This window comes from Notamacropus eugenii, chromosome 5, assembly GCF_028372415.1.
Source record: "Notamacropus eugenii isolate mMacEug1 chromosome 5, mMacEug1.pri_v2, whole genome shotgun sequence".
Lineage (NCBI taxonomy): Eukaryota > Metazoa > Chordata > Mammalia > Diprotodontia > Macropodidae > Notamacropus > Notamacropus eugenii.
Genome location: NC_092876.1, coordinates 457,648,358 through 457,773,690, shown reverse-complemented (window position 1 = coordinate 457,773,690; position 125,333 = coordinate 457,648,358). Strand labels below are relative to the sequence as shown.

At 37.6% G+C, this 125,333-nt stretch overlaps 1 protein-coding gene across 6 annotated transcripts; it reads right to left on the bottom strand.

The window, feature by feature from the left end:
* Positions 1–4,002: 4,002 nt before the first annotated feature.
* RPS6KA3 (ribosomal protein S6 kinase A3) lies at positions 4,003–111,077 on the bottom strand. Of its 6 annotated transcripts, none has more exons than XM_072615318.1 (22): positions 111,059–111,077; positions 95,880–95,936; positions 64,467–64,583; positions 61,885–61,966; positions 57,304–57,384; positions 55,975–56,054; positions 55,196–55,302; positions 48,034–48,071; positions 47,706–47,848; positions 45,237–45,307; positions 43,245–43,333; positions 43,058–43,122; positions 41,095–41,197; positions 33,858–33,982; positions 27,935–28,060; positions 25,336–25,425; positions 21,592–21,750; positions 17,242–17,403; positions 15,370–15,446; positions 13,608–13,725; positions 10,423–10,563; positions 4,003–9,226 (listed from the first exon to the last, which is right to left on the bottom strand). In XM_072615318.1, exons 2-22 carry the CDS (start codon positions 95,919–95,921, stop codon positions 9,104–9,106), a joined length of 2,139 nt encoding a protein of 712 aa, XP_072471419.1. In that variant the 5' UTR covers positions 95,922–95,936; positions 111,059–111,077; the 3' UTR covers positions 4,003–9,103. The 6 variants fall into 6 exon arrangements, with proteins under 6 accessions (XP_072471419.1, XP_072471414.1, XP_072471418.1 ...); XM_072615313.1 differs by lacking the exon at positions 111,059–111,077 and adding an exon at positions 110,480–110,530; XM_072615317.1 differs by lacking the exon at positions 111,059–111,077 and adding an exon at positions 109,775–110,113 and having other exon boundaries at positions 27,935–28,057.
* Between the last annotated feature and the right edge of the window lie 14,256 nt (positions 111,078–125,333).

The window sequence follows — 125,333 nt, the reverse complement described above, 5'->3', positions numbered from 1 at the left end:
CCCAGTGTCTCCACTTACCCATTCCCCCCTCAATGAATAGGTAAAGAATGTTCATTACGGTTAAATCAAAATCTTTTACCTAGGGGTTTTTTGTTTTCTACCTATTTAATTTGTATGCAGTGTTTTTAAAAAATGAAGCAGGGTACATTTGTGTACAAATATATATGTACTATATATACATGATATGTAACAATGGCTAACATAACATATAACACATATACATTGCACTCCTCTATACCACATTACTATAGGTTGGGACCAACCCCCCCACATATAAATATAATAAAAACCCAACATGTATAAAATACATGTATATCTATATATCTATATGTACATGTGTATGTATAAATTTTTGGTCTCAACCTGTGGGGGAGAGGAAGAAATATTGGATTTAGAGTCAGACGACTTGGGCTGAAATCCTGTTACTGCCTCTGTGATAATGGGCAAGTCACTTTACCTTCTTTTGCCTTCAGTTTACGCATTTGTAAGTTGAGGTTTAGACTACATAACCTCTAAAGAAGATAGGGAACAAGCATTTATATAGCACCTACTATGTGCTAGGCACTGTGCTGTTTTCTTCTTTAAATGTTTCATTTGATCCTTGTAATGATCCTTCCAAGTAAGGGCTGTTATTCCCCTTTTAGCTGAGGGAACCAAGGCAAACTGAGGTTCAGTGAATTGCCTAGGGTCACATAGCTAGTCCTCTTAATCTGGATTAGAACTCAGGCTTTTCTAACTGAAGACCCAGTGCTTGATCCATCTTGCTACCAGCTGCTGTAGCTATGATCCTGATTTCAGTGGTGTAGGGAACTTCCAGTCATGACATTCCTACTCACTTGCCCAAGGTCTCAAAGTCAAGGATGTCAGAGGAAGGACTTGTACTTGGGTTTTCCTGATGCTAAGGCTAATCCTTTATTTCAGGAATTCTTCTTCTCAGAGTAATCTATTCTTACCACTTAAATATAGCTCATGTAATTTCTATCTTTGCTGTCTTTATGAGAACTAGTATAAAGGCTGTTTTATTTTTAACTCCTAATACTTGTTAATTATGTCCTCGTAATCTTACTAAACAATTATGCTTTCAAAAAGGCCTCCTTAAGCTTAGTTCAGTAACAGAAAAATCTTAGATTCACAAGGAACTAGTATCTTTACTTAATGGCATTTCCTTGAATTTTTAATTCAGAAACACTCAGTGAGAGAGCATCATTTCTGGATAAAGCATTGAGAACTACCTAAGTACAAGTTAAAGCACACCAACCACCAGGAAATGTACGCTTCTTACATCTGCCAGTAGCTTGTTGTGCATTAGGGTAAATTACTTAACCTCTGCCTGTTTGCTCTTCTGTAAAAATGAGATAATTGGACTAAATCTAAGGTCCCTTAATCTATGATTCACTAATTTTTCAATTTACCAAAGAAAAAAAGAAGATCCCCACAAGGACCTAACAATAGCTGATGCAGAATGCTTTGTAGTTTTGTTTGAGTTGTTCCCGAGAAGTATAATACATTGCACTAACTTCCCTGGCCTCAGTTTCAGCATCTGTTAAATGAGTCCGATTAGGAGATTTCTAAGGGGTCATCTCTTTTAAATTCTATGATCCTGCTACTTCTAGTGAAATGAATCAGGAATGAACCAGTCTTACCTTTTAAAAGAAACCAAAACCTAAACAACTTGGTAGCATTTCACCCTCTAGGACAAAGTAAAGCTGGGTTGTTACGCCAAAAGGGGAAAGATCAAGAAGCAAAAGAGCCAATTTCTGTAATTTCTTTTTGAAGCTAAGAGAGGGGGCTAGGTGAGGATGACACATTAGAAAATGCAGGTCCCTCTAGCACTGAGCTAAGCAATTGACTGGGGGACCTTTGCTTCAAATGAATTTCTTAATTGGGAATGCTCTAATAATATATTCAAGATGATGAGAATTTCTTCCCATCAGTCTTTTCAACGCCAACAAGCATTTTGGCTAGTTCTTTAATTCAAACCCTTAACACTCCTCACCTAGATGAATGTAACAGCTTCTCTGCCATTCTTTTCCCTCCAATGCATTTTCTATGTAGCTGTCAAAGTGATATTCTGAAAGCTCAGATCTGAACATTTTATTCCCGTACTCAGGAAGCTCCGGTGGCTTCCTATTGCCCCCAGAATAAAATACAAACTCCTGTTTGGCCTTCAGAGACCTTTACAATCAAATTCCAATCTACCTTTTCAGGTTTATTAAACTCCCTTTCCTGTATCCCATCCTTCAGCCAACCTAGCCCTCATTGATGACATACCATCTTTCACCCACACATCTTAGAATCCCTATTTGCTTTCATATTCAGTTGAAGTGTCATCTCCCACATGAGGCCTTTGTTGATCATCACCTCAAACTTCCTTTGAATTTACTCACATATGTAGATGTTTGACAGTACATGAACTCCTTGAGGGTAGGAACTTCTGTCTCTGTGTCCCTAGCATTTAGCACACAGTAAATATTCAATATGCTTGTTGATTAATCTTATATCCCTACAGAAGAAATGAAAATCCATTTTCCCCCCAATGAATGGACAAGTACGGATCCTTCTGATTCAGTGACACCCCATTCTGGAGGGCAGTGTTTTTTCCTGATTCTCAATGCCCTATCTTAAATCCAGAGACACTGGAGATTCCTTAGTCTATTTTTGATGTTGCCATTCCCATATATTATAGACACTTTGCATATTAATAGCTAGCACTTCACCGTTTTTCAAAATACACACCCATGTTTCTTGACTTCATGTTAACTAAAGGGATTTTATTGGGGGAAACATGCGATGGGAACACACATCGGAAGCTCTTCAGACTCTGAATGCTTCCAGATTTCTCATGATCACTCTTGCAATTGTTTGTTTTGTCCTAATGACTTCTTTCTCATCCATTGTCTTGTATCCATCCATAGTTTTCAGATATCAATGAATCTTCTTTATTCAACCTCAACATATTGAACACTCAGTTATGCTCATGAAAAGTGACTAATAGGTATCCCACTTCAAGAAGCAAAGAAGAACATCACACTTTTTCTATTAAAATATACATTATGGGAAAGAAAAAAATGACTGCTTTTTCATTTAAAGCACAATCTTGGGGTTCTCCTTCAGATACATGCTTTTTGCACATGTGGGATAATAGTATACTTAAGGCAAAGTAAATTTGAATGACCATTTTTCCATTTGAGATCTCTAATTCAAACATAAAAATCTCCAAGTTTTATGTTTATTAAAAAAAAATTAGCACAACACTGAGGATACCTACTTTGTTGTAAAGACTTTCTCAACAAAACATTAACTAATATTTCTCATCAGTAAATTCTCAGAAGCTATTTTGCACAGCAAAGAATTTCATATTTCAAAAACAATGCTTTTCTCAATCACTTTGATTTTATACGCTTCTGTCACACCCACCTCGGAGGACTTCTGGTTAATTCAGCAAAGCTATTGTGAAAGAATGCCTTTGATCTTGCCTCAGAAGCAGTCATAATTACAAATGATTCAGGTCACAAAACTGTAGACTAGTCTCCTTCTAAATAGTAGTACTTCAGTTTGTTAAGTAAGGATTAGAAATTTTAGTGAGACTGAAAAGTTAATGACCTCAGGATCATTAGCAATTGGACTTCTGATTGGCATAAATTTCACGTCTAAAACAAGCCATTCTTGACAATAAATTTCTCTGGTTGACGGTTATCAAATATTTGTATGTAGTTTGGCTTTCCACTGACTTAAAAAAAACCTAGATGTTCTAAGTGTGACCATCCCCAGACAGCACGACGTGAAATCTCCCCAACAAAATTTAAAACGTCTCACTGAACGTTTATCTTATGAGATTTACTCAATAAGCTGCAGCATATTTTTGCCAGGTTCTATATTCAAGCCTTAGGAACCCAATTTCACAGGCAGGAGTTAAGAGACAGAACCTTAATTTGAGATGACATGCTGTTATCCAACCGGCATACAATAATTAAAAGTATGTGGAAAGAGGTGGCATGTATATATGTGTATATATGTATTGGAAAGTTTATTCATTGTATAAATTTTAATTTCTTTTAAAGATTACAAAACCTGACGAGTTGTGCCAGGAATACAAGCAATATCTTTCCAGGATTGTTCATGGATACAATTAAAATAGTTTAGATTACACATTAACAATATGATTGGAAAATTTCCTAGATCAGATTTGGGAATAATTTAATCATGTAAATTGTTCAGTAATATTTGATCTTTTATGAGCATTTCATAATTATGGCAGTAGTGCCAAGCATCTGATGCTACTTTAACTGCCTAATAAAAGGTACAATACATTATTAATTTATGATATAGTACCCTGGGCTTCCTGGCATGCCATACTAGAGAAACTAGTATAAAGTATAATCATGTAATAGTAGAAAAATATTTATCTGATTTTTTTTCTTTTTTAAAAACCGTTAAAGTATATACCCACCCTAATTCTTCCACCCCCAGCAAAAACTGCAAACTAATTACACCCGTCATGGATACACCTCCCTTTTTGAATAGGATAAGAGCTAAGATAAAGCTAATAAATTTACATCATTTCTGAGTGAAAACTCATCACCCAATCATTTTTAAACTTACCAAGGAATGGCATACCATGAAGCTTATTGTTTTCTTCCAAATAAAGAAGCAAAGCTTTAGAGGTACTGTGAACTACATTGACTAAGATAAAACAAAACAAGCGATATATTCTTATGTCCTTGCTTTGTATTTAAAATTCTGTTTTAAATACATCAGCTGAAAATGCTCATCAGTATGTGTTCTGCTCGATACTATAATGATTACAATAGAAATAAAAATCTTCACCCCACTAGATTACAGAACTAATCTACTTAGTATTACAGCCAGCCTCTCTGTCCTCTTTCACACACTTACATACAATATCTGGCAACTTAGCTCTGAAGTTTTGTTTGAGGTTCTTCTGTGAATTATATCAATATTTTTCTTGTCCAATAACCTCTACTTGCACTTTGCTAGAAGATCTGCTAGTAATCAACAGGCCTGAACCTGGTCAACCTAAACTGCTGATCATAAACTTCAAGGTTATGTAGCAGTCATGAGAAAAGTGCCTTAAGAGGTAGAAGACAGGCTCTCATCCCAACCTTTAGCATTCTTTTTAAACAAACAGTTAAAAGACTAGTGAAAACAAAGTGATGAACACGAGATTGAGACCCCAGGTTTAAGGAAACAAAGCTATCAGTTATTTTGATTTCTTTGAGATGCACTGTGTCACATAAGGTACCAAAAACTGCTTTTTCAAAGCACACTACATACGTAAATTTCCATAGACAGAAATAGAACTAAGTTGTTTCTGACTGCTTTGCTTGACTAGTATACCAATACAGATCCATTAACTGGAGAAAGAGTGGTTATGTATGGATCTGCAGAGTACCACAGGTATTAATAACCTCATTTTATTCCTTCATTTAGAGATCTCCACAAATTCTCATTTAAAATTAGCAAAATATAAGCACCCTGGAGATAGAGGGCTACAGTCACAATACTGATTTAAGTCATCTGTTAACACATCTAACCCTAGTCCCTAAATTTCAAATCACAAGGATCAAAGCCTAAACTTAACCTGTTAGTCAGAAGGAGCTCCACCTACTACAGTAAGAAACCTGGTAGGACTGAGACTTTCTGGAACAAGCAGACTCTGGAACAATCAATCCTGGAAATAGTCATAATACAATTATACACATTTAAATAGAAAATACCTGGATGGGATGTCTAATATCTCTAATGAACCAGAAAAAGTTAAAAGTGATTTGTAAAAACAAAAAATCTTAATTTTAATACAATCTCTTACAAAAGAAAACAAAATGGATGATGGATATGCTCCAAATAATCCTCAGAATGATGGGAAGTTACTAGCACTTTGGATAATAACCAATATTTTCTAATAACTAATACTTTAATTGTTAAAAGCCTCTCATTCATTACTGGCAATGCAAAAAGACAAAAGAGGAAGCTTTTCCAAAACAGAATATTACCTTCTGTATTCTAAATGATAGCTTAATTGGTGAGGAAAATAGGATTAAATGTCCATGTTAATACAGTAACTGGAGAAATGTGGAAGAACTGGATTCGTAGCAATTAATAAAAAAAAAAGTAAAGTCAGATGAAAAAAATGGGCCCTGAATTATTCTCATAACCTGCTTTTTTAAGCAATGTGATAGCTTTGTGATTATGTGAATTGTTATTTACAGAGTTAAGACAACTTATCTAAATCCAGCAGGAAAGATCACGCTTCTTTGATAATACTAAAATCAAGAGTATCCAATAATACATACAGACTGTATACTTGTATTCTAGTTATTTGTGTACATAGTCTCCCTTATCAGCTATAAGCTCCCTGAGGGCAGGCACTCTTTTATTAATCTGTGCCTCAGAAGATAAGAAGTATTCAATAAATATTTGTTGAATGAATGCTAATTCTAAGAAAAATGTAACTTAAATTTATTTGTCAAGTGGATTGGGAAATCTTAAGATTCTAGGGTTGGTATGGTCATCTAGTCCATCTCCCTCATTTTACAGATAGTCAATGAGGCCCAGAGAGGTGACATGGTCTCACAAACTGGGCAGAGAGACTGACTTAAAATTCAAGACTCTTCATTATACCACAGTTTGCCATCTAACAAACAGCTATGTGACCTTGAACAGGTTATTTCAAATCATAGAAACTTATAGCTTAGAGGGCTTAACCCTCTTTTTTGTGAGGGAAATTGAGCCTTTAATTATTCTGGGCTTGTTTCTTCATTTGTAAAATGAAAGGATGGGACTGGATGATTTCTAATGTCCTTTTTTCCTGCTCTAAATGGATAATTTTATGATTGACAATTGCTTTTTAAATTTTAGTCAGTAAAATAACTTTAGTACAAACAAAATAATCTGCCCGAATTATATCTTGTTCTGCCCCAAATCATGACCATAATTTAAGACAAACAATGTTAAAGGATGTCAATGTGAGTCATGCTTAGTTCAGACAAGATCAATGAAAAATACCTCTTTCCAGGCAATGGAGAAAACATGAATACTTATGCATTATTTATGCTAAATACTTCAAGAACTTGAAAAGTTCTTTCTGGTGCCCCACCTATGTTATATTATGAGATCTTATTCTATTTGATTTCTGATTACCATTCTGGATAACTTGGGGTACAGATATTTAATTCAGTAATCACCTTTCTTATTTAGTTTTAATCTCTCTTGTCATTTAACTCACTTCCAGTCTGTGAGATGTTCTGGAAATAGTGTCATTTCTCTTTGATTCAAAATCATTAAAAACTACACAATTTATCCAGAATCCAGTCTTGCTTCTGTTCTTGGTATCCCTAACCTGAAATCTACAGGATATCAATTAATAGGCTAGCTCACAAATTTAAGGCAGGATAAGCCGCTGCCATAAGCTGTTTACATAAACCAAATCAAAGCCTTCTGCTTTTATACTCTTACATAGAAATAATTAAAGATTTTAGCAAGAAAAAGTTTCTGATTTATATGGCTTAGTGTATAAGATTTAACTAAGCACATTCAGAATGAGGTAAATTAGCTTATTTCTTCCTTGAACAGGTATCTTTCATGATACTTATGATTGATTAGTTAATGGCAGAAAGGGAACTGAGTTAATTAAGCACTATCACAGTCTGTAACAGTGACACTGGCATTCGGGCAGAGATCTGCTTCAGCCGCCTCACGTAGGTAATCATGTTTGCATAAATTTCAACGCAATGGTGAAACAAAATAGTGACACCTGCCAAACTGTATGTCTTTGATGAACGCTGGCAGTCTAGGTGAGTGTGGTGACCACTAGTCAGAAGGAAGTATCCTGATTCCAGGTATTCAGGAGTACACAAAATCATTCATCAAGATGAACTAATTCCTGTTTTACCTTCCCAACTCAATACTGGATGGTCAAGAATACTTTTCACTATAAGGTTTAATTTCAATTTCAAATGGAGAGCAGAGATTTATGCATCAATTTCAAACCAGCGCCTACTACCACAGCTACCACGGACACCGGAGTTTTTCATGAGTTTTTCCTTATCTACTTGTCTCGCTCACAGTCATAGCTCCCAAACAAAATTTCAAACAAAAATTAAACTACAAACAAACAACCAATACCACCCGAGATCAAAAGTGCAAGGCGGAAGATTCCTTAACTAAGAAGAAGAAAGACCAAACCAAGCCAACAGAGTTGCGAAGTGGGTAGGCTTACTTCCTGGCACATTCTTGACGCCGTGCCCCATACGCACAACAATGCACTATTTCGACTTGCCCTATCACAACAGCTCCCTAGATTTTCATGACAGTGCACCTCACTTTAGGAACAAAATCAGTGACATAGACATGAGGAAGTGTTTGTACAAGATCAGAGGATTACATTCAATAGCTGTTGAGCAATCAGGCAATTTTCGAGCTGTCCAACAATACTGATTAATCCAGGTGAACTGCTTAATCAGATTTAATTGTCAAATTGATTCATAATAAGGTCCAAGTTAAACAAGGCATGTATACATTAAAGAAAGCAGTACAGAAATGTACTGTATATGAATTGTTTACAAAAACATACAAAATGCTGGATGGCACAAAGGATACAGTGCTAATATAAACGGGTCGTTTAAGTTAAGTGCTTAACAGAAACTGTCCATCCTTTTAAGTAACAAAGAATATTTTGGGGGACAAGAAATATTCCCTATAAAAATAATGCTATGTGGTAGAGAGTACTTTATCATTCAGTGTGTGTGTGTATATGCATATATTTATATATATATACACACACATATAAACATATATGTGTGTATCCATTTGTTTAATGACAGAGGTGGTGTTCGTGACTCTTCTGGTTGATTCGGTGAACGTATCTTCATTATTTTCACTTCTCATTCCATCCAGAGCTCCAGAAAAGTCTACCTTGCCAACAGTCATTGAAAGCGAGCACAGATGAAAGCAGGAGCAGCAGCACTGTGGGTACCAGCCGGGACAGCATGTGCTTGCAGGCATCGCTCAGGTATGTGCTACCTGTTGCCACGATTTGTGCTATCACTTAGACCACGGTACCAAACAAATGGCTGAGGCCGCCTCAGAGGGCGGTGGAAGTAATTTTTTTAATACCTCTCCGCTGAGCAAGGGTAGAGCGGCCTACTGGTTCCAAAACTGGTGACTGGTTGCGGTTTAGAGCAGAATATGTAGCTGCCATAGCACCCTAAAGGTGTAAAAAAAAAAGACATACACACCTATTTAGTTGAATTATATTAGATATAGGACTAAAATGTCTCTTTTAGCTAAAACACACAAAGACAACGGAGGATAAAGTTTAGGGTGAGAAATGGAGCATATGTTTTGTTTGGTAGGATGGCACTGGAAGTTATTTTGTTGCAGTCCCATGGAACAATCCTGACTCTTATTTAGGGCATGAGCTCTCTACAATGTCATGATCCGAGAAGCAGCAGTATTTGGTGACTATTTTTTTAGAGGAGAACCCGCATCACATTACCATAATGTGAAGGGAACTGGAGTTTCTTCAGTGAGACTTGTACAGTGCACATTAACTATCTGAATAGGCAGATGGAGGAACTAGGGTCTCAGTAGTTGCCAACAGTAAGGTTCATGATTCTGCCCAGAAAAGGTTTTGTTACGTTACTATAGAGCTAGGAGCAGTCTTTACTACGTTAAACAATTTCATATTTGTTTTTATTTACTACAACTAGTAAATGAACCTTAAGCTGCTTTTTAAAAACAACTAATTTTATCTACTGAGGAATGCTTAAATATAACTATATTAAATTCAAATTTATAAATTTATAAAAATAACTTTGGCTGGACACAGGATTATTTCATTTCACACAAATCAGATTTAAGCATAAGAAGCATTAGGAAATCAAAAAATATCCACTATTTATTTTAAAATTGAAGTTTACCTACACAGGATTTATAGTGAATTCAGAAGTAATTTTCCCTTTTTTTTTTGCTTTTTGTTTTGGTGAAATTTTAAAAATTCTGAACTTAACCAACACCTATGTAAAAAATAAACAGTTCCAAATTCAGAAGACAGAGAGGCTCGCACATGAAACACTGAACCTATTGTATTCAGTCTTTCTTTTAAAATAAATAGTAATTGTGACTTTCAAAGCTGTTTTGCTTGCCTTTGATTCTTTCTGACTTTTCTTCTGATTCTGAGTTAATTTTTAGATGAAATGTTCCTATTGGTTTCTTCCTTATCTACTCATTATAATTTACTGAGATATAGCTCCTATCAGAAGCCTTCAACAGAGGCAGATACTCAACAAAAATGGAAGAGCAGACAGCAAGAATCTCTAGAAACCTTTATTTGAATAAATAAATGACTATCAGTGTCTCCTGGACCATCTTAAAAATAGTAAGTTATATTAGCAAATTTACCTTTACTAGGTGTGGAGCATCTTGTCTGTTTAGCTGGTATTGGGGCAACTGGTCCCAGTGAACTATCCAGGGATGTCTAAGTACAAGGGCAGCAGTTAATCTTTGATGTGGATCTACATGAAGCATTTTTGAAACAAGATCCTGGAATCATAATAAAAGAAATTAAATACTGTCTTTTGAGAGTATAAAAAGAGAAATGAGGAGGGTCTAAGACATAGTCTTGGGGAACATAAAAAATTAGGAGATGTAATAGGAACAATTACCTAAGAAAGGACACTGACAAGGAACAGTCAGACAAGTAAAAGGAAAGTCAAGAGTAAGAAGTCTCACATAAACCTGGAGAGACGAGAGTATCAAAGGGGTCAGTACTGTCTAATTTAGCACAGAGATAAAAAAGGATTAGGACTAAGAAAAAAACCCTATTATTTCTATCAGTTACAAGATCATCAGTAACTTTGGAGAGAGCAGTTTCAGTTGAATGATGAGGTCAGAAGCTAGATTGAAAAAAGGTGGAGAGGGAGAGGAGAGGAAGAGGAAGCAATCTTTGTAGACAGCTTTTTCTAAAAGGTTGAGAAGAGGAGAGAGGAGCAGGTCAGGGTTCACTGAGCATTTCGTAAGGATGGGGAGATTCAGACCACGATGATGAAAAAGAACCAGTAGACAAAAAAGATGATTGTATGGACTTGGGTTACAGTGAGGATTCCTTTCATGAATGAGTCAGATTAGACTGCTGTGGAGGCACCTCCAACTCTCAAATCCTGAAGAGTAACAAGAGAGAAAGGAACTCACTCTAGGGATAATCTTTTTGGAGAAGATGGATCCAAAGGAACAAGCGTTAAGTGCTGATTGAGAAGAATGGCTACCAAAACTGGTTCTAATACACAGATGAGAGGGGATGGAATTCATGGGGAATGGCCTCTATTTTCTCAGTTAAGTATGGGAGCAATTCTCTACCGATGACTGGGGGAGAGATGAGGTAGGAGGGTTGAAGAGAAAAGACATGTAGAATAGTCACTGTGGGATAGAGTATCAATTGGGAAAAAAAGGAATGTCGACCCCTAGTTAATACTGGATAGATGAATTTTCTAACGAAGCTAGTCAGAAAGGTGTGCCATGTGCCACTATAGAACTAGCTTCATTTGCCAACACGAATAACAGGAAAATTAGGCAGATGGTGGCACTAATGTAAGGATCACAATGTAACTGCAAGCTGAAAATATCTGTGAAATCAAGATACAGATATTTTGTAGCTGCCTTTCTTTAGTGTGCAACCATAACATTTCTCCAAGACTCAACCAGCAAGTGCTGATTAGAAGCCCGCTCTGTGCCAGACTCCGGAGCTACAGCTGTAAAGAGTGCAGTGATCTGTACGTGCAAGGAGGAAAGGAAACAAGCATTTATAAAGAAATACCTAGCGTAAATATATGAGTTAATAAGAGCACACTCCAGGCACGAAAATGGCTAGTGCAAAGGCACAGAAATGGGAGACAAATGTCAGACTGTGAGTAAGAGACAGAGAAGATGACAGGGCAGGATAGACTGCAAAGTGAAGGGGGGACAGTAATGTCCAATGAAGTTGGAAGGAAAATGTCCAGGACCTGCAGGGCTTTATAAGCTAAAAGGAGGAATTTATATTTTATTCTAGAGGCAACAAGAAGGCCCTTGAGTTGAGTAGCGGCATCATTTGGTTGTGTTTGAGCTAAAGGAAAATTACTTTGGCAGGAGAGTGTAGGATAGATTGGGGTAAGAACCTTGAGGCAAGAACATCAATTAGGAAGATGATACAATAATGCAGATGAGAGATGATGAGGCCTGAATCAAGGGGATTGTTGTGTGAGAGGAGCGAAGGAAGGCTTGTTTTGACAACTCTTCAGGTTTGGTGGGCTTGGGGTAAATCTAAGAAGCCAGTAGAACTCCAAACCTTGGTTCAGTGGCTTGAAAAACAACAACATAAAATCATGACAACTCATAGGAACACATTATTTTCATATACCTTCTCTGTTAAATTGGCTGCAATGGCAATGCCCTCTCATAGATGGTAACATAGGGTGTTTGGGAGATTTAGTGATCAATTTGAAAACAAATGAGTCTGCTACAGACTTTCATGGAACCCAACTCTCCTGAGTACAAGGGTCATGGACCAGAAGGCCATATATCAAAAAGATGAATTCCTCAGAAAGGGGAACTAAGTTGGGCATCAATAGCAAAAGTGATTGTTTTCAGTCACACTGAAGTCAGGGAATTTATTAGGGATCCTGTTGTTTTTAAGGAAGAAAAATCAAGAAGTTAGGCTGATATAATATGAAATAGGATCAAATCATGTGACTAGGATAAAGGATCAGATAGGTTAGTATAAACTCCTAAGTCTGATATCTAAGGCCCTCCACAATATGGGTTTGGAGCTCAGGAGAGATATCACGGGAAAAAAGGATTTTTTTGTCACCTGTGCAGAGGGGATAACCACAGGAATATAAACCTGCTGAGGGGAAACACAAACAAATGAGAAAAGTGAGTCAAGGACAGAATTTTGAACAACCTTCTGAATGGATGAAGACATGGAAACATGAAAAGAAACAGGAATGCACAATTCCTTCAGACGCCAAATAAAGAAAGAAAATTCAGAATTAGAGGGCCGTCAACAGCATCAAATACTTCAGTGAGGTTAAGATCGAAAAATGTCATTGCATTTGGATAACATTAGTAACCTCTGATACAGAAATTTCAACGGAGTTGTACAGTGGGGAAAGCTGGTTTCTAGGGGACTGAGGAGAGAGAAGGTAGCAAGGAATGGGTGTATGCAACTTTCTCAAGGACTTTGTCATCAAAAGCCAGCAGTACTTTCTGTATTGTCTGAGCTTACAGTTGGAATTATACCATTGCTTGGGATATCAAAGATGAGAATCCTTCTCCAAGAGCCTGAATAATTTAAATCAACATGTTCCTGTTAGTCTAGTATGATTTAGATTTTCTGATGAAAAGGCATAGTTTTTTTCCGCTAAAGATATTTGACCTTTTTTTGATAAAAAAGGTCAAATATCTTTAGCGGAAAAAAACTAATAACTGGACAATTTTTTACATAAGTATCAAGAATATTATGTATCAATCCATATATCTATATGCTTGTCATTCTTTTCATATGTTTATACAAACATGTAACAGATATAAAAATTTAAATATAAAATTACCTTTGCAGTGTCTGAAACGGAATTCCAATAACCACCACTGAGTGAGAACTTTCCACTGCCTATTCGTGCCAGTATCTCTTCTGGGGTATCATCAGGACCATTTGCAAATGGAGTGTAGCTAATTTACAATAAAATTGAAATGTGACTACACATTAAAAATGTGACTTGCTTGCAAATGTTAATTTATACTCAAGGTTGAATATTGCTGAAACAAGAATTACTGGAGGCACTGTGTGCTTTGTCTTTGTATCTGAAGTACTAGAGACAGAGGACCTCACAGCCTGATTTTTCTCCCTTCATGTATGTATGTATGCATGCATCCATCTGTCTGTCCATCCATCCATTTTTCTGTGAGCAGCTAGATGGAGCAGTAGATAGAGTGCCAGGTCTAAAATCAGGAAGACTCATCTTCCTGAGTTCAAATCTGGCCTCAGACATTTACTTATGTGACCCTGGGCAAGTCACTTATCCCTGTTTGTCTGAGTTTTCTCATCGGGAAAATGAGCTGGAGAAGGAAATGGCAAACCACTCTAGTAACTTTGCCAAAAAAGCTCCAAACTGGGTCATGAAGAGTCAAATATGACTGAAAAATAATTGAAACACAACATCCATCCATCTGTATGTACTTACTTGTGTGACTTGGGGCAAATCACCTCATTTCTTTGTGACTCAATTTTCTCATTTGTAAAATGAGAGATTTAGAATTATGTTGTCTAAGGTTTTTGCAGTTCTAAACACTGACCTAAAACTTAAACTTTATAAATAAGAAGGTGAAGGTGGAAGAGTTAATTATCTTTCAAGCAAAACCAACTTTTCTTTTTTTATATTAAAAAAAGACTTTCTGGGGTCATTTCTATGAAGCTGCTACTCTTGAATGTTCTAAGATCTCCACAGTTAGCTACTCAAAAAAACTGTGCCCAATTGGCTAGATGCTTATGCTGCTGAGCTATGAAGCTTGTTACCATTAATTTGTATATAAAAGTGAAGGTAGAACATTGGTGATTAAAAAGCTATGGTTGTCTGGTGATTATTCACTGGATTTAGATTTCTTGACAGTGTAAAAGCAGTCTGCCCTGTAACTAGCATTTAGCAAACAGAAAATCCTATGCAATGAGGGAATCCACAGAGCATTAGACCGTAAGAGGTAATATCACCAAACTTCTCATTTTTCAGATGAGAACCTGGAGGGGCAGAGAAGCTAAGTGACTTGCCCAAGATCATATAGCTAATAAAGTGGCACACCTAGAACCCTGACTCATGCCACCTAGCTCCAAATTAAATATTACTTGTGCTATAAAATACTACCTAGTAAAATTGGGAACAGAAATTAACATTTGAAAAAAATCTATTCCAAGTTTTCTCTCAGTTCTGTCACAAATAAACACCGTTATCAATTCAAGGACTTTTTCACATGTGTAGTAAACTAAAAATCCTTTTTTGGAGACAAAAAACATTGCAGACTAAAGCATCCTGAAATATCATATATTTTTTACACCAAACTTTAAAAGTTTATTCAAAGAAGATTTAACAGGCACTATGTATTTTTAATTAAAGTATGGGAAATTTAGCATAAGCCAAGCAGATATTCCACAGAAAATCATCAATGACAATCTGATGATAGATTTATTTAGAATTTATTTAAATAAAAATCTTCCACAGGAAGATTAAGTCCAAGGTTAAAAAAAGAAGACCAACATTATACTTAAAATGCATGGCAGGGATAAAGGGCAAAGAAATATTTATGAAAGACACAGGAGCTCACCCAGTAAGCATCGTGTAAAGAAGAACACCAAGGCTCCATATATCACACGCAGCATCATACCCTTGTCTTTTTAAAACCTGTAAAAACAAAGCTAATATTAGTAATTCAGAGAACCCTAATAGATTTAGATAATATATTTTTGTTTGTTAAAATTAGATTTGTCATGGACTGTTTACCTTGAAACAAAGTTACACAGAAAAAATTCCTGATATGACGAATCCGTTTGACATGTATTTGTGGTACCTTTCATCACCATTGTTAAAAAGTTTGACTTAATTTTGATTGGAACAGTCAACATATTAAATTTCACTGTGTCACAGTAGAGATCAATATAGCAAGGAGTATGGAAACTGAGGAGTATGGAAACTGAGGAGTATGTCTGCATAGAGATACATATATCTGAAGGACGATGTTCCTTCTCCAAGAGGCTTCCTTTCCTTTCTAGAACTAGAGAGAATTAGACTGCAGCTGGTTATAAATGGAAGATATTCTGGAAGCTGTGAATTTAGGGGTGGGTTTTGAAGAAAGGGAGGATATTGTATTAGTACAGAGAAAGGCGTACACTTAGAAAATACACAAAACACAGAAGTGGAAGAAAGCAGGGAAGGTGACCTGCTGAGCTGAAGCAGAAAATAGATGCTGAGAAGGAATTAGAAATTCAGTCCACAAGGAAGAGTCCTAAAAGCCAGGCAGAGAATTTTGGATTTGATATGCTAGAGAAACATTCTCAATTTAAGTAGTAAGTTTAAGCAGCTAGTTTAAGCCGCCCAGCTGTGGCATGGAAGGTAGAACACTGGACTTGGAATCAGGGAGACCTGAGTTTCAATCCAACCTCAGACACTTACTGGCTGTGTGACCCTGGGAAAGTCACTTCACTTCTGCATGCCTGTTTCCTCATCTGTAAAATGGGGATAATAACAGCATCTTACCTCTCAGGGTTTTTCTGAAGAACCTCAACGTGCTACAGAAATCCTAGCTATTGTCTTCCTCCTCTCCTCCTATTAATATTATTACATCAAAGTGGCTTGGTGGACAAGAATTCCGGGCTTAGAAGACTTGAGTTTGAGTTCTGCCTTAGACATTGACTTAATAGTTCTGTGACCCTGGGGAAGTCACTTAATCTCTGTCAGTCTCAGTTCCCTCATCTGTAAAATGGCTTTAGTAACAGCACACACCTCAGTGTTGCTGCGAGGACCGAATGAAGTAACCTACGTAAAGCTCTTATTATCATGGTCAGCTATTTGTCTTTGTGTTCCTAGAATATGAGCACAATGCCTGGAAGATGGTAATAAATGCTGATTTACCATACACGCTCTAGCAGCCTTGGGCAGGACAGGTTTAAATGGGGAGCCACTAGAAATATATCAGTGGAGAAGGTGTGGCAGAGAATGGAAGTCAGTGTTCTCTGTTGATGAGATGATGATTTTGGTTAGGATGGTGGTGAGAATGGTGAGGTAAAACAATCCAGAGATACTGACAGGGAGGGTGTAATTCGACAATGCAATGGATGTGGGAGTTGGAAAGGAATGATGCCAAAGTTTTGGAGTAAAGAAAAAGAAGGTGATGGCACTGAGTGATAGAGAAATGGGCAAGGGCAGCTTTTTTTAGAGCACGTCATTTAAGTAGACATATTATATACCAAGTCGGAAATGTGTTGTTAGAGATAGATCAAAAACTTGTGGCTAGAGAAGTAGCATACTTGGTAGTGGAACCATGATTCACTTATTTCCAAAAAAAATGGGGTGTGTGTCATTCTGCTTAAATCACTCATTAAAATATTCTAGCTATTTTACTAGAAAAGGACTCTTTTTGCAACATATATAGAAAACGTTTTGTTAAATCACACATGGCATTAGTAAATATCATAATCACCTCTGGAGCAACAAAATTTGCAGTATAACAGGGAGTCATCAGGAGACCATTTTCTGCCCTTAGCTGTTTTGCGAAGCCAAAATCACAAATTCGAATAGATTCCGGGTTACCAGATTCATCTACATACAGAATGTTGCTAGGTTTCAGGTCTCTGTGAACCACCTATTGAAATACAAACCAAAATGAAAATTTAAAGTTTTCATTCCTATTTCATAAATCCCTTCACAAAAAAAAAAGATATATTAATTAATGAAACAGAGTAGCTAAGCAAGACCATAAGGCACTGAAGGGTAGCCTAGTGTCTGATAAACCCAAAGATATTTACTACTGGGGTAAGAACTCTCTATTTAATAAAACACACTGGGAAAACTGGAAAGCAGTTTGGCAGAAATTAGGTTTAGACCAGGAACTTGAATTATATGACATAATAAGCTTCAAAATAGATATATGACCTATATATTAAAAAGTCACATCATTTTAAAAAAGTTTAGATTTGAAGGAGATAACTATGGGAAGAGTTATAGATTTCTTAACTAAAGGAACAGAGATGATTATTTTAAAAGATAAAATGGACAATTTTGATTGCATAAAATTGGAACGCTTTTGAATAAACAAAATCATTGTACCTAAAATTAGAAGAGAAATTGTTAAGTGGGGAACAAATTTTTTTGCACCAAATATCTCTGATAAATGTCTTATGACTGAGATATATCGAAAATTGATATAAATAAAAGGACAGGAAGTGGTCAGAGGATAGAAAGTTTGCAAGCTATTGAAACCATATGAGCACATACTCCAAATTACTAATATGAGAAATGGCAAATTGAAACAACTCTTTGAGGTTTTATCTTACACTCAACAGACTAGAAATGATGACAAATGACAAAAATATTAGTAAACGTTGGAGGGGATGTGGAAACACTGTTGGCATACATTATTGATTTATCTATTCTAGACAACATAGAATTATACTAGAAAAGTCAATCCTCTATAACATACCCTTTGACCCAAAGAAATCACTAGTATATACCTTATGAAGGTCAAAGACAAAGGGAAAGCTTCTATACACACACAATGCTTAAAGCAGCAAAGAACAGAAAGAAAACTAAGAGCCTATTGACTGGGAATGAGAGAACAAACTGTGCTATAACGATGTAAGACAGCGTTACGTACCATAAGAAAAGATGAACATAAAGAATTCAGAAAAACTTGAGGAAACTTTTACAAACTGATGCTGAATGAGGTAAATAACAAGAGAAAAATTTGTACGACTGCAATAATGAAAAGGAAAACAACGAGTACATTCTTTCCTCCTGTGATTCGCCTCTCCAGTCTGTCCTGTGTACACCTTGTGGCACACACTTATTTTCATTATGTCTTCTCTATCAGACTGAACCCTTGAGAGCAGGGGCTGTTTTTCTACCATGCTTTCTTTGCATCCTCAACACTTAGGTCCATGCCTGGCACGTAATAACGACACTTAATAGATGCTCGCTGACTGATGTGTCCTGCTCTCTTGCACAGACTGCTAAAGAACAGCTGCAGAACAGGCGTACATTTTCAGAGAGTCAAAGTGCTACTTGTTTTGCTTGACTGTACTTATTTTTAAAGTTTTAAAGGAAGGTTTTACTGGGGGGAGTCATTGGGAAGTGAGATACAAAACCCCCAAATCCTAAGTAGTAAATAACAAGATATTGTGAACTTTCATTTGTCTAATACTGATAAAATATTTCCTCTCTGATATATGCAAAATACTTTTCTCCTAGTATAAAACGATTGAGAAAAATTGAAAACTTAAAAAAGACCAGCATTTCTCCTTTAATTTTGTTGAAATGGATAAGTATTTATTTCTTGTATCAAAATGACTCTTAAATGTTGTATAAGCAAAGGAATTTCCTACTAAATACATTTCCTCCAAAATAAAATGGCTGTTGTTTTTAAAAATTTACTAAGGATGCAGTGGATGGGGCAGAGCCAAGATGGTGGAGTAGAAGGATGGAAGGAGCTACCTGCTGTAGCTCTCCCCACAAAGTCCATAAAATACCTGTAAAAATGACTCCAAACAAATTCTAGAGCAGCAGAAGCCACAAAGTGAAAGAGATTTCCAGCCCAAGGAGTGCAGCCTAGCACTGGTCACGCTGTGCGACAAGGACAGGATAGGCTTCAGGGCAGAGGCCACATAGCAGCTGTGGTTTCCAGATTCTTCAACCCACAAATGCCAGAGACAGCTTCAAAGGTCAGTGAGAAAGCTCTTTCACCTGAGTGAGAAAGGAGCAGGTCCTGCCCTAGCCCTGGCCCCAGGTTGCTGCAGTGTCCATTTTTGGAGTCCTCAGCCTAAAGACTCTGGGGGAATCAAGCATCTGATCTGAATCTCAACCCTGAGTGGCAGCCCTGGGGTGAGGAGGAGCACTGATGTGGTGGAGCTGGAGGCAGTTGTGGAGAGGGAACCCTACTTGCAGATCCTGGGCAGAAAAGCTTGTGGTTGCTCCCAGACCAGAAGAGGAGTAAACTCCTCTCCCTTGACTGTGCCATTTTGGAGGAACTAAGAACTTACAGGACCCTAGAGTAAATTTTCCCCTTGCAAAGGACTCAAAAGTCAAGTAACTGGCTGGGAAAATGCCCCAAAAAAGGGAAAAAAATAAGACTATAGAAGGTTGTTTTCTTGGTGAACAGGTATTTTCCTCCATCCTTTCAGACGAGGAAGAACAAAGCATACCATTAGAGGAAGACAAGTCAAGGTTTCTTTATCCCAAACCTTCAAAATAAATGTGCAATGGTCTCAGGCCATGGAAGAGCTCAAAAGAGATTTTGAAAATCAAGTAAGAGAGGTGGAGGAAAAATTGGGAAGAGAAATGAGAATAATGCAAGAAAATCATGAAAAGCGAGTCAACAGTTTGCTAAAGGAGACCCAAAAAATGCTGAAGAAAATAACACCTTTAAAAATAGACTAACCCAAATGGCAAAAGAGGTCCAAAAAGTTAGTGAGGAGAAAAATGCTTTTTAAAAAGCAGAATTAGCCAAATGAAAAAGGAGGTTCAAAAGCTCCCTGAAGGATGCAGTGGATGTTCTTTTTCTTCTGAATTAGACTGAGAACATGGAAAACATTTAAGATGATCTTGATAAGAGTTTCCTACTGCCGGAGTTCAGATCGATATTTTTGCTCTTACTCTGGTACAGAAGCAGGTGAAATGTTTTTGCTGGCTACTACACAGTATGTGGTGGTTTCATTCAGTGACTATTCTATTCCTAAAGACAACTAATAAACTCCAGTGTCCCTTGAAAGCTAAACGATACTAGAATGGGGAAAAAGCCAAACGAGAACAACACTTTTCTGTGATGTTGCAAGTATAAATTCAATTTAAAACATGGTTCTATTCCTTATTATCATTAAGTGAGGGGTTTTTTTGGTGCAGCATAAACATCTCTTTCCCTTCCCCCATATATTGCTGCTTCCTTTTTATGAACAATCCCTTTGGTCTAATAAACATTATTCTCAAGTGTTTTCAATTAAATTGTAAGCCTGACTTCTAGTCAATTCAATCAAGTGCTCCCCTCCAGCCTCACTACCCTTAAGATTCACTTACATCAAAATACTTCACTCAAAGTTGATGCAGCATCTTCCCATGAAGTTCTACACCTATGATCTTAATGTGTTCCAAAATTATTGTTATTTTCAGAGGATTCAGATGCCTGTTAAATCTAACAAATGTGGCAGGGGGATGCCACTTTCAACACTGGCACAAAACCTTTTAATGGTGGCTGGGAACAAAGAAACACGAATTCTGGAGGCAAGAGGAATGTTGCTTATAAAAAAATATTTGCCAATGACCACTATAATCTATTCTTCTTCAATACATGTTTGTGTGTACTGAAGGGAATACATTTCCCTGGTTAAAGTCAGAGAGTAGATTTTAGGTTAGGTCAAGAGTTGATTCCTTTGGTCCAATCCCAAATGACTGTGAATTTCAACGAGTACCAATAGCTTACTTTAAGAGATAGTGTCACCCTTACAATGGATGCACATTTAGAGGATATACTGTGATCTAGGGGCACAAGGTTTCATTTAACAAAAACATTATGTTTACACACAGAGGTTTTGTCTCCTCTCTACTGCGGCACTGTAAGGTAGGCTAGGGTTTCAAAACAGCGACGATGATTCCCTAGCAGTTTGCTTTTTGCTTTTAGATCAATGATATATACATGAAGAAGAGCAGAGGTGAAGAGAAGGGTTAGAACTCTACACTCACAGAATAGTTTTGCCTTCTTAATTCTGAACTTGAATATTAAGACAGAAAAGTCAATAAAGAACATAAGTATTAGAGACACACATAAAATGTTTAAAACACTTACCCCTTGTGCATGAAGATATTCTACAGTTTTGGTTATTGTGAACAGGACAGCACTAGCTTCTCGTTCAGAGAAAAATTTCTGCCTAAGAATTTTATCCAGCAGTTCACCTCCTTTCATAAGTTCAGTTACTACATAGACATACTTTCCATCATCATAGACCTACAAAATACAAGTATCACAATGCGAATGATTCTTTGAAGTCTCGTCTTCAAACAAATGTTTAAAGCGTCATACTCAAAATAATTTGGAGCTTATTTTATATTCAATGGAAAATTTCAACAATTATCACAGTCCACAGAGTAAAAGAAATTTACAAATACTGGCATGGATCATTCTACTTGTGCTATTATCTGATCTCCTGTAACTCATCCTAGACCCTGGTCTAGCAGTCAATCAGCTTCCCGTGTCTTCCCCTCCAACAGCTCATACCCATTTGCATACAGAAATAGGAGTTCAAAACCTGTCTTACTCTACAACTCTATTAAATCAGCTCTTATTTCATATTATTCACCATAACATATTCCATACTGCAAGTAGCCGAACTATTACTTTTTCCCTGATTCTGTCCTGCCATCGTCTGCCTGGATGCATCTACACAACTTGGGGATGCTATTCTCTTTAGAAACACACTCAGGATTGGGGGAACAAAGAAACAGATGAGCCCAATTACTGCTGGTTCCTCTCTTGAAGCCTCCCCAGAGGATGCAGTTTAAAGTGTCCTCTCCTTTGCTGTTAGCACACTACCCCTGGTATGAGGACATTTAATCAGTCTATGATCGGTGTTTCCACAAGGCCTTGAACATACGTGCCTAATACATGTGTGCTGAATTTGCCTCTCTCCCTTTTTGAAAGGTTTGGACCAATTTCATCATCTACCAGACTCCTCCTATGTTGGTCTCTTCTCTTGGGTGCTCCTTTCTGTCCACTGCTGATGGAAGGCAGTGGTAACCAACTCTACTTGATTTTTTGAAACTCCTGTAATTGCAGATATGGAGCCACATACAGAATACAAAATTCCTGGTTTTGATCAGAGTTACTCCAGTCTGGTGGAGTTAGGAGGAAAAGTGGCAATAATAAACTTCTACCACAAAAAAGTGAGTAAAACTCTCTAAATTCTTGACTTATAATCTATTCTGTGGAAAGGTAGTCTTGGAAATTACTTAAAGAACATAACAATTGGAAGGAACCTTCAGCAGCCATCTAGTGCAACTCATATGTGAACAACAATCTCAACAAGTGGCCATTTAAACTTCTGATTTGAGACTCCTCCTTATACATTCTGGCCATCCTGTCCTACTTGCTGTCAGTAATATTCTGCCTCCTGTTTCTGAGTCAGACACAGTGCCCCAGGTGTTTGTGGTTCTCTTGTATCACTGCTGCTTTCTTTGTGCAGAACCCCTCCAGATTTCCTCAGACACCGCTTTCTGCAGGACACCTTTCTTAGCCTCTCCAGGTGTTGGTGTTCTCTTTCCTCAAGTAAAATTAGTTTGAATACACTTATCTTTGTATGTGTTGTTTTCCTCCAACAGAATATAAACACCTTGAAAGCACACTTTCATTTTTATATTTGTATCATCAGTTTCTGGCAAATAAGAAGTGATCAGTACATGTTTGCTGAATTGAATCTTGAGCCTTTAACAAACTTGGCTACCTTCCTCTGCACATTGTCTAGCTTGTCAGTGTCCTTCCTAAAATGTGCTTTCACAACTGAAAATGTACAAGATGTGGTCTGACCAGAGCAGAGGACAGCAGGATTATTACCCTTCTTCATTCTGCACATGATGCCCTTTTTAATGAAGTCTTAAGATGGTATCATCTTTTATAATGTTATGTGGTTATGATGGTGTTACAGTATGATGCTGAATAATACTGAACCCCTAATGCTGAATTTACTAAAAAACACAGATCTTTTTTAACAGGAATTATTATCTAGTCTTTTCTCCCCATCTTGAATTTGTAAAGATGATTTTTAACCCAAGATTTTATGTTTAACCCTATTAAATTTCAGTTTATTAGATTTAGAACAAGTCGTCAAGATCTTCTGACTTACTCATCCAAAGCATTAACAACACTACCAAATTTGCTGGTGTGAAAATTTGATAAGCATGTCATTTATGACTTTAAGTCACTGATAAAAATGTTAAACAGAGACAATCACAGATCTCAAAGGCTAAGTTAAAATCAAATCACTGGCTACTCTTAGTCTGGCTAAGTACCTAAATCCACCTAACAACAGTATCATCAAGCCTGTAATACATATTGTGGTCCAAACTCAGGATTTCACTGGCGTGCTCCCAGTGTGGAAACTCCTTTCACTAATGCAGATTAGCAACTGATTTATTTCTAGTCTTAGTCAGCTGCCAGACGACTTGACAGGGTAATTGCCCACGATCACACAGCTAACTAACCAGCACACTCCCAAAAGCACAACTTGTACTATGTCTTTCTGACTCCAAAGCTGTCCCTCTAGTAAGTAGGAGTTGTTACTAATAAAATTCTAGAATTCTATCAGAAATCTAAGTCAAGTTCACTGGCTTACGCTATAGTCTGGAAACAATCTACTCTTTAAAACTTGAGACGTATTTCAGTCTTGAGAGAACCAGGAACTCTCTGGTTCTCCTTGATCTAAGGGAACACAAACAAATAAGTTCACTGGTTCTTTCAGTACACTGGACCTTGTGACTTGGACTCAGCAAGAACCGCCTTATCAATTTATGGTACTTCTCAATTCCCAATTAGCCAAATAATCCCAAATTATTTTTATTCTGTCTTTTTCAGTTCAAAAAGCATTCTTGGCAGAGAAAACATAAGCAAGAGCTGAATAGATCTGCCTTCTTTCCATCATTAATTATTATGATCTCCTCTGTCCTGTAGAGTGGAACTCTCTTCTTTGATCCACCTTTTTAAAATGATATAGCTAATAAATTCTTTTAGTTGTCCTAAGTGAATTTAACTCCACAACCATTTATTCTGCACATTCTATACACCAGACTAGAAAGAAAGTGGTCTTGCCCTCAAAGAGTTTATGTTCTATTGTAGTAAAACATGTTTACAAATAAGCAAATTGAGATACATGCAAACTAAATGCAAAGTAATTTCAGGGGTCAGGAGCAAAGGTTTCTAAGAAGTGGAGGTGCTTGTCCTTTGTTCTTGACATCAGGAAGGTGAGGCCATGAAATGCATGGCATGGACTGAAGTGCGGGAGGGCTGTGCAAAGCGACCAGCCTCTCTCCCCTCTGGGCCGTCTGGATCCCGTGGCCAGACGCGATCAGGACGACTGCAGATGCCCCGATGCAGCAGCGGCAGACCTGCCTTTGAAGCTAAGGCTTTTCCTGTCTCAGTTTGTCTGAAGCAACGCCCATTCGGTGATTAAGGCTAGGTAAGGAGTGAGGCAGAGAATGGGAGAGGAGGGAGAGGACAGAGAGGAAAAGGAGGAAGGAAGAAGAGCAGGGAAGGGGGCATGCTGCCCAACTGGGAATGGCCAGTTGGGTCCCAGTGCTCACAGATGGTCGACCATGACATCACAAGTGATGCCATGATTCGCAACTGAATTGCATGAGAACACTGAAGTAAAGTTTTGGACAAAGGAGATACAATGTAACATGGAGAACAGAAAGCAGGATAGCTTGAAAGGGAGTTCACGTAAAGCTGCTGCTATAACAGTATGCTGAATAATCTGGGGAAAAAACTTACAAATGTTATTAAGATAAATCAAGCAATTTTATCTTAAAAGGATCAACTCACATCTTTAAGGGTAATAATATTTGGATGCTGTCCGTAACGAAGGAGGATTTCAATTTCTTCTGTTGGGTCTCTCTTGCTTTTATCAATAATCTAAAATGGAAACAGTATTTATAAGAATAATCAATAGATTCCAAAATGATTAACACTTGAGGATTTATCTTGTATGAATACTGTAAACACGAGCCTTTGACAACATATCTTACTAGTGCAAGACCAAAATTACTAAGGATTTTTCTCTAATTATTTTTTAGCATTTGCCAGCTCTGCTGATTGGAATATTTTGCTTTTTTCTTTTGTGCCTAGACTGTGTCAAAGATAGATTTTTTAGTCTTCAAATAGAAAAAAAAAATGTCAGAAGTGCAGTGCTAGCATAATAATTTTATTATCATTGGGTTTGGATTTGGAACACACAATAATTTTAGAATAACAGAAATAAGAGTTCCACAAGCCTAAGGAAAAGCTATATAAAGTAGATAAAAATATCAATTTCATCCCTTCTTCTGATTTGCTTAAAATCTGAGATATCAGCAAGTTAATTTCCAAGTATTTATTTTCTGTGATACAGTTGTAGGTTATTCAAATTCCTTCCCTTTTTGATTTTTGTTCACTATCTGACAATTTATTTGTTCATTTATAAGATGGTGTACATGGAAAGAAAAAATTTCAATCAACTCTTCAGTTTTCCTTTTTCTCAGTAGTTCTTTTAATAGACTTGGCCAGGTGAGTGATGAAAACTACTGGTTATAGTGGAACTACGAGGTGATCTACAAATTTCACTTATACATGCTATTCCTATTTCCCTATTAATAATCTGTATTGAACCAACTCCACGTGAGCGTTGGCAACTCTGTTCACTGTTCTCTTTACTATCTTAAAGTGATGACTTTCATTTAGCTAAAACTAAGGTTAACTAAAGCTAGTCCTATTAAAATCCTAATGGAATTAGGATTCAATTCTTAAAAACCTATGTTTCAGATGCTTGACTATTTCCCTTAATGCTTTACTATGTTTCAATAATATATTTAAACAGTATTTGAAAAAAAGAATTTTCTGATAATTTAAGAAGATTTTCAGATTAAACTTTTCTATTTGCTTTGTTCAAATGCTTTCCTCATTTTTTTCCTTTTGTGGTCCTTATATTTTAACTGTAAAATAGTTCTTCAATTAAGAATTCAGAATAAAGGCAGAACACCTATAAACTTTAGTCACATAAAACAAACATAATACATGTAATTTTCCACACAAACACATTGCTACTTGATATATGTTTAGTTGCAGTAGAATTCTGTACTTAAAAACTATGCAAGTTAAATATACATATTTGAGCCGTCTTTACTGTTATTTAAATGTTTACACTACTGCCATGGGAATTTAAAAAGATATCCAGGTGATTACTTGGTAGTTCTGCTGATTAGACAGATGGCCTAGGGATCTGGGAAAACCAGAGTTTATCTAATGTATACTTCTGCCAGAACATCTGATATGACTACAGCTAGAGTTATCTATTTAAAGTTACATGCTACCTCCTTGACAGCCGGAAGAGGAATTCCAAGCTTAGGGGCTATGTTCTTGATGTCTACCACTCCTAAAAAGGTTTTGACCATTTGAGTCATTTCTGAGTCAATCACTTTGGCTGGCTACATCCTAGTTCTTCCAGCTTGAGGCGAATTTTTCTTATGTCCATAAGACACAAATTCCAGTCAGAGTAACAGGGTAGATGGGAAGTTAAAATGTATCATTACCTAGGCTTACAAACTCAGCAGAAATATGCTATAAAGTATATGATTAAATACATGTAAAGGATTATTACTAATATCTCCTCTGGAAATAAAAACTGAACCACAGATACCGAGCTGGAAGAGACTTAGGAGGTCCTCTAGTTTATAGATAGGGACAATTATGGATACAAGGAATGCCCCATTGAGAAAGTTCTTCCTGCCAAAGCAGGCTGGTATGTATTCTGAAACTGAGGAGTCACAAAGAACTGCCTAGGGCACTAAAAGGTGAAGCAACTCACCCGCTACACAGCTTATATGTGTCAGAAGCAGGACCTGAACCCCTATATGTCCTCCTGGCTGAAGTCAGCTCCCTCACACGCTGCTTCTTGTCTACATACCATCTAAATACAAACATGGTGAAAATGATGACCCTCTCCAGCCATTCAAGGATTAGGTTTCCGTCACTAAAACCTCTAAAATCCAAGCCAACTCACAAGCTTTAAACCTTTAATTACCACTTCCAATTAAATTGTCAGAGATGGAGAGCCAAAGCCTGCTAACCTAGAGGGAGAAAAGTAAGTTTGACTACAGCTTTGTATTCACTGACTTCAAGCTAAAGGCTTAAATTTCAGACATATACAAAACTTCCTTTCTACGTTTTAGAAATACTAAATAAGTTTCAGCGGTCAGGGTTTGGTTAAAATTGTCAATGACAATAGTTTAAGACAGATTTTAATAGTCACTAGATATCCAATTTGACCTTAACCTGCAAACACAAATGTAAGACAGCCTTTTCCAAGGAGGATTATTGTTTTTAATTATTATTGAACCACATGGAAGAATTGTAAAAATGGCATTTTAAAGAAACTATAAATACATACCTTAACTGCATATTCCATATTTGTGACTTTATGTATACATCTCTTACAAATAGAGTAGGAGCCAACTCCAATATCTTCTTTTACTTCATATCCATCAGTAAACTGAATACTGTTCCTGTGCAACTGCTACCAAAATAACATTATCAATTGATGAATGCTTCAACAAATATTATGATTCATTTTACAGAAGACTTATTTTAAAAAACCTAATTACTATCTATTCAAAAATTTCAAAAGGCTGTATCTTCTGTTTAGGATCTTGACTTTAGGAACTGGATTACATAGCACTAAAGTACTTCAATAGCAAATGTTTATGTAGCATTTAAGATTTCCAAAGTGCTTTACAGAGATATCATTCTGTCCTCACAACACCCCGACCTGGGAGGCAGGTCCTATCGTTTTACTCATTTTGCATGTAGAAACTAAGGTAGACAAAGAGTAGGTGACTTGCTCTGGGTCATACAGCTAGTCAGCGTCTGAGGCTGGAGCTGATACTCCAGGTCCAGTGCTCTCTATACAGTAAGCCTCCTGGATGCCTCAATACTTCAAGTCAACGAATTCCAACAAACAATCCTTCTGTAAATGCACATTAAAATGTACCCAGTAACATGCATAACAAGGGATACACTTTTAAAAGGAGAATTTAGAGACAAAAGTGAAAAAACGATATAAACTGATCAACAAGCAACAAAAAGTCTGTCTTCCCCAAATAAGGGCTAATTTACAGGTTGCTATTGTCGATAAGCAGAATGTTTCATATCTCTGGCATTAGACTGAATATAAAATATAGCCCAGAGCTACTAGGTCTAAAAGTCAATGAGCGGATTTAAGGCAAAGTTCTATGACAAAAACAGCACTAATTCTGTCATTTATATAATATGCAAACAAAAAAGCACAGTAAAATTCAAGAATAACTTCGTGGAATATAAACACACACACACACACACACACACACACACACACACACACACACACACACACTGTTTTTACTGTGAAATTCTGTTCAAGTTAATACTAAATACCATACTCCTAGGCTATAGAACCTACAGATTAAACAGAATTACATGTCCAATGTCTTGAAGTGAATTATCAAATGGAAAGAGTTGCTTCAAACACCACAGGGAAAGAGAGAGATTAAGCACTTACACATGATCTGTTGTTTTGTTGGGTGGCTAATGGTAAGTAGGATTAAGTCAAGTTGATTGGTACTAGATGGTACTAGATGATAAAACATAAGCCCCTCAAGTCAGAAGGTGCCCAGTAAGCTACTGAGGAAGACTGCAGAACAACTACAAGTCGTTTCAGTACTAATGAAGCTACCAGACCAAAGCCAAAAAGAAGCTCAGTTGAGCATGGGTGTAGGGACAAATGGAAAATCTGATGCTGTAAAGATCAATATTGCATAGGAACCTGAAATGTAATATCTATGAACCAAGGTAAGCTAGATGTGGTCAAAAAGGAGATGAAAAGATGAAATATCAACACTTTGTGTGACAATGGACTTAAATGGATGAGAATGGCTGAGTTTAATTCAGGTGATCACTACATATACTACTGCGGGCAAGAATCCCTTAGAAGAAATAGGGTAGCCCTCAGAATCGATAAAAGGGTGAGAAAAGAAGTACTGGGGTATAATCTCAAAAATGACAGAATGATGAGACCTCTTTGAATCCAACATCACAGTAATACAACACTATGCTCTAACCGCTGACGCTGAAGAAGCCGAAGTTAATCAATTCTATGAAGAACTTCAACATCTTCTAGAAATAATATCCCCCCCAAAAGATGTCACATTTCCTCATAGGGGTCTGGAAAGCTAAAGGAAGAAATCAGAAGATAACTGGAATAACAGGCAAGTTTGGCCTTGGAGTACAAAAGGAAGGAGCACAGAGACTAACAGAGCTTTGTCAAGGTAACTTGTGAGTCACAGCAAATACCCCAAAAGTGACTGTTCACACGGACATCACCAGATCTCAGACTGATTATAAACTTTGCAGCCAAAAGGCAGAGAAGCTCTATACAGTTAAAACTAGACCTGGAGCTTAATGGGCTCAGATCGTGAACTGCAAAATTCAGATTTAAATCGAAGAAATCAGGGAAAACCATCGAACCATGAAGTATGACCTAAGTAACATCCCTTATAAATAGATTTAAGGGATTATAAACCAATAGACAAAGGTTTGCAACGTTGTACAGGAGGCAGCCACACAGAAAAGGAGGAGCAAGAAAGCCAAACGGCTTGTGTGATGAGTTTTATTAACTGAGGAAAGAAGGAAAGCCAAAGGTGAAGGAGAAAGAGAAAACTAGACCCAAATGAACATAGAATTCCAAGGAATGTCAAGCAAGGAGAGAGAAGTTTTCTTAAATGAGAAATGCAAAGAAACAGAAGAAAACAATAGAATGGGAAAGATATTTCTTCAAGAAAACTACAGTTATTAGGGAATATTTCATGCAAAAATGGACACAAAAATGGTAGGGAACCTAACAGAAGCAGAAAAGATTACAAAGAGATGGCAAGAATACACAAAAGAACTATACAGGAAAGATCTTAACATCACCAGTGCGGATATAGTTAGTGACCTAGAGCCAGGCATCCTGGGGAATGAAGTCAAGTGGACTTTAGGAAGCACTGCTAACAATAAGTCGATAATAAGGGGATGGAACTCCCAGCTGACCTATTTAAACTCTGATAGATGATGCTGTTAAACGTTTCACTTAATATGTCAGCAAACTCAACGGTGGCCACTGGATTGGAAAAGATCAGTTTATAACTCAATATTTAAGAAGGGCAATGCCAAGAATGTTCCAATTACAAACCCATTTCACATGCCAGCAATATTATGTTTAAAGATTCTGCAAACTAGGCTTCAGCGATATGTGAGCTGAGAATTACCAGAAGAGCAAGCTAGTTTTTGAAGAGACAGAGGAACTAGAGACCGAATTGCCAACATTCCCTGAATTATGAAGAAAGCAAGGGAGTTCCAGAAAAACATCTGCTTCTGCTTCACTGACTACATTAAACCCTCTCACCGCGTGGAACACCACGATGAGGCAAGTTCTCACAAAGATGGCAGTACCACATTGTATCATCTCACCTTTCTCCTGAGGAATCTGTATGTGGGCCAAGAAATAACAGAACCAAAAATGGAATAACTGACTGGTTTAAGATTGGAAAAGGAGTATGACAAACATGTTATTTTATTTAACTTGTATGCAGAGTGTGTCACGCAAAATTCCAGGCTGGATGAAACAAAAGCTAGAATTCTCAGAAATGCAGATGATACATTATAAGGGCAGAAAGTGAAGAGGAATTAAGAATCATCTTGATGAGGGTCAGGCTTGAAGCCTGACATCAAAAAAACTAAGATCTTGGCAATAGTCCCATCACTTCCTAGCAAACAGAGGGAAAAGAAATGGAAGCAGTGTCACTTTTTATATTCTTAGGTTCAAAGATCACATGAAATTCAAAGATACTTCCTGGAAGGAAAGCTACAGCAAACAGGGGCAGCATACTAAAAAGCAGAGATAACGCCTTGCCAACAAAGGTCCATAAAGTCAGTTATGGTTTTTCCACTAGCAATGTATGGCTGTGAAAGTTGGACTATAAGGAAAGCTGAGTGCTGTAGAATTGACACTTTTGAATTGTGGTGCTAGAGTAGACTTTTAACAGCTCTTTGGACAGTGAGGAGATATTTAAATTAATTCAGGTTATTTACAGGAAATCCAAATATTAAAGCTGAAGGTTAACAATTATGGCCACATAATGAGAAGATGGAACTCACTGAAAAAGACCCCAATATTGGGAAAGATTGAAAGCAAAAGGTGATGGTAGTGAATGAGATGGATAGATAGTGTTAAGGAAACAATGAATATAGATCAACAGATTTCAAAAGAGAGTAGGGGATAGAAAGACCTGGCACCTCAGAGTCTATGTGGTCATGAAGAGCTGGACAGGAGACCACCACCACCACCACCACAGCGACATTTGTGGCCAAACAAATTTAGTAATCCTTATCTCATCTCTGATAACAAACAGCCTTTAGTGAATAAACATTTTTTCAGGACCTCCTATGTGCCAGGCATAGAACTGGGGGTATAATTAAAGGGAAAACAGTTCCTGTTATCAAGCTCATAACCAACCTCTTTAATCTAGTGACTATTAAAAAGACCCACGAGAAAACATTTTATAGAAATATTTCTTTTGAATAGGATTCATTATAAACATTTTCTGGTTAACGCTTACTTATAAAGAGATTTTATAGGAGTACAATGGAATTTCTTGTTACTGTTAGCGCTGGGAAGGGTCAGACTAATATTTTACAGTAGCAATGTTGTACAAGGTTTTTATTTATATAGTTATAATGACAATAATACTAGCTAAATTTTAGATTGTGATTTGAGGTCTGCAGAGCACCTTACATGTATTTTCTCATTTGTTTCTCATGATAAGCCTGTGGTGTGTTTTTTGTCGTTCAGTTGCTTTAGTCATGTTTGACCCTTTGTGACCCCATTTGAGGTTTTCCTGGCAAAGATAATGGAGTGATTTGTCATATCCTTCTCCAGCCCATTTTGCAGATAAGGAACCTAGGTGAACACGGTTAAGTGATTTCCCCAGGATCACACATATAAGGAAGTATCTGAAGTTGGATTTGAACTTAGTAAGACAAGTCTTCCTGACTTCAGGCCAGCCACTCTATCAACTGGGCCACCTAGCTGCCTGTGATACACGCGCTATTAATATCTCCATTCTGCAGATGAGAAAACTGAGACAAAGAAAAGTCAAGGGTCTGAAGCAGGACTTTGGGTCTTCCTGATTCTATGCCATCTCTAGTCATAGTTTAAGATGACTAAACTGACGGGCACTTGAATCTATGGAATAAATTGGGTTATAACAGGATTCTACTGTATTTACTTCCAATAACTCTTAAACTTGGGGCTAACACTAGCATAATACCCTGCATGGGTGCTCAAATATTTATGACAAACAGATTGACAATTTAAAGAATTCTTTGGGGAAAATGCTGTCTATAAGTAGTTCAACTGCCTTAAGAAATGAAAGCATTCCATCAAAGTCTGAAGGCTAAATACTGCATCATATCTACTTTATAAGAATTGATCTTCAATCTTAAATCATTATAAAATTCATACTGAACTTCAAATGAAAACATTAAAATTAAATACTGTTTCTCAATACTAGTAACAGCTCAAGTTCAACATGACAACTTGAAGAGAAAAAAAGATAATAAAATATTTCTTTTAGCATCATTCCTCTATGAGGACAAATTTTTAATTTATTAGGCCAGTTTCTTTTTTTTTTTTTTTTAAATAAAACAAACTACCACCTCTTTTTTGTATCCTTCATCATTTCCACTTTTCCAATGTATAAGAAGATGGAAAAATAATAAGTATAGGTATTGCCCGTAAGTGACTAGCATTGGCGTTGGAGAGTCTTCATAGTTCAGGCTAACTCATTCCTCTTAAGGGGATGGCTCCAAGTGAACTTGACGACAATCCAGCGCACTTCATATTACTTAGCTGTGGTTTCTGCCTCACTTAGAAAGAGCAAAGGGACCAGGAGAATTCAGTTTAACCAGAGCCAATGGTAGAACAAGTAGAAGTTAATCTAGTCCTTAAAAAAGTCTCCGAAGGATGGTAGAGGTAATGCTTGCAGTAATTCTCAAGAAATTCCACTCTGCAATCAAATATGTGTTTCACATTTTGGTTGGTATAGATTTCTGCAGGTCTCTCCTTGAGTTAAATGAAGTATTTCCTGGATGATGCCAACATTTTTACACTATTGAAATAAATATAAATTTAAGCAGCTAATCTTTATTATGAATAAAGATAAAACCTAATTTTTATTATTTGTATATTAAATTTCATTTTATCCAAGATTGAATTTGTTTTTTAGAAATGCACTTACCTGGACAATTGAATGTACCCCCACTGTCTGCATTGCTTGGCTTTCATCATCTGATGTGATAGCTACAAAACTGAATCCTCGAAAAAGCTGATGTGCATTAGCACTCGGTGGTATGCCAGGTGAATCTGAGGATGAGAAAATGGTTATTAGGAAAATTCTTTGAAAATTTTAAAATAAAGGAAGAATTATCCTGGCTTCATAATGTTCTATGACCAGAACAGGTTTATATAAAATGCTATATGAGAACGACAAAAGTCTCAATGGTTGGTTTGGGTCAAATGGTTAGATACATACACCCCACCAGCCCACACTCATAAGTACATAACTTGGTAGTTACCAAGATGAAAAAGCTTTAAACACAGGTCCAGTGGTAGCCTCCTGTCTCAGAACAACAGCTAAATTTGGAGATTACTGAGGCTGGGTGGCAGGATGATGAATGTTTTGGTCATGGCCAATATTAAGACTCTAGGCAGAGATGGATAGGATTTGCACCACGGGAGGGACTACCCACACTGATAACTTCAGGGATTTATGAAAGTATACATTCATTAAATATTTCAGTCAGTCAATATTTATTAAGCACCAACGGTATGTGAGGCCAGGCACCGTGCCAAATGCTAGGGATATAAAGAGGCAAAAACCAGTCCTTGACGTTAAGGAACTTACAATTTAACGATGAGATAACATGCCAACAAATAGATACATAATAGACAACATACAGGATAAATAGGAAATTATTAAAAGAAGGAGGACACTGGAACTAAAGGGGTTGGGGAAAACTTCCTGTACAAGGTAGGATTTTAGTTGGGACTTAATGCTGGGGAGATCAGTTCCCACTGCAGTAGGTGACGCAGATACCAGGACAAAAATGAAATAATCCTTATTCTCTAAAAAGCTTCCAAATTCTCTCAGGGAAAACAACGAGTGCAACATAAGTGTACGCACACACAGAATAAACACAAGGTAGTTGGAGAATGAGGATACTAGCAGTTGGGGAGACCAGGAAAGGCTCAGTACATAAGACAAGATGGTATTTGAGGTACATCTTGAAGGATTTTATGAGGCACAGATGAGGAAGAAGTGTACTTCAAGCAGAGAATGCACAGGCATGGAGATCTGGAGGAGTATATGTGGGAAGAAAGGAGAAAAGGCATGTGTGAAAGGATCAATATCTACCAGCGTTTTCCTCCAATATGAGTCAGGCCCCTTCTCCTCCTTCCTGTGACAGAGAATAGTTTACCTTAAAAGCAGACAAATGGACTAAAGAATCATTTTGGCCCCCATTGCACTAAAGCAGTTTTGTGGTCATCTAAGAGGATAACAAGGCCCAAACAAATCAAGTCAGGGCCCTTCCACCTGATGGACTTCTAGAGCTCACCTGAGCCAACCTGTCCTTCACAATATGCTGCCTTTATGACTAGATGTTTTTCCATATGAAGAAGGGTCCGGAGAAGCTAAATGCCAGCATATCCTTACTGCATTACCTTAGTTGTGTTAGGTCAAAGTAAACTTCCTTTTACTAACTGTTCACTGACTTGTTGGTGCTCCGCTTTGTTTCAACATTAAACATGAAAGAAGAGAACGCTGGTGTTGGAGCTGTTTCCCACAGCAAGTGTGACTGGACTGTGAAGTGTGGGAAAGGCAGTGAAAGGCTTTATTTTGTCCCCTTTTAAAAATGTTATTTTGTTTTTGTCTCACCTACATTTCTCAATGTATTCCTATTCTTTCCCAAGACCTTATAACAAAGGATACATGGGAGAACGGGGGAAGAGAGAAACCAGTTCATTTAAAGTAACCAATATAACAAAAACAGCCTGCATTACATGCACTGTTCCATATGCACAGCCACCACCTGTGCACAGAAGGGGTGGGGGAGCTGCCTTCTCATAAAACTCTTATGAAGGGCTTTAAAAGCCACATTGTGGGGTTAATATTTTCTCATACAGGATCTACAGTCTACTGATGGGAAGATTTGGTTGCATCTAGGCTCAAGAAAAATCACTTGGTATCTGTGTGGCTAAGGTAACAAAGCGGTCATGTCTGATAACCGTGGATGTCCCTCAGGGTTGCGTCCTGGGTTGTCTTCTCTTCTCTCTCTACCATTTCACTTGACAATGTCATTAGTATTCATGAATTCAATTATCATCTCTATGCCCATGATTCTCCAATTTACTTCTCTAGACCTATCTGCTGACCTCTCACATTTCCAATTGCCTAATGGATATCTTGCAGACATCTAAAGCTCAACAGGTACAAGATGGAATCCTTTATGCCCTCCCCACCTCAGTCTTTCTCTCTTCTGAAATCTTCCCTATTATTGTTGTGGACACCATCATTATCTAGTCACCCAAGTTTGCAACCTAGGTGCTATCCTCCACTTCTCGCTGTTATCCTCCATGTCCATTCTGTTGTCAAGTCCTGCCAGTTGTACCTTCCAAGATCTTTCATAAATACTGTCTTTTCTCTGACATTGCTGCCCACTTTCATGTAGGCTCTCACCACCCCACCTCTGGACTATTATGATAGCCTGCTAGTTTATCTCTTTGACTCAAGTCTCCACCCTTCACTTAGCTAAGTTATTTTTCCAAAACACAGGTCTGAGCCTTGCTACTTAATAAACTCCACTGGCTCCCTATCACTTCCAGGATAAAATACAAAGCCCTCTATTTGGTGTTCAAAGCCTTTTATAATGTCACTCCTGCCTCCCCCACCTTCCAGTCTTCTTGGACCTTATCCATATCCTCTTCAATCAAATGACACTAGTCTCTTGGTTGTTCCTCCAATTCAAGGCATTTTCAATGGTTACTCCCCCTGCCTCTAATTCTCTTCTTACATAAGATTCCTGGTTTCTCGAATCTTTAAAGTCTCAGATAAAATTCCACTTTCTACAAGTAGCCTTTCCCAATCCCTTTTAATGCCAATGCCTCTGCTGATGTTCTCTAATTTATCCTGTACGTAGCTTGTCAGCACATAGTTGTCTCCTCAACTAGAACGCGAGCTCCTTGAGAGCGTGGGCTGTTTTTGGCCTTTCCCTCTAGAGGGGATGGACTGCAGCAGCACAGATTGGACTAGAGGAGTCTGGTCCTCAGTCAGTCCTAACCAGATATTGGACTAGACTGAGACCTTGTTCCTGGTAATTTCTTCAATTATCATCTCCATAAGTGATATGAGCTTGAATCATTTTAATTGGGAACACTCATTAAACAGGATTACAGAATTAGATGACTCCTATTGTGTGGAAATGTATGCATGTAAAAATAAGTTTTTTGTAAGTGATACTCTTCAGTAAGTATTTAGAATCATTATGTATTGAGAATCGATGTAAGATCTTTTCCCCTTTTCAGTGATTAACAAAGTGAAACTATGCATTAACATAATTAAGAGGGCACGAATATAATGACTAAAATTAATAAAAACAAACGGATAGATTAACCATCTGGTAATTATCTTCCCTTGGAGATACAGTTCTTAACAGTTTTTATATTACATATGAGCTTTGGCACTCAAGCTCAAAGAAAACAACTGCCTCTCCCCCCAAACAAAAAAACAAAACATCTCCAGAGAAAGATAGAATCTAAATGCAGATTGAAGTACAGTATTTTAAAATTTGTTTATGTTTTTTTTTTGGGGGGGTCCTATGTTTTCTTTCACAACACGACTAATTTGGAAGTGTGTTTCACATGACTGTACATGTAGAAACAATGTCAAACTGTTTACCATCTCAGGGAGAAGGAGGGGAGAGAGAGAATTTGGAATTCAAAATTTTTATATTTTTTTTCCTAAATTTAATATTTCTCCCCAATTACATGTGCAAAAAATTTTTAACATTTGTTTCTAAAATTTTTTGAGTTCCAAATTCTCTCCCTTCCTCCACTCATTGAACAGTCCAGCATCTTGAGATGTAGTACACATTCAGTTGGGCAAAACACATTTCCATGTTAGTTATGTTGTAAAAGAAACACACAAAAAGAAAAAGTAAAGAAAAAGTATGCTTTAAGACTCCATCCGTATGCATTAAGACTCTATCAATTCTTTCTCTTGAAATGGATGACATTTTCCATCCTAAGTCCTTCAGAACTGTCTTGGATCACTGGACTGCTGAGAATAGCTAAGTCATTCACAGCTGATTATCACACAATGCTGCTGTTGCTGTGTACAATGTTCTGGTTCAGCTCATTTCACTTTGCACCACTTCATGTAAGTCTTTCCAGGTTTTCTGAGAGCATCCTGCTCATCATTTTTTATAGCAGACTAGTATTCCATCATAGTCACATACAACAAGTTGTTCAACCATTCCCCAATCGAAGGGCAATTCCAATTCTTCTCCACCACTAAAAGAGCTGCTATAAATATTTTTGTCCTTTTAGGTCCTTTTCCTTATTTGTTTAACTCTTTGATACAGAGCTAGTAGAGGTGTTGCTAGGTCAAAGGGCATGCACAGTTTAATAGCCCTTTCGGTACAGTTTCAAATGGCTCCACAGAATGGTTAAATCAGTACACCACTTCAGTGGTGCATTCATGTCTCAAGTTTCCCAAGTCTCCTACAATATTTGTCATTTTCCTTTTCTCTTTTGTCATATTAGCCTATCTGATAGGTATGTGGTGGTAGTTCAGAATTGTTTTAATTTACATTTTTCTAACCAATAGTGATTTCAATCATTTTTTCATATGACCACCGACAGCTTTGATTATTACTTCATCTGAAAACTGCCTGTCTATATCCTGTGACCATTTATCAATTGAGTAATGGCTCATATTACTACAAATTGACTCAGTTCTCTACATATTCAAGAAACGAGATCTTTATCAGAGAATATTTTTTCAGTTATGATTACTATGTATTTTTCTCTATCCTACTCTCTCCTTTCACCCTGTCCATTCTCAAAAGAAATTCAAAATTTTTAAAGAATGAATGCTAAAAATTATTTTTTACAAATAACTAGGGGGAGAATGAAATATTATTTTTAAAAAATGAGTTTATTTACATTCTCCTGGGATAAGGGTAGTCTAGGCAAGGTAAAGAATGTGAAGAAGAATAAAGCATATTACGGACCTAGACAATGAAGTAACAAGACAGCCACTAGAACTTTCTGAGCAGGGCAGTGGCACAGTAAGACTTGGTTTTAGGAATATGACTTTGGCAGCTGTGTGAAGGATAACCTAGAACGGTGAGAGACTAGACAAAAAGAGATTAGAAATTATCATAACAGTCCACGAGGAGTAACGAAGGTTTGAACTAAGACAGTGGCCTATGAGTGGAGAAGGAAGAACGGATGCAAAAGATGTGGAAGTAAAAATCTGAGAAATTCAGCAGTTGTTTGGACATGAAGGGTGAGGTGGATGGAGGAGTCAAGGACGATCCTGACTTTCCGGACCTCGGAAAGATGATGACAGAAATAGTGAAATTAGGAAAAGAGGTGGGTTTAGGGCGAAAGGTAATGCATTGTTTTGGATGTACTGAACTTGAGATACTTATGGGACACAAAGAAATATCTAGAAGGCAGTTAATAAGCTCATAGAGAAAGCAGTGGTGGATGAATGAAACTTCTAATTGGAACTGATGAGATCACTTTTCACAGTGAGGGGAGGGGCGTCAGGACAGATCTATGTGCGTGTGGGGGGCATCAACAACTAGGGAATAGGTCAAGGAGGATGATCTGACAGAGAAAACTGAGGAAGAACTCCCTGTTGTGTCTTATTGTGCTGTGCATTAGTGAACACACAAAGCTACCACTCTTTTCTCCGCAGTTTCCATTTATTTTCACTCCCTCCTTGACAAAAATCATAAAAGCAGGTTTTGTTTTGGTTGTTGCTTTAAGTGGCTGTTCAAAATATTCTAAGAGGATTTTGTGGCTTAAAACCATTTGGAGAAGCAGTACGGCAGAGTAGATAGAGAGACAGCAGCAGACCTATGAAGCCATGGATTCCAATCCTATAGCTCACACGTACTGGCTCTAATCCTGGACAAACCTTATAAACGTCTCAGTGCTCTGGGCAAGTCTCTAAGACTGGAAGGGGAAGAGACATTGAGAAATTACCTTGATAAAGCGTTTCCTATACCAATGAAATTAAAGTTCAGTCCCTATTTCCTAAAAATCTATTACTGAAACAGGTTTTGAAGGAATCTCTTTCTATAAAACTTGTACGTTTTAGGGGCAACATCAGGCAGGTTCTACTATGAGACCCAAAACAACTTTTGAAATGTAGTTCATCTTTTAATTTTCAATTCTCAGTAATGCACTGTATAGGTATTTGAGAAATACTGAGAATTGTATTATGATTTGTCTTGAAGTTATCTTATCTCGAATAGAGCTCAAGTGGTATTTGAAGCTTGAACTTGACAGCTGCTTTCATTTTCAATCTGACCTATAATTTTATTAGTAAAATAAATTCCTGAAGAAGCATGATCGTTGCCATTTGTCACTTGCTCTGTGATTTAGAGGCTCAGAGAGTGGCTCGGTACGGAGAGGGTCACAGAGTCAGTGTGTATTAAAGATGACCCCTGCTCACTGCATCCGACTTCCTCCTCAAATTAGATATTGTGACTGTATAAACTTCTCCTAACTCTGCTTGCTTCATGCTCTATCAGTTCATATAAGTCGTTCCAGATTTTTCCGAGTCATCTCCTCCATAATACCATTTCCCTAATTGATAGACAGCACTTACTTCTCAGCTGTGCCATCACAAAAAATGAACTATAAATATTTTTGTCAGTATGGGTCCCCTCTCTCTGGGAATACAGATCTAGTATTAATACCATTGGGTTACAGGGTTTGTACAGCACAGTAACTTCTGAGGCCAAGTTCCGTAGTGCTTTCCAGAATGGCTGGGCCGGTTTAGACCTCCACCAGCAGTATCACTTGTAATTATAAAGGACACTGCTAGGTGCTGCAAATAATTTTTTTAACTGCTAGAGGTTAATTATCTATGAGTAAGTTTTCTAGTTAACAGTCCCACCGTTTTGATAACTGTAATACTACATGTAAAAACATAAGACACACGTTGAAATATTTTCCAACCAGTTATTTATATATAATCAGACAAATAAGGACAAGGACAGTAAGACATCAATCAGTACATTACATATGAATAAAAGGTACGAAAATTGGTACTTTAGTACTCATCAAATTTATATAATTACCTGGGAAACTATTTAATTGCAAATGAAAATAAATTTTGAAAAGAACAAGGCTTGCAGTTTATGTTCTGTCTGTTCTTTCCCCATCTTCCCTTTTACCTTTTGGAGTTTTTGCAGTAAATTCGGGATCAAAATAAAATGTGTCTTCAGGTCTACCTGTTGCAGGCTTAAAGGGTGGAAGAATTTCTCTTCTATATAATTTCTAGAATAGAAGAAATGAGAATTATATGCATATATGCAGTAAACTACAAAAATATTTAGAATCACAAGATATTAAGAAATAAAAAGACTAGTATTCAGTCTCAATTGTATAAGAGATAAGGCAAAGGAAGGCCGGGGAAGTAAAAAACAGTTTAAGGAGAAATTAACTCAGCAACAACAAATAACAAAGGAGGTTCGCTGGTATTATAAAAAACAAACACACAGCTGGATTTGGAGTCAGTAGAGCTGAACTGTGATCCTAACTCTGCTACTTATCATCTTTGTGACCTTGAATGACTATATTTCTCAGGGCCACTACTATAAAACACATGGGCTGAACTGAATGATTTATAAAATCCCTTTCTCAGAGGGACTTAAATGCTATGAAAATTACTCTATGAGGTCAGTGAAACAAGGAAGTCAAAATTAAAACAGGGAGGGTAGTCTGAAGCACAGATGGATAAGCATGGAGTAGAGAGCTAGAAAGCTGAGATAGTCTAAAAATACTCAAGTGATTCAGCCGGTATGTTTGCAAGGCCTTTTACTTTGAGTACTGTATACTCCCTTCCAACAAGCACTTATTAAGCCCTTATGTGTCAGGCACAAATATCTAGGCAACAGACACAAAGAAGAAAACAAAACTGTTCTTGCCCTCAAGAAGTTTAGATTTTACTGGAGGCTGGGGTGGGAAATTATATATTAGATAAAGGCACAGAATGGTGTGTATAGTAAGGAGGCCAGTTTGGGCAGGACACAGAGTGCCTGAAGGGGAATAATGCATAACTAGCCTGGAAAGGCAGGTTGGGTATTTCAAAGGATTATAGGAGCCAAACAGAGACCCCAGTGTTTTGTACTAGAGGCAACAGGAAGTTATGGAAACTGCTTAAGAAGGGTATTGACATGGTCAGATCTATACTTTAGAGATATGACTTTGGTAGCTTTGAGGAAGCTGAATGGAGAGGAAAGTGATTGCTGGATACAAAATGACCAATTAAAGAGGTTACTGAATTAATCCACACAAAAAATGATGAGGACTCCAATAAATGGCCTAACAAAAAGAAGGGGATGGAGCTATATAGAGAAGTTATAGTGGCAGAATAAAAAAGACAGTAACTGGACAGACATACTGTGCATATAATTCTTAAGCTGTAATTATTCTGGTAGAATGTAAGCTCCTTGAGAGCCATTATTTTATTTTTGTTTTTGTCTCCTGGCCCCAGTCCAGCGAGTGCCACTCAGCACAGGCTTAACGAGTGCTTGATGACTGACTGATAAGCTGAAGGGGGTAAGTGAGAACGAAGAGGAGACATGATCCCTGGGTAGTGAACTTGAGCAAATGCAAGGATGACAGTGCCTGACAGAGATAGGGAAATTAGGAGAAAGGCCAGGTCTAGGAGGAAGGATACTAAGCTTTGTCTTGGACGTGCTGGTTTTATAAGCCAATGGGACATGTATGTGGCAACGCCTAGGAGACACATGGAGATGAGGCAGAATCAGAAAGGATCGATAGACTTGGGAGTCATCTACTTAAGAATAGTATCTGAAATCATGGATGCTGATAAGATCTTCAGGAAAGAGAGTACAGAGAGACAAGAAGGCCTAAGATACTGACAAATACGGGAAGTACACTGAAAATAGGACTGGCATGATCATTGATGTGGGTAAATGTTCTTCATTGAGCCTTGTATAGAACTTGGAAATGATCTATTTCCAACCCCTCATTTTAGACCTTGGAGAGTGAAGTGCCCTGCCCAACGTCAGAGAGAGCTATAGCGATCAAACCCAATTTTCTTTCCACTTACAACTACAATGCACTACATTTTCATATTTTGTATTAAGCAAGGTTTTACTAGGTACTTACATTCCAGTCTATTGTGGAGAAAAATGAATGCCTTTTAATTTCTTCAACTCCATCTGGCCCCGCTCCTATCAAAAGTCATTGAGGTTAGATGCTCACTTCTCATCAAGTGAGTAAAATTCATTATTATTTACTTAATCAAATGATTGGTTTAAAATCATAAGAGTTTTGAGAAGTACAAAAAAATTACCTAATCTGTTTGCAGGATTTCGTTTGAAAAGCATACGTAAAAGACTCTGTGCTTCAGGGCTTAAAAACTGTGGCATTCCAAGTTTGGCTCTAAAGATTAAACAATAATATAAATTTTAGTAAATAATCAACTATCGTATCACTCTTTCCCATAGATTCTTCAAAAGCTACAAGTTAGGGAAATTAATAGCTCTGAACATTTATTTGAATTTATGAAAATATTTTTAAAAATTATATAGTACCTTTAATTTTCATACCTAGAAAATAAATTCAATTAAATATAATTCTTTTATTTATTTAAAATATTCACTGCAAGGTACATTATTTTTAAAATGTGATTTTGCAAAAAGAGAGGAAAGTTACACAGACACTTCTATTTGCAAGAAGAAAAAAGGTAGGATGCAAGAGTTCCAATGTGAATCAATGCAGAATTTGTACCGTAGGGTTTGGGTATATACTTTATATATCTCGCTTGAACAAAGCAACATAATGCCAATTTCTGTTTGAACTTGAGAATAAAATGGTGAAAAGGTTTTTAAAAATGGGGCCACACTCCCCAACTGATAAATGGTCAAAGGATATGAACAGGCAATTTTCAGAGGAAGAAATTAAAGATATCTCTAATCATATGAAAAAATGCTCTAAATCACTATTGATTAGAGAGATGCAAAACAAAACAACTCTGAGGTACCACATCACACCTATCAGATTGGCAAACATGACAGAACAAGAAAATGATAAATGCTGGAGAGGATGTGGGAGAATTGGAATACTAATTCATTGTTGGTGGAGCTGTGAGCTGATCCAGGCATTCTGGAGAGCAATTTGGAACTATGCCCAAAGGGCTATAAAACTGTGCATACCCTTTGATCTAGCAATACCACTTCTAGGGCTATATCCCCAAGGGATCAAAAAATGGAAAAGGACCCTACATGTACAAAAATATTTATAGCAGCTCTCTTTGTAGTGGCCAAAAAGTGGAAATCAAGGGGATGTCCATCAATTAGGGGATGGCTGAATAAATTATGGTATATGAACGTAATGGAGTACTATTGTGCTGTAAGAAATGATGAACATGAAGACTTCAGAGAGGCCTGGAAGGACTTATATGATCTGACGCTGAGCAAAAGGAGCAGAAGCAGGAGAACTTTGTGCACAGCAACGACCACAGTGTGCCAGAGTTTTTTCTGGTAGACCTGGAACTTCATTGCAATGCAAGGACTTAAAAAAAAAATTCCCAATGGTCTTCTAAGGCAAAATGCCTTCCACATCCACTGAAAGAACTATGGAATTCATTAGCAGAATGTAGCAGATTGTGTGTGTGTGTGTGTGTGTATTGCGTTTTGGTTTGTTATATGATTTCTCCCACTCATTTTAATTCTTCAACACAGCATGATTATAGTGAAAATGTATTTAATAGGAATGTATGTGTAGAACCTAAAAAAAAAAAAAACCAAAACCCAAAAAAACCCCAAAACAAAGTTATGGACCTTTTTCTTACTTAAAAATAAAAACAAAAAAACAAAAAACTGTGAATGTAATATTCATTTCTCTGCCACTTTTTATACACCAATTAGAATTTTTCTCATTATTTCAAAATTTCCAGCCTGAGCCATTTATTAAAGTAAAAATACTTCAATGAAGTCCTATTACATGACGTTCAATATGACTCTGGATACTGGAAAGTCTTGCCTTTGTAAACATCTGTAGATCTTATAAAGCAGACAAGGAACATGCATTGTACAGGCCCTTGGATTGACTACGTCTGTTGTACGACGACCACTGTAGCTCCAACAAGAGCTGTAACTCAGAAAGCTGGCTGCAGTATCATGTATTTTTGGGCCACAGTAACTTCTGAAGATTAACTAACAAATTGTAGAGGACTTACAACTGGCATTAAAGCAGAGAGTGCCAATAGGAATGAAATCATGAATCTCTGAAGTACAAAATACACATTTTCAGTTGATAATGCAATATAAATAAGAATACGTACTTGAGAATCATAGTCATAGTCTCTTTTCGGTCTTTTCCTTGAAATGGCAGAGTACCAGTGAGCATCTCAAACTGCAAAAGTAAAATATTTAGTTGCATCACCTAACTGGAAGAACGCCAAACAGGGAACCTAAAAATGCTACCACGTAAAGAACCAGGAAATTAATGGTACATTTGTTAGTTATCTTAGAGAAATATCTGAACTATAATTTATTAGTTGCAATTTTAAAGGTTCACAAGTATTTTTGAAGCATTTGGCAAAAAGATTCATATATCAAAATTCATACATTCAATGACTGAAAAACGGCTTGTGATATGGCCAATGTGTGAATCTATTTTGCTTTACTGTACATATTCATATATTCGTAACAAGAGTTTTGTTTTCCCTTTCTTCAAAAGGGAGGTTGGGAGGGAAATTAGGGGGAAATAATATAGAATTTTAAAAAACAGAGCTACAGAATATGTGTTATCGTGTATAAGTTTTAAAAAGAAACTACAAATGTATATATGTATGATCATTTCTGTTGTTTAAATGCAAGTTCATAATAAATTACTCTTTAAAAAAGTGCTCGCTCACCTTCTGGAAAACCTTATGGAAAAAGAATGACTTGTGATTAAGAATACTACAGAACTAAGTTATTAAAAAATGAAAAAAACTTAAAAGAACTAAGAAAAACCTTACATGAAGGGAAGCACCATGAAAGGAAAATTAGGAAAACATAAACATCATGAACGTATAGACAATATTATATCATGAATGAATTAGAGTTGTAAAAAGAAGTACTTACTACGTGAGGTAAAAGGGAGAAAGGCATTACTGAATGGGGCGATTCAGGGAAGCTTCGTGAAGGGCACTTGGGTACAATGGAAAAGATGGAGAAGCACTCCAGTCAGGAGGCAGCAACATGAAAAAAGGTTAGCGTTAGGGTAGGAAGCATGAGAGGGCAGGGATGGGGAGAAAAGAATAGACTGGCTGGGTTGGAATATAGTGTATGGGAGGGGACTACTATAAAGTAAGACTGGAAAAGGCAGTGCCAGATTATGAAAAGCCTTGAATGTCAGGCAAAGGAGTATGAACTTCATTCAGAAGGCAACAGAAGATCCCTGTAGACTTTTAAGTGGAAAAGTGACATGACCAAATCTATGTACAAGAAAGATGATTCTGGCAGCAAAAGGAATATAGGATCACAAATTTAGGGCTGGAAGACACTTCAGAGGACACTGTATCCAAATCCCTACTTTTGCATTTGAGCAAACCAAGAGTGGATTGAGGACAGTGGATAAGAAAATAAATTAGTGGGAGTATCTGTCTACTGAAATGGTCTAGTTATTTAGAAATAAGGGCATTTGCTAAGGTCCTGGCAATGAGTAACGGAGAAGGGGGAAAGAGGGGATCAACCTTGTTGACAGATCCAATAGGACCTATTGCTCGGTAATTGATTGCAGAGGGAAAGGAAAGAAAGGACTGAAACATATATAACCCAAAGTAACAAAACTGAGGGTTTAGATAAATGGTGATACCAAAGAAAAAACAAAGTTAAGAGGAAGCTTGGTTTGGGGCATGTTGGGTCCGAGATGCAAGATAATTGGTGGAGATTTCTATAAGAAGCTGGAAGTGGGAATTTGAAAATCAGAAGACTTCATCTATGAGACATTAACTCCCACAACAATTGTAACCATGGAAATGAATGAAATAAGGCAACGAATAAAACAAGGCCCAAAACAGACACCTGAGGAACACTCATATTAAAAGACTGCAAAGAGAATGAGACAGGGAAGGGGTTATAAAGATAAGAAAAGAACTAGAAAAGTATAGTTTTCATGGAATTCAGCAGGGAGGGAATATCCAGAAGAGAAAAGCAGTCAGTAGTGTTGAAAGATGCAGAGATATCATGAAGATACATCCCAGTGGAATTTGAGGATTAATTTCTTTCTTGTTATACATATTACTTTTTCAAAGAAATATCTGGCTATTAATTTAAAATGTAAGAAAAGGCTCCCTCAATACGAAACAGTAAGTTTTTTCATCTGGGTTCTCACAGAAGAATATAAAAGAGGAAAAAGCTACTAATTCATTCGACAGTTCCTGTTTCTGTAGAAAATTCGGGAGTATACACATTCCTTCCCTTATATGCTCCTGATAGAAGAGTTCTCTCTGTGTAACAAGTATTGTTGAAAATATTCACAGAGTGTAACACAATGGATTGTTCTTTGTTATTGGCTATAGCCATTCTTTATAGAGACAATTATTACTTATGACTGTCTCTTACCTTAGGTTAAAAAAGGCTTTTTATGGAAGGATCAATTGATCTCAATCTAATATAAAAATAAATTAACTATTAAACATATGAATACAAGAAATCAAAATATAAAATAATTGGCTTTTAACATAGTCTTATTTTCATCCCTAGAAGTTTATAAATCATATTTTTTTGGTATGTTTGCTCTTATTTAACATACAAAACCTTACCATCAAAACACCAAAAGACCACCAATCTGCACTCTGTGTATGACCTCGTCGATTAACTACTTCTGGAGCCATATATTCTACTGTTCCACAAAAAGAATATGCCTTCTTCTCATGATCAATAGATTCTTTACTTAGGCCAAAATCTGTTAAAAAAAAAAAAATCAACATTATGTTCCTCAAGAACTTGTCATTTAAAACAATCTCCAGTTTATATTACTTTCTACTTAGATATATAATTATTTTCTATTTCAATAATTTTCTTCAAAGAGGCAATGTGAATTATAATGGATAGAAGTAGTATTTTAATAAGATTAGGATTTATATTTACCTGTTAACTTGATGTGGCCTTCTTCATCAAGCAGTATGCTGGAAGAGAACACACAACAATCTTTTACCATCTTATTTGCAGAACATATGAATGTAACTTCACAGAAGAATCTTGTTATAAAGTAGCTAAAACGGAAACTTACTATCTTTATCTACTGGGTGGAGAGCATGACTTTAAACTGTACCTGGAAGGCAATAACCAGGAAACACGATTGGGGAAGTAGAGTGGTACTGTGAAAAATAACTTTGGACTTGGAATTAGGAGACCTCATCTGGAATTTTGGCTCCACCACTACTGGACTGGGAAGTCAGTCCTCTTCTTTCCTTGTAAGATGGGAAAGTTTCTCGCACTACAGCCATCACAGTATTATGCTGTGGAAAGCCAAGGTGCTACACAAATGCATGCTATTCTTATTCGGATATAATTTTTGACAAAACAGTACCAAATGCCGAAGGCAAAATTAGAGAATTATATGAATGACCCAGAAACACTTAACATAGCTATTACGAAACACAAACGCAGCTCTGCAAATGCTATTAGTTACATATTCAACTACCAGTAACTGACAGCTAGATTCTAAAACTTTAGTTCAGAGTAAACTTTCTCTATCATGTGTTACTGCATCTTCCGTGACATCAGTTGCCAAATTAGCGTCACCAGGGCTCTGCAGAAGGATCCTAAAGGAGCCTCAGAAAGATGTGTGGTAACCTTCCAGTTACATCCACACAGGGGCAGAACATGGGAAACTTTCAATGAGAAGAGAGTTGAGCGCCTTTCCCCAGCAAGTTCAATCCACGGCAGCAGTGGGGACAGCATCTCCTAAGCCATAACCTCTCAAATCCCTTCACAACTAAAAATACTTTTAATCCCCAGGTCAGTGGCTCTAAGTGCTAACAATTTATATCTTTTGAACAAAATTTGCAATTAGAAGTCATTTGGAAGAAGTATTTCTCCCCTATTTAACAGCTACTTTTTTTGTGAGGAAAAAAAACCCCAACAACTGACTGTGGTAATAGCTTCTATGTAAGTAATATAAACATATTCGCTGACTAGTCACAATCGACTAGCCGCCTTCTAGGCCTAAAAAAAAAAAAAAAAAAAAAGGAAAATACTATGTAAATTTTTGGCAGAACCCCCCCCCCCCCCCCCGAACTTGGCATTTACTTTTCAAACATATAATAGTACTACTACACAATTAAATTAAAGGAAAATGACATTTAGAGTCAGAAAACTAGATCATAGATGTGCCACTTACAGCAACTCTCTAATCGGAAGTATTCAATGTTTGAGCTTGTCTACTTGGAGTCGTAACACCTCTGCCTCAATACACTCTATTGCAGTCTCACCACAGTATTGTTATTTAAGTTAAATCACTAATTAGAACTAAGTAAATAAATACAAACTTAAGTAATAACCAAATTCCAGCACTGTGAGCAGCAACACAAGTGGTTCTGATGAAGCATATCCCCTCGAACTAGTGTTCTTAACCTGCCATTAAACAGAGCCCTAGCTGGGAAGGCTAACTTCAGTACTGCTGTGTAAAAGTTAGCATATTCAGAGTGTGCTCTGTTTAACAAGTGGCTAAGAACACAGTGGTATCTTACATGCATAACTGTAATCACTTTTTAGTATTCTGTTTTGGTTCCTAATTCCACTTGTATTGTCCTTTTTAGAGTTTTGTGTTTTGTATGTTTATGCAAATCAATGGAAGTTAAAACAAAATTGATCAATAAGTCATGCTGGGAAAAATAACCCAGAATGAGAATGAAAGCCATTTTCAGCAACCAGACTATTAACATCCTCAAAAGTGCTGACATATCACTGTTACTGCGATAGATTTGGAGGGTGTATAAGACCTGGCACTTATTTGCCTATACATTTCAATTAGCTTACCCCAAAGGTAAGCTGATTCTTTAAAGAAATAATATTTAACAGGTACCTAAGTCAACAGCCCTCATTTAATAGGTCACAATAGTACAAAAAGAATATCAGAAAATTTTTGGATGGTAATTATGTTTTTGAGAAAGGCATAGTTCAATAGAAACTGAAAACTAAGGTAAAAAAGTTGTACAGATGCTGAAGGAATCCTGAGGAGTTGGTATTTACTCATGTTATAATAAAATATACCTTTGGTCATTTGAGGACTTAAACCTTTGAAAAAATCTGTTGCTATCCTGAGATATAACATTTTAAGATGTGAAGAAAAAAATGGCATGCGCACAAATGTACTATCACAATATTTAGCCAACAGCATTTATTAAGTGCTTACTGTGTGCTAGGCACTGTGGTAGGTACTGGCGATTCAAAGATAAAAATGAAATAAATTCTTACCCTTGATGAGTGCACCATCCAGTAAAAGGAGAAAATGTGTACATATTACAGGTATGTGCAAAACAGACACAGCAAGATGGTTTTGGGGGGAAGGTAATAGCAGGCAGGATGGTCCAGAAAGGGTTCGTGTACAAAGTTGAAGCTAATCCAAGCCATGAAGGAAGGAAGGGATTCTACAGGGTGGAGATGAAGAGGGAGGGATTCTAGACGCGAGGGACAGAAACTCAGTGTAAAAACTGAGATGGAGTGCTATGTATATGGAACAACAAATAAGGTCATTTTTCGGTAGGATCGCGGTGTTTATGAAGGGGGACAATGTGGAATAAATCTGGAAAAGACTGGATGGCACTGCTATAAATTACTAAATGCATCTCACGGTCTCTAAATTCTCCACAATAATTTCACCCGTGACACACCACTGTTGGCATAAATGAAGCAACGAGTCAAATAAGGATTACTTTATCTGCAGTACTGTTAGGTATTAACTTCTAGTTGGCAACGTTTGTTAAAAGGAACTTCTAACAACAACTGGACATTCTCTCCAAGTGTGAGAAACACCTGTTTGGCACAATGAAAATGTTCTGACTTACTACTTATTTTGGGAAAACATTCAATTTAATATTTTTTTTTAGTTCAGACTTCTAATTTAATCAGTGCAGACTGATGAGGAAATGCCCTCTAGCAATGCAGACTGACAACTGTTTGGCAATTCAGCCTCTGAGAGAAGGGGCGCTAAGACATGAAATGACTCGTGTTAGGGCAATGAAGGCAGCGCATATAAAAGGCAGAGGAGCAAAGCCAGTACATGTCAAAGGTAAAATCTGGGCTCAGTCTTGTCCTGACTTCAAGACCCTCTGTCCTCCATAGCAGTGAATATTAGTTGAATATGTATGTCTGCACACACAATGTATATTGCTACGTATGTTATCTATGCACATATACATACAACACTCACACTCATACACGTTTCCTTCTCCTTCTGTTCATACAGTCACGACTATAGATTAGGTATTTATTTATCACCTTCTTCCTGGATTACTGTTGCCTTCTCATTGTTCCTCCTAAATCAAATGTTTTCCCACTCTAATCCATCCTCCAATCAGCTACCAAGGTGATTTTTCTAAAGTATAAAACTGACCATATCAGGTACACGTGTACGTGTGCATGTGTATGTAAAACACTAGATAAAGTGTAGATGGTGCAGCGGATAGAGCACTGGGTTTGGAGTCTGGGAGATTCATCTTCTTGAACTCAAACCTGGTTTCAGACACTTCCGAGTTGGGCGACTCTGGGCAAGTCACTTAACTGCGCCTCAGTTCCTCATTTACAAACGAGTAGGAAGTGGCCGATCACTCCAGTGTCTTTGCCAAGAAAACTCCAAATGGGGTCACAGAGAGTCACAAGAACAAAAGGATTCTTGAACCTTGTCAAATCTTCCCATAAGCTCCATGACATGAGACCTGGGTTTATATAGTTCTGTGAGCACAGTAGTCTGCACATATGCTTCAAGGAGATATAAGTATTTCTTTTGTTCAATGGTCTTCTCTTCCTGAATTTGTTTTTCTTCTGTTGTTTCAAGGACCCTGTTTATTTTTACCAGAAACCAAATTTTGTGCCATCACAATTAGATATTATGGAAATAATAAAAAAGAAAAAAAAACAACAAAACTACAGAGGCGTTTTGGGAAGTAAATAGAAACAAGTGAAACTCACCTAGAAATGTCACACAGAGGATGAAAAATACATAAAACACAATGACCTCTAAATGGATGAAACAGTATCTTCTAAAAAGGCATTACAGAAAATAAGCACTGGAAGGGAACTCAGAGATCACATCTTTCATTTTTAATGAAGAGGAAACTGATGATCTAGACATGTTAAATGCCTTGGCCAAAGTCAAATGTCTTATTAGAGACAGAACTCAGGTTTTCAAATCGCCAATTCAGTAATCTTTCTACTACCAAATATTGCCTTCAAGAAACTTTTGTTCTATGTTCGTTTTGTCTTGTTGAAACTGAAAGTATTACTTTTTGGTTTTAATTTATATCTCAAGATGTAGTGAACAGTCACTTTAGTTCTCTACTATCCAGTGACACTGGCCTCTGTGCTGTTTCTCACATACCATACTCCATCACCCGACTCCATGCGTTTTCACTGGCTGTCCTTCATCTCTGGAAATCTCTCCAGGGATGAGAGAATCTATTTTGTCATCTCTACCTCCTGGCTCCTCACGTTCCTTCAAGTCCCAGATAAAATTCTTCTTTCTGCATGAAGACTTTCTTGGTCTGCACTAATGCTAGTGCCTTCTGCCTGAGACTGTCTCCAGTTAATCCTGTAGATATCTTGTTTATACATGGTTGTTTCCATGACATCTTCCCCAGTAAAACTCTGGGCATTTTGAGAGTAGGGACTGTTTTTACCTTTCTTGGTATCCCCACAGCTTAGCAAGACACTTAGCATATAACGATGCTTAATAAATGCTCGATGACTTCACTTGACTTTCAAACAAACAGAACAGCTGCATGGGAGACACAGCACAGTGTGTGGAGTAAGAGGACCTTCTTTCCAACCCGGTTTCTTGTTGCCTGTAGGGTCTTGATTAAGTCACTTTGGGTCACGTCCTTGGAGCTTTTTGTTGGCACCCAGCATTCCACTTCTTTGTTCATGAACTCTAGAAAACTCTTCTATGTGATCATAAGCTTTACAATTTGATGACTGATCTTACCTTTTATCCTCACTGTGACCTCTGTTACTTCCACACCTCAATTCTAAGCTGTTTCCCTTTGTACTGGCAATACTCTCTTCCTTGCCCTGTTTCACAGAGGAGGCCAGCCAGTTCCACTTGACATCATCCTTCAACCTTCATTCCCTTTCCCCACCATACCCCAGGTCATGATTAAGCAGACCCCACTTCTTTTTTACTGCCACTACCTACCTCCTTGATTCCTATTCATTACCTAGTCTTAATCACTGAATGGGTGTTGCCTCAGTCAAACAGACCTGGGAAAGACCTTAGCTTAAAGAGGCCAAGGTCTTCCACTGTGTCTGGGGCCATCTGTAGTCGTTCTGATCTACATCTTGCCATTGGGTCCAGATGGCCCTGGAGGAGGCTGGTGATTCTGCATAGTCCTCCCTCACTTAAATCCCATTCATGGCATCACCTTCCTGATGACACGGTCCCCTTCAAGTACGAAGGACAAACAATAAACAATGTGCTGCTGAATGAAACTGGAGGAGATCACAGAACTACTGAGTGGGTCCAGTACAAATGTGTGTTATTGAATGTCAGCTGGGTCTTTCCTGTTGCAAGGTAAACATTCTCGTCTTCTTCAGTTGATCTGCTGTCTATTTCCCCATAGAGGTTTGGATTAGATGATCTTGCTTACACATTTTCCATTTCTCCTGTGTGTAGCATTTCTAGGTGAGTTTTACTGGTTTATGTTTACTTTTCTAAACACCTTTAAAAAAATCCCTAATATCTATTTGAAAGCTTGTGCTATCTCACTCGGTAATCTCACCAGCACCCATGAGTTCAACGGTTTCCAGATCCATAGACCCAGATTTTCTCTTCTTTTCTAAGTTACAATTTAGAACTAGTAGTCGTATAGGTATCTCAAACACAGTGTTTCCAAAAATACTTGTAACTTTTCTCCCTTAAACTCTCCCGACCTCTAAACTTCATATTACTGTAGAGGGTATGATCATCCTTCTCACGCATTTAAGCTCACAACCTTAGGGTCATCCTTCAACTAATCATTCGCAACCATCCCATATTTCCAACTGGTTGCAGAAATCTTGTTGTTTTTGCCTTTTCAACATTTCTCTTCTATTTTCCTTTCTCTCTATTCATATAACTATCACCACAGTTTAGGTCTTAATCATCTTCCTTAATGCTGCCTCCTAAGTCATTCTCTAATCAGCTACCAAGGTGATTTTTCAGTGGTGCAGATCTGACCATATTACAACCCTGCTCGATGAGTACCGCTGGTTCCCTATTACTCAGACAGTGGTGTCAAACTCAAATAGAAATGGGGGTCACTACTTCATACATAAAGATCTCTGTGGGCTGCATATTGACTTGGTTTCAAAACATAATATCTATGGTTTAATGTATTTTTAATTCATTTTGTTAAGTACTTCCCAATATATTTCAATCTGGTGCAGACTGCACTAACGAATGATCACTCGCTGCATGCAGTCTCTGGGCTGTATGTTTGACACCTCTGACATAAGAGGATCAGACAGAAAGCCTTCTTTTTGCATTGAAAGGTCTTTGTAACCTAGCCACTTCCTGCTCTTTAAGTCTTCATACACTCCATGTCCTTCCTGGCACTCCCTGGTAAAGTGACACTCCTGTTTGTAGTCCCCATTCCATGCACCAGCTGGAATTCCACCTGGAATGCTCTCCTCCTTGGGAGCCCTTTCCCAGCCCTTGAAGGCGCTGCTGCCTCCCTACCTTCTCTTCATACAACTTCTATGCACCTAATTTCTCTTAGCTTTTCTTTGTGGCTCCAGTACGGTGCATGTATCAATTCATTCAATAAAAGCTTGTTAAGTGACTTAACCTCTCTTAGTTTCAGTTTTCTCATTTGCAAAATCAGGACCTAAATCCACAAACTTGTGAAAATACGAGTTACACATATCAAAATTTTATATAAAGCTAAAAGTGGTCATGTCAGCTATTACTGCTGATTACACATTAAAATTTTAAGCTTAATGTCAGTCTATCAACTGACATTATTGTTCCTGTTTTAATAATATTTTAATTACCATACATACATGACTATAGTTATAAAAGAGAATTACTGAATTTAATAGAAGTTGTCCTTACTTCTCAGGTTTTAGGTCTCTATAGATTATTCCAAGACTATGTAAGTGATCTAGAGCAAGTGCAAGCTCAGCCAAGTAGAATTTGACGTCTTCTTCTGTGAACATCACCTAAGGAGAGAAATGAAATTTTGTTTAGTGCTCATTTTAATTTTGTTCTTGTGCCTTAAAAACACAAACAAGTGTTTTCCATCCTGTGGCTCTGGTACTAAAAAGCATTCTGCAAATACAATCGCATTCCACCTTATCCCATCAATTATCAAGACTTCATTATGTACCAGGGATGTCGCCAGGGATTAACGTATGCTCTTGGTTTTTGAGCTTTGGAGATAAATTCAATCGATCAGATATTTATACTTTTCATGTATCTAGTACTATGTGAAACACAGTAAAGGTTTTTATATCATACACAATTTAACTGTGATGAATTAACTGTTGTCCTGTCATTCATTCAACACCTATTCTTAAGTTCCTACTACATACAAAGTCTCTTTCTTAAATAGAAAATCACATCTGAATGAATGAAACTGTAGTACCACTCAAGGATGTCTTTTCGATACATCTTCCCACCTACAATTATTTTTTACTTGACATAACTGAAAGAAGTGTCAGCAGACAGAAAGGCTTTAGCCACTCACCCTTCTAGAGATAAGATCCCTATTTTCAGAATAAAACCAAAAAGTAAACAAATAATGCTGGGTCACTGATTCTTTAATGAAAACCTTGCGTCACATATAGATTTATAGCATAGTAGAGGAATAAAATATATAGTAAATTACTTACTTCTTTGGATAAGCGTGTAAACAAATCTCCTCCCCTGAGAAAATCCAAAATAAGATATAGTTTCCCTTCTGTTTGAAAAGCTGAAAATATTAATTTAAATGAGACAATGTCAGTAAGTATTAACCAATATAGTTTATAGTTGTAAGTATTTATTTGGGCAATTTATTCAAAACTTTTTGAATAACAAGGAATAAATAATAAAGAAAAAGAAAAAAAATAAAACGGTAATTAATCTATAGCTTACAAAAAACTAAAATTGGGGTCAGTGCAAGTCACTAATTTTTCCTGATCTTCAATATGGAAATAAAAAATTCAGTATTAAATAGGAAGCAATAAAAGCTTCTGTTAAATTTTTCTTCACTGTAGTTCTTGTATCTAATTTTCTGACACATTACTTGTGAAATATCAAATTTACAAAATATGACTTTCTTCTCTTATGGAAAAAAGCAATTCTACCCTCAAAATGAAGAAAAACACCTATATATCTAAAATGAAGCATGGCTGGATCTAGCCACATACCACAAGAGCCATTATTGTTTATTTATAATTAGGAAGCAAGATGGTCTGGGGCTTTGGGGACAAAGTTGCTGCTGTCTCAACATTCATCTCTGGCACTCCTATTTTTTAACTTTTATAACTATTATTAAAATATTAGTGTGTCTTTAGAATATTACCTGAAACAGTCAAGATGAATTTAAATTTTAATCCAAAATAAATTTAGCCACCAAGCTCAGTGTAAGGCAAAAAAAACCAAAACCAAATACAAAAACACACAACAGACTTTTCTACATTAAACGTTCTCTACATTCTCATTACAAATACTACCTGGTAATTGGAGTTGGTAACAGCAAACAATATATTAAATTTAACATAACTAAATACAGAGGGAGAAAGTAATAAATAAGAGATCAAATGGTGGAAGCTGTACTAAAAGAATACTTTAAAACAAGTATTTCTGTAGGAAAAATGGTAGAAGCTTCAAAATGTAAACATATATAGGCATCTTACTGCCTATCAGTTAGGTACTGTGTTTTAATTTCTGTCACACTCTGTGTAGTAAACATACACTGGCAAATACACTTTTGCATATATTTAATTTTTACACATGATTAGCTGCACCAAGCAATTGTAAAGATAATTTTCTATTTATAACTCAAAAACATTTGAGAATTACCTAGAAAATAGTTCAGTTTCAGGAAGGATAAAAATAACTACCAGTCTAAGCTTAAGCAACTATAGTTATAGTACAGGCAAAGGAAACTACTTAAAAATCCAGCCTATCTTTAAGACTGATATATAATAGCCTCTCCTACTCCCCTAATAACTTACCATAATGCAACTTAACGATAAATGGATGGTTAACTTCTACCAGGATATCACGTTCCATTTTTGTCCGAACACGATCTCGAACTGTAAGACATGGTCCGTATAACTGAATCAGAATAGCTTTGAAATCTTTAATAACTTTTCTGAAAAGCCAGGCTTGTGTGTATATAAGTATGCATAAATATAAATAACCTGTTGCCTTCTGAATTACTAGAGAGTAACAAAATACATCTAAATTAAATATATTCAAAAATTCATTGGAAGCTTTACATATGGCTTGGAAATGCTTTTCCCCTTCTTTTTTAAAGATAAGCATATTAAAAACTGGCTTTAAAATTGATAAAAAGCATCTCTGGGAGAGATTGTTAACACAGTGAATAACAGTTGGGAATCAAAAAGCTTTTGTATAAAAGGCTATGCAAGCTGGTCAGATCTAATAAGATGAAACTTAAGAGAGGCTAAATGAAGGTCTTATATACTTGGGATATAAGGAATGAAGAAGAACAGCCTGAAATATTCTTTTACTCTGTCTTTTATAGGACAAGAGGGCTGAACTACCAAGTTTTGAGTCCTGATGACTAGAAAAAGTCATGCAATTCACAAATTTAAAAAATTTGAACAACAGGACTACTGTTTTGTGGTGGAAAGGGGTGGGCTTGTTAGAAGTTTAGTTGTGTTTCAGTTGTGTCCAACTCTTTGTGATCCCCGTTTGGGGGTTTACTGGAAAAGATGAGTGGTTTGCCACTCTTCCTCTATCTCATCTTACAGATGGGGAAACTGAGGCAAAGAGTGTTCAGTGACTTGCCCAGACTCTCCAACTAGGAAGTCCTGAGACCAGGTTTGAACTCAGGAAGATGCGTCTTCCTGACTTCAGGACTGGCGCTCTGTTTACTACACCATGACGGTGGAAAACTGCTCTTTCCACTTCCTCTAAATTATCCCCTTAGAGTAAAGCTTTCTGGCTCCCACTCTGTTTCACAAGCATGTGTTAGTAACCTGGTTTTACTGAGGTGATTGGGGAACAAAAATACAGACAGAAATGAATCCAATCCTCTTGTTTAGGACAATGATATATCGCTCCTCATAGTAATGGGCACACAGGGAAAGAGGCCCAATTCTTCTCTTTCTTTAGGCAGCACTGCTATTCACTTCAAAATCTCATGGCATTCAAACCGAGGTTCTGTATCTTTCCTATGACCGTATGTCCTATCTATGTTTCCTATGACCATCTTTCCATTAGCTTTATTACCTGAGGTTCTCCTCTTTCATTTATCGAGCTATCATTCTCTCACATGTCAGCTCCATCTCTTATCCAATGCAACCTACGAAACGTACATCTCGGCCTTTATTACTTTGTATTTAGAACAGTGCAACATTTTCAGAGCAAGACTTTTTAAAAACTCTTTTGATCTACTCTACACAAAGCAACAGGTAGCTTTTTCCTTAACTTTTAAACATCATTTCAGTTGTCAGGAGACAGGTCTTGCCTTTGCTCCCAATTAAGTATAAAACAACAAGAAAGTTATTTAATCCTCTGTGCCTCAGTTTCTTCACTGACAGAGAAGGGGGAAGGGGTTTGTTTAGATATTTCTACTTTTTCAGGATTCTACTGTTGTCTTAAATAGTCTTATTTTCCACATTTCCTTATATGTCACACTGAGACCTTGTTTATACTGAGTTGAAAATTAGCAGAGTCTCATTCACTGAAGTCTTCCTTTATTTCTTCTGATGTAAGATTGTATAAAAATTCTTTGACCCAGTTTCTTTTGCTTATGTAAAAGTACTAGGAGCAAATATAAATCACCCTATGCTCAAGAATTTTAATTAGTATATTGGTTCAGAATAGAATCAGAGGTCTCTTTTGCTCTGGTAAACTACAAACCCTAAAATGGAATTTGTTATACTGATCTATGCTGGCAAAGTCACCACATTCTTTTGAACGCATTTTTCCTATGTAGTAGTAAGTTATTAAATCTAAACCTTGCCTGGAATAAGAAAATAGTTTTAGCTTTATGGCATCCTTTTAGGGTCTCTATGGTTCAAAAACAGTTTATAACAATGATTTTTAAACTTTTTAGGAATACATGCCACCCAGGACAAAAGATTATCACAAATCTTTAATTATTACTAAAATTAATGAGAAAAATGGTGCAACTTTTGATGAAACTTCAAAGAGAAATATAATTTATTCCACAAATCAAACTAAAGAAACCACCAAATTACAAACATTAATACAAGAGACCAGCCTATAGATCAAAAAGAGCAACACAACACACTTTGAAAAGCAATGTTTTAGTCAAAGTATATTATATCTAAAGCTAATAGTCAAAGTGTAGTAGACTGAGTGTAGACTTGAGAGTTGGGAAGGCTTGAAGTGGTCATGGTCTATACTAGATGTTTCTACCTTTTCTCCTTAACCCCTCTGAGGGAGGCTTTTCTCCCCCTCTATTGTAGTCCAAAGGTCTTTTAAAAGTTCTCATTCTGCATGATCTTTGGACACATTTTCTTCCTGGATACTTTCTCCTCCTCTGTTGGTTTCTGAGTATGTCTCCCTGTTTTCCTCTTACCATTCCTGTCTCTTTCACTGAGCTCTCATCTATGTTCCAGATCCATACTTCTAACTGTCTTTAGGACATCCCCACTTGGATCTTCCATCGGCAACTAAAACTCAACAAATACAAAAATGAATTTAGTTTGGTCCTAAAACTTATTCTTCTTTCTGACATCACCATCTCTGGTTCTGGTACCTACCACTCATCCCGCTGCTTCCTATCTGCCTCTTTCTTCTCCCCATAGCTTTCAGATCTAATCAGGTATCATGCCCTGTAAATTCCATTTCCACAACATCTCTGGATTCTATCCCCTCTTCTCTATTACCACTGTGATGCCTCCCTACCCACACTTAGACCATTCCCTGTGTAATTCTCCACAGCCTAATGAATTCTTACTCAGCCTTTATAACTCAAATCAAATGTCATCTCTTCTCATGAAGCCTTACTGATCCCTGCCAATCTCTGTCCCCAATTCCTCATTCGATAATGACCCTTTCCCATTATTTTTATGAAAGAGATATGAAATATGAATTCCATTTAAGATCTGTCAAGTTTAAAAAAAAAAGGGGGTAGACAACACTTTTCCAAATCTCTATCACCTCTCAAGGAATAATCCTAATAATTTTCTCATTAAGAAAGAAGATTCTTTTAAAATATAAGATGATTTCTTCCTCCAAATTAAAAACTGTTTTAAGACAAGGCAAAAATCCATGAGGTTTGAGAGGTACAAGAAAGGGTCACAGAGGAGCCCAAGGTCCTAACCACCCCCAAGTTGCATTCCTACTCTCTAGAAGGATATGTTCAAAAGGAGCTGATACAGTACAAAGTACATACAAATTATTATCGTCTGTTGAAGAGAAAACTCTGCCGACTGAATGCCTACATCTGAGAGACGGGGGTGAACTGACTTTAAAATTAGCTCAACTTTGTGTCGAAGAAAAAGCTGATACAGATTTATCACGTGACTCTCATGGAATCAACTACCACATATGCACTGTTCCTTTCACTGCCAAATTCTACTTTCCTTCCTTGTAGTGCTGTCCAGTTGGGCTTGCTGGCACTCCCGTAACTAGAAGCTCACCCTGCATCTACCTAATACCTGGACTGTTTCAACAAGTCCGTGCACCAGCTTTCCCCCTCTAATCCAACCCATGAACTACAGCAAAAATCACCTTCTTTACAAAGCTTGGGCACACAACTCTTAAGAAATACTCCTTAAGGATTATGGTCAGAGTGCCTTAAAGACAACAAAAAGTACAATGAAGCGCTGCAGTTACGATTCTAGGAACAACGCTAAAAGCCACATGGCAGTATGTTGGAGATAACTGTCATTAAAACAGCAACCAGAACCATGTTCTAACAATTACTTCAGAACTCCAAAGATCAAGCTTAATGATAATAGTTCTCACAGAATTATATTTTTAGGGCTAGAGCTAAAGATAAAGATGAGGAAACTGAGGCTGAGGTGAAGGGACTTGTTCAAGGTCCTAGCGGACCTGTGACGGGGGCCAGGTTTCCTGGCTTTCACTGCAGTTCTTTTTTCATTATATGCCACTGCTTTCCAAATTTTCAACGGAATCATCATTATAGGCTTTAGCAAAACCCCCCCCAAAATGAAATCTATGGAAAACACACACACACACGTGTATATAGACTATTTTTGCCCAGATTATAAAAACTATACCTTACTGAGAGAGTCCCTGGGTACATAAGGAAATTTAAAGAAAGTAGAGTATAATAAATCAAACCCAAAGACGTACTCTTGTAGGCTGCCAAGTCTACATCCAGGGGGTAAGAGCCCAACTTCTGAGTATCTAGAACTTCTAGAGTCAAGTACCTGTATTCTGACTTTTCATACGCCTACAGATCATCTTGATTAAAGACTTCTAGGAAAGCTACATGAAAAGAAAACTGTACTTAAGAAGGAAAATCAAAGCAAATTACAAAAAGCTGGTATCAAATTTTTTTTAAGGTTATTAAGTAGGAATCCATGCTAATAAAATTTAGGCTTTTCAAAAGTACCAATACTTACCTTTCAAAGTGGCCTTTTTCAATACTTTCATTGCATAAAGCTGTCTAGCATCGGATCCTGAGATTTTTTTTACTAGAAATACCTATTTGATATAAAAAAAAAATCCAGGAAAATGTTTAAAATAAGCATTACAAAACATTGTTCTTCAATACAGTAATTCAAAATATAATATAACCTAATCAGGATATACTGTGATTTGTTATTAGGTGGATCAAGATAAATTATGGATAGAATTATGTCTTTTCAAATTTAACAATTACAGAGTAAAACCTTAATTTGATTAAAGGTATAATAAAGAGGCTTCCGATAAAGAAATCCCTGTACAAATGGATTACTATGTACAGTTTCCATTTATAATTTCTTACTATAGGACAACAGAATGTTTCTGTCATTAAAAATCGCTTTTATATTTAAGCAGTTTTCAAATATTTAATTAGGATTAACCTATCATCTTACTGTTCTAACAAATAAAATAAACAGCCAGTTCTGGCTTAACATAAGTGGACCACTCTGCAGACCTTCCCCTCTCTGTCCTACCTGATGCCTGCTCCTGAGCTCTCTCTCTTACCTGAGGCCTGGGGCCCCATAGCCAGAAAGCATGGGTAGGGAGTCAAATGTGCATAAAGCAACAAGTGTCTATTTAATACAAGAGAAAAAAGAATGCTCTGGACATGGTGCATATATTTATTAATATTTTAGCTGTTTTCAAAATACTGTGTGGCACTTAACCAATTATTCTACATGATTCATGGCAACAGGATATCCCAGATAATCCAAAGCCCTGATGGGGATTTGTCATCACAGGGAAAACCTTCCTAATGTTAGCAGAAAAGTTGTTATGGGGAGTTAATTTCGTAGGAATAATGTTACAAATAAGCAATTGGTAGAATTTATAGCAAATTTTAAATAATATATTGATGTTATCATGAAATAACAAGCTTAAGGCAACATTTTGTGGGGAATGCCTGATGTTTCATTCTTTTATCAAACTGTATCCAGGATTGAAAAGTGAATTTTTAGCTTTCTTCTTGTCAGGCAACCAGAAAGGTAGAAAAGGAAAGGTAAAGGGCTAATGTATCACTAGTCCTTGAAAAACAGGAATGACTTTTATTACCTCTCAAAGGTCAACAGGGAGGGGCTGTTAAAACAAAGTGCGCAAATAAGCTATTTAAGAATAAAGCTTTAAACAACCTGCCATAGGCAGTGGGGCTACAGTATTGAACAGGTGGAATGGCACAACCTACAACAAGACTCTTAGAAACATTCCTCAGTTCCCCAGTTCCTTTTCAGTCAATGTGCAGGAATCAGCCAGCTAAGACACAGGGATTTCATCTCTAGATTATCCAGACAGGAGGATCATCTAAAGAGACTGATCAGAATGGATGATATTTAACAAATCTTTGTAAATAGGAAATAGAGAAAACTAGGGTATTTTTCTGATAGCTTTCTTCTCCTGAGGCTTCTTTATTAGTTTTGCTCTGGCCTATAAATAGGAAATGCTCTACCCCATTCTAAATCTCTCTCTCCTCTTTTAGATGTGTCTGAGGCTGGATTTGAACTCAGGTCCTCCTGACTCCAGGGCTGGTGCTCTATCCACTAGGCCACCCAGCTGCTCCAGCTTAACTTTTTAAAGTAGTATAATGTTCTGTCTCTCCTTGCCAGGAAGCGAGGTGGTGCAGTGGATAGATCACTGACCCTGAGGTGGAGAAAATGAGTTCAAATACACTTCAGTCACTTACTAGCTGTGTGACCCCAAGCAATTCACTTAACTGTGGTCTGCCTCAGTTTCCCCATCTGTAAAATGGTGATATTCATAGCACTTACCTTCCAGGGTTGTTGTTATTAGTATTGTGCAACTAGTCTAAGCCTTGCATAGTTGTTTTCTTATAAAATATTTTTTAGCCTAGACTGCTTAGGTGGGATGGATGACAAAGGGTTTCTGCATTTGTAATAAAGTATTCAAATTTGAATCTAGACATAAAAAACCATTATCTCCTAGGGTCTTGGATGTCATCTTTCCTGAAATACATATTAAGCCCATTTTGTAGGATAAAATAAACTTTAAGTGACAAAGCAAATGAGCACTCAATTCAAGAAGATCTGTTAACCAGCGTCTCTAGACTTCTTCATGGGGAGATGGTTCTGCTTTGTGCAAACTGATACATTGCCTTAGATGTCCTGACCTGGAAAAATCAAGTAATGTAAGATATATTATATCTACAATTCTGCATGAAATAAAGAAGCTGGACCAGAAGAAATGGAAGTTTCTTCTAGCTCTTAAATTGATTTATTTGTACCAAGATGGCATACTGGTTGTTCATTTTCTTTTTTAAGAGAAAGTCTAGAGATTATGTTTTCTGAAGGTAAAATGTAAGGCAGGACACCATTCTTAGGTCCTCAAAGACACTCCAATGTACTCGTGGATGACAGTGGTTTTCTCTTATTGATAACTACATGTACTGGCACATTAAAAGGTCATTGACATAGGTATATATTGCTTCTCTTTTAAACAAAATGTTTTCTAAATCCCATGTACGGTATGTGTAACTTAATTTTCATTAACAAACGTAAGGATAAAATACCTTTCCAAACGATCCTTGTCCTAGTACTTTTAGAAGTTCAAACTGGGAGGGATCTGCTTTTTCATGTCCTTCCTTTACATGATGTGTGATTGCAATCTCTTTGATACTGCCTTCTTCCTGTTGAGGCAAATAAAAGGCCTTTGTTATAGCCACTGGAAAACAACACGTGAAGGTAAAGTGGACTTCTAAGGAAAAAAAACCTCTCAAATTAAACAAAGTCACCTTTTACAAAGAAAACCTGGTTACAACAAGGGACAAGTCAACTGGTAGACAATGGAATTAGTAACGATGTCAATGCTGAAATTTTATATACAAAAACCAGTGGAAAAATGAGCAAAGCTTACAGTAGCTAGGTGGAGCTACGGATAAAGCACTGAGTCTGAAGTCAAGACCTGAATTCAAATCCAGCCTCTGACACTTCACTAATTCTGTGAGCTGGGGCACGTCATTCAGTCCTTTCCTCATCAGAAAAATGCAGCCAACAGAGAGACTCCTCCCCAAGGCTGTTGTGAGGATCAAAGATGACAACATTCATAAAGCGCTCAGCAAAGCGCTCGGCCCACAGCGGGCCCTGTGTATGAGTGTGTTGTCATTGTTATCAAGCTTCAATGTTCTTTGCAAGAGGAATGAGCACCAAGTCAGAGAAACTACAAGAAAGCGTGTGCTGCTCTATAAGCAGATACATCAGATTAAACAGTAATCTTGTAATTCATGCAAATATTTAAAATATTTCTGGAAAGCAGAAATGCTACTATGAAGAACTAGTCCTATAATGAAGCTAAAACAAATTTATGTAAAACTTTGACCTGAGGTCCCAATTCTACAGTCTTATATCTGGCATAAGTTCAATAAATAACACTTTGAAAAACTTCCATTTCTACTCAAATTATAAGCATAATATTAAAAACAATGAATTAAGATGAAACTGGAAAACAATGAAAAACAAAAACCAAACCTATTTTGAAAATTCATTCTGCTTTTTAATGTCAATGTGACACAGAACACACATGATTATACTCCACAATCTCTGAATTTGGTGAACTTACATAAATTTACATAAAAACCATTAAGAATGAACATAAAATGGCTTTTTACTTTTTGAAAAAAATTCAATTTATAGCATATTAATTTATTTAGTTACATTTCAAGTTCCAAACTGTCTCCACCCCCCTCTCTCCCCCACAGCAGAGAAGGCCACCACTTGACACAGATATATGTACACACACACACACACACACACACACACACACACACACACACACCCCATCCTATGCATCTATGAATAGTTTTATTTATCTATTTATCAGTTCTTTCTCTGGAGGTATACAGCATCTTCCTTCCTAGGTCCTTTGTAGTTGGTTTGAATATTTATCATGCACAGAATGCTTAACTGCTTGCAGTTTTTCTTCAAACAATACTGCTGTTGACTGTATACAACGTTCTCCTGGTTCTGCTCCTGGTTCTGCTCATTTCTCTCTTCATTATTTCATGTACGTCTTTCCATGTTTTTCTAAAACCAACTTGATCATCATCTTACAGCACGGCAGTATTCCATCACAATCATATGCCTTAATTTATTTAGCTGTCCCCTAACTGATGGACATTCCCTTAATTTCCAGTTTTTTGTCACCACAACTAGAGATGCTATAAATATCTTAGAACACATAGGTTCTTTTCCTTTTTCCCTGACCCAATAGCAGTATTGTTGGGGGTGAGAGTGTATGTGTATGCTTTCTCTCTCTTTCATTTCTTTGGGCACAATTTCAGACTGCTCTCCAGAATGGATGGGTCAGTTCACAGTTCCATCAGCAGTGCATTAGTGTCCCAATTTTTCCACATCCCTCTCCCATTTATCATTTCTCTCTTCTATCACTTTGGCCAGCCTGATAGGTGTGAGATGATTATCTCAAAGTTGTTTCTTCATCAAAAACTGCCTGTTCGTATCCTTGGAGCACTTATCAATTGGGGAATGACTCATATTCTTATAAAAATTTTCCTAATAATTTTTACCAAGTAGTGAATTCTTATCCCAAAAGCTTAAATCTTCCTATCTGTCAAACACAAAGGTATTGTAATTATTTACTACTGCATATTATATGTTTGCTCTGTTCACTGATCCACCTTTCTACCAAATAGTTTTGATAATTACTGCCTTATAACATAGTTTAAGATCTGGTATTGCTAAAACTTCTTCCTTTACATTTTTTCATTAATTCTCTTGATACTCTTGACGTTTTCTTCCTCCAAATGAATTTTATTATTTTTTCTAGGTCAATAAAAATTTTTAATTATTTAATTAGGATGGCATTAAAGAAGTAGATTAGTTAAGACAGAATTATTATTTTTATTCTATTGGCTCTGCCCACCCATGAACAATGAATATTTCTTCAGTTATTTAAATCTGACTTTCTTCATACAAAAACAGAATTGTGTTCATGTAGTTCCTGGGTTTGTCTTGGCAGGTATATTCCCAGATATTTTATGCTGACTATGGCTATTTTAAATGAGGTATCTTTTACTATCTTTTCTTGCAGAGTTTTGTAGGTGATGTATAGAAATGTTAATGATTTATGTGAGTTTATTTTATATCTTGCTACTCTGCAAAAATCAGTAACTGTTTCAACTAGCTTTTCAGTTTAATCTCTAGAATTTTCCAAGTATATCGGCTGTAAAGACATAATCTTTACTTCACCACCCATTCTGATTCCTTTTTTTCTCTTCTCTTATTGTTATAGCTAGCATTTCAAACACAATATTAACTAATACGGGTGATAATGGGCACCCTTGTTTCACTTCTGTTATTACTGGGAATTCTGTCTTCTACCTTTCCACCCTTTTCATTTTGACACTAGTGATTTGATTTTCTTCTCTCACTTTAAAAATCCTATTAACCAACTGGTTTATCTATTTTATTGTGTTTTTTTTTCTTCTTAAAACCAACTCCTAGTTTTATTTATTTATTAATTTTCTCACATTCAATTTTATTAATCTCATCTTTAACTTTTAGGATCCCCAACCTGGTGTTTGACTGGGGATTTTCAATTTGTCCTTTTTCTAGGGTTTTTCATGGCACACCCAACACATTAATCTGTTCTTTCTCTATTTTACAGATGTATGCATTTAAAGATAAGAATTTCTCCTTTGATTACTGCTTTTGCTGATTCACATAGATTTTGGTATACTGTCTCATTATCATTCTCTTTAATAAAATTCTTTTATTGTTTGTATGACTTGGTTTTCTATTATTTCTTGGTGTCTTACCAAGTATTTTTATTCTTTATGTATCTCTGATTTGAAAATGTGTTTCTTACAAACAACAGATTATTGGATTCTGGTTTTTAATCCATTTGTTTTTATGGGTGAATTCATCACATTCACATTCAAAATTATAATTAATAGTTGGATAAATCGGCATTCAAGAAAAAGTTGGGGAAGAGGGGATGGATCAGAAGACATACACAATGAGAAAATCCATGCTAAAGGTAAGCTGATCTTTAAATACCTGAGGGCCAAGTGACACTTATCTGAGGAAACTGAAGACACCAAAACAAAGGAAAAATTATAAATGACAATAACAGCCCCCTGGGCAAATGGGAGGTCATTAATACCAAATTAAGTGTTTACTTTCTCATCTTAAATTTCTTCTTCATGAAAATCATTTATACATGCACCAAGGCTATCACTGGTGAAAATATGAGAAGGGAACCGGCATGCTCTAGTAAATAGTTTTCTATCACAGATATCTCTTCAGGGCCAGAAAATTAACTGAAAGGAAAAGAAACTTTCAGATCCTTGAATTTAGTTAAAATAAAACCCAAAACTCAAGCCCAACCTTAATAATAGAGCATTAATTTGAGGGACTATCTTCCAACAAATCTTTCACGCTAAGATAATAGAAAATTTTTTGACAGATGAATATATCTATAAAGTGCTCAGTGATCACTTGAATATTAACATCAAATGAGCCACACATTTTCCCTCTTCCAAAAAGGGATCTGTACACTTTCTAATGCTACTGATCATTATTACAGAGGGCATTCCCCCCACCCCCCACCCCTCCCCACCGCAAGGCCCATACCAACAAGATCACATATGTAAAAGCATGGACTTTTTCCAAGGCAACAAATAATACTATTAGTTTCAAACAACTTGAGGTTAAAGTAATAGGAAATTATTTTCTAACTTTACATTAAAATAACAAGACAATTATTTCAGTACCTTCTATTGCTACATGAACATAAAAATAACTGATTTACTCATTTGCTGAATAAACCTACCATGTACAGAATCCCATGCTTGGCATCACAATGAGTTAAAATTAAGATAAGGAGGAGTAGTTTGGTATGGTGGAAAGCACACTAGATTTTTAAGAATTTCTGCACCAACTATTTCATGCTCTTCCAACTCCAGAGTATGCATCTCACAGGAGATTTTTTTCTCTCTCACAGTTATCACTCAAGGGTGAGAACATAAATGCTGGAGGATATGTGCTGAGGTTGCTGCCTCCATTTACTGATGAATGACTTAATTCCTTTGGCTAAATATTTTACTTAAAACAACAACAACAAACCTAGGTTTGAATCCCAGCTTTGTCACTTAATAGCCGTTTGACTTTTTTTAAGAGTTTTTTTTCGGGGGGGGGGGGGGGGGGGAGGAATTGGGGTGAAGTGACTTACCCAGGGTCAGAGTGCTACTAAGTGTCTCAGGCTCGGTTTGAACTCAGGTCATTCTGGCTCCAGAGAGAGGGAGTAACACATTGATGATTTTAACTGATGATGGTTCGAGATCTGATACCTAGATCCCTTTCCTCTCCCCCCCTTTAAGAATTATTTCCCTTGATATTTTTGACCTTTTGTTCCTTAATGACTTCTATTTTCTTTCCCAGTTTTATGAAGTAACCTCTGTTAATTGTTACAGCACTTAAAAATGAAAGTTTTGTCATTTTTATAATATTGGCACAATTCAACCATGAGTCATTAATATTTCTTCAATTATTTAAATATTCTTTTGTTTCTGAAAAAATGTTTTATAATTGTATTCATATAATTCATATAATTCCCATGTCTGTCTTAGGAGATGGGTTCCCAGATGTTATACGTTCTGTAGTTATTCTGAATGAAATTTTTTTTACTGCTGTTTCTTGTTGAGTTTTGTTGGTAAGATACGCAAAGGATGTTGATTTTGGGGGTTTATTTTATGTTCTGTTATTTTACTTATCATTTAAATTGTTTTTAGATGACTTTCTAGGAATCGCTAAGCAAATCATATATCAATTAATTGCAAAAAGCAATAATTTTGCTTCCTCATTCTTATGTTTGTTCCCTCAAACTCTCTCTTTTGGCCTTATTGCTAGCATTTCTACAGGTATGCCTGAAGTACGTTGATAGAAAGTGATAATTCTGAAAGTTGCAGGTCAGGAAGGAGTAAGGTTCTCTGTAGATGGATTCTAGCATTTTGGTTGCTCAGTCCTTTGTCTAAGAATCTGGGAAGCAAGACAAGGAAATATCAAGGTCAAGTGGCATTCTCCCATTCAGAGACATTAATGTATTCCTCTGTTTTTTAATCTGTTCATACTAAGAAGGGACAATTAGTATATTTGACTAGTGCATAGTACTTATAAAGACAAGGTCTCTGGTAGTCAGAAGTGATATCGTAGGTTCAGTCCTGGCAGGGACAGAGGGGGCAGAGCCAAGATGAGAGAGTAGAAAGACTCACCTACTCTAGTTCTTTTCCCAGAGCCCATAAAATACTTGTAAAAAATGACTCTAAACAAATTCCAGAGCAGCAGAAGCCACAAAATGACAAAATGAAAGAGATTTCCAGCCCAAGGCAGCCTGGAAGGCTGATAGGAAAGCTCTACTGCCCTGGCCCAGAGCTTGGTTCCATAGCACCAGCACGAACAGGTCCAGAGCAGGCCTGGGGGGCAGAATTCCTGGTGGCAGCAGCTGTGGTTCCCAGATCCCTCAACCCACAAACACCAAAGACAGCTTCAAAGGTCAGTAAGAAAGCTGTTTCACCTGGGTGAGAAGGGAGCAGAGTCCTCTCCTATCCCTGGCCCCAGGCCCTGGAGGTGACAGCAGCAGCATCCATTTTTGGAGCACTCTGCCTAAAGACCCTGGGGGAATTGAGCAGGTGATCTGCGTCTCAGCCCTGAGTGGTGGCCCTGGGGTGAGGAAGAGTGCTGGTGTGGTGGAGCTGGTAGAGGCTCTGGAAAGAGAATTCTACTTGCAGATCCTGGGCAGAAAAGCTTTAGTAGCTCCCATATCAGAGTGCAGGCCAGGAGAGGAATAAACTCCTTTTCCTTGATGGTGCCACCATGGAGGAACTGAGAACTTACAGGTCTCCAGAGTATACCCTCCTCTTGACAAAAGTCAAGTAACTGGCTGGGAAAATGTCCCCAAAAGGGACAAAAAATAAGACTATAGAAGGTTGATGAATAGGTATTTTCTTCCATTCCTTCAGATGAGAAAGAACAATGTTTACCATCAGAGGAAGACATACAAGTCAAGGCTTCTGCATACAAAAACCTCCAAAATAAATATGAAATGGTCTCAGGCCTTGGAAGAGCTCAAAAAGAATCTTGAAAATCAAGTAAGAGAGGTGGAGGAAAAATTGGGAAGAGACATCAGAGTGATGCAAGAAATCATGAAAAGCAAGTCAACAGCTTGCTAAAGGAGACCACAAAATGCTGAAGAAACTCACACCTTTAAAAATAGACTAACCCAAATGGCAAAAGAGGTCCAAAAAGCCAATGAGGAGAAGAATGCTTTCAAAAGCAGAATTAGCCACATGGAAAAGGAGCTTCCAAAGCTCACTGAAGAAAAGAGTTCTTTAAAAATTAGAATGGAGCAGATGGAAACTAATGACTTTATGAGAAACCAAGAAATTATAAAACAAAACCAAAAGAATGAAAAAATAGAAGACAGTGTGAAATATCTCACTGGAAAAACAACTGACCTGGAAAATAGATCCAGGAGAGACAATAAAAATTATGGGAATACCTGAAAGCCATGATCAAAAAAAGAGCCTAGACATCATCTTTCATGAAATTATCAAGGAAAACTGCCCTGATATTTTAGAACCAGAGGGTAAAATAAATGTTGAAAGAATCCACTGATCACCTCCTGAAAGAGATCCAAATAGAAAAACTCCTAGCAATATTGCAGCCAAATTCCTGAGTTCTCAGGTCAAGGAGATAATATTGCAAGCAGCCAGAAAGAAACAATTTGAGTATTGTGGAAATATCTTCAGGATAACACAAGATCTAGCAGCTTCTACATTAAGGGATCAAAGGGTTTGGAATATGATATTCCAGAAGTCAAAGGAACTAAGATTAAAACCAAGAATCACCCACCCAGCAAAACTGAGTATAATACTTAAGGGGAAAAAATGGTCATTCAATGAAATAGAGGACTTTCAAGAATTCTTGATGAAAAGACCAGAGCTGAATAGAAAACTTGACTTTCAAACAGAAGAATCAAGAGAAGTATGAAAAGGTAAACAAGAAAGAGAAATCGTAAGGGACTTACTAAAGTTGAACTGTTTACATTCCTACATGGAAGGATAATATTTGTAACTCTTGAGACTTTTCTCAGTATTTGGGGAGTTGGAGGGATTACACACACACACACACACATACATACATATATGTATATAGATGGAGGGCACAGGGTGAGTTGAATAGGAAGGGATGATATCTAAAATAAATAAAATTAATGTGAGAGAAGAATATATTGGGAGGAGAAAGGGAGAAATAGAATGGGGCAAATTATCTGTCATAAAAGAGGCAAGAAAAAGTTTTTTCAATGGAGGGGAAAAGTAGTGAGGTGAGAGGGAAAAAGTGAAGTTTACTCTCATCACATTTGGTTTAAAGAGGAATAATATGCACACCCAATTTGGTGTGACAATTTATTTTACTCTACAGGAAAGTAGGGGAGAAGGGGACAAGTGGGGTGGGGGGGATGATCGAAGGGATGGCAAATTGGAGGAGGGAGTAATCAGAAATAAACACTTTTGGGGAGGAACAAGGTCAAAGGAGAGAAAAGAATAAATGGGGGGCAGGATAGGATGGAGGGAAATATACTTAGTCTTCACAACATGACTATTATGGACGTCTTTAGCAAAACGACACATATGTAGCATATATTGAACTGCTTGCCTTCTCAGTGGGGATGGGTGGGGAGGGAGGAAGGGAGAAAAGTTGGAACTTGAAGTTTAAGGAATGAATGTTGAGAATTGTTTTTGCATGCAACTGGGAAATAAGAAATACAGATAATGGAGTATAGAAATCTATCTTGCCCTACAAGGAAAGAGAAGATGGGGATAAGGGAAGGAAGGGGTGTGACAGAAGGGAGGGCAGATTACGGGAAGGGATAATCAGAATGCATGGTGTTTCAGGGTGGGGGAGGGGAGAGATGGGGAGAAAATTTGGAACTCAAAATCTTGTGGAAATGAATGTTGAAAACTAAAAATAAATTAAAAAAAAATAAAAGAAAATATGCTCTTTCAGGCAAAGCATACCCCTAATCTAGGCCACTCATTTTAAGCCTGCAGTCAAGGGCAAAGATGAAGCTGAATAACTCAATGCTTTACTGCTACAACTATGGGTATTAGGCTCTTTTGCACTTGAGACATAACAGATATACTGGCTAAAATTAAGGACATTTCCCTGTCAAGTTAAAATTCTAATAAGTCTTAAACTTTATGTAGTCAAACCCTGATGAATGGCATATGTGAGAACACAAAATAGGTTAACAGTCAAAATATCAAGCTAACCTTTTATCTATCCCAAATATGCATACTCTACATCAATTTTCCAACTTCAGTCTTTTAGGTAGGAATATGAAACAGTAAGAGACTCTATTACCCTTAGATTACCCTATAGATTCCACACAGAGAAAAAAAGCACCATCCTATTTGACTTATCTTTATATATTAGATGAAACTAAGGATCTGAAATTTCCAATGATATAAAAGATCTGACAAAGATCAATATTTGCATCTAATATACACTATATGTCAATGTCAAAATAAAAACAGAAGGACTTTTACCTCTATAAAAGCATTCCACGTATACACAAGACTAGTAGAAGCTTCTCGTTTCTCAAGGAGGTAAAGTCTAAACTAATGTAAATTTTGATTACTGTCTTCCAGTACTCCTCAGAGGTAGTGTGCATATAGTGGATACAAGTCAAGAGGAACTAGGTTCAAGTTCTGAATCTGATCTCTACTGGCAATGACTTTAAGCTAGTCACTTAATTACTTGGTAACTTAGGTAACTCTTCTAAGACTCTCTAAAAGGAGGTGCTGATCTACACTGGCAGAGGGAGCTTTTTCACTATACAAATGAAATCACAGGCACAGTCCAATTATTCTTCTAGAAAGTTCACCTTCATTTGGGTTTCTCCATCTTATTTAGGTACCTGCCCATTCACTACCAAGCAGGTTTTATTGGTCTTACTAGTATGTACAACACAGCTACTAGGCTTCCTACTGCCCAGAATATCTGGGCCCTCACCAGAACCTTTAGACTCAACTAGGAGTTGAGTGCATTTTCCATATACAGGTTTCTTCTAGGTACTGCCTCATTTCCTCTTATTTTGGTATAGAGTTATAGAACTGGTGCTAAGTGAGAGTCCATATCCTAAGGATTTTGTCAGCAGGTGTGTAGTAAACTAGACCCCAAGCTCAAATCTGCTGGCTGCTACCTCTACCTCCAGCTCTTTCAGGAAAAATAAAATGCCTGTCACCAAAGGGTTCTAAAGAATGGGGAACTTTTTCAACTGGTACTTTTTTAAGATGACTGGCCAAATGCCACATGCTGTTCCTTTAAAACCCTGTGATTCAGGGTTGGCTCTTTCCCCTGCTATATATGACATCATAATTCATCCTCTTCCTCAATTCTTCCATTTTATTGGATTCCCTGGAAACCTGTTCTATCATTAAACTTTCCCCCTCATTTTCTTGTGCTAAGTTGACCCTTTTCATAAGGTACATTATCTCTTCAAGCCCCCTCCTTCTCTCCCCACCCCAATCTCCTGCCCTGTGTTGGCTGTATGTCAGCAATACTCCTTGCCTTTCCACTGTCATTTACGGACCCTCTCCTCTGCTGTGATCACTTTATAATTTCACCTACTTTAACGCTCATTCCATCCATGAATAGCACCCAGTCTTGTTCCTGGTAGCATTCTGCTTTAGAATCAGTATCTTTTGTTACAAAGCGAGGCAAAAGCAATTAGTATTAAAACAACAGACTGAATTAATTACTGAGAATAAATCAATGACATCTTTAGTTTGGAGAAAAGAATTTCAGTCTAAATTTCCTAGAGGAAGGTAACCTCGGGTAAAATTTGGCATTGATGGAAAAGTCAAGGTTTTGATGGTAAATTAGATTTTATGATTGCCATTTAATCAGGAGCTAGAACATGTACACAAAGGCAAGTAAGCCACTTAAGACCTGCCTCAAAAGATGTTCCTTAGCCAAAGTGAAACTATAATCATATTTGAAACCTGGTTATTGGAACTTGCCATTTTTAGATGCTATGGGACTATTAAGTGACTGTTCTTCTGAGTCTAACTCCAGGTATGGGTAGCAAGAAAGGCGGTCTGAGCCTTCAATCCATGATGCCAGTAAGCTGATGAGATGCTGGTATGAACTGCACAGGTGATCTCAAGGGAAGGGTGGGAGAGCGGCTGTTCAGCATGGGCTGAGGTGGGTTTCTCCTGACTCAATTTCCCCACTGACACCTGGCAGACTATAAGTCTGACTGAATGCAAGTGGACAATCTAATCCTGAATGGAACTGACATGAAGTTGGGGAGATATTGTACCCCTGCAACGTCCCTACTCTTGGTGGCAATTTCCTATAGTCATAATGATTGTAAGCTTAATACCAGATCTATTCAATTATAGATTATGGGCACAGGAACATCCGAGGTTGTCTAAAATTAAGCTATTAGGCATAGGACTTTAGACCAACAACAATAAGTTGGGCTCCTTTAACTCTTAGTAATACTGTGGAGACAATTAGGTCAAGAGTTTGTGAAGTTAGCAACATAAATATTATTTGTGTCTCAGTTGGTTAATGTTTAAAAAAAAAATTTTCTTTTGTGGTCCATGTTGTAAATGCTTTAAAGAGAAGTATCACCTGACCAAAAGTTGGAATTGCTTTATCTGTTATAAACCTGTGTTAAAAATAAATAATAATAAAAAAAAGAATCATTATCTTTTTCTAAAAGATTCAGTTTAGATGTCACCACTTCACTTATTCTCCCCATTATGCACTCTCTACCTTAGATGACTTTATACTTAGTTATCTGGGTATCCCTTCCTACCCTCTGTCAATAGGGTATAAATTCCTTAAGGCCTGGAACTATTTCCCTTTTGTCTTTAAATCTCAGTCAACATTTATTATTGGAGGACAGTGGCAGACACTTAATGTACATGGTAGGGCACTGAGGCAGCACAGCATAATTCATTAAAGTGCTGGACTTGGAGTAACAAATCTTGTTATGCTATATAAATATTTTATAAGTATAGTTAACTCTATGTATTGTTGTATAAAGCACAAATTCATCTGAAAAGTGCTGATCCCATCCTGAGCAAAACTGAAGCTGCCATGGTTCTTAATATCGTACTGTATTCCTATTTAGTTTTGATGCTTCCAAAGCAGGGATAAAGGCAGACATATGCCCAGCCAAGCCATAGAAGTGGTTTTGTACGTTCTAATGAAAACTACATAGCCACACACGTATAACCAAAATGTTCACCTTCCAGAGCTACAAGGAAATGTATTTTTGGATTTTAAAAGATGTGAAAGAAGAAAAACTTAAAAATATTTTCTAAAATGAGCAGCTAAATCCTGATTGCTTGGATTACATCAGACCAATTCTGGTATGCGGATATTAAGGGCAACAAACTTACCAGGGGTGATATTAACTGATTTTAAAAGGATGACTCAACACTTGGAATTGTTCCCTGCCTTGTATACATAGTTTCCTTTTTCCTCCCCTGCCCAGAGTCAGGAAATGTTCTAGATGCATTTACTTCTATAATAACTTGCTTTACTTAAAAAACCATCATTAAAGTTCTAAGCAAAACATTCAAGTATTGCCGAATAAAGGGCTTTAAATAATGCAATAAAAACACACGGCTGTTTACTTATTTTCAAGAACAGCGCAATAATACGTAAAAAACCCCCTCCACAAAAGGACTTCACTAAAATATACAACTTTTACTTACATCCCAACAGTAATGAAAATACCTGTTTTCCCCACAGACAAAATATCTAACTCCAGAATGTGACCTGTGCAGGTTTATAACACTCTAGAGGGAAAATCTTAACTTCATGAAAACAAAAATACATTTCCCCTCCCCAAAGCACTTAAAAAGACTTTGTTGTAAAAATACACACACACACACACAGACACACACACACAGACACACGGAATTTAATCTGGCTAGTTACTTACAAAATAGTGAGAAGGCAAGCCAAGTTACCTTAACTATTTCTACAATAAGTTCAAACTACCTGATTTGGTGAAATTTATGTTTGGCTTTTTCCTTTACGTGGACGAATATGCTGAGATATCATAAACTAATTCCTGGTGTCTAAAGTTGAAAAAACAAATCCACAAGAAAGGCTGTGGAATAGTAATTCTAATAACTGCTATGTTATCCATAAATATTATTCCTAATAGTAATACCTCTCAGAAAGCACTGTTCTTTTCTTCAAAAACAAAATTTATTAACATTAAGTTCTGAAAGAAGATGTCAAGGAGAGAGAGAGAGAGAGAGAGACGCTTGAATAAATGCAATTTAAATTGTTGTTTTGTAAGTATATTTTAATGCTAAATATATTTTTCAAGTTATTTTTTCTATACTCAATGTATACTTTGAAAGTATAAAAAAAAAATCTAGTTGTTTTCAAAACTATTTTTTTGTACTTACCAATTCTAGAAAAAAGGAGGGTTTGAAGTTACCCATGAAGTTTAGAGCTAGGTTTAGAATCCCCTTCAAGAAATATTTGAACTGTATTTTAATGTTTCTTGCTATGAATTTTTAATATTTGTCCATATTTACTGTTTAATGCCAATACTGATTAAATCATTACAAAATAAATGGAACTGTATTACAAGATTACAGAATTTCACAAATTACATGCCACTGTAAATAAATTTAATAAAACATCCATATACCTGCACTATAACTGATGTATAAAACATATTACTGAGTTACTTTCAGTAAAAGAAAATTCAATGCACTTCTAAAAAGTTTTATTTACACAATACTTGAAAAAAACCAACCTCTTTAAAGCTTCTTATGAAAAATGAGTTTTATGCTCTCATTATTTGGATTATGGCTAGTCCCAAGCAAAACATTTTCCTTTAAAATGCCAAACAAACTTACCTGAATAGAACGAATTCGAAAGGCCCAAAATTTAAACATGGCTATGAAACCATGATGTTAATTTCTGACCGTAAGGTTCCCAAGTTAAAAAGGGAAACCAAGCCCCTAGAAGTTCTCTCTCCTACCAACTATTCCGGCAATTAGAAAATTTCCTGTCAGGCGGGTCTGAAAATGCTTGAAAAGGACCCAATAGTTTTCCTGTGGTAAAGCAAAGGGAAAACTAAAGGCAGGGTACATAGACAGCTGATAACTGCAAGGGACTACTGCAGGAAACCAAAACAGATTTGTTGATAGTAAAACCCTCTCACAAATGTTCTTTAGTCCATGTGCCCAGAAAAGTCAGAAAACTTGGAAGATAACAGCAAATTACTAATGACAACAGATATGATATTTTACTTAAAAATCTTCACAAGTGGTAATACTTTAATGGTATGTGGCACATTTGTACAATGCTACTAAAGCAAGACAACTTTATAAAATCAGTTTCATTTCATAATAAGCATAAATTTGATTTTTCGGAATGCATATAAAACAAGCTATTAAGACTCACAACATGCAAAAAAGTAAACTGTTCTTTATTTCTGCTCCTATCTGACCTACACTAAAGGATGTTACACGCATATATTTAAAACTAGCTTAAGATTTCAGGCTTATTTCAGGAATGTTCCTAGTCTATGGTGAAAAAGTCTCAAAATTGTTTTTCAGAAGTTTTATTTAGAAACTGAAACGCAGATGTCATGTTGCAGCTGGACGGAACCTTCCTGATCAACTGCATCAATATCTGATACAACTGTATGGATCCCATAAAATTGCACAGACCACCAAGTTCCTATGGAAACTTGGCAGTCTACACAATGCATGAAAAGGGGTTTCATGAAAATATTGCTAGCAATATCTCCTTTTCTTAAAACGCCAAATACGAAATTATGTATGCATCCACCTTAAAAACAGATATAAAATAGGCCCTTTTCTAAATTCTTCTATTTTGCCATGTCCTCCTCTTAGGAGTATTTCCTAGACTGAACTATTTCATAGCACCCTAAATATCAAGAGTCTTCTTAGCTCCATTAGCATTTAAAGGATCTGCCAATATATTTCAAACTCAAAAGTTTTCAGTGACTTTAGGGGAAAAAGAGTTGCTCTAGAAAATACTGATCGAATTCAACTTCTCAAATTATAGAGAAACAGGTTCAGGTGCCCAGTCCAAAATCAGAAAGGCTACGTTCTTAATTATTTCAACTAAAACTAAAGGTCATAGCCAAGAGGTCACATGAGTTGATATCTTACATAAACATGAAGCATATTTAAATCCGCAAAAGCAGCTCATTTACAAAGTACATTTCTCAAAATAATTCTTTGACATTCGGTAAAGCAAGAATTGCAATCTCAGTTTTATAGATAAGGAAACTGAATCCAGAATAATAAAAAGAACATTGAATTTGGAGTAGCAAAACTATCAGCACAAGTTTCTTAACTTCAATTCCCCCATTTATAAAATGAGGGGGTTGAGTTTAGACTTTAAATCTTTTCCAGATCTAAATTCTATGAAAGGAAGAAGTCTTGATTATGGTCACGCAGATGGTTGTTTTGTAATCAAGGCTTGACTCAGTTATTTTATTTGACTTTAATACTAGTGCTTTTCCTAGTGATCACATGTAGTAAATTATTGAAGGATAGGTATTATATTATTCTCATTTCACAAAGAGGAAACAGAGGCTGAAGCTGTAGTGGCAGTGACCAGAATGCCATAAGACTGAGCCCAGCCCAGGTCCAGGACCTCTTACAATGCTTCCTGAGAGAATCAGTGCTCTATCCTTCAAAGATCAGGGGTGGGAGTGGGAATGGGGGTATGGTGGTGGATTGAGGAAGGAGAGTAGAGGTTTCTAATCCTGAGAGGTAGAGGTCAGCACAAGATGATGCAGGTCAAGCTCAAACAAGGTTGAACACTCCCGCCAAAAAAGTTTAGCCAGGGGTGAAACCTAGCTCTGCCACAAAGACCCAATTCAGGAACTAAAGCTGCAGAGATGAATAAATCAAAGAGAACATTCACAAGCATAAAAAATTATTGCAAATCTAATTGCATAACAATTGCAAATGGAGATTCAAAAGAAAAAATGGATTTCCAAAAGGACTACATGAATACCTAGAATAAACGAAAATAAAAAAATTAAAAGCTCTTAAGAATTGGAAAGAGAATAAATTGTTTGGAAGAAAAAGAACCTTACCCAGATGGACTCTCTGGAAATTGGAAAAGATCAAACACAAATCAATGACTCCATTAAGCAACAAGAAATATTAATACAAAAATCAAAAGTTTAGAAATAATAATGTAAGATACTTGATATTATATACAACAGACCTGGAAAACAGAGAGCTCTTTTAAAATTAACCGAATTCCCTGAAATTAAGTGAAAACTGCCCATTTCTATTAGAATCAGAGGGCAAATTATCCACTGATTACCTCCTTGAAGGAATTCATTTCAGTAATATCATAGCTAAAATCAGATCCTCCTATGTTAAAGAAAAAAATATTGCAAATATCCAGAAAGGCGTTAAGAACCAAGGACCTACCATTAGGATTACATGAGACCTGGTCAATTCTACTGAAAAGCTAAGAAGATATCGGAATACTCCAACAGGCAAAAGATACAGAAAATCAAGGGTACACTCAAGAATAGCTCAGCCTGCAAAGCTAAGTGTAATGGGGGAAGCAGGAGAGGGAACTGGACCTTTAATGAGATAGACTTCCAAGCATTTCTGATGAAAGTCCACAGTTAGTAGAAACTTTGAAATATAATAAATTTATTTGACCAAGTGGAAGGAGCTATGTGATAATGTAATGTTTTAATGGGGGCAGGGGTGTAATGGCAAAAAACAAGTACTTTTTCAGGACTTTAATGTCTTCAAAGGGTACAATGAAGGAATTAATAAGGAAAACAGGTCCTGAAGGTAGACTAATTTGAGGGCTTGAAGAGGGGAAGGAAAAGTGAGGGTAAAAGGAGGAATATACTGGTATAGAAGAGGTCAGAACTTAATATTTCTTATAAAGTGTGAGAATATATAAACATGAAGGAAGGGGGGGAGGGGAATGGGCATCAAATGAACAAAGATGGATTGCAACACACACAGACACACATACATAGAGCCTGGTATAGAAGTATATCAAACTCAACAGGGAAACAAGTGTAGATGAGAGGGAATTAGGAGGGAGGAGGATACTGAAGACAGAACAATAAGCAAATCCAACTTTATGAGACTGAAGGGGTTTAGAAGGAGGGGGAGAAAAAGCAGAATTTAAGGAGATGCCTCAGAGCGCTTCTGAGAAATCTGGGAATGGCTGAACAAACTGTGGCATGTGAACACACTGGGATAATACTACATCATAAAAGTAACTTTAAGGAGTCTTGGGTGGCAGGAATGGAACAGAGGGAAGTGAGCAGAACCAGGAGAACAATTTCTCTAAGGACAACAAGACTATGATGAGAAACAACTTCAGAAGTTGTAAGAACTCTGACTACTGTAGTTACTAACCTACACCCAAAGGACTCATGATGAAACAAAGTTGTTACCTACCTCCTGACACAAGGTAGACGTACTACTGCATGGATTTATTTTGCTTGACTCTGTTTATTAGTTACAAGGGTCTTTTTTCCTTTCTTTTGTTCAGTTATTTGGATAGGAGACAGAAGGAAGGAAGGGGTGTGTGTGTGAGTTTGCAATAGTGATGCCAAGAAAATGCCACTGCAACATTTGAGAAAATTAACAGAAGAGAAGGAAATTCAGAAACTCAGACAAGCAGGACTATTTCAAAAGTGACACATATATCATAAATGTATTTTTTTTAAAAAAGCTAGTAGTGTGAAAAAGATATTCTTGGTTTCACATACAATCCTCTTTCTGGGTTCCACCATGTATATGAAATACTTCTTTAGTATTTAAGTTCAGAATAAAAAAAATTTAATTAAGTGACTGTAAAGTCATAAAATAATTTTAGTTTAAGAACTATATTGCCAAGGGAAAAGAGTACTGTCAACTTAATTATCCTCAACAAGACTGGGATTTTTAAAATTCTTTTCCCTCTCTAAACACAGTATTATAGTCCTTTCAGTTATTTTAGTTTAATCTACTTTAAGGTAACCCTATTCCCACCAGTTTTCTCCTTCTCATCCTGAATCCTCTCCTCTCATTTGTTACTCATTTCCATCGTTCTGGAGTTTTACTTATTAGCTCTTTTTTCTTTCTCATTTTGACCTTGTTTTTTAATCCTTCCTTTCTTTTTTTCCCTTTGAGTTAAGTACTCAAGTAGAATTCTCCTTCTTTTCCTTCCCTTCAGTTTGTTTTGCTCATTATTTTAAAATTTAATATTTTGTACTCTTTAAAAAAAAAGACTTCTCTCCCTCATTCTCATTATTTACCTTCTCTTTCTGTCTTTTCTAGACTTACATTCTTTGATTCATGGCCCTTTAGCCAAAGGGCCCAATCAGAGGTGAAGAGGGTACTGACTAGGAAAATTCCATCTTGCAGCACAAGACTACCCAACAAAGCATTTCCTGGGGAAGCATGATGGAGAATTCCAAATAAGTCCAAAAGCACTGGAGATGGTGGGAAATGGCTTTGTGCAGCCCTACTGCCTGGAGCCAGTTGAGGGGAAGAGGAGACCTCTCCTCAGTCCCTTTTGCTGGATCCTCCTCCAGCTCATGAGCCCTAATCATAGGTGTCCCTCAGGGAAGTAATCCTGGACTCTTCAATTTCTCCCACCTTCCACCTCCCCCCCGCCCCCAACTCCCCACTCCCATCCAGTCTATTGCCAAGGTCTATTGATTTCGTGACCAAAATATCTTTTAAATATGCCCCCTTCTCTACTGTGACACTGTTAACACTCCAGTGAAGGTCCTTATTATCTCATGCCTAGACTATTACAAGAGCCTGCTGGTGGATCTGCCCACTACATATTCCATTCAGCCACCAAAATAATCTTCCTAAAGCACAGATCTGACCATGTTACTCCTCTACTCATTCAACTTCAGTTCACATCCTTTGATTCAGTGATATCTCTACTAAGTCTTTGTCTCAAAGAGATCACATACAGAAGTTAGCACTGGAAATTAAGGGGGGGGGGGTGCTTGTCAATTGGGGAATGGTGGAACAAATGGAATACTGCCATAAACGGATTCAGAAAAACCTGGGAAAACTAGTATGAACCGATGCTGAATAAAACAAGCAGAATCAGAACAATTTACATAGTAAAGACAAGGGCTTTCTAGAGACTTACGAGCTCTGACCAGTACAATGAACACCCAGGATTTCAGAGACCTGATGAATTGTTATCTGCGTCCTGACAGAAAGGTGACAGAGTCAAAATGCAGAATGAGGCACAAATGTTTGGATACGGACAATGTGGGAATTTGTCTTGCTTGTGATGCATGTGTTCCATGGGAGTTTCTTTATTTTGCTTAAACTGGAGGTGGGGGAGAAGGAAAGAAAAATGAACATTTATTAATTGAAAAAAAAATCTTCCCCATGGATCCTTATTTCTTACTCACTGAAGTAAAAGTATTCAATTTTCTGTAATGACAGAACTTGAAGTAAAAAAAAAGTCAAAAGCACCAAAACTAAGGCATTAACTAACGTCAGAAATTATACTAACATTGTTCACATGTATGTAAGTATGTATTTGTATTTATCAATGCAATACTGTACCTTGCTTTCTGTAACTTTTATAAAAACTGAAAGAACTCAGCTATAGCTCTACTTTCTCTTCTGCTTAAAATCAGAAACTGCTGACAGAAGGATAAAGACAAAAGAAGGGACTTAGTTTTTTAGTTTTATTTATTTTTAGTTTTCAACATTCATTTCCACAAGATTTTGAGTTCCAAATTTTCTTCCCAGATCTCCCCTCTCCCCACCCCAAAACACCATGCATTCTGATTACCCCTTCTCCCAATTTGCCCTCCCTTCTATCACACCCGCCCCCTTCCCTTATCCCCATCTTCTCTTTTTTCTTGTAGGGCAAGATACATTTCTATACTCCATTATCTGTATTTTTTATTTCCCAGTTGCATGCAAAAACAATTTTCAACATTCATTCCTTAAACTTTGAGTTCCAACTTCTCTCCCTTCCTCTCTCCCCACTCAGAAGGCAGGCAATTCAATATAGGCTATATACGTGTAGTTTTGCAAAAAGCTTCCATAATGGCCATGTTGTGAAAGACTAATTATATTTCGCTCCATCCTATCCTGCCCTCCATTTATTCTATTCTCTCTTTTGACCTTGTCCCTCCTCTAAAGTGTTTACTTCTAATTACTCCTTCCTCCCATTAGCTCTCAATCATCCCCCAATACTCCACTTATCCCTTTCTCCTCTAGTTTCCTGTAGTGTAAGACAAATTGCTGTACCGCATTGAGTGTGCATGTTATTCCCTCTTTAAGCCAAAAGTGATGAGAGCAAGCTTCACTTTTTCATTCTCACTTCCCCACTTTTCCCCTCCATTGAAAAAGCTTTTTCTTGTCTCTTTTATGATAATTTGCCCCATTCCATGTCTCCTTTTCTCCTCCCAATATACTCCTCTCTCACCCCTTAATTTTATTTTTTTAGATAACATCCCTTCCTATTCAACTCACCCTGTGCCCTCCATCTATATACATATATGTATGTATGTGTGTGTGTGTGTGTGTGTGTGTGTAATCCCTCCAACTACCCAAATACTGAGAAAAGTCTCAAGAGTTACAAATATTATCCTTCCATGTAGGAATGTAAACAGTTCAACTTTAGTAAGTCCCTTACGATTTCTCTTTCTTGTTTACCTTTTCATACTTCTCTTGATTCTTCTGTTTGAAAGTCAAGTTTTCTATTCAGCTCTGGTCTTTTCATCAAGAATTCTTGAAAGTCCTCTATTTCACTGAATGACCATTTTTTCCCCTTAAGTATTATACTCAGTTTTGCTGGGTGGGTGATTCTTGGTTTTAATCTTAGTTCCTTTGACTTCTGGAATATCATATTCCAAACCCTTTGATCCCTTAATGTAGAAGCTGCTAGATCTTGTGTTATCCTGAAGATATTTCCACAATACTCAAATTGTTTCTTTCTGGCTGCTTGCAATATTATCTCCTTGACCTGAGAACTCAGGAATTTGGCTGCAATATTGCTAGGAGTTTTTCTATTTGGATCTCTTTCAGGAGGTGATCAGTGGATTCTTTCAACATTTATTTTACCCTCTGGTTCTAAAATATCAGGGCAGTTTTCCTTGATAATTTCATGAAAGATGATGTCTAGGCTCTTTTTTTGATCATGGCTTTCAGGTATTCCCATAATTTTTATTGTCTCTCCTGGATCTATTTTCCAGGTCAGTTGTTTTTCCAGTGAGATATTTCACACTGTCTTCTATTTTTTCATTCTTTTGGTTTTGTTTTATAATTTCTTGGTTTCTCATAAAGTCATTAGTTTCCATCTGCTCCATTCTAATTTTTAAAGAACTCTTTTCTTCAGTGAGCTTTGGAAGCTCCTTTTCCATGTGGCTAACTCTGCTTTTTAAAGCCTTCTTCTCCTCACTGGCTTTTTGGATCTCTTTTGCCATTTGGGTTAGTCTATTTTTAAAGGTGTTATTTTCTTCAGCATTTTTTGGTCTCCTTTAGCAAGCATGACTTGCTCTTCATGATTTTCTTGCATCTCTCTCATTTCTCTTCCCAATTTTTCCTCCACCTCTCTTACTTGATTTTCAGAATTCGTTTTGAGATCTTCCAAGGCCTGAGACCATTGCATATTTTTTTGGAGGCTTTTGATGTAGAAGCCTTGACTTGTATGTCTTCCTCTGATGGTAAGCATTGTTCCTCCTCATCTGAAAGGATGTTAGAAAATACCTGTTCACCAAGAAACTAACCTTCTATAGTCTTATTTTTTGTCCCTTTTCTGGGCATTTTCCCAGCCAGATACTTGACTTTTGAGTCCTTTGTCAAGTGGAAGGTGTGGACTAGGGTCCTGTAAGTCCTCAGGTCCTCCAAGGTGGTACAGTCAAGGAAGAGGAGTTTACTCCTCTCCTGGCCCGTGCTCTGGTCTGGAAGCAACCACAAGCTTTTCTGCCCAGGATCTACGAGTAGGGTTGTCTCTCCACACCCACCTCCAGCCCCACCACTTCAATGTTCCTCCTCATCCCAGGGCTGCTACTCAGGGCTGAGATGCCAATCAGCTGCTCGATTTCCCTGGGGTCTTTAGGTTGAGGGCTACAAAAATGGATGCTGATCCTGGGGCTACACCGTGTTCCCTTCTCACCCAGGTGAAAGAGCTTTCTCACCTGTGGGTTTGAGGGACCTGCGCTGCAGCTGGAGATTCTGTCCCTGAAGCCTGCTCGGATCTGCTCTTCTCGGTGCCGCGTGGCCATGGCAGGGCTGGGCTCTGCTCCATGTCTGGTGTGAGACAGACCTTACCCGTTGGTCTTTCAGGTCTCTCTGGGATAGAAATCTCCTCCACTCCGTTGTTCTGTGGCTTCTGCTGCTCTAGAATTTGTTGAGAGTTCTTCTTTACAGCTATTTTATGGGCTGTGGGGTAAGAGCTAGCACATGTGCGTCTTTCTACTCCGCCATCTTGGCTCCCTCCCAGTGTAGTAATCTTAAAGCACAGCAGGAACAGTAGAGATGGAAACTACAGTGCATGCATGATATCAAGTGCTGAAATACATTATCTGTACACCAGAAAGGCTCCAACTTATATAATTTCATCAAAAAGAATCCCTTTCCCTACAGAAACTGTTACAAAAGTGACTAGGTTCCCAGATTTTCCCTCAAAAAAGCTATTCAACTCATAAATTTGCTATGAAAAAGAGAAATGTAATACTAATGGTCAAATAAAATAGACACAATATTGAATAAAAACTATATAAATTTAAAATGCTGGTACTTCATGAGAAATGTCAACCCGATGACATTTAATTTACCTTACTGTAAGGAAACTTTAAGAGTTGGCAAAGAATGGCCAAACCTGTGTGGAATTTGCTAGGGACTAGAGCTTAAGGACTGAGGGTCAAAATAAGGCTAATGACAAGATAGGAAAAAGGCAAACAGATAAAATACAAGAGATTAAAGAAACAGAATAGGAATGGACTTAATAACTAGATGACAGGTAAGAGAAAAGGGAAGAATCAAAACACTAAAGGCAAGCCTGTTTATCTGTATACTTATCACTACAACTGTTTAAATTCTCTTATTTATAACTATTTGTCAATAATTTATGATCTAGACAGAAAAATAAGACAAGAGAATTCCAAATTGTAGCACCTAAGCAAAATGAACTACAGATACAGTTTCCTCCCACTAGAGGTCTAGTATGGGAGTGAAAATAATCCACTGGAAACTCCCTTTTCAGTGTCATTTCATGTATTATTCACTTTCCTCTTCTTCGCTTCGTGGTTCTTACTTTTTCTTGACCTTGAAACAAAGATGGTATGGCAGAATGAGCCCTGGACTTTTAAGTCAAGCTTGAATGCTAATTCCTACACTTATTAACTGTATGCCCCTTATCAATCACCTAAACTCTGAGGCTTAGTTTCTTAAACTGTAAAATGAAAATAATATATTCATACCTAATTTACAGCAATGTTTTAAGGAGACTATGCATGCAAAGTGTTTGACAAACCTTAAAGCTGGATTTGTCAGTTATTACAAGTTAGTTGACCTTAATGACTAGCAATCTTAGTTTCCTCCTTACACATAATTATTTCACTTAATTTCCTATTTGTTTAGAAAGGAAGAAGGGGAAAAGGAAGGACAGCACTTTCAGTATAATAATGCATTATTAATTATGAGTTCACTAATTCAGGTCTTTTGGACTGACCTAAAGCTTCCTCTTGATTTTGTCAGGACTGGAGTAAGAAGGAATTAAAGTCATATATAGCCATCAAAGGTCACTTTTCATCAGAGGCAAATGGGGGAATTTATCAGAATAAAATGATGATAATGATGATACCAATGATTACTGGGTGGCCAGAATTATACATCAGGAGCTTGCTATCCAACATAACCTGGCAACAAATCCCCGTAGTCCAAATGCAGACCCTTCAAAATAGCTTTTTGAATCCAATAGAAACGTGCTGGAATTGAAGCATTATTACAGACAAAACTGTTGTCAACAATTGCCTGAACATAACATTGATCTGTAAATGTCTTCACTCCAAACACCTGGCCTCTGCACTATGTGAAATGAAAAGCTTTTAAAAATTAGAGATCTGGAACAAAAAAATAAAAACTATAAGGCACCAGGATGCTGTACATATAGTTTCATTATCCTGGCTGCTAACGAGCCTGGAGCATATAACTTACACCTAAATACTTTTATTCAGTTACAGAAAAGCAATCCAACTCATCCACTTGTGCAATAATCAGCTAAACTTTAAAGTGTAACAGCAGAATAGTGACTTCTTCCAGTTCTGTTTTAATCTAAACTACAGAACGTTTATCATTGGCTATAAGATGAGATTAATCATAATTTTCATAAATTACATTTATATGATGCTTGAAAATTTGCGAAGTATCTTACCTGCATTACATTATTTGCTTTTCCAAACAGTCCTGTGAGGTAGGTACCATGGTTACTATTATCCACATTTCATAAAATAAGAAATAGAAGCCAGAGGGGACTGAGGGGTTTGCGTAGATCAAACAGATAGTGTGTGAAGTGGCATGTTACTCTAAGTCCAGTACTTTATCCTCAGTATCACAGATGAGACTACTCATTTATCACAGTTCCCCTAAGGAACCACAAAACAACTCCAGTGTAAAAGCTAGCAGCAGAGACAATGGCAGTCTTGATCTGATGCTCAAAAACCAACTGTCTTGAAGAAAGGCAAATTTTTGCGATGTGTTTATGGTATAAGTATTGTATGAGATTAGACATAGGCTATGAAACCAGAGGATTTCCTTAACTCACAATAGTCAAGGAATTCCACTCCTGTTTATTCGATTGCGTGCGTTTGCATTTCTTTCCATGCTTCTAGGTCTGGCCTTGTTGGAAATTTGTCTGATCCATGAGTTACTGTGAAAGAGGATCTACTTGTCTGCCTTTAAATGACAGCTGAGAAAAGGAATTAAACTAATGAGACCCATCTAGCCAAATCACAAAGCATCAGTCTCTGTAGCTTCACAGCAGATTTAGCATTTGGAGAAAAGAATAGTTTCTTTACAGCTTAGTATTTCAATAGAAAAAGGCTTACTCGATAAATTATCAGTGTAAACTTTTTTTTAAAAAGAGGTTAAGTTTGCCCACTAAAAGACCAAATCTACTGATGTAAGGACTTTGAAACTACATGATAAAGGGCAGCTAGGAGGATGAAAGGGCAGCAGTGGATGAAACACTGGCCCTGCAGTCAGAAGGACCTGAGTTCAAATTTGACCTCAGACACTTGACACTAACTGTGTAATCCTGGGCAAGTCACTTATAACTGCCTTGCCAAAGAAAATGATACTGAATAAGCACTTAACTTACATGTAAATCAATGCTTTTTCTAATTGGAATGGGAGGGATAAGAGGACAGGCTTGGGTAGAGGAGAAGGGACTTTGGAGACAACAGTGTAACAAGTAGGTACTTGGCAAGAAAACGTAGAATGAAGGAGAATTCAAGTGAAAGAGACAAAAGCAAACTTTACCAAGGAGATACAATGTGACCACAGAGGCTAGTTTGGAAGGCTGCAATAGCCAACACTTTATCCATTCTGTCTTTCTCTTGTTAAGGTAAACTGCCACGCCCCCCTCCCCCCTCCTCAAATAAACAAAGAAAAAGAAAAGAGAAATAGATGCAAAAATGTATCTTCTCTTCTGCCTCTTCCTCCGGAGTGTCGGGAGGTTATTCTGGGGCAGAGATTTCCTACTTCACTCAATCTTTATCATACAGCTGCCATAAGGAAATGGGAGTTTTTCTAGAAAAAGAGAAAGGAGCAAGAGTAGAAAGGGTAGTCAAAGCCGCTGGTGCGTGTATTAAGGTGGGAGTGGGCTGCTCTTCTGGACTGCCAAGATGAGGATACTAGATCCTGCGTTCTGGAAAACAACAGAAACAAAAAGGGAGATGACAAAGTGCTTGCTCAGGGCTGATTCCCTTTCTTCTAGGAGTCAAGTCAGTAGTCATAAAACTAAGACCATTTTGTTTTGTGTTCTCTGCCTGAAATTGTCCTAAATCAAGATTCATTTGAAGCTAGCTAGTGGTGCAGTGGATAAGGCACTGGCCTGAAGTCAATAAAATCTGAGTTCAAATCTAGCCTCAGTCACCAATTGTGTGAAAGTTACTTAACCCCTGTCATTCCAACTGCATACTTTTCTTGGAGCTAAAGATAAAGATGATAATGTTTGGTGCACATACGGATTTATGTTAGCATTATGATCAGTTTAATTAACCAAGTACGTTTATTTTATCTTGGAGGAGACTTCTTTAGGAAATGGTTCATTTTTTCTCTGGTCCACACTTTTTACCTCCCCTCTCCCCACCCAAAAAGTTAATTAACACTGTATAAAATCATTTGCCTCTACTGTTGAGGCAAGAGTGACAGAACAACTGCATAAATTTCATCCACCACAACCCTTGAACTGCGGTGTAGATTCTGGACCACAATAACGTATTTGCTGCACATCAGATTAAGAAAATACACTACCAGTTCATTTACGTAATGTTTTAACCTGGCTAACTAGGTAGCACAAGTATCATTATTCCTATCTTGCGGCTTATGAATATGAGGTGTAACGAGCTCAGGGAGGTTTAGCCATGATCACACACCTAGTAAATGTCTGAGACAGGACCTGAATCTAGATCGTTTGGTCTAGTGGATTATATACTGCCTTGGAAGGAATGATCTAAATCTACAAAACATTCACCAACCTTGTCAAAGTAATACTTTGAAAAACACAACACCCTATAACAAATGCAAGATGATATTTCAATGATTGAGTTCAGTCGGCTCTAAAAAGGTTAAATGAATTTAGTTGCCCTTTCCAATCTACTTTCTAGCACCACTGAAATTAAGCCATAATATTCCAGATTTCATAATCTGTCTAGTCATATTCCAGAATGGAAAAAGGAATCCAAAAGGTTATTTCAAGTCTTTTTATAGATTCAACTACCTCAATAAAAGTCATTTAAACTCTGTAAAGTTCTTCTTTGGATAAAGAGAATAGGCCACAAATCAGAAAACTTAATCAAAGGCAAGTTTATTTTTTTTTTTGAAAGATTAGGAACAGGCTGTGATTGCCAACATGTTATCAAGCTTACCACCTATCTGAAGACACAGAGAAGGCTGGGATTATCAAAATTTCTCATTTCTGCTACAGAGTCATGGAACAGTAAGTCACGGAACTTTAGAATCATCTCTAAAACCCTCAGGGTGGCTAGGTGGCACTGTGGAGAGTGCTGGACCTGAAGTTAGGAAGACTCATCTTCCTGAGTTCAACTCTGGCCTCAGAGACTTATGAGCTGTGTGACTCTGGGCAAGTCACTCAACCCTGGTTTGCCTCATCTGTAAAATGAGAAGGAAACTGCAAACCACTGTAGTATCTTTCCCAAGAAAACTCCAAATGGGATCACAAAGAGTCAGACATAACTGAAAACAACTCAGCAATAAACAACAACAAAATAAAATCCTCAATATACACGAGGCAACTGAGGCCCAAAGAGGCAAAATGATTTACCCAACGTCACACAGCAAGTTTACATGCAGTGACTGGCAACAAGGCCTCCTGATTCCTATCCTAGAACTTTTCCCATTAAACTACAAGATGGCATGATCAACTTGACAAACAGTTTTATTAGGAATACCTGTAAGCTAAACTTAACGTTACATGATATATGAGATCTCCTATGACATCCTGAAAAATTGCCTATCACCAATGAAAAAGTCTCCATAAAACTACAATGAGTTGGATATAAACAGGACCTGAATAATGAGGCTAGATTAGATGACCTCTAGGTTTCATGTAACTTGGAAACTATGATCTTATGACAAAAGGCTGCTATTCAGGCAAAGAGGATAAGTAACTTGCCCAGGGTCACAAAACTGGTAAATGTCTGAGCCTGTATTTGAACTCTTCCTGACTTCAGGTCTGGCACTACATTCACTGTGCCACTTAGCTGTCAACAGGACAGAAAACCAATTATTAGCTAAAACAAGAAATGGTGAATATAAATTCTAACCGCATGGTATAGAGGAGCTAGAGGCAAATAAGAAAAAGGAGACTCAGAGATTCATTTAATGACTGTGACTGTAAATGAAGCTTTTTCCTTTTTGCAAAGGAATCAAGAAAAATATGAGTCTAAGAGGCAATCACTTGTCAATTGAATATTCTTTACAATACAAAAAGAGATGGTCACAAAGTCATCTTTTAGCTTTATTTGGATGGCATTCATTGCTAGTAAGCCACTTGTAAAACAATGGGCAAAATAATTTGCTTTAAAAAAAATGTTCATTCTTATTTGCTATAAGATGCTTTCCCCTTCCCCCCAAATCCATTTGCAGTGCTTTTAGAAGATAAACTTTTTCCAGGTTGAGTTCACCACAAAATTTATCCTTTCCCCTATTTTGGCTACTGAATTTTAATTACTGAATTAGTTCAACAGTAGACAACGTGTAATACACACGTATAAGCACACACAGGAACATCATCTATAAATTTATTTTTTTAATTAAAGTTAATTTTTAATAGAATTTTTCTTTCCTTTTCACCTTTATCCCTATCTCTGAAATAAAAGGAAAAATAAAACCTTGTAACAAATATACACAATCAAGCAAAACAAAGTCCCACATTGGTTATAACCAAAAATTTCATGTCTCATTCCGTATAAGTCCATCACCTATGTGGTGGAAGGAAGAAACTAAGATAATTTAATCAACAGCCCCCAAGTTTAAGTATACTTAAGTATAATCTAAACTTAAGTATAAGTTAAGTATAATCTAAAAGTAGTAATCATTTTTAGAAAATATTCATCAAGTTCATCTTTAAATCTTCAGTTAGCCTACAGATTTGTTATAAACATATATGATCATTTTTCTTATTTCACATTATATTTAGACCACACAGCTAGAAATCTTTCAGGTAAAGTGCCAGAAGGTTCTGACCTCTGTTCCTCTAGTGTATTTATGGGGATTTGGAGAGGAAAGGCAAGTGGGTCGCAAGAGGGTGATTAGGATAGAAAAGAGTATTAATGGTGATAAAGGAATAGGTTAAAATTTAGGGGCGGTTAGCTTAAGTGACATACTTTAATAATTTACAACTTGACTCCTGGCCCCAAATTATTTCCTTTATATGGCCTGATGGTCTTCATTTTACTTAACTGAAATTTGAAAAAAAAAAAAAAGTCATCATTGTACTGTACACAGGCTATAATACTTCACATTATTTAGAAGGGTTTAGCTATGACACCAAAGAAAACTTCCTGAAAAAAAACAACTCAGCAGCACAGTCAAAGAGTAAACAATCATTTTTTAGCATTTTAAATAATTCTGTTTTAGACTCTCTGTACTTAATGATATATGAACCGTTTCTGGCAATAATGACATACATATTAGGGGAATAGATTCAGAGCCAAAAGTGATCTTGATACTTAATTCAGCACCATAACTTTACTAATGACGAACATGAGATTCAGAGAAGCTATGGTTTGCTCAGGGCCACAGAAGTAGGAGTAGTAGAAGAACTAGAATTTGAACCCAAATCCCCTATCTCCAAACTTCACATACTTACCCCTAAAATGCAGAAGGTACACCAGCGGTCATTCTTCTGTAAAACTTTTATACACATTTTTAAACTTCCACTCTTTCTACCTTTTGAATGGAATAGAACTCTAAGGGGCTCTGGGCTGTACTGATTTATTAATTTCTCCATCCATTCAAATATAATTCTGGTATTACTGTGATAGATGCAACAAGAAAAAAATGTAAGCAGAAGCCTATCAACAAAAAAGTAGGAAATATTCATTCTTACACTAAGAACAACCAGAAATTTAGCAGCATATCCTCTAAAAAAACAATAGAAGGGAAGAAAAGTAAGAAATTAGATGGTAGAACTATGTATGAAAGTAAAGATTCCTCATCTTACATCCCTCTGCCATCATCTTCTATCATCTCTTCTGTCCCTAATAAAGAGGTAACTTTTCTTGTCAAACTTAAGTCTTCAACACACCCTTGATACCACTTCTTTTTTCCAACAGATTGGCTGTAGGCCTGGGCCCAGGGTGATAGGGGCTCTCGTCCAGTTCTTTTGATGTGGTTCAGCTACCAAGAAAACATGTGGGCTTCCTAGCATTCATCTTTCTTGCTACCAGCCCACACCTTTATTCCCCCGAGTCATACATCTCTTTGATGACATCCTTTACCCCTCTTGATCAATTCTTGATAAAATAATATAGATTACTCACACCTACCAGGAACCATAACTGTATGCTTCAGGCAACCCTCAACTTTAATTCTTTGGAGAATATGGTATTCCATGACTACCACCATACAGTAACTCCAAGAAGAATATTACTATGAAAAAGAAATACCTTTATTGCAAGGGGAACACTGGGACCATTAAAAGCAAAGCAACATTTCTCAAAGCAATCCAACTTACTCTTCTTGGAATACTTAAGCTTAATACAAGGTCCTGTTCTTTGGTCATTACATTGTCTGTTCATGAGATATATGCTGATAGATTAGATGTATAAACTGTCCACTGTGCAGTTTCCTATTGCATATCATATTTTGGATAACACTTATTCACTTAGTTTTGACTATATGGATAGTTAGGCCAAACTCTTGATCAACTACGAATCTCATTCTGAGAGCTCTGCAATATTCTGGGGATCAATGCAATCAGCACAATGTCATCTACAAATAGACGTATCGGGGGGTGTTGTCCTCTAGGAAATCCCTCTTCTTTCTGAACTCTGTGTTGACCGTTTTCCATGAAATTGGCAAACACCTCTGGTAAGCCTGTGTGGGGCAGCTAGGTGGCACAGCAGACAGAGTGCTAGCCTTGGAGTCAGACACTTATTAGCTGGGTGACCCTGTTTGCCTCAGTTTCCTCATCTGTAAAATGAGCTAGAGAAGGAAATGGCAATCTGCTTCAATATCTTTGCCAAGAAAACCCCAAAAGGATTCATGAAGAGCCAGACATGACTGAAAATGACTAAACAATAAGCACACGTGTCCTTGTTTTTATGCCTCATGTGATCACAATCAGAGGATCAAATACAATTCTATTGTTAACATCTTTCAAGGTAACTTCTATGATTCTGACAGATGTATAAGGAGACAACACAGAACCTTTGTCATTCTTACTAAGAAACCATACCAATACAGTGCTTTAGATTTACAGAGAAAGCTCCTCACAATTCTATAATATCTTATTAATGCCACTCTACAGATGAAGAAACCATAGCACAGGGAGGTAAAATTCTACTGTCAGTGCCAGAGTTGGGGCTCAGGCCTTTTGTCCCTGTACCCATAACCTGTACTACACCATGATGTTTATTGATTTATTTATATTTAGGAAAAGACAAGAACAAAAATATTTTCCCAGTACGTGAGACATTTATTCTTACTAAGTCTATGATCAGTTTGAACTTTCTTTAAACATTCAAGCTTTAACTAACTTGGTAACGAGTAACATGAAACAAGTCATTTTCCCCTTATATCAAAATCAGCTAGACAGTTTCACAAAACATTTTGAAAAGCTCATTGGAAATGTATTTTAAAAAGAAGTGGATCTAGCACCAAAGCTGGAGACAAAGGCTTCCTAAATTTTAGTTTCTACTCTGTAGCCAATTAGCTACATGAATTTGTACCACAAAAAAATGTATTTGACAACTATAATTTTGAAAGCATAAGTTACTTTTTACTACTATTGCTACCAATAATGTAATATTAATGTTATAATACTACACGATTAATATTACTTGAAATTTTGAATCCTGGAATTTCCTTCTTGTAAATTAAAGCTAACGAAAGGTGGTGATCTATTAATTACCTAAGCTACATTTTAATAAGGTTGGTTTTACTTACAGTCTGTGGATTAATTTCCTCTTCTCCCATAGGCTCATCCATAATTTGCTGCCCATTCTGTGAAAAGGGGACCAAGTATAATGTTACTAAAACAGCTTTTAATTCAGTTAAAAATATATGTGGCCATATATGGAAGTTCTTTTTCTTCCCTACAAGTTGCCTACAGCTTAAATGACATAGGACTATAGAGGTGGTTCCAATGAATTCAACGGCTGTGTTACAAAAGTGTGTTTTGAAGTTAGTTGTACGGAACTCAGAATACATTTTCCTACAGAAACAATATTATAAATGGTGGCAATTAGCCAAACAATGAGCATTTATTTAATAAATTTATTATGCTAGGTACCTGGAATTCAAAGACAAAAACAAAAGTATCTGCCTTCAAAAGGCTTATATTCTATCAGAGGAGATAATATGTGCATAAAAGCACATATAGCATTTATGAAACAAAATAGATATAAACATAACGAGAGCAGGACACTAAGAGCTGGAGTTAGGTGGAATTCAGGTACAGCTTCATGTAGAAGATGACTCCTGAGTTGAAGCTTCAAGGAAGGGTATCTAAGGGATAAAGGCGAAGAGGCACTACTTCTCAGAAATGAGGAATAGCCAGTGCAAAGGTACTGATGAGGGAGAATATAACGTGCAAAATAATAGATAAAAAGTGCTCTGTAAGTCATAACGCATTATATAAATGCTAGGTATTATTGCCATGTGTGAGGAAGAGCAAAAACGACCAGTCTGGCTAGATCTTCACGTACAAGACAGAATAATGCACAAGTCTACAAAGATAGGTTGGAATTAGACTGTGAAGGGTTTTAACAAGCAGGAGGTTGTATTTTATCCTTGAGCAAGCCTCGGATATGCAGAGAGCAACATGGTAAAGGCGTGTGCTTCAAGAAAATCAATTTGGCAGATGAATACAGAATGCATTGAAGAAGACAAAGGCTTGAGACAGGGAGCCTGATTAAAAGGCTATTACAATAATCCATGGGAGATATGATTAGAGTCTTCACTAGGGGGTGGCTATGAACAGAGAGCGGGGATTGATATGTCTATGGGGCATCCAGTTTGAGATGTCCTCTAGGCAATTGGTGATGTGAAGCTGGAGATGAGGAGAAAGCTTCGATCTGGGAGTCAGGTGCCTAGAGATGCTAATTAAAGCTATGACAGCTGATGAGGTCACCAGGCAGACTTAATTCATAACACTTTAACTGAATTATAATATTTCAGCAACTAACCAATTATAAAAATGCTCCTATGGGAAAATGCATTTCAACTTGGATTTCCAAGAATACATAACAATTTAATTAAACAAGCACTAATTAAGTGCCTACTATGTGCAACGTATGGTAGGTACTGGGGATACAAAAACAAAATGAAACAGCTCAGTGCCTATGAAGCTTACGTCGGGAAAGGGGAAGAAGGGAGAAATAAAATGTACAGAGGTAAATAATTAGAGAAAGGAGATAGCAATGACAACTTGGGTCAGGGGGACAAAAAATCAGGGAAAGGATGACATGGCATCTGAGGCTTGAAGTAAGGCTTCTTCTGAAGAGGAGATGGGAAGAGAGTCTTACAGGCCGTAGCTGACAGCTTGTACTAATGTATGAAGAGGGGAGATGGAATCTCAAGCTTGATGTTAAGTTGAGCTACCCAAAAAGTGAATGGGTTGTAACAGGAAGTAATGAGTTTCTCTCTCTGAAAACTTTCCAAAAGACGCTGGACTGATCAGTTGTGGGCAGTGCTGCAAAGGTGATTCTTAGTCACATATAAACATAATGGATGGCCTCTAGGATCCTCTTTCAACTCTACTATTCTGTGTGGCCAAAATGACAACATTTAAGTGTCAGAGTCAGGATGGGAATCTAGTATGATCATGGAGTTTTGTGACTTCAAACCAAGTACTTTCCCCTTTAGGTAACACTGATGCTCTAAAAAGTACAATGAAAAATGACTATCTGTAGTAAAAATATAGTAAAAAAAATTCTCTAAAAAGCAAACTTACTTTCAAAGATTTATGATGACAAAATGGTCAATAGATAGGTTATTATAAAAATTCACATTTTAACAAACTATCTTTTGTAGAACTTCCATTTAAGTCTGACTAAGATGTCTCATCACTGTGTGGAGTTAAGCCCAAGTCCTAGGAACAGCATGATGCAGTGAAAAGAACACTGGATATTGAGTCAGAAAAACTGGGTTCAAATCCTGTCTCTACCACTTAATGATCTGTATGTCCTAGACAAGTCACAATCTCCCTGGACCTTTGTTTCTTCATCTGTAAAATGAGTAGGGAGAGGTTAGATGACAACAAAGTTCTCTTCTACTTCTAAATCTATGTTCCCATGATACTGAAGGCTAAGCTAAGTCAATAACTTGGGGGCACAGGTGGTGTGTTTATTACTGCGGCTAACCAAAGGTATTAGTTTCAGAAGATAAAGCGATATAGGAAATGTACGCTGATTAAAATGGTATCTGAAAAATGTGATTTGATTTTTGAATTATAGTTTGAAACACAGAAATGATAAATATTCGGTCAGGGATGGAGTACATAAAAAAAATTTGCCTGGAGACATGCATACCTGATCAATAGCCTTTTAAAATAAAAATGAAGGGGAGAAGAAAGTCATCCATATATGTCAATCAAGGATCATTCATTAATAACCTACTATGTGCCAGGCAATATGGTAGGAGCACAAAGACAAAAGAGAAACATTGTTTAAGCCATTTATCACCAAGTATAATATAGGAAGAACAGACAAATCAAAAAGCATTTATGAAGTGCCTAAGGGATATAAAGAAAGGCAAAAAACCCAATCAATCCCTGCTCTCAAAGGGCTCACAATCTAATGCAAACTAAAGAGAGCTAGGTGGATAGAATGCTTGATCTGGAGTCAGAGACACCTGAATTCAAATCCTGCTTCAGTCATTTATTAGCTTTGTGGCACTGGACAAGTCACTTAACCTGTATGCCTAGTTTCCTAATCTGAGGATAATAGCACCTACCTTAACCAGTGCTGTTGTGAAGCTAAAATGAGATGTGTTCCTAAAGTACTTTGCAAACATTAAAGCCCTCTCATGGCACGGTCTTCTTCAGCAATGAAGGATGAACACATACATATATATGCTAGCTGTTAAGATTATGTGTAAACAAGATACATTCAGAATAAATTGGAAATAATCTCAGAGTGCAGACACTAGCATTAAAGAAAACTGGAAAAGGCTTCTTGAAGAAGATAGGATTTTTAGCTGAGACTTTAATGAAGTTAGGAGGTGGAGATGAGGGAGAAGGTTACAGTTCTCAGGGACAGCCAACTGAAAATGTGGATTCAGGAGATGGAGTATCTTCATCAAGGAACTGCAAGAATGTCAAAGTTATTGATCTCAGTTTAAGATTTGCACTGGTAGATTTAAGTTTCCTCAACTCACTTGGGAGCCCTCTACAATAATGAAATTCTAGGCCCACACTAACAAAACAAAACAAAAAACTACTGAGACACCCTAGGCTAGAGGAGGAAATAAATGATGAGTTCAGAAAAAAGAAGATAAACTGAAAGGGGGCAGTATATAACAGTGGTGTGAGAGGAACTACTCAGACATCTACTGAACATTCCACTAAAAGCAAAGCAGCTGATAAATTCTTGACTTTCCTTAACAATGAAAATGCATTTCTTCAACAGTAGAGTAGGTATGATTCTGGTTAGTAAAGAACAAACTGCTAAAGAAGAAATTTTACAAAACCCTGGAAAGAAGTGACCACGAAATCTCACAGATCACTATCTAGACTGCCTCCAAGAGTCCTTAAAGAAGCTATGGACATGAATGCTGAGCTATCTACCATCAGTAATCTCTGAAGAATAATCATAAAAAAAAGAGGAACTACTGATCTGAAGATAGACAAAGTTGCAGGTTTTGGTTTTTTTGTGTTTTTTTTTTTTAACTGGGAAAGAGGGAAGAACATTTTAATTACAGGCCAGTGAGCTTGACTTTGTTCTTGGCAAATGTCTAAAGCATATTCAAAGGGGTAGTTTGCTAACACTTGGAAAGGTCAGTAGTATTCACTTAGAGTTGGATTTAGATTTATAGCTGGAACAGCCCATAGAGGGAGCTGAATGAGATGGCTTCTACAGTCCCTTGCAGCTCTAAATTTATGTTCCAGAGGATCTTATAAAATGCATGCTGTATTTGTAGACAAGATGGAGAGATGAGGACTACTTAAACAGATAGGAAACTAAGAATGCTAATTAATGAAACACAAAATCTGAGCTGGAAGGGATCTCAGTGGCCATAGAGTTAAACACATAGCTGAAAGGATCCCCCACTCTTAACATACCCAACAAAAGGTCTTCCAGTATCCATTTAAAGACCTCCAAGGATGGGAAATTCAACACCTCTAAATACAAATCATTTCACTTTTGGATAGCTCTGTTAGGTAGCTTTTCTTGACATCAAGACTAAATTTGCCTCTATGCAACTTCTCTTCATAGCTCCTGGTTCAGCCTTCTGGGACAAACAGACTAGGGCTAATCCTTCAAATACTGGAATATCAACTTCTTGAATCTTCCCCAATTCCTTCAACCAATCCTGGTAAGTCTTGGATTCAAATGTCCAGCCATTCCCCAACTGATGTGCACCCTCTTAATTCCTTGCTATGACAAAAAGAGCCTTTATAAATTTTTGTACCTTAGGTCCTTTTCTTATGTCCTTAATCTCTTTGAGAAGTATAGTATTGCTGGATCAAAAGGTATGTTAAAATTATGGTATGAAAGTTTAGTAACTTTCTGGAAATAACTCCAAGCTGCTTTCTAAAATGGTGGTAACAATTCACGGCTCCATGAATGGTTCATTAATGTGCCACTGCCCTTCTAACATTGGTTGTTTTCCTCTGCCCTGCCTCCCACTTTGCCAATTTGATAGCAGTGAAGTACAACTTCAGTTGCTGTAATTTATTTCCCTGTTTATTAGTGATTTGGGGCATTTTTTCCACATAGCTACCGATAATCTGGATTTCTTTCGAAAATTGCCTGTCCATGTTCTTTAATTATTAACTGGAGTGGCATGATTTATTCTCAATTGTCATGGTGTTTCCCTATCATCACCACTTCCCTTTTGAGAAGCTCCCCAATCACCTTTTTAAAGATTTGTTTAAAAAATTTTTCAGGAACAGAAATCCCATTCACTGGCCTACAGTTTACATATTTTGTTCATTTCCCTTTCTTTCTGAAAACCAGGCTATTTGCCCTTTTCCAATCTTGTGTTACCCCTCTCATTTTCCATGATCTTTAAATATTACTGACGGTGGCTCAGAAATCACATCCACCAGTTTCTTCAGTATCCAAGAGTGTAGTTTATCTGGGCCAGGTGATCTGAATACATGAAGGGCAGCTAGGTTTTAATTTCCTTATTTATCCTGGGTATCAATTTCACTTTACTCATTTCTGTTCTGTCATTTCCAATGCAAAGGGCATTCTTCTAGGCACAGAAGACAAGCACTGAGCCTTCCGTCTGCCGTCAGTTACCAGGGTCCCATCCACCCCAAGCAAAGGTTGGGATCCTTTGTCTCAGGCTCTTTCTTCTTCAAGATGGCTAACCCCTTCCTTTCCTCTTCTTTGTTGTTAGGTTCCTGCCAACAGCCTTGCTTCATTCTAAGATTTAGTACTCTTTATGCTATTTTTACTGCACCGGACTCTTCTATTCATCCCGTTACCTGATTTTGTTTCCATCTTTTATATATTTCTTTTTAAAAATCTAAATAAGCTGGTGAATTGGCTGTTTATTCACATAATTCTTGAGACAAATCTCATTTTTCCTTCTTGAAATTGTTTTCTTTTGCTTTGAGAATTTAATTTTTCAGCATCTCCCATCTCCCAGGTTCATTTCCTATCCATCATATTTTAGTTCATAGCATACTATCTTTCTTCTGAATCTTCTGAAATCTGCTTTCCCAAAATCTTGGGTGCATTTCATATTACCTACCACAAATTCTGGGGAGGGGGATATAATTCACTTTTCCTCAGGTATTCCAAAACAGTATTGAGAATCTGATCCAGAACAGACTCAGCCCTAGTTAGTTCCTTCATCTTTTGAAGGATTAAATTATCACCAAGGCACTGTGCTAAGCCATGAGGACACAAAGACAGTCCCTGTCATCAAGGAGTTCAGTCTCATGAAGAAAACAACAGACAAAAAACCATGCATAGAGAAGATGCACACAAGATAAACTGAGGGCTGATTCAGAGGGAAGGCACTAAGATTAATGAGGACTGGGAAAAGCTTCTTGCAGTTGGTGAAGCAGAGGCCTGAAGAAGCTGAAAAAATCAGGAGGGGGGAATGGGGGACAGCCAATGAAAATGTAGAATCAGGAGAGGAGAGAGCAAGGATGCCATCATCCCTGGAATGCAGAGTGTGTGGTGGGGGAAGGTGTAAGGTAAAAGAAGACTGGAAAGGTAGAAAGGGGCCAGGTTATAAGGACTTTAAATTTGATCCTTGAGGTAATAGGGAGACACAGAAATGGGAGGGAAGGGGAGGTTACATATGGAAAGGTTTACACCTATAATTTAGGAAGATCACTTTGATACTTGAATGGAGAATGAACTAGAGTGGGAAGAGATGAGGCAGGATATCAACCAGACGGCTACTGCAATAGTCCAGGCATGAAGTGATGAGGTTATACACCAGCATGGTGGTGGTGTCGGAGGAGAGAAAGGGAATATATGTTGAGAGATGTCATAAAGTTCAAATGGACAGAACTTGGCAACAGATTGTTTGGGGCAGGGAGAGGGGTGAGAGAGTAAGGAACTACATTTAACACCTAAGTTTTAAACCTGGGTGATTGGGAAAATGGTGGCACCCTTGATAGCAACAAGGAAAGGTTTTTGGGGGAAAAGATGAGTTCACTTTTGGACATATTGAGTTTAAGAATTCTACAGGATATCCAGTTTGAGATGTCCAATAGTTAGTTGGACATGAAAGACTAGAGTTAAGAAGAAAAAGGTTAGGGCTGGACAATTATATGTGAGAGTTACTTTTATAGAGATAATAACTGAATCCATGGAAGCTGATGAGATCACCAAATGAAACAGCATATTAAGAGAACAGAACCCAGGACAAAGTCTTAGGGAATAAATATTTAGTTAGTGGGGGCAACCTAGATGAAGATCCCGAAAGTGTGACTGAGAAGGAGCAAGCAGACAAGTAGGAGAGCCAGGAAAGAGTGATGTCACAAAAAGCTACAGAGAAGAGAATATCAATAAGAAGATGGTGACTGACAGTATCTTAGACTGCAGAGATGTCAAGGATGAGGACTGAGGCCATTATATTTGGCAATCAAGAGAACACTGGTAACTCTGGAGACAACAGTTTCAGTTAAATGATAAAGTTGGAATCCAGAATGTAGAGTTAAGAGAGTGAGAGAAAAGAAAGCGGAGGCATGCATGGTAGGTAGTTTTCTCAAGAAATTTAACCATGAAACGAGGGAGAGATATAAGGTAACAGTTACAAAGGATGGACAGATCATCTACTTTGGAGAATGAGGGATACACCGATATTTTTGTACATAGCATGGAAGCAATCAGTAGAAAAGGAGAGAGTAGAGATGAAAGAGAGAGCAACCTGCTGGAAAAGGCAGGGTTAAAAGGAATCTCTTGTGCTATGGCAAGGAGAAGAACCACCTCTTTTTTTGAGATAGAGTGGACAAGATTTCTGAAAGATATGAGATTGGAAGGGAAAAAGAGGGAGCTTACTGAATGGCCTCAATTTTTTCAGTGAAATATGAGGCAAGGTTCTCAACTGAGAAGACAAGGGGAAGGAGAGCCATCAGAGGACTGAGAAGACATAGGAAGGTTTTGAAAAGGTGCTGTGATGAATGTGAGAGTGAATAAATTAGGGAGGCATAAAAGGATTGTCATGCTGCAGTAAGGACTCAACTGAGATTATATAACCTAAATCAGTAGTGGATTCAGTCAACATGGTTTAATGATTTTCTCTTAATTGAGTGAAGAAGTGCTTCATTCAGCAACACATAAGTAGGAGTGAAGGTAGATGATGAGGGTAAGAAAGACTGAGTTTCAGCATGGTAATATTGGGAAGAGAATAAGAGGGCAGGACATCTGAGAGAAGAAAAAGTCAAAAAGGGGTATGAGAAGTATGTAAACAGTATAGGAGTGACGGCCTGGGAAAGAATTGAGGATTAGTGAGATTGGAAGTCAAGGGTAAAGACAAACGGCAGGGTTAGGCACTGTAAGGCACAGGGAAAGATGAAAGAAGTACAAATTATTTGCATTGAATTGTAGACAAGTATGGAAACTATAAACCACAATTTTAATTTTAAACGATTTTACAAAATTATTTCAAACAATTAAAAAAAAGCAAATATGTCAACAGACAACCTCAAACATTTTCTACAGAAAATGAAAACTTCATATTTATAATCTGTTGTGTAGTCTTGGACAAATCTCTTCAACTCTTCAGAGCTTAGCTTTCTCACATGTAAAATAAAGGGGTACCCACCAGGGGTTCCCACCTGGAGGACACAAAACTTGTCAAGGGTAAATAGTTAATATTTGGTATTTTTTCCTAATACTCTAAAAGTAGTAGTGGCTTCTGAAAGCATTTGAGTTTAGAGAGAACTGCAGGGAAGGAAAAGGGCTGATAAAGAAACGGGCATTAATCCACATATCTGAAAAATTTGAGATAGCTGAAGGAATAATTCCTACTGACCAAAACCACATAAATGAGATTTGGAAAACAAATCAGTGACAACCAATGAAAGATGAGCCATTAATCTCCACAATAAGCAGAAACTCAAAATTTCTAATGAACTAAGTTACAAAATTTTTGCTATACTTCTAGAGAAACACATACTATTCTTGTTTACAGACTCTAATTCTTTTTTTAAATTTTTTTTAAATCACAGCTCATTTCTATGAATCAGTATCCTTGATCCTGTTCTTAATCAAATCCAAAGGAAGAAGCGAACTGAAAACTGAACTTGATTGTGTGGGTTATCTTTTTCAAAAACTAAATGGGAGAGGGGCAGGGGGAGAGAGGGGGAGAGAGGGGGGGAAGAGGGGGGGAGAGGGGGAGAGAGGGGGAGAGAGGGGGAGAGAGGGGGAGAGAGGGGGAGAGAGCGGGAGAGAGCGGGAGAGAGCGGGAGAGAGCGGGAGAGAGCGGGAGAGAGCGGGAGAGAGCGGGAGAGAGCGGGAGAGAGCGGGAGAGAGCGGGAGAGAGCGAGCACGCACGTGCAAGCACCTGTGATTTCATTATAGGAAGTTCTTGGTTGGGAATTTCCTCTACCAATTAAGTTGAACCTTCTCTGCAACTCAAGAGTCTCAGTTGCCTACGGTCACAGAGAGGGTCCAGGGTCACACTAACAGTATACCTCATAAGCAAGATTTAAACTCATGTCTTCCTGACTTCAAGGCCATTTCTCTATACCACTTTACACTACACTACCTCTTCAAAAACTACACCCAGAAGTGGTTGATGAAAAAACAGAATCAAAGACCTCGCTGGACTACTCTAATATATAACTTTATGATACTAAAAAGTTCTGTTCCTAATACAATTCTTTTTGTGAAAATTATTTTTTTTCACATCATAGCTTTTGTGAATATGCATGGTAAACTTTAAAATGTATATCCTTTCATATTAAACAAGGAGTATGGGTAGGTTTTCCAAAAAGCAAAGAGATATGGAGACCAAAAATTGCTGGAAAGATAGTGAGGTCCTCCAGATCTTCCTGTTTGTAAAACAACATGTGCTGACTGCATTAAGCCCCAGGTCATCATACAGCCTCTCCTCAATGAGAGCCAAAATAATTCAAAACTGTCATGACCAACAATGCATACAGGAAAAATGAAATCGATGAAAACTGGTTACAAGTTTACTTGGAAGATCAGTTCTTTGAGTTAGCACATCAGCGCACATATCTGAGACAAGCACTGCAGATGGCCGATAAGCTTGGCCCAGAACTGAACAGGATGAGATTGGATAACATATTCTCCATATGATGTATTTCCTCAACTTCCAAAAAATCATTACCTTCCCAAATTCATTATTCTTCCTAAACTTCCCTATTTCTGTTTAGGGAACTACCATCCTTCAAATTACTCAGGTTTACAAGAAGTTATCCTCAACTTTTTTTTCTGTTAGTAATCAAATCCAATCAGCTGCCAAGGTTTGTTTAACTCTCCTCCAGGTCCTGTTCTTGAATTCTAGATTTTAAAACCCTGCCTCTACTGCTGCCTCATCCAGATACTTCTCTGGGCTATTTTCCTTGGAACATCCAAAAACCACAGGGCCTTTCTTGAAGGCTTGTTCCATTCTCCCACTGGTGACTTCCTACTAAGGCCTCCATTTTGTACAGTGGCCCAGGTAAACCTTCATTCCCCTCCTGAAACAACTGCAAACTTTAGGACTTCAAACTCCAGCCTTCACCTTTTAGTTCCCTTTTGTTCCCAGTTAGTTCACAAATAGAACATAAGCTCCCTGGGGGAAAGGGCTGTCTTTCTTTTTGCTTGTATTTGTATTCTCAGCGATTAGCACAGTGCCAGATACATAGTAAGCACTTCATACTTGTTTTCTTTTTTCCTTCTACCTCTTCATTTTACGTTTATCTCCTCCACACTCACAAAGCCACCACTAAAGCTCAGGCCCTCATCTCCTCTTTCCTGGACTACAAAAACGGTCCTTTCTACCTGGTCCTGCTACTGTAACCTCAGCTGCCAAACTGGTATTCTTGAAACATATTTGCTTAAAGAAACTCCAGTAGATCTTCTTTCTCCTAGGATAAAGTATAAACTCCTTTGTTATTTAAAGCCCTTTATGGTTCAAGCCTACCTTTCCAAATTAAGTTCAGGTGTCACCTTTTGGAACACATTTTATATTTCATTTTCTGAGTTGACATGGTTTCACCCAATAGGACATTAAGTTCCTGGAGGATAGTGTTCATTCACTTCATTTTTGCCTTTGCATACCCAGTGCCTAGTAGGTGCTAAATAAATGTTTGTTGTTTGTTTGCTATGGCAAAGGATATGTTACTGGAGAGGTATACAGTGGCTGCAAAGAGACTGCAATATACTTCCAATGATGATCTAAGTGCTAAGGGATATTAAGGAGGAATGCATCTATCAAGGGAAAATAGGTATTGAAAACGAAGCATAACAAATGGATAGCCTGAGTGCTGTACTGGTACCTATGAAAGGTAAAAAGACTTAGAGAGAGGGTTCTAGCACACTGGAGAGCTCTCCTGTTTACAGATCTGCTTATGGAAGAATAAGAGATGTATCCCTTAAACATACTAAGTTCATTTCATATAATAATCCAACGAACTGCCATGTCTAATCACTCTAAACCGCTTTGGAAATGATTTTTTTCCAGTATGTTACTTATTCCTATTTTCTACTCAGTAATGTTAAATAGAACTTCCTTCATGTTCCCAAGTGTGAGTCATGAAAGAAAGCTTTAACAATGAACATATTTTGTCTCCAGCCCAAATACCCCTGGGTGTCCTAGGTAGGAATTAACATATGCGGGACTAAATAATAAATCCTTTCTCCTGGTTTAAAAAAAAAGGTAGCATTTTGTTGCTGCAGCTTCACTGTAAAATGGCTTTACGTGGTCCAATCAACATTTGTTAAACATGGAGTGCAGTACTGGAGAGGTGTGTGTGTGTGTCTGCGTGTGTGCATGTATGTGTCTGTGTGTGTGCACGTGTGTGCGTTAAAAACAAATAAAAAGCTTGGTACCATTTGCTCTTTTACTCTCTAACATGGATGCAGAAGGTACAAGAAGCTGATGGAAATCCTTGCACCTGACCTTGGAGACTCCAAATCTGTATCAGAATAAATATGCTTGAAAATTATGGAATCTTCAGGTGAAAACAAATAAAAAAAACCTAATGGCAAATGAAGCATTTGATTTTTGTCATAAAGAAAGCCATCATATTTTAATAATAAGAGCTGATGTTTAGCTGATATATAGTGGTTTATGGTTACAAACTGTGAGTTAGATAAAATAGTTTATGGTGCACATTTTTTAAATGAGGAAACTCAAGTTTAAAGAGGGCAAGTGGCCTGAAGTTGTAGGTGTTGGATTCAAAACCTGCACTATATATCAGACCCTAATCCAAACAGTGGATGGTTGATCTAGTTTTTAACTTGGGAGAATTTATGGGGTCAAACGTTGAAAACCCAACCTCTCATATTTAAAGGTCATGTAAAAGTTTCAAAGACAAAAATCTTTTAAAGCGATAGAGCATGACCCTACGTGCCTGGTTTTTAGAAAACATGGCAATAACTGAAATAAGCCAACTGACTTAACATTTCAACTAATTTTCATATAAATCTTTCATGAAAACAGGCAAAATTTCTGCATTTCTGAAGAATTCCCAATCTTTACCAGACATAAGATAAAAATGTCATTAACATATATTTGGAACTTCTAAATGAAGATTTTACAAGTGAGACTGTCATATCTAGATCATACATGGATTGAATTAGTTATATCTTTCATAATACTTGTTAAGGGACAAATCACCTTAAATTTTATATCCTTAAGTGATCGTATATTTTTTAAACATTGGCAAAATCACTGATACTTGATAAATTCTATTTAAGATTAGCTTTCTAGGCTGATGGAACAATGTTCTCTTTTCAAAAGTAGCTTTTAAATGAGATTTTTAAAAAATACGATTCAAGTCAAAAAACTGACCCCAAATCAGTATTATTGGAACTTAGAAGATCTGCTTGTGAACAAGCAAGCGTGCAAAGAACATTTCATGGCGGTGGAAGTAACTGGGGGGCTGGGGGAAACTCCTGAAATGACGTTAGCCCCTCTCCCCTTTCCCCTCCCTGAGGCGGAGAACACAAAGGTCCCATTCGGGAATACATTCAAGCACGGTCACCCTGACGTAAACTGTAACCCAACACGTCCCCCGGACTGCGGAGACCGGCACGGCCGAAGCCCGGCTACGCCGGCACACCACTCCAGCCCGCACTCAGTCACGCTTTCTAGAAATGGGGCCAGTCAGCAACTACTACACAGGCACCATCCCGTAAAGTCCCCAAGTCAGCAGGGCGGAGAAGAGCCCAGCGAAGCGGCAGAAGCCGAGGGGGTGCCCAGCGATGCCCCGCCGGCCGGAACTCCGAACGACTCGCCGCTGCCGCAGAGTGGATCCCGGGACAGCGACGGCAGCGGGAGAAACCTCAGGACTGAGCTCCGGACAAGGACACGCACACGGACACGGACCACAAAGTGCACGCGCAGGGACACGGGGCGACGGGCACCGGGCCCGGGGTGGGACACCACAAAGCGCTTCCCGAGCCGCGATTTCTCCCCCCACATTCTTATCTCCCCCTCGGCCCGGCCCTCTCCCCACCCAAAGCGACAGGAAACTCGTGAAGCTCCGAGGGCCAGGGAACTCCAGGTCAAAGATCCGAGACACGGACGCGTGGGGGTGGGGGCGGGGAAGCGCAGCAGGGGAGAAGAGACCTGAAGAGTCAACTTTCTCCGTGGCAGCGCGAGCCCCGCGGGGCCCGAAGCCGAGGGGCAGCCCTACGAGTCCCACGCGGCCACCCACGAGCCCGAGGGTCCGAGCGGCTCCGCGCGCCCAGCGGCACATCCACACGCGAAGTGGGTTTTACAGCGCAGCCCCCCCAGCCCCAGCCCGCACAGACCCCACAAACACACCCAGCCCGTCCTCGCAGGAGTGAGGAAGTGGGGAGGGGGAGGAATGAACACACACCGCACAACACACACACCCACAAACAAGTAACCAACCCGGAATCTCGGACGAGGGAGGAAGGAAGAGCCGCTCTGCGGGCACTCGGGGGCGGGCGCCCAGGAGGAGGGAAGGGAAGGGGCCGGGGACCCCGGGGCAGCCCCCCACTCACTTCGGCGCTGTCGCTCGCGTTCTCCACAGCCATCTTCTGCCACGGGTCCGCCAGCTGCGCCAGCGGCATCTTCCCCCCGGCCCCGTCTCCTCCTCCTCCTCTCCCGCCTCCTCCTTCTCGGGGAATCCTGCTCCTCCGCCTGAGCCCCACAGCCCCGGCGCGCGGCGGCCGCGGGACCCCGGGGGAGGCACGGGGGCCGACACCCCCCAAGCGCCGCGCTCTGCCGGCGAGGCGCCCGCACGGGCGGGCGGCGAGACGGGGGCCGCGGCCGCCGTCCGCGGGGCTCTCGCCCTCCTCTTCTTCTCCTCCTCCGCCTCCTTCTAGCGCGGCCGCCGCCGCCGCCGCCTGCGCTCCTCCTCCCGGCCCCGCTCCCTCTCCCTGCGCCGCCGCCGCCGCTCGCTCCCCCACTTCCGCTCACAACATGGCGCCTAAACGATACCTGTCCCTCAGAGCGAGGCTCGGGCCGCCGTGCGCAGCCCCCTCAGGGGGCGGGGCCTCGAGGGCCCCGCCCTTCGGCCCCGCCTCCTCTCCCGGCCCCCTCCCCCACCCCTCCCCCTGCTTTCTCCTCTTGGCCTCTCCCAACCCTAGGGCGGGGTGAGACTAAGGAAACCAAGTGGGTGTTGCGCGAGTGGGATGGATGGGGAAAGGAGGAAGGGGCAAATGCTTCCAAACCGGAAGGTGTGGGAGCCCGGGAAACCCTCTTACTGTAAGAGCTGGGTGTAGCGTACGGGAGGATGACATTATCCCGGGGATTTTGGTCACCCCTCTGGGGTGGGAGAAAATCCCAGGGTAGTTTTGTCACTCGGGCACTTTTGTCCGTCTGTCTCCCCGCAGGCCGGCGTCTGGCAGAAGAGGCTCTGGACGGACGGGCCAGCCCTGTGCCGGTGACCTTGACCCGCAGGATAAGAAAAACCTCTGGCTAGGTTTTTCATGATCATAAAGCGAGCCGTCACTGTGCCTACGTGTACACAGCATGGGAGAATAAGAGCATCCCAGGCTCTGCTCAGTTCCGTAGCCGAGCATCTGCCTCGGCATAAGGCCTCGGATAAGGATGGTTCGGGGGTCCTTTGAGGTACTAGCTTTTCTAGGTTCTAATTCGAACCTCGTTTCTTTTACAAAATTTAGTCTCCCCAAAGGGAAATCTCCGAAATTTGGATTCCAGATAGCCAGCAGGAACCCTTGTGGTCCCCCGAAAGGACTCAGGTTTCAGTCCCCGTCTCTATCTCCCCCATCGCATCCTCCCCAACCCGACATTCCTCCAATATTGTGCAGCCCAGGGCTTACTACTGTGGCCGGCGTTACAGAAGAGTGATATATCTTCCACGAAGGCGGAAAGCACGAGATGAATTGATCCTGCCACTCTCCAAAGAAGTCAGGATAGGGAGTTATTAAAAATACGTTGTAGGCAGGAAGAGCGGGGTTCCTATCATTCCGCTGATTTAAAATAAAAGATGAGATTAGAAAGTAGGTCTGGTTGGGGGCGGAGTAAGTGGGAGTGAGAGAGATACTGGAGAGGACAGAGAGGGTCTGACTCCCCCTTCTGCCATAAAGAGGAAGGACCACTCTATACACATCGAATGCTACTAGGATTTTTCTCTTTCAAGAGCATTAAAAATTTTTTAAAAATCAGAAATGCCAGAGTTGGAAAAGACTGGGGAGTCATATCATATCTAAATGAGTACATGACTGCCTAGTTCACTCCGGGTTATAGGAACTTTCAAAGCACTCCCTCAGAAAGGTAACTCTGTACAATGAAAAGCAACAGAAGTTACTAAGTATCCTTTAAGGAGGAAAAAAAGTATCATCCGACAAGTTACTGTTGCACCCTCCATCTGCTTATTTCTCTGGTGCCATTGTTTTCCAAGCATCACCTCGGTTCCTTTCTTCCCAACCAAAACTCCTTCTCGGTCCCCACCCACGCACTATGCCAGAAGCCATTTCACATAATAGATTAACTCTTTGTCGACTTGTGTGTGTGTGTGTGTGTGTGTGGGGGGGGGGGGGGTTGAGTTCCCTTTCCTTTAACACAAAAGAATCAATCTGTTTTCTGGCATCGAGTACCTGACAAGCTTATAGCTTCCTTTCTAAAGCAGGTGAGAATTATTACAGTTTGCTAACAGGTGTCAAGCATTACCAGCGTGGTTTCAGAATCTAGATTTCATTAGAAGAGAGGCACCACTTTCAGTGTTACTAGGGAAAACTCCTAAGTGGTTAGTCCCGAGGATGTAAAGAAAACTAGTACCCGGGGTTCTTCATGAACGGCCAATTTTTTCCCTCCCTCCCTCTTAACCGGTACTAGGTGTTTAATCTTCTTTCCATTCTCTCTAGCACCCTTCTCCAACTTCGTTAGCCCTCAGCTCACGCAATAACTACGTGGTCACAACTGCAGAAGCGAGATAAGCAAGCCCTTTGGCCATCAACTGTAACTGACCAGACTGCAAGCTAGCCACTTTTTGGAAGCTTTAAAAGTTTTCTATTTGTCATTCCCCTTACAACCATGCAAGATTGTCTATCAGGTTAGATAGTCGCCTATACCTGCATTTTTCCTTAATATCTAATAGATATATTAGTACAAGTGCTTTTGTGTATATCAGTACCATCTTCCTCCCTTATCCTTCTCTTTCTGTTCCATCCCTACTGGACTGGAGAGTTGGGACGGTGTAGAGGTGTATGATAAATAGAGGTGCTGGACGTGGAACCAGGAAAACTTGGGATAGAAGCCTGCCTCAGACACTTATTAGCTTTATGATGCTGGACAAGCCACTTAACTTCTTTGGGTCTCAGTTTCTTTATCTGCAAAATGAAGCGGAGGAGTGGACTCTGTGCCCTCTAAGGTCCCTTCTGACCCTATGATCCTTGAATTTCTTATGCTGAGCCCAGCTTTCCCATATAGTTTCCAGAGACTAACCAGCTCTCCTTGCACCCACCAAAAAAAAAAAAAATAAGGTGAAAGGTGGGACAGAAAAATATTGGATATAATATCTGGTAGGAAAGGCAGCATAGTATAGTGTGTATAGAAAACCCACCTCAGGCAAAGTGAGGAAGATTTGGGTTTAAGTATCACTTCTGACACATACTGGCTAGGTCATCCTGTGCAACTCACTTATCCTCTCAGTTCTTCCAGGCATTTTTCTGACTATATATTGCAGGACAGTTGTTCTTCTGTATTAGTAGGGATAGATTCCTCACTGAAATCTCCTCTCTACACCCACCACATCACAGGTGTGGTTTCCCCTCCCTCCCAATCTGTTCATATTTTGTGTCCTTGGGCAACTTATTCTACTTTTGTAGGTCTGTTTCCTCAGATGTAAAAAGAAAACTACTGGACCAGATGCTCTCTAAGGCTACTCTGAGTTCTATGTTTTTCTGATGCTATAATGACACTGAATTGTAGAATAAATGAATTAAAAATACCTGTTTGAATTTATCTGTTGTAGTAAATCATCTTTATGTGTGACAAGTCATGTGGAAGTTTGAGGACAAAGAGACTGAAGTTGCATGCTACTATTTTGCATTTAAGTATAAAGTTTGTATGTGTGTGGGTGTGCGTGTGTGTGTGTCCTCCGAGCATACTGTAAAACATTACTATCCTGTATAACAAGTGGATAGGGCTATCTTGTGGCTTCATGACAACTGGCAAATTAATAGCAAACCTGTGACTAATGCTCCAAGTCTCTATCCTTGGTTGACTACAGTAGTATTACATGGGTAATAAAACTGATGTGTATATAACATTATGAACATTAGCTTCTTAAAAATAGAATTCTAAATAGAATTTCAAACTTTTATTAATTTATTTTGCCGTGAAAAATGTTAGAACATTTTTAACAAAAATTAATTGATAAGTTTGTATGAGACCAAATGGATGAGTCAGTTCTTGTACCTAACATTAAACATTAAATAAGTTGCTAATAATAACTTGGTACTTGCGCACTCAATAAATATGTGTTAGCCTGATTTTCTTCATATATAAAGAAAGGTTAGATTAGAGGGCTGAATCACCTCTAAGGTCTGATCCTACCTTCACATTCTGTGATTTACAAAAATAAAATTCTCTTTCTGCCTGAAGGCAATGACATAGTTCTTATTGACAGGAGTAAAATATTTGTTCATCTGAATTTTAGAGCAACACAGATTATGATCAAATGAGATAATATGTAAAGTGTTTTGTAAACTTTAAAACACTAAATGTTAACTCATTACTGCTCCTTCTTTAGATGGGTAAATTTAAGCAAGTAAAATGTAATGACTGGGAGAAATTTCTGTGGAGGGTCATCAAAAAGAGCTGTTATTTTAAATTTTGCCTAAGACAGGGTTAAGTTTTACTGATTGGTAGAAAATGACTCTGAATGTAGTACTGACAAAGAAAAACTGACAAAGAATGCTTCTACTCCTTTCACTGAATGAAACACACTACACACTTTTGCAGTATAATGACCTCACGCTCCACTAGTCTTCTGGTCTTCGTTTTTCAGGTTCTTGGTTTTCAAAGTGAAAATAAGGACTGAATCGATTGCTTCAACACTCCTCCCTCCCTTCCCTTTAACGCTGCCCCATACTAGTTCTCTACTCTCAGTTCCTCCCACCTACTCATGCATAATATTGGAAAGTTATTGCTTGAAATTGCAGCTTAGGATAACTGCAAATATCTCTAGAAATTATGGAATAGGTTTCCAAGAAATCATTCCCAATGCATGACAGCACAACCAGACTTAACCTCCTTCACCCCCACTAGTTTCCTGCTATAATTATAACCTTTGTACGTAGTTTAAATGTGCATTTATTTAACATTGTTCAAAAGTAGAATTACGTCAGTCTGGACAAGTTCAAGATGACTAACTATGGCTCATAGCTCAATCTCTACTTCATATAAATCCAAATTCACAACTTAACAATGTACAGATTTGTCACAATTTAGAATGTTAAGAAAGAATCATCACATCTCTTAAAAATTTTCTATTCCTTTACATTATCTGAAGCATCTTTTATTTTTCACAAAAGCAAACTGTACTTACTGGTAACTGTTCCTAGGAAAAAGGGAAAAAAGATTTCATAGTATCAGATTTAGAACTGGAAGAGACCTTAGAGGTCAGCAAGTCCAACCCCCTCATTTTACAGATGAAGAAACTGAGGTACACAGAGGTTAACTGACTTGCTCAGGGTTGAATGAAGGAATTCAAATCCAAGTCTTCCAGATGCCAGATGCAACACATTTAACTACTGTATTAGAAACAGATCATTAGTGAAGTAGATAGAATACTGAACCTGGAGTCAAGAAGACCTGGCTTCAAATCCAGTTCACAATGACTAGCTGTGTCATCTTGGGCAATTCACTTAACTACTCCCTGCTTTAGTTCCCTCATTGGTAAAGGGGAACAATAACACCTACCTCTCAGGGTTGTTGTAAGGATGTAGTGAGATAACAATAAGCATTTTACTAAGCTTAAAATTCTAAATAAATATTACCTATTATTATTATATCACCCTACTTGAATTTCATCCCAAATTTATAAATACATATTAATTAACTTAATAAAATGAATGGAAATATAAATTTTAATTTTTCCTTTGAACCTCTCCAACATTGCTTAGGAAAGAAAATAGTAAAATATACACTTTGACTATTATTTGAGAGTTTTAAAACATTTTTTATTTGAAAGGGTAAAGTTTACATTTATTATCATCCTGTCTGTATTTTATTTCAGATGCTCTATAAAAATCCACACTTTTTCAGAAAGAAATGAAAATTGAAGGGAAAATGACCTTCTTTCAAGTCTTTTTTGAACTCTAAAAGTATATGATTCCATGTGGTGGAGCTTGGAAGAATATCAATAAGATCTATTTAAGAAAAACTAAGTGTAATAGTGAATTTAGGAGGCTCTATTTACATTGGGAATGCTTCCTTTTGAATTGGTCAGAAATCTCAAAACTCTGTGTTTAAAATGGAATTCAAGAACTTTTTCCAGTGGAACCAAGATGGTGAAGTAGAAGGACAGACCTGCTGTAGCTGTCCCCCCGAAGCCCATAAAATACCTGTAAAAGTGACTCTAAACAAATTCTAGAGCAGCAGAAGCCACAAAGTGACAGAGTGAAAGAGATTTCCAGCCCAAGGCAACCTGGAAGGCCCACAGGAAAAGTCTGTCACACCAAGCTCAGAACTGAGTGCAGCCCATGGAGCACAGCCCAGCCTTGGCAACATGGCATGGCATGGACAGGACCAGATCCGGGTGTGGAATCCCAGGTAGCAGCTGGGGTTTCCAGATTCCTCAACCCACAAATGCCAGAGACAGCTTCAAAGGTCAGTGAGAAAGCTCTTTCACCTGGGTGAGAAGGGAGGAGGGTCCTGCCCTAGCCCTGGCCCCAGGTGGCTGCAGCCTCCATTTTTGAAGTCCTTGGTCAAAAGACCCTAGGGGAATCAAGCAGCTGATCTGAATCTCAGCCCTGAGTGGCAGTCCTGGGGTGAGAAGGAGTACTGGCATGGTGGAGTTGGAGGTGGTTGCGGAGAGTGAACCCTACTTGCAGATCCTGGGCAGAAAAGCTTGTGGTTGCACCCAGACCAGAGCACAGATCAGGAGAGGAGTAAACTCCTCTGCAGTGATTATGCCACCTCAGAGGAACTGAGAACTTACAGGTCCCTAGAGTATACCCTCCACTTGACAAAGGATTCAAAAGTCAATAACTGCATGGGCAAATGCCCTCAAATGGGGGGAAAAATAAGACTATAGAAGGCTACTTTCTTGGTGAACAGGTATTTTCTTCCATCCTTTCAGATGAGGAAAAACAAAGCATACCATTAGAGGAAGACATCAAAGTCAAGGCTTCTTCATTCAAAACCTCCAAAATAAATATGAAATGGTCTCAGGCCTTGGAAGAGCTCAAAAAGGATTCTGAAAATCAAGTAAGAGAGGTGGAGGAAAAATTGGGAAGAGAAATGAGAGTGATGCAAGAAAATAATGAAAAGCAAGTCAACTGCTTGCTAAAGGAGACCCAAAAAATGCTGAAGAAAATAACACCTTTAAAAATAGACTAACCCAAATGGCAAAAGAGGTCCAAAAAGCCAATGAGGAGAAGAATGCTTTAAAAAGCAGAATTAGCCAAATGGAAAAGGAGCTTCCAAAGCTCACTGAAGAAAAGAGTTCTTTAAAAATTAGAATGGAGCAGATGGAAACTAATGACTTTATGAGAAACCAAGAAATTACAAAACAAAACCACAAGAATGAAAAAATTGAAGACAATGTGAAATATCTCATTGGAAAAACAACTGACCTGGAAAATAGATCCAGGAGAGACAATTTAAAAATTATGGAAATACTTGAAAGCCATGATCAAAAAAAGATCTTAGACATTGTCTTTCATGAAATTATCAAGGAAAATTGCCCTGATAGTCTAGAATCAAAGGATAAAATAAGTATTGAAAGAATCCACTGATCACCTCCTGAAAGAGATCTGAAAAGAAAACCTCCTAGGAATATTGTAGCCAGATTCCAGAATTCCTAGCTCAAAGAGAAAATATTGCAAGCAGCCAGAAAGAAACAATTTGAGTATTGAGGAAATACTATCAGGATAACACAAGACCTAGCAACTTCTATGTTAAGGGACCAAAGGGTTTGGAATATGATATTCCAGAAGTCAGAAGAACTAGAATTAAAACCAAGAATCACCTACCCAGCAAAACTAAGTATAATACTTCAGGGGAGGAAAATGTCTTTCAATGAAATAGAGGACTTTCAAGCATTCTTGATGAAAAGACAAGAGCTGAATAGAAAATTTGACTTTCAAACACAAGAATCAAGAGAAGCATGAAAAGGTAAACAAGAAATAGAAATCATAAGGGACTTACTAAAGTTGAACTGTTTACATTCCTGCTTGGAAAGATAATATTTGTAACTCTTGAGACTTTTCTCAGTATTTGGGTAGTTGGAGGAATTTTATACATATAGACAGAGGGCACACATGGTGAGTTGAATAGGATGGGATGATATCTAAAAAAATAAAAGTAAGGGGTGATAGAGGAATATATTGGGAGGAAAAAGGAAGAAATGGAATGGGACAAATTATCTCTCATAAAAGAGGCAAAAAAACCCTTTTTCAATGAAGAGAAAAGGGAGGAGGTGAGAAGGAAAAAGTGAAGCTTACTCTCATCACATTTGGCTTAATGAGGGAATAACATGCACACTCAATTTGATATGAAAATCTATCTTACACTACAGGAAAGTAGGAGAGAAGGGGATAAGTGGGCTGTGGGGAGGGGATGATAGAAGGAAGGGCAAATGGGAGGAGGGAATAATTAGAAATAAACACTTTTGGGGAGGGACAAGGACAAAAGAGAGAACAAAATAAATGGGAGACAGGATAGGGTGGAGGGAAATATAGTTAGTCTTTCACAACATGACTAATATGGAAGTCTTTTGCATAACTACACATGTATAGCCTATATTGAATTGCTTTCCTTCACAGTGGGGATGTGTGGGAAGGGAGGAAGGGAGAGAAGTTGGAACTCAAAGATTTAGGAACAAATGTTGAGAACTGTTTTTGCATGCAACCGGGAAATAAGAATATAGGTACAGAAATCTATCTTGCCTTACAAGGAAAAAGAGAAGATGGGGGTAAGGGAAGGGAGGGGTGTGATAGAAGAGAGGGCAGATTGGAGGAAGGAGTAATCAGAATGCATGGTATCTTGGGGCGGAGAGAGGGGAAAGATGGGGAGAAAATTTGGAACTTAAAATCTTATGGAAACAAATGTTGAAAACTAAAAATAAATAAATAAATTAATTAAAAAAAAAAACTTTTTCCTAACAACTTCTTATTTTCCATTGAATGTAGTTCATCCTTCTTAAAACTATTGTTAAAAACAAACAATACCTGTCATATGTGTTGTTCGTTGTCCATTTTTTTATTCATTCGTCTAATAAACATAAACCTAAATGTTTAAAAATCAGTATTTAATTTCTCATTTTTGAGTTTGTTTTTAAAGTATAATTGTTAAATAATAAGTTTAGTTAAGTTTTGGGCTTCTTTTGTTTCATGAATAAAAATGTCCTTTATTATTGGGTACTCAATAAATGCATTCCTAAAAAATTCCCTGAATTATACACCCCAATGAAATGTATGGCCTTACTTAGGAGTGCTTCCTGTAAACCAAGTGTCTCCGTCTGACACTGTATAATTTTGTGAGTGATCCCTACAGATGATTTCATTTGATGGAGTACAAAAGCTCAAATTAAAATAGCATGCCATATGACCTACTATTCTGCTTTTATTGCAACATCTGTTGAAATGTAAATGATTATGGACTATGACCAAAACTTTGTTTACCTAGTGATCCAAATAAACTTACCCAAGTATGAGTCAAAGTGAGCAGCTTTACCTGAGTCTTGCTTGGTTAGGAAGAAGAGAAAGGAAAGGGGATTTGAAGGAGGGAATATTTTCTTCTTTAGATTGATTTCTAAAAAGTTTAATCCTAAGAGATATTATTTTATTTCAGAGTGGCATGATAGAAAAGAATTAGGGGACTTTGAGATTTGACAAGGAGTGGTGAAGTCATTGTGGAAGTTTTAATAATCCAATATTTTCCCTCCAGCATTCATTTTAGTACAGTAGAAAGTTCTCACTAAATGTTCTTCTTAGTAAATGTTAATTCATAAGAGGGAAATAATACATAGGAAAAATATTTCCCATTTCAAACTGAAATTAAACACAGCTGTAACAACATTAAGCGAGAACACAATACAATGTGTTCCTTGTGTGGGTAATTCATCTGATCAACAATCCACTTCTCCACCTATCAATTTAGCTCTGCTTGTAAGAGGTTATTTTTTTTTCATTCCACAAACCACTTTAGTGGTGGGACAAAAGGTCCCATGGACCATCCCTTTCCTTTTGCTACTGCAAGAAGAAAAACCCCCACTCTTGCAGAAATTGTACCTGGGAAATATTTTTGATGTTTGTTTTTGGGTTTTTTAATGTTGATTTGAATTTGCAATGGGAAAATATGATTTTAAAAATCCAAATGTGTTTTTTTCCCTCGAAACTTGCTTTTCAGACTAGCCTGCAACCATATCTCAACTTGAAAGGCCCTTGAGAACCACTGTAGGATCACATTGTGTTCTATCGCTTGGCCGCAGACTGAATCCCAAACCTCAATTATCTCAAAAAAAACATGAGCCTTCTGTCCTAAGGAAGACAGCAAAAAAGCGTGTATATGGAGCAATATAAAACCATCCCCACTATGAGGAACAAATGACAATAGTGCCATAATGGTAAATGTAGCATTTTTAAAAATCGAGAATCACATCAATCACAGTTTTTGAAAATGTCTTGTTTCCAAGTGATTTTTGTATCTTATAAAATGGTATCATGTTAAACTGTTCTGAGATTTCTTTGGTATAATAAAGGCTTTAAAGGATTACTTACTCACAATTGTTTTTCTCATAAAATTGAAAGCAAATAATTGTATCTGCAGCTAATGGTAAATGCAACCATTTCCATATGCTTTTTAATTGAAGGATAAGGGATGGCTTTTGCAGGATCCAAGATAAAGACGCCCTTAGGGAATTTTAAGAAAGTCACTGCATAAAAAACATTGAAACTAGAGGCAGGAAATGGCATGAACCAATTGAAACAAGTCTAAGAAGCTTATTTGTGTTTACCATTTATTTATGTCATCCTTTGTTTCAAGTAGAGGTTAGTATTTCATTTCCATCTCCCCTCCCTTGTGATTTCATCTACATAGGGAACTCCCTCTAAGTAAAATTCCTTTAGAAACTTGACTGGGGATTTGAGAACTTAAGTGGCTTTCTCAGGATCATCCAACCAGTATCTTCACACGCTGTGTAGGTTGGAATAGTTTGTTCAACTGGCAATGAAGGCAGCTGAAATAGGTACTGTGCAGAAATAGGTACCATGCAGGATTTCGAGCCTGGTCAGACATTGGAGATGCCAAGATCATCCAGTGCATCCTGGGCCATCATCAGTCACCCTGAGTTTTGTTTTGCTGCTGGACTTCTAGTCTGGCCGATGGATTGAGCCTGATGAATCTGTGCAATTCTGCCTCATTTAAATCCAATTCACCAGCAAGTCAAGACATCACCTAGTGATGTCACTGAATGTCTTCAAAAACAAAGAACAACAAGCAGTATAAGTCAGAGCCAGGATCTGAACTGTCTTCCTGATTCTGAACTGGCTTTCTAACCAGTAAGTCATGAAAAAAATGTTCTAAACAATTCTTTTAAAATTTCCAGGAAAACATTCATAGTGAAAAGTTTGTTCTTGTTCAGTCAGGTCCTACTCTTTGTGACTCCATTTGTGTTTTTGCTTTGTTTTATTTGGTTTGGGATTCAGGCCAAGCAATAGAACATAATGGGATCCTATATATTTGCAAATATATTTGATTGGTAAACTGAAGAGGAGGTCAAGGAGAGGGATGAATAACCAGAGACAGGATCTGACACTCAAATACGTTTGTTCAGTCATTTTTCAATGTGTCCGACTCTTTGTGACCCCATTTGGGGCTTTCTTGGCAAAGTGGTTTGCCATTTCCTTCTTCAGGTCATTCTACAGATGGGAAAGCTGAGGCAAACAGGGTTAAGTGACTTGCCCAGGGTCGCACAGCTAATAAGTGTTTGGGGCCAGATTTGAACTTAGGAAGATGACCTGATTCCAAGTCCAGTGCTCTGTCTATGGCGCCACCAGTGAAAAATACCATGAGGCAAAGATTCCAATGACAAATGTCACTCTGGTATTATTGAAAAAGTCTACTTAGCCACTAGATTTCTAATTTCACAGATGTTCACCAGTACAGATTATCATCCATCTATTTCTTTTCACCTTCAGCTATTCATTTTCATATCTCCTCATAAATTCTCCAGGCAGGATGTACCCAATGTCCTCTATGGTTTTTTTTTTTTTTAACATATTGTGAGAGCAAAACTCAACTGTTCATCTGTTATCCCTCAATCTTTCTATATAGTTGCCCAAGACTTTCTCTGATCATGCATTTCCTTGATAATATCTTTGAGAAAATATCACTTGGCAACATATGAAACAAAGTGACTAACAATGTTAAAAAAAATCCCCTTCCTAATATCAGTATTCTTGCAGAATCTATAATGACAACAAATAAGTTGTTTCTCAGTAACTGATAAGCAGTCTGAGTAAGTCTTCTTATTATTGAAAATTATAATAGTGTTCTACATCTCTATAGGTACTTCACAGTTTACAAAGCTCTGTCTTACAATTTGGTAGATTACCCAGGCAGGTTTTGCTCCATTTTATAATACATAAACAGAGACCTCAGGGAGTGTCAGTAACTTGACCTAGGCTACAAAACTAGTAAGTAGCAGAATTTGAATTCAAACTTAGCAATGACTCCTAATTCAAAATCCAGTGCTCTCCTTCTATATTAGTCATATTGAAATATGAGGGTACTTCATGTCAAGGAATTTTTATGGAACTTTTAAAACAAGTCTTATGAAATCAGTTTTATAAGAATTACAGTTGTAAATGAGCAATAAGTATTCTTCATATTCACCTTTTCTTATAGCATCCCATTAGAATATAATTAGGGATCATTTATTTGTGTCCCCAGTACATGGCACAAAGGGGGTGTTTGATAAATCAGTTGGTCAATAAATATTATTAAGGGACTACTATGTGCTAAGCACTGGGGACACAAAAAAAGGCAAAAGACAGTCCTTGTCCTCAAGGACCTCACAATTTAATGAGAGAGACCATAGGAAAACAAGGAATAGCTAGATACTGGACAAATTGGAAATAACTAAGAGTGGAATTATGAACTGACCCACTCATTTTGGAGAGCAATCTAGAATTACATCCCCAAAGTTTTTAAACTACTTATATACTTTGACCCAGCAATGCCACTACTTGATCTATTTCCAAAGATGGTTAGGGAAAAAGAATAAGAACCTGTATGTTCTAAAATGTTTATAGCAGCTCTCTTTGGGATGGCAAAGAATTGGAAATTGAAGGGATGCCCATCCATTGGGGAATGGCTGAACAAGTTGTAGTATAAAATTGTAATAGAATATGACTGTGCTATTAGAAAAGATAAGCTCAATGATTTTAGGAAAACACGAAAAGACTTGCATGAAACAATGAAGAATGAAACGAGAAGAATCAAGACAATATTATATAAGTAACAACAATATTGTTTTAATAATGACGTTGAGCAAATAAGTTATTTTATCTATTATGAATACACAAATTAACTATAAAGGATATATGAAGAAAGATGCTTTCTGCATCCAGAGAAAGAACTGATAAATAGAAATATACATAGAATAATTTTACATATACATGTACCTATTTATGTCTAATGGTACCCATGTATAGGGCAGGGGGTAGGAGGGAGGGAAGAAAAGAAAGAAATTTACATGACAATTTTATCGTATATTTGAAAGGAACAACAAGTTGTGCATATTAAATGTGCAATTTCATGTGCAATCATCTTTTCTATTGCACTATGTTGTGAAAATGTTTGCTTTATTCTATAAATTAAAAAAAAAGTTTGGGAAATACTAATAAATGCTTATTAATTGATTCCATTTCATTCATGGACTACCATTTGTAACAGCTATTTCTCAATCAATGGGAATTGACCTTTATTTCCAATTCTTTGCTACTACAAAAGGAACTATTATAAATATTTTCATGTGTATGAGAACTTTCTTTTTATCATTGCCCTCTTTGGTATATATGCCTTACAATGAAACATCTGGGTCAAAAATATCGATGTTAAAAAAATTGATGTTTTAGTCACTTTCTTAGCACAATTCCAAAATACTTTCCAAAATAATTGGGTCAGTTTACAACTCCATATTGATTATTCCCAACTTTTATTATTTTTCATAATTTTATGAATTAAGTGAAACCTCAGAGTTGTTTTAATTTTCATTTCTCCAAAGAAATCATTAGTGATTTTGAATAATCCTTCATGTGGTTAATAGTTTGTAATTATTTTGAGAATTGTTTATTCAGGTCCTTTGCAGCATGGTCTTTGGTCATATATTTGTACATGTCTTGGACATCAGACCCTTGTAAAATATATTTGATACATAGACTTTTCCTTAATTGATCACTTCCTTTCTTATTAGTCACACTGATTTTGTCAGTGCAGGAATTTTTCAATTTAATGTGATTGAAATTATCTATTTTCCCTTTAGTCATCTCTTGTTCATCCTTTGTTTGGTAAAGGATGCTTATCCCAGGCATGGCTGTGAAAAGAATCTGATCTATTGACTAATAATTTTTTCAACTTTAATATTTTCATTATGTTTTTTTCTTGATCTTATTATAGTATGTAGTTTAAGGTGTTGGAATAAACCTAATTTCAACCAAACTGTTTTCCAACTTTCCTAGCAATTCTTGTGCAATAGGAAGTCATCTCCTAAGTAATTTATATTCTTGGATATATTTAATATTGAATTATTGATTTCCATTTCTTCTGATTCTTCCTTATCTACTCTGTGTCCCTGATCTACTTCTCAACTTTCGGACTGCTACTGAATAGCTCTGATGATTACTGCTTTACAGTATCATTTGAGGTTTAGACTAATCAAACATTTATTACATTAAACATTAAATTTGAAATTAATTTATTCAAAATATCATTAAGTGTGTGCATAGTGCTGTGCTAGGCTCTGGGAAAATACAAAGTTTTGATAAAACGTAGTCTCTCTGCTCTCAATTTATAGTTTAGTTATCTTCACACAACTCTAATACATGTACTGTTGCATGTTAAAGTGCCTAAGAGATGCAAAACAAAGTGATATAAAGTATAAGGGGGGAAATTGTAACTTACGGAGTGGATTTGTGAAACATCATAGAGGGAATGGTATTTCAGTTCAATCCCTGTAAAAGATGTACACGGATTTGAATTTGGTTCTTAAGGCTTGATAGGCATTCATAACTTATACTCTAGACAACTAAGTGATACAGTGGCTAGAATGCCAGGCCTGGAGTCAGGAAAACCTGAATTCAAATCTGGGTTCAGATACTTACTAACTGTGTGATTCTGGGCAAATCATTTAAGCTATGTTTGCCTCAGTTTCTTCAGGTATAAAATGGGAATAACAGTAGTACCTCCTCCCAGGATTGTTGGGTGGATCAAATGAGATTATTATAGCACACTTAGTCCAGTGCCTGGCACATCGTCCAGTGCTATATAAATGTGAGCTATTATTATTAGTAGTGAAGTGAGACAATCAATAATCCATTTTGCTCAGTCCTTCTATCTGTATAGATTAGTAGCTGCCAAACTCTTCTAAGAAGAAGTTTTCTATTCAGATATTATCTTTAAACTTGTGATTTCTGATGTCCCTGCCAATGATGTCTATTCCTAGTGCTATTGGCTCTAATATTCCTCTAATTTTACTATATTATTCCACCTTAATGCCTACAAAGTTGGTTTTTGCATCATTTTCCAAATTTTGTCAGAATTCTGGGTAGATTAGAAGAGGAAGAAATTTAAGATAGGGAGATAAACTAGGAGCCTATTGGCTAATTTAGGATTGAGGTGATGTACTAGGGTGATGAGAGAGGG

What these genes read in the sequence shown, in the direction of transcription:
- RPS6KA3 (XM_072615316.1), bottom strand. Translation starts at nt 109,843, where the DNA reads ATGCCGCTGGCGCAGCTGGCGGACCCGTGGCAGAAGATGGCTGTGGAG. An exon ending in GAAAAAGGCCACTTTGAAAG is followed by an intron (nt 57,385 to 61,884) that starts GTAAGTATTGGT and finishes CATGTCTTACAG; the next exon opens with TTCGAGATCGTGTTCGGACA. An exon ending in TCTCCACAATAGACTGGAAT is followed by an intron (nt 41,198 to 43,057) that starts GTAAGTACCTAG and finishes CTTCTATTCTAG; the next exon opens with AAATTATATAGAAGAGAAAT.